The sequence below is a fragment of the Gordionus sp. m RMFG-2023 genome, chromosome 3 (assembly GCF_954871325.1).
Source record: "Gordionus sp. m RMFG-2023 chromosome 3, tfGorSpeb1-WG-v2, whole genome shotgun sequence".
NCBI lineage: Eukaryota > Metazoa > Nematomorpha > Gordioida > Chordodea > Parachordodidae > Gordionus > Gordionus sp. m RMFG-2023.
This window is the reverse complement of record NC_088777.1, coordinates 39,766,012-39,909,272: the sequence shown is the minus strand read 5'-3', so window position 1 is coordinate 39,909,272 and position 143,261 is coordinate 39,766,012. Positions and strand designations below refer to the sequence as shown.

The 143,261-nt window shown below is 26.5% G+C and overlaps 4 protein-coding genes across 6 annotated transcripts; 3 read left to right on the top strand and 1 right to left on the bottom strand.

Annotated features, from left to right (window-relative positions):
* Positions 1-9,438: 9,438 nt before the first annotated feature.
* Positions 9,439-26,633, bottom strand: LOC135926248 (rho GTPase-activating protein 44-like). The gene is made up of 16 exons (XM_065462052.1): positions 26,615-26,633; positions 26,458-26,501; positions 26,274-26,415; positions 20,814-20,890; positions 19,066-19,177; positions 18,913-18,989; positions 15,909-16,029; positions 15,753-15,821; positions 15,608-15,689; positions 15,422-15,549; positions 14,058-14,172; positions 13,512-13,743; positions 13,147-13,263; positions 12,946-13,025; positions 12,193-12,781; positions 9,439-10,367 (listed from the first exon to the last, which is right to left on the bottom strand). Exons 3-16 carry the CDS (start codon positions 26,313-26,315, stop codon positions 10,142-10,144), a joined length of 2,067 nt encoding a protein of 688 aa, XP_065318124.1. The 5' UTR covers positions 26,316-26,415; positions 26,458-26,501; positions 26,615-26,633; the 3' UTR covers positions 9,439-10,141.
* A 23,525-nt stretch (positions 26,634-50,158) lies between these two features.
* LOC135926962 (probable serine/threonine-protein kinase clkA) lies at positions 50,159-95,701 on the top strand. Its single transcript, XM_065462894.1, has 6 exons — positions 50,159-50,364; positions 64,998-65,146; positions 92,280-92,507; positions 93,914-94,517; positions 94,767-95,608; positions 95,671-95,701. The coding sequence occupies exons 1-6, from the start codon at positions 50,254-50,256 to the stop codon at positions 95,699-95,701; spliced, it is 1,965 nt and encodes a 654-aa protein (XP_065318966.1). The 5' UTR covers positions 50,159-50,253.
* Positions 95,702-95,759: 58 nt separating this feature from the next.
* LOC135925939 (uncharacterized) lies at positions 95,760-113,349 on the top strand. Of its 2 annotated transcripts, none has more exons than XM_065461537.1 (10): positions 95,760-96,119; positions 96,349-96,478; positions 98,791-99,293; positions 104,475-104,524; positions 107,403-108,020; positions 109,735-111,201; positions 111,286-111,499; positions 111,710-111,862; positions 112,621-112,797; positions 113,184-113,349. In XM_065461537.1, the coding sequence occupies exons 1-10, from the start codon at positions 95,811-95,813 to the stop codon at positions 113,259-113,261; spliced, it is 3,699 nt and encodes a 1,232-aa protein (XP_065317609.1). In that variant the 5' UTR covers positions 95,760-95,810; the 3' UTR covers positions 113,262-113,349. The 2 variants fall into 2 exon arrangements, with proteins under 2 accessions (XP_065317609.1, XP_065317608.1); XM_065461536.1 differs by having other exon boundaries at positions 98,788-99,293.
* Positions 113,350-124,823: 11,474 nt separating this feature from the next.
* On the top strand, positions 124,824-127,640 carry LOC135926469 (uncharacterized). 2 transcript variants are annotated; one of them, XM_065462360.1, is made up of 2 exons: positions 124,824-125,653; positions 127,395-127,640. In XM_065462360.1, the coding sequence occupies exons 1-2, from the start codon at positions 124,848-124,850 to the stop codon at positions 127,615-127,617; spliced, it is 1,029 nt and encodes a 342-aa protein (XP_065318432.1). In that variant the 5' UTR covers positions 124,824-124,847; the 3' UTR covers positions 127,618-127,640. The 2 variants fall into 2 exon arrangements, with proteins under 2 accessions (XP_065318432.1, XP_065318431.1); XM_065462359.1 differs by having other exon boundaries at positions 127,389-127,640.
* Positions 127,641-143,261: the final 15,621 nt, after the last annotated feature.

Sequence of the window (143,261 nt, the reverse complement as noted above, 5' to 3'; positions counted from 1 at the left end):
TAGAAGAAGAAATCATAATTTCTAATGTAAAAGAAGAGACAACCCGGTAATATGGCAATTATGACTAATGAGAAAATGTGCCAAGTAGAACATTTGTTCAAAATGGGGAGTATTTTTATTAACAAAAATTTAATGTTTTTAGGCAGAATATTTAAATAATTTTGGGCAGTAACTTTGTCGAAATGAGTGGTATCAAAAATAAACTGAAAGATCCTTTTTTTTAAATATTTTTTAATATAATAAATATTTCATTTCTTTTTCAAATTCCAATATGAATTTGATGCAAATGCAAAGGTTTTACAGATTATTTGGATATTATAAATTGTCAATTTTTTTTATAATCTCACTAGTCCTAAAAAAATTTAAAAAATTTTAGACGTTCAAATCTAAGATTTTAGAATTGTTTTTATAGAATATTTTAAAAAATTGTTTTATAATATTATGATATTTGATCCACAAGGTAGCATTCTTTTAAAATATATTATAATATTAAAAAGTCAATTCTTCGAGATTAGTCACCAACCACCAATTTGATTAAACCATAAAATTATATTATCCCTACTCCTATGTTGAATACCCGTTTTTCTCCTAATACACCCCCCCCCCCCTGCACAATTACAATTACAAACATTTAGAGAATATATTAATGCATACCTTGTGAAATAAATATGATTAATTTTTCTTATTCTTATAATTAATAGATTATATTATAAGAAAATAAATCAACAAATCGAATAAAGTATATATATATATATATAATTATTTTACTACAGATTTGCAGTTTACTTAAGTATTTCGCAATCAGTCAAACCTTTCCGATATTTTAAATCAAAAATTTACTGAAAGTCTATAAAATAACTTAAAAATTAAGTAATAACTTGTCAAAATTAAAACCCTTTTAAAATTATTATTAAACTGCCCATTTATTTTAAAAACTACCCAAGTCAATAAAAAAACTTAAAAATTAATTAATTACTTGTCAAAAATTTAAAATCCCTATCAAATAATTTTTCTACTTCCCATTTAAATTAAATATGGTCTAAACTAGGGGAGACCGGGGTAACAATGCTAACTCGAATAACTTTTTAACCCTTGAGCATAAAGACATTAAATTTGGTATGAAGAATATTTTTATATCCAATTTTTACCTATGTTCATCTTATGAAAATCTTTCTTGGTTTGGCATATTTTGCCAAAAACCCGTTTTTACCCATTTATATTATGGCTCAGAATTTAAATATTTGTATACATGTTCCTTAAAGCCATAAGTATAAAATAAATTTATCGGGAGTTTATATCTTAACCAGAAGTCACGCAATAACGATTTGTACAATATATATTACTTTAAAACGGCTAAAATTTAAGTTATAAATTTTTTTAAATATTTACGTCTACACCATATAAAAAGATACTTTTGAGCAAAAAGGAACATTAATAAATGGTTTGTGTGTTATTTGGAATAAAATTTTAATAGTCGCAAAGGGGAAGAATATTTGAAAAGTACGATGGCCTAAAATGGGCACACTCAAAATGGGCTATTTTTTATATAAATTTTTACATTGCGTATTGTATTGCTTAGTTTATACTAAAAGTGATAAATAGAGATCAAAATAGCAATATTTTGTTCAATTTTATTTTACCACTTTACTCAGATGCTTAACCACTTTACTCTGAATATGGGATAAAATGGCGAAAATGGCACACTTCACATAATTAATCACAGCTCCTAAAGTATTATAGGTAGAGAGCTACACTTATTTTTATGTAAATTATTAAAAGAACTAACCCATTCGATTTTTTTCTGAGGTATACTCGTTCTTATTATTCTTAAAGAATAAAGGGTTCATTCATTTGTGCAAATGAATATAGTGGTTAAAATATAATAATTTCAATATATTAGGAAAAACTCAGATTTGTAAGGACCGCTTAATTAATCAAAAAGTTTTCATTTATCTGACTAAAAAAAATAACCTAATTTATAATATTTTTCAACTGATCTTATATTAATAATAAAACGATGGTCTTGGTACGAGTATAGTTGGATAATAGCCGATTTTTTTGGCTACGGCTAAGCTTTAGCCGATTTTTTTTGGCTAAAGCTAAGCCTTAGCTAATTTTTTTGGCCAAGGCTAGGCCTGAGCCGATTTAATTCTGATCGGCTAATTAATATCATTTCTATATATTTATTTTATTTTTATACTTATTGAATAATATTTTATTATTATCAAAATATAAAAATTGTATAATTTGATATTTTTTATTTATATTAAATTATATTTGAAGTTAAATATGATTATGTTATGAAAATTGATGTCATGTTGCTATTGTTTTGTTACATTTTACTAATGAATTCTTCGCCCAAAATTTTAAGCTAAAAAAATCTTTGACGTTCAAAAAGATTTTTGAGCATATATTTTGATTTGATCAGAATTTTAAATCTTCTTTGAAGGAAATCTTTTTTGAGGAATTCTTTTGTGATTTTTATAAAACAATCTTTGAGGAGAAATCTTTTATATTTTTTGATCATTTCTGCAAAATTATCTCTTTTTGTAATGTATATTAAAGGGGCTTTTTCTATATAATTTTTTTAAAATATATTTATATAATTTTAAAATGACAATTGTCATATTCGTTATTTTTTAACATTTTTGAAATATTTTGAAGCAAAAAGTAACAAACATATATTGAAAAGATGTTAAATTATAAATTCGATGAAGATGTTAAATTATAAATTCAATGAATATGTTTTTTGGAAAAATGACAGTTGTCATAATCGGTAACACTAAAATTGTTTTGACACATATAGGCAAAAATATGTATTGTTAACATGTTAAATTAAAGTTTCATTGAAGATGTACCAGAGAAATTGTCAATTATCATAAATGTTATCTTTCAATTTTTTTTGACGCAAATGGCAAAAATATATATTTATTTAACATGTTAAACTAAATGGAGATATACCATAGGAAAGTGAAAATTGTCATAATCGTCTTTCTTAAACTTTTCCAATTTTTTATGAGAAATTATTTAAAGATATTTTGTTGCTCATTTTGAGCCGATTTTTAAAAAGGGCTAACTCAATATTTCATTAGGAAAAGTATTATGTAAGCCTTAAGATTTTGCTCATAGGTAGTACAAAGGTTTGACATCTATTAACAAATCTCGTGGCTTAGACAATATTTTTCCTAATAAAATATTGAGTTAGCTGTTTTTAAAAATCGGCTTAAATCGAGCCGTTTAACAATACTAATTGAAATTATTCGGCAAAGTAACAAATGTCATAATCGTCGTCCTTAAATTTTTCCATTTTTTTGAGAAATATTGTTACCATTTAGCGAAAAAATAAGGAAATTTTTATACTCATAATCGTCGTCCCTTTTATGCAGCTTAGAGTTTGAAAAAATATGAAAGAGGTGACTAAATAGGGTTGAAATTTATGTAAATTGTAATGCAAGGTAAGATTATGACAATTTTCACTTTCCTTTGGTGTATCTTCATTGAAATTTTAATTAACATGTTTACAATCTATATTTTAACTCATTTGCGTCAAAAAAAAATCAAATATTTTTAAAAATACCGATTGACAATTATAATTTTTCTAAAGAACATCTTCATTGAATTTATAATTTAACATTTTTCTAAGAATAGTTTTTATCCGTTTGCGTCCGAAAATTTCAAATATATTAGTAAATGACGAATATGACAATTGTCACTTTAAAATAATCCTTAAAAAATAACAAAAAAGTTTATTTAAAAAAATTACATAGATAAAACCACCTTCAATATGCATAAAAATAAGAAAAAAAAGCTAATCTTACAAAAATGAAAAAATGTAAGATTCATCTCAAAGAATGTTTTATAAGAATCACAAAAAAATTCCTCAAAAAATAATTATTGCTTATTTATTTATAAAGATTTAAAATTCTGATCAAATCAAAATATATGCTCAAAAATCTTTTTGAATTTCAAAAATATTTTTAGCTTAAAATTTTGGGCGAAAAAATCATTAATAAAATATCACAAAAAGATTTTTTATTAAAATAATATCTAATAAAAAAATTTTCATGATATAATTATATTTTATTTAATATATTTAAAAAAAAATTAAATCATCATATCATATCAAGCACGTTGGTCATAGACCTGCCCAAAGTGAGCGAACGTGGGCACCCATATAATTATGCCGATTTTTTTTCTCAAAGATACTAACAAACCTTGTAACTCAGTAGTTTTATCATAAAAGAGTGGAACTACACCCTATCCGATTATACATTAAATCATATATGTTTATATTAACAATAAGTAAAAAATATAAATAAAATAAATATATAAATTTTAATAAAAATAAAAATAAATAAATAATAAATAGTAATTTAGGCTAGGCATTTCTTAAGGAACGCTGACGGACATTAGTCGAACTGAATTAATCGACTAAGGTTTAGCTTTATTCAAATTAAATCGGCTAAAGATTAGTCAAAAAAATCGGCTGAGCCATATCCAAAATAAATCGGCATTGGCTAGGCTAAACCGATTACCCAACAAGAGATATGAGACGAGGTAGGCGAATATCAAATTCACAAAGCTCTGGCTTTAATTAAACAATCCATAATATAAATGAAATTCTTCGTCAACACTTGCCTTAAATTTATTAAACTCTGATAATATATTTTATGGGATTTTTATGATCAATAATTTTTGAAAGAGTTGCATAAAATACTAGCGTATTAGAATAATTTATACACATTCCAATGCAAAAATATTGGATTTTATCGAATCTAATGCGGAGTCTTCTTCTGAGAAGATTCTTTTCAGATCATTCTGCCATTTCATTGAGAGAACTTATAATAAACTTCTTTTACTTAATAAAATAAATAACTGATTATGGCGAAGGCTTTTTAAAAAATATTAAACAAAATCTGCATTTTTTTGTTAATGGGGGATTCGTCCCTCTATACTTCCCCCCTTTGGCTAGCGCGGTATTATATTTATATCAAAGATCAAGCACGGCCCAGGCCTAAAAATATTTTTTGCATTCGGGCCGGGGCCAAAAAATATATTAAGGGCAGGGACGAGAACCCGAACCCAAACCCTCGATATTTTGGTGAATCCAAACCCAAACTCTTTTTTAAAATTTAAGGTTCAGGGTTCAAGCTTTTTTTCTTAATTTTTAAAAAATTTATTGTTTTTAATTTAAACTTTCATTTTATTTCTTTTAAATTATATGATTATAATATAAAAAACATGAAATTTACGATCTTTATTTATAAAAGATTTCCTATAAAGAGTTTATATTTAAAACAATTGTTTTTTTATTCAAAAAAAAAATATTAAATTTAAAATAATATTTTTTTTGTTATATTTAAGAGTCGGCCATTTTTCGTAAAAATTTTTAAATTAATTAAAATAAATTTTTTAAAATGATGTTTCTATTATTTTAACTAATTTTAATAAGTCATTATTTTTCTGATCTCCGACCCTGAACCCATCTGAACCCGAACCGGGTTCAGAAATTTTTCACACCCAAACCCGAACCCATTTTTTTAGAAGTAGGGTTCTCGTCCCTGATTAAGAGATCTTTTTTTTAAAAAATCCTAACCTAAAATTTTGACCATTACGGTCTCTTATCTATATAATACATCATAAATATATTAGATATGCAACTAGAGAATTCAATATAATAAGATAATTAATAATTCAAATTTTACCTTTGAAAATATAGAAGAAAACCCAACAGATATAAAAAATTAGAGAAAGTATGGCTATGGTTATAAATAAATGATTGTATAATAATTTATAATATTAGAAAGGTACCCCTCCCCTCTTATGTTTATTAAAATACACATATTTTTATATGTGTATATAAACACATTTTAAATCAAATAAAGTTGTTCTTGAAATTTATAAACGTTATAAAATATTCAATTCTATTCATAATTAAAAATATAAATTTAAACTCTTACTTTAAATAAAAAAAATTGTCAATATTTTTTTGTATATATTGTTTGCAATTTGCCAGTGTAACCTTACTTTTATTTATGATAAATAACACATTCCTAGATTATAGTCTTCAAAATGATAGAAGAGTAGATTTTATTGGACCGTCATTTCAAATTTGTATGTCCTTACAAGGTTAATTATTCAATATGTTAAACTAAAGAAGGTGTGTCTTATTCTTATTTGTGTGTAAAAAAAAGGAATAACATTATTTTTTTATAAAATATGTCAAACTCATTGCCTAATTCAAAAAAAAAATTAAAGTAATTTACATAATTTGCCGTTGTAATATATGATAATATAATATAGAGTAAAAAAAATCCATGTAATTTAAGCATTCGAAGACACTTAGAAATTGGGTTACATTAGACGGATTCCCAATTTTTCCAAACCAAGAGTAGTATTGATAGAAATTAAAAAATGAATTCATTTTCATACGGATTAACTATATAAACCAGGGTTCTAACTGAACCTGAATTCAGGTTCATTAGATTTTTACGAACCATAACTGAAACAAATTTAAGACACCAAATTCGTTTCCTCTGAACCCGAGTTCCGAGTGAGAATTTATAAAATGACAGTATAATACAAATGAATTTGAATATCAAAATAATATATTTTAGTATCAATTCATTATCGCTAAACTTTTCTTACGAATGTATTACCTCGAAAACATTGCCCTCAATGACTTCTATTTCGGAATGATGGGAAGGGGGGGGGGGGAGATACAAGATCTTCATTAAATTTAAAGGATAGTAGATAGTTATAAGGAAAAATTTGAATAATAGAATAAAATTGGAGGGGTAATTTTTATTTGAAAGGTGGTAGGGGGGGGGGGGGTAAAGAGTATTTTTAGGGAGGGTTGGGATAATTGGGAGGGGGATTATCGTCATTGATTTAAAGAGGTAGAAATTCCCGATTGCAGCATACAATGTGGACACATCGTGAATGTTGTATCTCGAAAATATTAATGCGAATACAATTACGTATCTTAAACTTAGTAGCATTAATTTCAAGTCAATGTAGCAGAACATTAATCGTAAAATCTTTTTCGATAATTTTCATCAATAATATTATTCATCGCAAAAGAATTTTAGAGAAAAGTTACAAATATATTTCTGCCAAACGTTGACAACGAACCATTTAGAGCTAACATATATTACAGTGTTATATCATGAATATTTTATCGGGAATTTGATATCGCGTAATGTTTTTAGCGAAACATTTATAGCGAATTCATTACTGTACATATGGCGAACCCATTGCAACAAATTTTTTTGTCAAAAATGTATTGACAAATCATTTTCGCGAGAGCATTATCCCTAAAAATGTTTAATAATTTTAAAAAAAAATGTCAATAAGCGTGAACTGTATATAATATGAATCTAATTAAAAATAACCAAATATTGCAAAAATTAATTATTCTAATGAATCTTGAATATAATTATGCCGAATATTACTTAATGGATATGATAATTAAAATATTCACAATAGTTTGATTATAAAATATTCCGCGAGGAAAATCTATAAATTATTTGATCGTAAACTTTCATTATTTTTTGCGAAATTTATGATAAATCTTTTCCCGAACAAAAGACCTTCAGGGGCTGGGCCCGTCCGCGGCCCATCATATTTTCTAGCGGACCTAGGCTTAAATTTAATTTATTTTAAATAGTTGCTAACTTATTAAAAAATGTTTTAATTTTTTTCTTTTAATAAAAATAAATTTCAGGATTGTAAATAAAATGATTGCCTAAATACACTGAAATATTATGTATTTTTTATTGAACACACTCCTCAATTCTATCAAAGCCAGAATTAGGTTAGTAAAAAGCCCTATTTGGGTTCATTTTTAAAAACAGCCCGATTAAGATTTTATCTAAAATATCTTGTGTAAGCCTCAAGATTTGGCAAGTAGAAGCCAAATCTTTCTGTTTCTGCCATCTATGATCAAATTTTTATGATTGGGCAGGTGGGAGACTTAAAAAAATTCTAAATAACATTCGTCCGGGGACACAGACCTTCATAGGCTCAAATTTTTTGATCAGGCTCGGCCCAGGAAAAGGCCCGGCCCATATTTAACATTTAAAAAAATTCCCAAACCTTATTAAGTTTAAAAAATTTTCTAATCTTAATCGGACCGTTTTTATAAATCTACCCAAATCGAGTTTTCAGAATAATTTAATGTGTATTTTTTTTGTTACATAGTGAGTTGCCAAATATTTCATTTCAAGATTATTGTTACATGTTGGTAACATGTAATATATAATAATGTTTTATTTCAATTTAAAGTTTAATGTTAATAAAGGCATTCTTTATTTATTATTATCTAAAGCGTTAATATACATGTCCATTTAAATGTTTACTGTTTAAGGCAATAATTGTAGATCGTGATATGAAAATTGGACATTTAGATATATTAAATTTGTTTAATTTTGATACATATATATGTATTTTAAATGAAAAAAATATAGAATAAAACTTTTTATTTAAATAAATAATGTTATCATCGTTTCTGTATCTCAAGACCGTTATCAACTACAGATTCCAAAACTTTTATCGACCAATTCTCAGTGCAAGGCCACCCCACTTGCATTAATTTATTAATGTATTTCAGTTCCCAATAATGATCTGTCTGCCCATATGTCAAATTTGAGCCAGAAAATTAAATGCGTCTATTATTAAAAAATTTGATATATTCTTTATGTTTATTTTATTTAGATCTCTAAAAATTGTGTAACAAGCTAAATATTTTGAGATCTAATCGATCCCAGGATCAAAACTTCCTTTTAGATTATTTCTTTCAATGGTGAATTTTTTTTCTCCGAATTGCATTGAATGCGATTTTTTTGATTAGATTTCGATAGCAAATATATAAATTTTTCAAAAATGCGGATTCGAAATTCCCATGGAGTATAAATCTTTTTTTAAATTGATGAGTAAGACTTGAATTTAATTTTAAAAAATTATTTTATTTATCTTATGCGTAAAATATCATTTTTTATTCAAAAATTGATGAATAGTAAAAAAATTACGACCCTTTTTCAAGCATCTACAATCTAGACAGTTTGTCTAAATTAAGATCGCCATTCCTTGGATCATGATCCTTTAATTACTCTGTATATTAGGAATAAAATAAGGCTTATTATTAAAAAAAAGGAACTCATTAAATTTGATCAACAGATATAGTTAAATTTAATCTTTTTATATATTAACACAATTTACCCATTTTAACAGAATTTACGGTTTTTTTTACCCAAAATGACTTCTGCAACAAAAAATCGCACATACTTACTTTAAGCATTCAACCTACGATCGGTATACAGATCTAGATATATAAAAATATCGGCCTTTTAAAAGTTCTGAATCTAAGAGTAAGGCAGAAGAACATAATTTAATTGATCATGTAAACAAATTTATTTATTTTTACACATTCTACACAAATTTCTATAAATATTAGATAAAGCGCATTATAAATAAAATAAATAATATTTTATCACAAAAAACCTATAAAAATATTTGATTTAATTTTTAAAAAAATAGAGTTGATGATGAGCTTGCATTTAAACGAATGCAAGTCCTTTCCTTAGGTCGTATTTAGTTTCATATAAAAAAATAAATATTTTAAAATTTATCATTTAAAAAAAAATAATTACGTTTTTAAAATAGATAGAAAAATGAATAAAATTATAACATTTTAAAAACTAAAGAAAAAAAACACCATGCGTATTCTCTCAAATTTGACTGAGAGTATATCACAAAGAAATATTGCCCATAATTAATGCGAACATTAATATTATGTTATGTTTTTTTTTTAAAGTTGACTTGATAAAATAAATATACAAATGTCCAAAGCTAAATATGTAGATCAATTCGTTATAAAATGATACATAAATAAATTAATTTAAAAAAATTCTTTTTTTTAATACAAACAGAGGAATGTAAAAAAAAATACATTTTAAAATTATAATATAATAATAATAAAAATTTGTGATGTATATTTTGTGTTTTTTTCTCATCATTTGAAACTTTTCCTACCTTTACGTCTTACCCATAACAATTTAAATGAATATAAATTTAATAAATATTCTTTGATAATTTGAAAAACGATAATTAGACTTAAAAAAATATGCTCCAGAAACAACAACTACGCATTCTGATAATGTAAAGTTTCTTTGAGCTGTCTTAATTTAGGCGGAGGTGGTAGACTAGGTTTAATCTTGCAACACCGGGCTATTTGTTGTGCGGGTAATAATGTATCGCAATTATCAAAATTTTCTTCCCGCGCTAGGGGGCAGCTCGATAACGGAATAGGAGGAGGCGGCGGCGGAAGGCTAATGGATAAGTCTCGATGTGATTTTAGCTTTCTTTGACTTAAGATATGTCAAATATGATAAAATAAAATTTCAAAAAATTTTTCTTCGATACTGTGAATTGGAGCTTATTACCTATTATCCAACTATATTAACGAGTTATGAATTAGGTCCATTCAAAAACGAATATGAATCGAATAATAATTATTCGTATTATATATTTTTTTAAAAAGAATTGAATATGAATAATTCAATACTCGATACATATTCGTTTTGGAAAGCAATGAATAATTATCGATTTTTAAACAACAAATAATTTATTTTAAGCTGTTATGTTCGCTATCACAGGATTGTACCGTTCTTTCGAACAAATTCTCATTCAAAACGAGCTTTTATTAAAAAAAAATTTACACTAAACTTATCATTAATTCATTAAAAGTTGGTGAAATATCTATAAAATTATTTAAAAAATGTCCAAATATATTTATTTTCTTAAAATAATTTTGTGTATCAATTTTATTCGCATAAAAATGTAATATAAAATAATCGAAATATTTTTTAAAAGAATATCTCTGTAAACTTATTTTTGAATAAAAAGAAAGTTGTGATTTTTATATAAAAGAAAACTCAGAATCCTTATTTTTTAAGAGGATTATTTTGCTTTATAAGATTTTGAAAGTAATATAGAATAAAATTCTTATAATGAAGGAGTTTTAAATGAATAACATTAAGTAATTTTATTTTCTAAAAAGACCATAATAAGTCATTTTAAAAAAACTAAAAGGAAATTTATTCATTGATATCGCTTTATTTAAATACCAAATTTATTATTTACAAGCGTATAGTTTCTAATCAATGATTAACTAAATAAAAACCGATAATCATAAAATGGGGAAATTTTTCATGCTTTACTTAAGTCTCCAAAATTGAAATATAGGTTAAAACGAATCTTAGTTTGCATACAAAATTTACGAAAAATTGAAAGTAGTTGCTTAATCATGATCGATTTGTTCGATATTCCGACACGAGACAATTTACAATTTAATTATAAATTCTTTTCCGAAATAACATATTTTTGACATAATAAATAGTTAAACAAACAAATTTCTTTTTTTCGAATAAAATAAATTGAATGTAATTATTATATGATGAGCAAAGTAAAGGTTATTGGCCTTTTCTGAAAATAACTAACTAGACCCTAGTTTTGAAAAATGTTTAATTTTAATTTTACACTGTCTATGATATAGAACAGCACCAGACCGTTAAATCACGAATTGTAATTTTTACTCCTATTCGCCATTTCTAATCCGATAGAAGAGATGTTTAACAAGCTAAATTTGTGAGAAAAGGAGGACAAAGTAACGAAAGTGTTAAAAAGAATTAAAGATCTGCAAATCACGGCCCAGCCCGGCCCGAGCGGGTTTCGGACCGGGTCAGGGTTAAATTTTTAAATATATCACTACATTTTGTCAAATAAATTATTTTAAAATTTTATATAAATTTTTGGGAAACTATTTTAATCATTTTATGTATATGTTCGACCAAATTTTATTGAATTAATAAGTTAGAAAAATGCGCTATTTAAAATGGACTTAGTAAGAACGTTAAAAATAGGGATATTGATATATTTCATCAATTTATGTTCGAATTAAAACGAAATAGAATATTTAAAAAATGTTGTTTACATATTTTCTTGTTCACTTAACTTAATGCGAGTTTCTGTTCGAAGAAAACGGAACCTTGTAATACAGTTGACTTAAAGCAGTAATATAAAATTAGATAACTAAAAACTCAATATATTTTAAATGTAATATAATCAAAAAATAAAAGTTCTAACTATCCATATTCAACTTTTATTTAAAAATTATCTGTTTTGAAATATTACTTATCACCCGTACGATGGAGCGTATCGCCAGCGCAAGAATTACTAAGATTTATGCTTTCGTTCGAATTGTAATGATGATGTGTTACGGGAGATTGTGTGGAATATGACTGCGAATGAAAAGTAGAAGATGGGATTCCCAGACACGCGAATGAGGTATTGTTCAATAACTCGTGGCTACTGTGATACATGATACTGTCCTTGTTATGAACCTTAGGGGTAGCTTTGCAGGAGCGCGTTGAAGAAGAAAATGTGGAGTCGAATTGGTGGTCATTAGATATAGTTGAATGCGTGGAGGATGGTTTAGAACCATTGGAGAGAGATTTTTTGTATTTTTTTGAGAGATCAACTTGGGAATAGATGGCCCGATTATTTTGGGGATTTCGAAAATCGCTTTGTTGGGGGGTTTGGTTCAAGGAATGGCAAGTGTGTCGGGTAATACTGTGTTCTTTGTCATTGACATCGAGGTTTATAATATTATTATTATTATAACTACCGGGTTCTGGGATAGAATGGGCGAGATTGTTGTCGAGATGATTATTGCGAAAAAGATTAACGGGTTTGGAATTGTCATAATTTTTGAAGTCTATTTCTTTATGTATTTAATTATATATTTTTTTAAAAATTTTCTTCGATGAATACGAAGGAAAAAAAATATGAACAATGTCAAATGTCAAAAAATAGTATGTCGAGTTTTGGTTATCTGATAGTGTAAGAATTTTTTTAAGAAAAAAAATTAAAGATTTTTCTTCTTACTTTCGGGAAATAATGCATTGCAATTCACGATTAGAAATTCGGCGATTGAATTTTGTACATTGGTATTCGAAAGATCCATCCTACGCAATTATAATATAATAACTAAGCTTTCACATAACATTGGATATTTAAAAAAATATGCGTATTAATAATAAAAGTTATTCTCATTTTTCTTTAAAAAAAATCATCTATTTCAGTTACCTTAAATCCATGTGCTTCCACAATAGATTAGGCCCTAAAACAATAGCTAAATTAGAGCTAGTCATCAAATTAACGTCCGAGTGATCAACTATGAGAGACATAAATTGAATCAGATACCTAATATAAATACAATGATATAAAATTGCCTTTATAAAATATTCATAATTATATTAATAGGGTTAAATTAAATAATTTAATACATTCGTGCTAAAGTTTAGTTTTGATTAATCTTAAAATGAACCCCCCCCCCTCCAACAAGAAAATAATTTATATTACACTTGCATAACATTTTAGACATAAAGGAAATGATATTGTATATTGATCGTGTTATAACTTTAAATAATTATCTTAAAAAATTTAATAACCTCAGGTTGTCAAGATTAGCTTTTGGCAATCGTTTGAGCAGGCTGGCAAACACTGCTAATTTATTTTCCCGTAATAACGTCTTCTCCTTTCCCTCATTTTCGCTATTGCGTTCATTGATTTCTTTATCCCCAAAGCTGTTTTCTTCCATTTTACCGGCGTTTGACCACTCATCGTAAAGCTTGAATGTGAGCAATGGTTCGGGCAACTCTCTTAAATAGAGTTTTAGTATACCTTAGACATGATATTTTTTTTTTTAAAAACATTAACATTTATATTTTATCGTTTCGAATCAATGATTTAAACCAGAACACATATCATGACATTTCTCAATGACCTAGAAATGAAAAACGTTAAAAGAGGCGAGGGGACTTTATGGTCACATAATCGCGCTATCTGCGTATTTTTCAGGCGCGTAAACCTAACTAGCAGATTGATTTGTGTGACAAAAAGAGATTGATATAACTTAAAAAAATATAATTTTAAACAATTATAGAGATTTCTTTAATTGAAGTATTAATTTAACATTATCGCTTTTTTTGTTAAACCGGTAATAACGTGAGGATCTTGTATAAATTCTTGCATGTCTACCGGTGATCCCGAATCGAAAGCGGATTTCAATTTTTTAATTTTGGGAGAACTACCTGTCATACGAAACAAGCCCTTATTTAAAAATAAATAAATAAAATAATCATTATTTTAGTGATAATGTCACATGCCACATAAAAAAATTTTAAGTATATTATGCTGGCTTTATTATAAATATTAAGTCATCCACAAAAATGATTAACTAATGCTCCTAAAGAATTATTCGTTAATTCGAATTAGAAAATTTTAAATTTAATATATTAGAATCTGTGATTTTTTATTCTTATTTTGCTTTGTCTACAATAAATTTCACCTATTTTTTTTTATACTGATGTATTCTACTTAGTAATTCAATTTATTATTATATGCCAGAGTGGAGAAAAGATGAGCCTAGGAACAATATATATATGCATTTCAATTATAATATTAATTATTTATTATTTTATACATCTTTTTTAGTCACATAGTGTCCTTTCAAAGGACATGGTGTCATTTTTCAATATAAATTAGATGGCGATTACTATGCTTTGAAATAAAAGTCATTATGTGACTTTGAAAAAAAGTTATCAATTATATTTATTTTTGGATATTTAAAAAAACTACAAGATTCATAAAACTTCAAGTTTTTGTTTTTTAAAAATATTAAGTTTAGTTTTAAAAAATTGTTTATAATTTTATTTTGTTTCTCTTGTTAATCAAAAATGAAAAAAAAAGAAAAATAATTTATTTGATGAAGGCAATGCACGTTCAAAAAATATTTATTTATGATTAACGTGTGTGCGGCGGCGTTAGGCCTAATATATTAAAAAGGAATTACAATTATCAAAGTATAGACGTAGTTTTGTATAAATGAGATTTTTGAAAAATTAGGCAAACCTAACCTAATTCAAACTAGTGAGCTGCATCGGGTCTAATTTTTCAAGTCCGGCCCGAAATTTTTTAAAAAAAGTTATGCCGTCCCGGCCCGAACCCGATTTTTTTGAAAGGTTTTGCCGAGCCGACCTGATTTCATTTAAATATAGAAATTAATTTTTTTTAAAAATTATAATTACTCAAAATAAAAGATATATGTCATATGGCGTCTAGTTTCTATAAATAAAATCAAATATTTTTATTTTACATAAAAAATTCTACATAAAATTGATAAATTTAGATATATTTTAAAAATTAAGACCCCACCCAAACCGGCCCGAATTTCTTTAAAAATATTAGGCCCGAACCCGATTTTTCTTTGAAAAGGCCCGGCCCTGCTTTTGCAGATCTCTAATTCAAACTATTTTATGTGATTATATTAAAAATGGGTGATATATTTTTTTTAACTTACAACTTCATCCAAGCCTATCTCTAAAAGTATATTGATGCAATCTTCGATAATAGGAGAAACGAAACTGTTTGTAAGATCTAAATATTCTTGTAAAGGGCAGCCGAACGCGGGTTTAATGTAGGAAGAACCTAATAGTTTATAATTTTCGCATTTCAAACATTTCTAAAAATAATACTAGAATTTTACTTATATAATCACGGGCTTTAGCTAAAATACTGTCAAGAGTAGTAGATAAACTTTTGTGACATTCTATTTGAGCTTCTAAAACCTAATCCATTCGATGATTTAAACAAAAAAATGAATTAAAATCGTTCTAAAAAAATTTGTATACGTTCAATAGGATATTCGAAATTTCCCCTTCTTTCGATAAAAACTTGAACATTTCAGTGGTGTAGGCATCCTAAACAAATGTAAAATATTAAAATAAAATATTTTCAAATTTTAAACGAAAAAAGTATCTAACAAAAAAAATAATAATATTAATTACTTTGATATGATCAAGTTTATTGCAGGCGTCTATATAATCATCCTTAAGCGAATCAATTTTGGTGGCATTGCTTTGAACTTCATTAACGGAACAATAGGACCTTCTCAACATTTCATTATACCTTATTTATTTTGATAAATACAAATATATTATTGATTTTTTCTAATATATAATAAATAAATAAATAATGTTATATATTTTAGGAATTTCACAAATTTTTAGAATTTAGCCATATTATATATGTTTAGGACCAAGTTATAAATAATTGATAGCGCACGTTTTTTTTGAAAGACCTGATGTTGCCAAAATCGGTTATGGTCAAACTCAGGAAAATTGCTGTTACAATTAATTTATTAAAATTTTTATTCCTCTATTTCAATTACATGACCTGTCAGAATTGACAGATTTTTAATATAATTAATTAAATTTTATATGTCTCAAACCTTTAATTAACCCTAACCCACATCCAATCTTTGATCCTACTCCTTACCTCAGTATAAATATATCTCATCCAATGAAAAAATTTTTTTTACTAATTACGATTCCGGCAAAATTGGGACTTTCAAAATTTAAAAAAACGCGTCCTAATAGATTATTTAAGTTTTAAACTTTTGATAAAAACCCGAGTCATTGAAGCATAGCCCTGTAATTTGCCAAAACATAAAATAACCTTTATTATTTACAGTTGGCACTTGAGCCTGAACCTCTAAAAAAGGGATGCAAACCGGTTTGAATCTTTGAAAATATAACTCTTTTAAAATGATTGATAAGTATAAGTAGCTATATGTTTTGTATATTGCTATTTGACGATTCCAGTTCGTAGTGCTTTTCAGTCAGAATGTCGAACCGAACCGATGTATTGTAATATATATTTTTATATACGGCTGAGCTGAACCAAACCTCTTTTTTAAAAAAATTTACAGGGATAACCGAGTCTTTATAAACGGTTTCTTCTTCTCCGTTTTATGGTGATTTTCAGGTTTACCCAGGTAGGCCAGTTTTACCTCTCATTTTTCTTTACCCTTTTTGACGGCCGTGAGCATAAATATTTCTAAGATTCACGCTCCTCATATCCACCGCTATCACATTTGTCCACGTCATCTTTGGCTTTCCTCTAGATCTTGATCCTCCTACTTCCATCAAGATGCATCCCTTTACCCAGTCATCTTTTGTCATACGTTCCACATGTCCAAACTATCTTAGTCTATTTGTTCGCATTAACACCCAATCACTTCTATTCCCAATCTTGATCGCAATTCCTTGCTAGTTTTTCTCTCTCTCAGAGATACTCCACACATCCATCTAATTATCCTCATCTCTGTTCTTTCTAATTTGGATTCGTGAGTCGCTTTCATTGCCCATGTTTCGCCGCCATTAACTAAACAACTCCTCACACAGCTTTCGTAAATTTTCCCCTTTAAATTCAGAGACTATTTTATTTGTTAGAATAGATGACATCTCTCTAAACTTCTTCCATGCTTGCCTGACCTTTACAACAACAGCAGAATCTACACCACCATCTGCGTTTAACATATCACCCAAATAACAAAACTTATCCACTTTCCCTAGGGTTAACCCATTGCCAATATCCAGACTACACATTATTTGTACCCCTTTTATGCACGTTCTACAAATCGGCTAAAGGATAACTTTTCCCCTTGTATACTGGGATAATACTTCTTCGCCAGCCCTCGGAGAAGTATTATAGGATATTATCTTATAAATATTAAACAATGTAATTTAAAAAATTAGCCTTTTTTATAAATTGTTATCTTATCTTTAAATGTTTTTTTTAAATTTAATCTGCTATATATTATATTACTAATCATTTAAAATCATAAAATCAGAAACTTAGAGTAAAGAAAAGAAAACATATAAGGTGATTTCTATTATTCTCTCTTAAAATGCACTATTAAAATAAAGAAATTTAATTCAACTTTTGACAATTAGTTAATTTCTTCCACAAAATCAAGATAGATAAATCTAAAAAAAGACGTATTCTGTGCATGTCTTTATCTTGATCCCTAACTTTGATGAATGCAATTACACTTACTTCATTTTATTCCATTAGTGGTCAAAATAATTGTACTAAACCTTAGGAAAATTTTTTTAATCCGTATTACTAATGAAAGAAAATAAAAAAATAAAATATATGTCACTCGATACAAAACAAGAGCGATTTAATAGATACCACCAAAACGCATTTATAAAAAACATCAATATTCTTTATTGGGACGGAAGAAAATTAGAGTAACCTGAACCATATCTATTTTAGTAACAATCATCATGTATGTCCCAGTTATAAAAATTTTGGTCGAAAGATCATTTTTCAGGATTGAGATATAATATTCTAACACCAGAGGGAACACGAATAGACATTAGATGATATTTTACTTATACGCATGATTTTATATACAAATAAAATTCCGACCAAGCTTAAAAAACTTTTATAATTTTACTTCCTCAAACCCGAATTGAATCGGCACTCTACCCACATTCATAAAATCTATTCTTTTTCCTTATAGATAGAATTTTATAAAAAAAAAATTTTTAATAGTATTTTTAGGAAAAATATATTTATCACAATTTTAGGCATATTTGTTTGTCCAAATAATAATATAAACTAAACATATGTTGAGTTATGTTGCATAAATTTTAGTGATTATATTTTCAAAAAATATGCTTCTATATAGTTATAATAAAGAAAAGGTTTTGACCAGTTTTTAGAGGTTCTAAACCTAACCCGATATTTGTTGAGGTTCGAATTCCTGCCCCTATAACATATACATAGTATAATACATCCTATTAGTAAGATCGGGATATACTATCCACTGCAAAATTTGCTATTCTTTTTGAATTACCCTTTTTTATATAAATTTTCTTTAAATATAATTTATAAGAATTTTAATAAAAAAAATTGGTTTGATACCGCCATTTGATTTGGAAATTACTCTACTGATGTGATATAAAATTATGTATATTATTTATGTGCATTAATAACAACCTGGTTTTACATATATCCATTTCCAGTGTCTGCCTATTAAGTTGTTTTTTGAACTTATTGATTACTGGAAGGTAAGTCTAAATATGAATAAAAAAAAGGACAAAAATTAAATTTCGAATAATATTTTCAATTTTTTTTATAAAACAAATTTACTTCTAAAAGCATATTTAAAGGCTGAAACACTTTCATTTCAATGTCCAATTCGTATTGCAAAGTGTCTTTACCTATGTGACTCATGGCCTCCCCGCAATATCGTAACGCGCTCCTAAAAATTTAAAATCTTATTCAATAAATTTACTAAAAATAATAAAATAAATCTCTTTCTTACTTTTAGCTTTTTATTAACTAAAATTTTGGGGCTATGGAAAACTGTTCACGGATTGTACAGTATTTAACTGTGTAAAGTTTAATTTAAACTATTAGTTTCATTTCAAACTTAAAATAATATTTTTTTAAACGATCTATTACAATAATGAGATTTTTTTTAAAAATATTATTTTTATCGAAATACTCGTTTGTGACATTCTGACCTTTTAGGACCGGCTATCGTATCGAGTAATAAAAATATTGCGTATAAATTTTCAATGTTTAAAAATAATGCTTTATTTCTTATCAACTAATAAATTATTATATTTGATAATGATCCAGTATTTACACTTGTACGGTCGATAAACTGTTCAATACTAATAACGTTTATTAAAATTTTATAGTTGCTTTTTTTTTAAAAAAAAACTATTAAAAATCGTTTATTTAAGGTTATTGTAATGATTTTAAAGTTTTTTTAAAAAATATATATAATGTGAATGCATTAAAATTCTTTTGATAAACTTGTCTTGTAAATGTTGAAATGTAACTCAAAAACATTTTTTATTTAAATATTTGATTAAAAAAGGAACAAAAATATAGGTTAGCGAAAATATCTAATTTATAAGAGAATCTATGAAGTTTCCTTACCATAATAGCAATGTACAGTATATTTTGGCATTAGCTATTTCAAAAAATTGGTATTTTCATCAGAGACCTGCAGAGGTACTATTTGCATGCACGGCCCGGATTTTTTTTTCAAAAAAAATTTTTTCAGCCTGGCCCGTTTTTAGACTCGGTTTGGGTATATTTAAAAAAATTAAAATACGGCCTGGCCCGTGTACCTGTGCTATGCCTGCAGGTCTTATTTAAATGAAACAAAAAGGACTATAAGATGATAAGGAACGTTGGCCAGCCTTAATATCATTAAAATATAGGCCCACCATGGCCTAAAATAGTATTAATTCTATATTTAATTTCCTATTTTGCTAGATTGTATATCACAATTATATAATGTTAAAAATCCCGATTTGGGTCTATTAAAAAGGGCCGGATTAAGACTTTAACCAAAATATAATTATGCAATCCTAGAGATTTTGCTCATAGATGGCAGAAAGGCTTGGACCTGTATTTGCCAAATCTCGAGGCTTAAATTATTATTTCGGCTAAAATCTTAATCAAGTCGTTTTTAAAGATCGGACTTTTCAACAATATTACAATTATAAAATGAAATTCAAAAAATAAGAAAAGTTTGTTTTTTTTAAATAAAGGAGGTGGGAAATAGTTACTATTCATTTTTTTCATATCATATTTTGTAATAAACTAAATTAAAATAGATGAATATTAAATTATCAAAATTATTTATTGAATTGCCTATTTAAATTTAATTAAAATATATATTTTGAGCTAGAGATGTATTTCCAAATTCTATTTTTTTAAAAGCAAGGCTTTTGACTCCCAAAATATCAAAAATCAATAATCTCATAAATAAGTTCCCCAAAGTAAACACCTCACCTAACCTTAGCTATATAAAGCATGTGACTTAATAATATTTATAAATCCTTCGAAAAATAAGAAGTTGTAAAAACATTTTTTACCCTAATGGGGTATTTTCGCCAACATTTGTGCTGAACTCGACCAAGGCGGACGATAGATATGTTTCCGGAATCTTTTTCTATAAATATAAGTGATAGAATAAATTATAATCATATTAATAATTTTTTTTGAAAATATACTTATTTCTTTTTGTAAAATCATCATTTTTTATCAGAAACTTATAAAAATTAAAACTAATTGAGCTTTATTTGCAATCAAAATTTGGAAACAGGAACCCTCGAAACGGGGGAAAATCTAGGAACAAGAACCTTCTTTTCTTTGGAGGGTTGTTTATTTGTTTTGTTTATTTTTGAGTTTGAAGCCGAAACCAAAACCCCCTTATTATTTTAATTTAAGGAACCCCATCCTTAAGAGGTCAAGTTGAGGTAAATATTTTTTTCTTTAAATATAAAATTTACTAACTTTACCGATTTCTCTTAATAAATCATTTTCATTAAATGATTTTTAATTTCTTACGTTAGCATAGCCAATTTTTAAATTAAGATTTTAGCCATAAAATTATTAAGCGAGCCTCGAGATTTCGTTATAGATGTCCAAACTTTTCTGCCAATATTTGTTGGCTAAAATATTGGATTAACCATTTTTAAAAATTGAGCCGTTTAAACAATACTAAACTTTAGCCTCATATAAAAATATGAAGTTATTTAAAGAAGATTTTTTAAATTTAAATTTGGCGATAGAAATAAATTCAGTTGCAAAAGATTTAGCTAGCATAAAACCATATTTCAATTTTACAATTATATTCCAGTTGTATTTTTATTTGGGGATGAGCTGGTTCATAGGATCAGGTCTAGGTTAGTTTTGTTAAACGGCTCGATTTTAAAAAATGGCTATCCAAATAGCCAAAAAATATTATGCAAGCCTGGAATTTTTCTCATAAATGGCCGAAAAGTCTGGATATCTATTAATGAAATCTCGAGATTCGTTTTATTTTGGCTAAAATCTTAATTTAAAATTGGTTAATAGAGTCATTTAACAAAGCTAGCCTTGGTGATTTCCCTCTTATGAAATTTCAGTATATATTATATAACATTTAATTACAAGTCAGGATTGCTCAAAAATAATTACCTCAATTTCTCAATCACGTACTAAAAAATATTATTTTATTTAAATTTATCTCGACCTATTTCGACTAAATTAAGAATTTAGTCAACTACTATGTCCAAACATTTTAAAAAGAAATTCGTCTAACTCATATGTGTTCATTTAAAATATTATACGAACAGCATATGATTCCGAAAATTAGTTGCGTAACTAATTTAGTCGAATTTAGGACGAGGTATAAGAAAATCTAACAAATAATAAAATATTTTAAACCTTATTAATATGATTTTAATAAAAAGGCGTATAAAAATCTAAGTCTACTCGCTTCGCGTTCTCATACTAGTAAAAGAGATTTTTTAAAAAAATATTCAATGAACCATATTTAATAAAAAAAAATATTTTAGGAGGAAATTACATTATAGTGGGGAAAAGATATATAATCACATTTTGAAAAGAGATAAGGCATGAACTAGTAAACTAGGGCTTTAAAAACAAAAATCTGTAATTCAACTTTAAATCATAAAAAATCAGTTGATTTCATTTTTCGTGGTGATTAAAGTTGTTTTTAAAAAATATAATATTTTAAAATAGGCGGGCAAATGGCGCCGGCGAGATAAAAATTTTAACAATGGGTGCGGAAGGTGTGCTTTAAAATATTTATAGACGAGATGAGATGTTGTTTGAACCATCAAAGACCTATCGAGTATTTTTGCCCTGCTTAGATTTGAGCTTTTTTTCATTTTTATAAACGGTTTGTTACAGATATTTAAAATTATCGGTCTATGAGCATCAAATCAATGATAAATGATTGATATAATTTTAATTCATTTATAAAAATAAATTTTGTTCGACCCGGCCCGGGTTTTGTGAAAAATATTTTAGGACTGGCCTGGATTTGTAATTTATTTATAGACCGTGCCCGATCGAATATAAGGGTTGTGCCTGTTCCTGACCTGTCATTCTCAGAAAAAAATAAACAATCAAATTCACATTTTATAACAATGCGCAAGCGTGATAATTTTTTCCCAAAATTATGAGCAGGTGGGTTATATTTTTTAAAAGGAGGCGGGGGCATGAGGACTTCTGTAGGTTCCTCATTATTGCAATAAAAAAACATCGATTTATACTGGGACAGTGTAATTTTTGACAGTTTTGGAATCAATATATATTTATCGTTATCATCATTAACTATGTGTATTGTTTGCTTGCCTTATTGATCTATAATCTTGAAGAAAACTGTGTCACTCAATTCCGTAGCTTCCATTGATGAGGGCCTTTTCCCAGCGCAGTGTTTTAATAATAGTTGACAAGTGTTACGCCTCGTTCCAGTTCACTACCTTAATGCTGCTTTTAAAACGTTTTCAACGTAAAGCTTCTGGTTTTTAAATTTTAATAATGCAAGCGTTTCAAAAGCAGCGTTAACGAAGTGACTGAGGACGAGGCATGAGCCTTAGTTTTAAATTTAATTATATAGATCTGCATTCTACATTTCCCCAATTTGTCTAGTTTAAGGTTTTAAAAAAATAAAATTTATTAATTATTGCTATAGTAATAATCTTCTATAAGAGGTGTAAAATATCATATGCTTCTATTCCTTTGTTAATAATTTTTAAAAAAAATCATAAAACTACTACAATTTTATTTGCTGTAAATATGAATTCTCTGTTGACATGATCCAATAATGATCGTAATAATATAAAATAGAATATATGCCCAATATCTATTTATATATAAAAATCTGCAGGCATTTGCATAATATGATGCGTGAATAATAAGTAATTAAGTTAAATAATTTGTATAGTTGGGTAAGGGCAAAAAATTAGCCATTCGGCTAATTCCATAGGTACGTGCCGAAGGTCAGCTAAGCATTGAGGCGCGAGTTAATTTATTTTTGCTTTCTTCTAAAAAATAATAAATTTGAATGTATAAAGAATATGTTACACCATTATGTTACATAAATTCAGTATTTGAAAGAACCAAAAACTAGTCTCTAATTTATTAGCCCTTTTTCGAAAATGCTCATAATTTATGTATGTAAAGAAAAAGATTAATAGTTCGAATAAATCAGGAATATATTATAGAATATTTTTTTAAATTTATTTTAAAGTTGACATAATGTTTCTCTCACTGCAAAAAATCATATGAAAATGTTTCATATTTGTCTCACGTCTCATACACATGTTGACCAAAAAATGGTCACTTTGTAAAAGGTTCAATTATTACGTAGCAACTTTTACAACGCAGATATTATGTTTTTTAAAAAAAAATTAATTATCAGAAAACAATAAGACTCGATGATTAAACAAAATGAAAAACAGAATGTGTTAATTATTGATTTTTGTAGGGAATTTCAATTATTTTTTAAAAAATTAATCAAAAACGTAATTACATATTTATATTTATAAATATATTTACTATTATAAATTTAATATTTTTTCGGGAATTTTTTTTTAAGGAAAAGCGAGTTAGTTTGGAATCAACAGTTTTTTTTCTTTCGTTTTATAAATCGGATATTATTAGTAAATTGATTCGAAGATGTTTCGATATCCGTACCGAAAATAATTTTATATCGGCAGAACCCCGTTAAAAAATTTCGGGTATTACGGTCAAAAAATATTTTGTTTTCCGCCAGGGCGGGTCTTTGGACAGATCTCTAATATGATATACTTTATCACGTGCCATTTAATTCTTAAATTTCGTCCAAAATTTAGTTTTTGATTTATCAAATAATCTTACCGTTTGTTTGTATGCAAAAAAAATTAATATTTATGAATATTTTCTTCATTGCGTCTTTATAAATTTTTTTTAGATAAAAATAAATTTTTGGCTTAAAGGACGAGTTTTTTTTAGCTTTTTTTAAAAATATAAAATACAATTTTTATATGAGTTAACGCTTAAAATATTGTTTTTATTGAGAAGTGTATTTTTTTGTTGATGAAATATAAACAAATGTTTTATTTCATTCGTCAAAAACAAATGATAGTGTATTTACGCGAATGAATGAAAACCTTAGTGCCCAAACTAATGAACCGCGCGCTAAAAAAGTGAGAAAATCTATTAATAATTGAAATTTAATCCCCAATATTTTTCATAATTCCAACTAATATTACATAACACGCTTTTAACAAACAAAAAAAAATATAAAATAACTAACATTAAAAAAAGCGTATGTAAGTAATTCAGTTTTAGCCAAAAGTTTGATAGATAAAAAAAATTCAATAAATCGATATTTTATATCAGTACATTTTCTTTTCTATCCATTATATCTTGGTTGGTGCAATAATAAAAAAAATTTAGTGAAATAAAAGGCAGAGTAACAAAAAAAACGTTATGTAATTAGATTACAATGCTTTAGTATACTCCTAAATAATACATGCTTAGTTCTATATTAAGAGCATTAGTATCCTGAAAAATAAAAATAGGCTTTTAGCCAGATAAATTTTTTTAAAAAGCAAAATTTTGAACAATCGAAGTTAATCATATTGATGTCAAAGTAACCAAAATTGGAGTTTTTATGTATTTGATTTGAAATTAACTATTAAAAAAATTTAAGTAATTATTTATTTTCATATTGTTTTTGGTTAAGAGCTGATTTGTTTATTTGCAACTAATTTATATTTTATAGAATTTTGCAAGAAATTTTAAAATGATTTATTAACAATATAGTTTTTAATGTTTGATTTTTTAAAATTCCATATGTCATAGTTAATTAAAAAACTTCTTTTTTTTTCAAGAGCAAGAATAAATAAAAAATATTATAATAATTAAAGATGTTAAACTAAAATTTATATTTTAAAAAAAATGTCAAATAAAAATTTTAAAATAGACAATTTATATCTAATAAATTATTAATTTATAACCATATTATAAACAGGGAAATGTTTAAAATTTTTGTTGGTCCAGTGTGAAGATAATTTTGAACCCAAATTTACCCTAAAAAAGACTTTAATATCAATTAAATGAATTGAGAAATTAAAATTAAACTTAGCAAAAATAAAAGCAAATTTGAATTGGCATAAAAAAGTAAATTTAAATAGTCATAAGAAAATAAAAATCATGTATTGTACCAAAATTTGGTGGCCTATAAATAAGTCTAATTTTAAAGACCTGGGGTTACCCTTCCCACTCCTCCATTTGCATGGGTCTGATTATGATTTGAAACTACTTGTAATTAATATCTTTGAAAGTGCTAAGTAAATGGTGTCTATAATAATATACTTTATATTAATTGTTCTCTTTTAAATTCCTGACAAGGTTTAAATTATTAGATTAAGTTTCCATAAAAATATGCCTATATACAAATATTTTTTTGTTTAAATATAAAATAAGGTATCTAATAATATATTGAATAAATTAAACCTTAATTTTCATATTAAAATTCATATAAAATATCTTACCAATCTTTTTTCCAAATCTGTCCCTTGACTGATCATGCACATTGATAATTTTTTTAAAACTGAATGGCTTGCATGTTTTATGTTATCAACACGTTTTTCAACGCCTAGTAAATCTTCAGATAATACCTCAGTTTTTTCTGCTCTGATAATAAATTCAGTTTATAAAAATCTCAATTTTAGTTACCTTCCAACAGTTTGATCAGCAAGGTGTTTCACTCGAATAAATTGCTTTTTCATTTCAGTTAATGTATTTAAAAATGATAAAATATAAATTAACTAGGATATAATAAAATAAATTGTAAAATTTCATGCTAAACTTTTTTAAAAAAAAATATGCTTACCCAACCCAAAAATGTGCATATAGTTTTGAACTATAAATTAATCAATAAAATAACCATACCCAATGACTAATAACATATTAGCTATTCATTTCTAAAATAAAAGTATTCTAAATATTTGGTAGTTATTCATTTTCTTTAATGTTTAATTATAATTTTAATAATTCAAATTAACTCGGGACAAGGGAGTTCTAAACTCTTCCAAGTGGGCCTAACTACAAGGAAGAAGGACATCTGGAATCAATCTTATCCATCAAATTCACCCAAAATTGGTGTTTTTTCTATAGTTTTGTAGGTACTTTTGAAAGGTAACTAGTTAAAGTTACAAGCTACATTCTATAAAAGGTAATTAGTTACACTTACTAGTTGTATTAATTCAAAAGTAACCAGTCCCAGATACATTTATAGGCAATTAATTTATAAATAATTTATAAAACCTATTATTCTTAACATAATTTTTTATACAAAATTTTTACAAATTTTAATTAAAGGAATTTGAAAGAAAAATATGATTTACAGGGATTGGGGATATTTTCAAATAGACAATATAAGAGCATTAATGTAAATAACATTCTTTATATTTTTCGTCATTCAATTCGAACATCATAGAAAAAAAAGTAACATTACCCCTATTTTTACCATTTATTCGAACAAATTCTCATTTAAAAAGAGCATTTGTTAAAATATATAACTTTCTACACTAAACAATTTATTCAATAAAATTTATGAATATCTATAAAATTCAGCAGAACATCTATAAAATTATTTTAAGAAATTCTAAAAGAATCCTGATATAAATGTTACGGATTTAACCGGAGGTGGACATGCTTCCATTGGAAATTTATATCGACTGATGAGAATAATCGAAGTCGACGTCCTGGATTACTTAACTATAGATCCTGAGTTTAGGTTAACAACTTCGGTACTGATAGGATAGAACAGCCTCAAATCACAAAAAAAGGCTTCTGCCCTAAAATAAATTATCGATAAATAAAGGGGAACACTTCAAGAACTAATTTTGGCGCCGTGGCAAGACTTTTGGCAGCCCAGGGCAAAAAATAATTTAGCGGCCCCTTAAAAAACACGATCTACCTAACCTTATTTGATAACTTTTGCAATAAGAACTAAAAACATAAATACTTTTAAACAGTTTATTCTTCAAAATAATAATGCTTCTAAACATAAAAATATTATCTCCTCATATAACCAAATATATTTACATACTATAATATAATATAAAAATATTTTAAAAAAAACATAACCTAAATAAAATATAAATTGGAATATAAACGTAAAACAAAATATAAGTGTTTAAGTAAAATAAGATAAATATTTTTCAAGATTATGAAAAATTTCGTGCAAGTAATAAAATGTTTTTCAATATTTTCTAAATAATTTAAAGTAAAATAAACAATGATATATTAAAAAAAATAAATAAACTAGTAATATTAAGAATATTTAACAATATTTAAATTTTAATCAAATGAGTTACACACATTATGCAATTTTATATATCCTCTGCCTTTTTATTTGTAAAAGAGGATATTATGCCAATATTAATCTAATGATAAGACGATATCATTTTCTCTTGAAATTAAAGAGAGTTTAACAAATCGTTAGTGTGCTATATACATTAGTGATCTGCATCGGGCCTAATTTTTCAAGCCCGGCCCGAACTCATAATTTTTTAAAAAAAATTTTGTCGGCCCGGCTCGAATCCAAAATTTTTTCTAAAAATATTTACCGACCCGATCCGGCCCGAATTTATTTAAATATAGAAATTAATTTTTATAATTACTCAAAATAAAAGACATATGTTATATATCGTTTAGTTTCAATAAATAAAATCAAATATTTTTATTCTACATAAAAAATTCAATATAAAATTGATAAATTTAGATATATTTAAAAAAAATTCCAAGGTCCAGCCAGGCCCGAACCCGATTATTTTAAGTAGAATTAGGCCCGAGTCCGGCTCGGCCCGCTAACTTTGCAGATCTCTAATATACATTATCGTATACAAGATTTAATTAATTTGAGCTTTGAGAGGCTGCGTTTAATGATGCCACTGTAATTAAAATGATTAAAATAATCATTAATAAAATTGATATATTTGGTAAAGCTTTATTTAACCAATTAATAATATAGCTTAAAATTTTAAATGAGATTTAATCCAATTAAAGTAATAGATCTTGCGGAAAAATATCACATTCTAACGTAACCTGATTTGTTAAATATTATTGACAAAGCTCGCTTTTAGGAGCATTTTTCCAATCTGGTATATTTAGACCTGTGCCCCGCCGGCTCACGCCGGCGCCGCCGGTATTTTTATTCACGCCGGAAAAGCCGCCGATTGAGATTAGCGGCGCGAGCCGGCTCGCCGCCGATTTTTATTATGGCGGCAGCGCAGCGTGCTTAATTTTTAGAAAGCATATTAATTATATTTATATATTAAATTATTATTATTTTAATTTGAATACTAACATTAAATCTAATTTATAATTTTTTTCTTTCCAGCCCTTGCTATTTTGATGTTTTTTAAATATCTTTTTAAAGTATTATTTAATATATAATTTTTTAAAACTTTATTAGAAAGTTAAAACTAAATCAAATTTATAATTTGTTTCATTCCAGCTCTAATTATTTTGTTTTTAAATATCTTTTAAAATATAAACTTAATATACAATTTATTAAATTAATTATGTAAAGCTTTATTTTGAAAGTTAAAACTCTATCTAATTTATAATTTGTTTCATTACAGCCCTAACTATTTTAATGTTTTTAGATATCTTTTTAATGTTTAAAATAAATATGAAATCTAATAGGGCGAAATTATGTTTTGATGTCTACTTAGATTTAATGCCATTTGATTCTATAAACAATAAAGGAATGACAGACTTTCTAAAGGTTTAAAATTTATATAAAATGATTAAAAAATAAATTGTTCAAAAATTAGAAATATAAGATAATTGATTCCTGGTCAGAATTGCCAAATAGGACAACCATTATTCGGGATGCACTAGATAGCGTCTACATGACAGGATTTTTATTGGATGCAAACCCCCTTCAAAAATCTTTGCCTACACCCCCCCCCCCTAAAAATAACCGCCGCCGATCATTATTCTAACCTATTTATTTATTGATACTCTTTTCAAAGAATTTATAAAGGATTACTTAAATTAATATATCTCTACTACCAACTATCGATATTTTGCAAATATAAAGAATTTATTTTTTAGATAATAAATTAAATTAAAACTTCCATTATTTACAATGAATTAATTATTATGCCATTATGAGCTTGCTGAAATATCTAAACTTTTTAAATTACATTTAAAAGGATAGTTTATTTGGGAAAAAATGTGTATGATTGTTTGCAATATATAGATTTGGTCGATGAATTATATTATAATAATACTATAATAAAAGTATTAATTTTTACAGCAATAAATTTTGTCCTATTTCATCTCAAAATTTAATAGATAACCCCCAAAAATTTATCCTACCCCAATTAAAGCAGCTTACCCCCTACCCCCTCAAAAAAATAGGATGCAAACTGTTCCTACCGCTTCCGCTCATGTAGACGCTGGAACTAGACGATGTTTATTTATCTATAAAGGCGCATGTTTTAAATTTGATTGACTCTGGACCAAAATTTTGTTCTATCACTTTTGATTTGTGGACCGATCATTTCAAGCGTCGAAATTATATCACATTAAGTCTTCATCATTTAGATGAAAATTTTGATTTAAAATATTTTACCCTCGACTATAAATATGTGACTCAAAAGCATACTAGGGAAACAATATTATCTGAGATTGATAGTATTGAAGAGGAGTTTCATTTAAAAGCCAAAATAATACAAATGGTAACTGATGCTGGGGCCAATGTCAAAAGAAGCGTCAGATTAGGGGATTATGAGCATCATTTATGCTTAGGGCATGGACTTCATAATTTGGTTACAGTTAATGGCATAAAAAAAGTTACCAAGATTGATATTCTCATTAAAAAAATTAGAGAAATTATTTTAGCCCTCAAATATCGAGTAGCTGATTTGGAATGTGAAATTGAGGCTTATGGTAAATGTATGCAGTCAATTTATGAGACAGGTAATATCTTGGATTTTGATGATTCTGATCCATACCAGTCGGTGGAATTTCTTTCCTCCCAAAAAGAACTTACGGATATTATTTCGCAGCGAAATAGAAGCTCATATACAAATCAATAAATCTGATTGCTCAGATATAATATGCTTAAAAGAAAATATGAAAAAAAAGCTTGACCATAGGTTTCTGATCACTGAACTTTAAGTTATTTTATATTTTTATTAATAAAATTATATTTTAAACATTAGATATTAGCAACTCTACTTGATCTAAGATTTCAAAATCTCAATATTGTTTAACAATATTTTAATTCAAATTATACGACATCATTGCAATTTCTAATACGACATTTAAAACTTTTAGAGCATGATATAAATGCTCAGCGTGAAATTAAGTCGAGGATGGTACATCATGCTCTTATATAGCGAAATTAGCTCGAAAACATTCCCTTCCTATTAACGATTATAACAATATTACTAATCTTAAACAAGAATGCCATATTTTGCTCAGCCAAAATATTATTCCAGAAGAGGATGCGTTGCTTTTGGAAGAAAAAGCGACTGGAACTTCCTATGTTTGCTAATTCATCTAGGAAGGTTCTTTGCGTACCTGCAACCAATACACTCAGCGAAAGAATTTTTTCCATTGCTGGATTCATAGGCGTAGCCAGGATTTTCATAAGTGGAGGGGGAATTACAAAATTACTGGGGGCTTCGTCCCCAGACCCCCTTTTGGTTACTTTAGTCTATATATAGTCATAAAATATTTTACAAATTTAAATAAAAAAAATAAGCCTGGAACAAATATGAAATATATTTTTATTAGTTTATATAATAAAAATATAATAAATTACTTGTATTGTATATACCTTAATATAAAAGCATGGTAATAATTTGGTTAATGATGCTTGGTACCTTAAGGCACCATCTATCAAACTTGAATTTTGTTCATTTTTCATTTGGATAGGCACTACCAAATATATTTATGATATATATTTGAAAAATCGTGATTTTTGGAAAGCCACTATGGCCTAGTAAGCAAGAGCTTGGTTTACTTATCCCACGCTCCCGGGTTCGAATCCCGGGAATGATCATGTTTTTTTCTTATTCTAGCTTGGTGGTTCCATCCTTGGGGGATAATATATAAGAGGCCGGACTCGATCACGTGATTCCGTATTAATATATTAAATAATAAGGATCTTATTACATTTTAATAAATTTTGGTCGGTATTTAGCAAATTAGGTTGGTATTTTGGTAGTAAGCATAATTAACCTAATAATTTATTCCATACAATTATAAGAAATTTATTTATAAAAAGTAAGTAGACATATAGTTGATTTTATTCTATTATACAGAATTAGTTATAAAATACTAGGTAAAATTCGACTTTTACAGACATATTTGACAGTTAGAGAATATATTACAGTTAATAATTTAACAAATTTTACTAATCAATGCTCTTGATATTAAATATAGCAACAATTTGCATTCAATTATTTAACGCCATCTATTTATTTTAAGTAAAAATGATATTAAAATAAATCTTCATATTATTCATCCCACAATGTCTTTAAAAGATATTTTCTGATGTCCTTATCAATATTTTTTAGTTTTCTGTAAAATATATAATTCGCTATATTGGTAAAAATTACTTGATTGTCATTTGATAATTAGATATACTGTAAATCTACGACATATAATATTCCACTGTTTGTATTGTGCTTTAATATATTTTTAATATTTAATTTTATCAATAGTTTTATAATTATATTTTACTTTTATTAAGATAAATAAATTAAAATTACTCACTTTATAAAAAATTATATTTGATATTTTATATTATTTAGTAATTATGTCCCACAAATCTTGGTAAAATACTGTTTATTCATGACAATTATAATTTTGCTAAATCTGAATTCTGATTTATTATATTTCATACTTCATATTTTGCCTGCATTCCAAATCTATTTTAATTATAATAAAAATCAATAGAATATTTCTTATATGTGTTGTTAATATGACTCTGATTGAGTAAAAATAAAAATACAATTCCTTAGTCTATTTCTTAGAATAAGAAAATAGATAAATTTAAATTGGAGTGAGATGGGAAATCTTTTAAGATCAATTAAACTATGATAGCAATGTGTTAGAAAAGATCGCCTACATAAATTATAAAAAATGTAATACATTAATTTATAAATTAAATTCATTAAAAAATATATTGATTTATAAATTAAATTCATTAAAAAAAAATTTTAAAATAAATATTGCGCCACCGCCGTAGTAGGCGGCTGCAAAATCGACGCGCCGCCGATGGCCGCTAAAAAAATTTTAAAAAACCGCCGCCGTTGATTGAGACATCGGCGCACAGGTCTAGGTATATTGAATATCGATCCAAAATAATCTATAAAGAGCTTCTTTAACTGTTGGAAACGTTTCTCCAACCAATTTAATGCTTGATCTAGTAATATATTGAGAAATTTAATCTCATATTTTTTTGAGGATCATATATAGGTCTGTCATTAAGAAAATTGTTTATGAATTTTCATTTTACGATGTAATATTATTGGAGAAAGGCACTGTTCTTATAAACTAATTTCAAATTCCTGCTCAAGCGATTTTGCAGCGTCAAGGGAATTCGGACGTTTTACTTAAAGCGATCTGAAAAATCTTGCACACTTTATACAAGTGCAAAGGTTCTTTCTAATTTAATATTGTCACTTTGCATGACCTTGCTTACTAAATCCACCTGGGTTAATATACAAACCATCTGACAAGAGTTACCAAAAATGGTAATTCATTTCAATAATTTAAAGTGTACGCACTGGACGATAGTGTTGTTAAACGGCTCGTTTTAAGCCAATTTTTAAAAACGGCTAACACAATATTTTAGCCAAAAAAATAGCCTAGGCCTCAAGATTTTTGTTTATAGAAGGAACAAAGGTTCGGACAGCGAAATCTCGAGGTTAGGGCAATATTTTTCTGGCTAAAATATCGAGTTAGTCGTTTTTAAAAATCGGCTGAAAACGAGCCGTTTAACAACTGGACGATTAATATGTATTAAACAAAAACTATAGTGCACACATTTTTATTCAAAAATAGACTAATCCGAATATCCAAAAAGCGCTTCATATCTACTACAACAATAAAAACAGGACTTTACGAGAAAACAAGCTAAATATTTATTAAAATAGTAAGTTAATATAAATCGTTTTTTTTAATTAAATAAATTTATTAAGGTGCATTCACAGTACACAACAAGCACGACACGACATTGAACGACAGAGCAGCTGATGTGTCGAAAGCGACATAGCATTCATATTAGTTGCCATAAGCATATTTTTATATTTAAAAAATGTTAATATGAAAATACCCATTTGAAACCACTTAATTTAAATGACTTCAAAATAATTGCTGATCAATTTGAGAAGTCTTGAAACTTTCCAAATTGTGATGGAGCCATTGATGGCAAGCAAATTGAGATTAGAAATCCTTCTAAATCTGGGAGCATATATTACTACTATAAACTATATTTCTCCATGATATTACAAGCATTGGTAGATGGTAAAAGTAGATTTATAGTAAGTGCTGTAGGCAGTTATGGCAGTGAATCAGATGGTGGTGTATACTCAAATATTATATTATGAAACCTTAAAAGGTAAGTTAATATTATCAATAGTGAATGAATTATAAAAACTTGTGCAGTTACACAACTTGGTGATTGATAAAGAAAACATAAATCTCCATCCCAAGGATACTTGAGATCCTAAACAAAATAATTATTTATATTTTGAAATAATATAAAGGCCCTTCAATAAAATAATAACAATGCAATATAATATTTTTTATTACACGTTCATAATTAAATAATATATAAAAAATAATTTTAATTAGTTTCTTCTTTCCCCTCTCTGATCTTTTTGCAAGGGTTTGCTCAAACATAACATTGATCCAAGAGTTTTTTGATAATCTTCTTTCTTTTATTTTTTCTATTTCAAGAATTTGCTCAAATAAATCTAGTTTAAAATAATAAATATATTCACAAATGCAAATTTCCTTGATCAATATCCCTCTTTTTAATTAATTTTTTGTAAGATATATATGATCCTATACTAGTTGATGATGATGGTATATATATAAATATATTATTTATATAAAATATAATTACAATCATTCCTTAAAATTGTGGATTCACTTTGACTAGTCTCTATACATGGGATTTCAAAAGCTATGTAATAATAAAATCTTAACAAAAATATATTTACCATCTTCATATTGATAATTTTTATTTCCACTCATCTGATCAAACATTTCTATAACAATAAACATTGCTCTAGCAATATTTGCCTCATCAATATTAAATATAACAGGATTTATTTTTTTCAAGTTTGTAGGCCAAGTTATAGTACAATTGCCATGTGGGAGTGTGATTAGCCCCTGACCCACTCTTTAAAGATCTTATTTTTTATGCTCCTTCGTAAAGCAATCTCCTAGATTTTTCCATGCCGATTTGGCCATCTCTACTGCAAATAAAAAATATTTCAAATTAACATACTCTTTAATGTTTCAATATTGTCAGCTGATATTGATTTCCATTATATATTATCTATATTCTAAAATATATCAGGGGCGTCGCTAGCCTTTACAATCTCAGGGGGCTCAACTAAAAAAAATTTTATGTGAGGCGAAGCCCCCATACCTCCCATTTGCGGGCCTTCGTCTCGCTTTTGCCCGGCCTTCGGCCGGGTTTTATATTCATATATTATACTTTTTAAAAATTTGCTAACTCTGATTAATTATTCTGAATTTCATTATTTGTCATTTATTATATTATGCATAAAAAATAAACTAGCATATAAATAATAAAAACAATATAAGACATTTCAAAATATTATTTTTTAATACAAAATCTATTTATTACAGTATAAAATATTTTCGATTGCTGATATAAAAAAATTTTGCGTCTATAGAATTACAAGTGATAATAAAGGTTAATTAATTCATACATATGCCTCAAGTGATAATGGTTTGTAAAAACTACATATTATAAAATTAGCAACTTACATTGACAAAAGGTCGAGAAACTAATATAACACTCTGTTACCATTTATAGACAATTTTTTATAGAATGGACTAATAAGGAAAAATTTGTAGGCCTAACCAAATCAACAATTCTTGGAGAAGAGAATATAAACGACCAATTCAAATCATAAAACTATATGGTGGTTAGAGCTTCCACTTAAATGACATGATGGAAGCTAGATAAGTAATTGAGAAAAAAATTGTGAGATATTAAATTTCTAAAAGATTATCTTTTATTTTTAATGATATATTAACAACTACACAATTGACTATTATTGCTTATAAAATATGTAATCATATGCTCTCAGCAGGTCTAATATAATAATAATCTTAAATTACATAGCCACACAGCTGGTTAACTTGCAGTCATAGCCATGACACTCACTATATTAACTTATATCAGAATTTATTATGTTAGATAAATTGATAAAACAAAAACACGAAAAATCTTTAGAAGAAATTATGCAAATGTATTGAAGCCATAAGTTATTTACAAGGTAGGGATGCCATATTAGAAATGAAACATTTTGTAATTATAAAATAAGAACCAGAGTGATATGATATGATAAAAGAAATTAGTTAAGATTTTATATATTATTATCGCACCACCTCTAGTTGGTATATTATATCTTAAAATAGTAGTAGTTTGTAATAATATCAAAAATATACTAGTATTAAAAATTTACTCAAAACTGTTATTCAAATAAGAAAATAATAGCTTTCCTAAAAACACGTAAAAAAGAGAAGAAAAGTTGTCTAATTTATTACATCCATTCTGGGATAAATAATAAGATGTTAAATTTTTAAAAATATTTCTTAATATGTAGATGGCGTTAAATATTTGAAAGCAATTTATTACTTATATTTATTATCAAAAGCATTTATTAGTAAAATTTATTAAAATATTAACTATAATATATTATATAACTGTCCTGTAAAAGTATTTAACCTAATATTTTATAACCAATTGGTTATATAATAATTTAAATAAAATAAAGCTTCAACTGTTAATACTAAATTAATATTTAGTGAGTGATATTAATATTCTATTTTAAACACAGAATTTGATTGCAAGCTGACATAGTAAAAATATAATTTATAAGTATTAATCTAATCTAATAATTAAAATATTATTCATTTGAGAATAATTTAGATAGACTTATTAATTTTTAAATTATAAAATTAAATCTATATATTGATAAATAGAATTATAAAAGAAATCATTCAGTGGGCAATCAAAAAAATTTATTTTAGTTCAAAGGGATATTAAGGAGCCATTAAAAAAAATATTTTTGCTTCAGGGGGTTATTCAAATTTTTCAGGGGTCTCGAGCCTCTACGCTTCCCCCCCCCCTAGCGACGCCACTGAAATATATATAACATTTTTATTTTAATAGTATTTCAAAAATTCACTTGCAAATTTTCTATTTCTGCCATATTGTAGTTATGTCGCTTTTAAAATAACAAAATGTTTTGCAAGTTTATTTCTATGTTTAATGCTATAAATGTGGCGGGAATGTCGTGTCGCGTCGCAAAAGCTTACTTTGAATAGTCATTGGTAATTACACATATTTGTATTTTGCCGTGTAGCTGTCGCTCTCTACTGTGAATGCGCCCTTACCGATTATCTTGTTTCTTTGTCAATAGAAAATTTAATTAAATTAATTTTAAAGATTATTTATAAATATAAAAAATAGAAATAACTAAAAAATAAATGAAGTTTTTTTTACTAAAATATGAATCAAATTTTATGTTATAATATATATGGCTATACATGCCAAATCTTTTTTTAAAATTACTTGGATATCAAAAAAAGAATAATGTATTGTATGTAGTTATACAAAAAAATTCTTATTTTTTAAGAGGCTAAAAATAATAAAATTATAAAATTTGACTGCCCGCAAAATTATCTTTTTCGGGGGTCGAGGGCGGCTATCTCACTCGCACCCCCTGTTTTTGCACCGCTCTAACTAATTTATATGGTAGTGTTCAAGTACCAACCTTTCATTAATTAAATTAGCGAAGCGGTCCCGTGATAGCTCACTAGCAGCAAAAATATATTACAAACAATATATTAATTCTACTTTAACTGTTCTCTATATCTCATAGACATTATTTTAGATTCATCTTAGGAAACACAAATTAGGCTTACAAAAACTTACCCATGGATACATCTTTCTCCCTCTAGGCGTAACAAAATTTTGTACTCAATTTTTGCTTAAAACTAATTATTTTAGATTCATCTTAGGAAACACAAATTGGGTTTACAAGAGGCTACTCACGCAGACGTCTTTCTCTTTCTATGCGTAACAAAATATTTTACTAGATTTGTGTTTAAGAGTAATCATAAGAGGAAACTACTCGGTATACCTATACGATATTAACATATTTTACGAAGAAGAAAGTTTCTAGCAGCTGAGATAAGAATATTTACTAACCAAAGCTGCAGAACGAGGGCTAACGATAAAGCATGAAATAAAAATCCATATCTCAGTACCTACCCATACTAATAAATTATATAGATTTTAATAATAACAAGTCATCAAGAGATAATTATTACAAGAAAAGACTACGATTTTGCCAAACATTACTCTATAAGAATTCAATTCAATCTATAGCCTTCAACAAGGACTGCACTCCAATATTTGGGAACTTAATTCACAATATCTTCTATGTCACTGGAATGGCGAAATTGTTTTCCCCATACAAACGCTGTCCTAACTCTAGCAACGCGGATGTGCCCCTTTCCTATGATATCTGAAATGGGAAACTAGTATATGTGGACAATTCTAATTCCCATATCAGAATATTGGAAAATATGAAGGAGGATTTCTTAATCGCCTTTACAGAAATCAGCTCGCTTACATCACCTTCTCAAACCAATATGAAAGTATTATTGTCAGATATTCCAACTTAAGTCATCACGTATCATGGATAACATCCAAGGAGAATCCGTCAGACTCCCAATAGAACCTGGATTCGCCAGCAAGGATAATGTATCTACACCACGACCACCGCCATTATAAGATATATCAGCGACCACAATCAGGCGAATACGAAGGAATTTACTATGACTGGGGGTTGGGGGTGGGTGAGATAATTAAAAAAAATTTTTTTATAAGTTATTCATGAATGTTTTGGGTTTCAGAAATTTATTAGGACTAGCACTAGTGACCATCTATAAAATATATGTCGCGAAATAAAACTCTACAAAAAAATATAAATATTTTAAACATTTTAAATTTATATTTAGATTAATTTAAATAAAAATTAAATATTGAATATATATATTAATGCATAAAAACATTTATATATATAAACTCAATGTATTCATGAAAAAAATGAAATTCAATCTTTGGGATTAGGCTAATTTTTCAATTATTTCATCAGCCCTGTAAACTCCCTATGTGTATTAAGAAGGGCAATCCCATTCAGTACATTTCCAGATGTAGTACTTCTCAGGTATATTTTTTTTACTCTTCTTAAAGAAGAATATGTTCTTTCATTGGTAGAAGTACAAATGGGTGTAGTTGCCATAATATATAATAATTTTAATATAGTAAAAAAAATAGAAAATATATTTGATGCAAAGCATCTATTAAATTTTTGGAACATTATAAGTAGTTGTATACTATAGTTTCCATTTAGCTAGCAATGCATCATGGGATACTTTAACAACTTCACAATAAAAATCTGCTAAATAATTCCTTTTCTCCAACAGGATAATAGATTCGAGAAGATTCTGTAGTAATAATATTCGGATGAATCAAGAATCTTTCATTCATTTGAGTAATAAAAGTAACCTAGTGGGAGATATATAAGTTTATTTTTAGTATTCTTAGACTGACCCTATAAATATTGGAACGCTTGCTGTGAGTCGAGGTAGAGAAATATTAAATTCATAGAGCTCTGCATTTGATCAACAATGGCATATAGTTTATGACATTAATCATATTTTGCCAAGTTCCAATATATGATGCTTTTAGCTTCATAGTCTCCAAAATCAATTTTATTCAAATATTATACATAAAATACTCGTGTAATTAAATAATTTTTTAATATATTCCAAATATAAAAAAAATTGGTTTTAGTATTGTTTTCAATATCTGTCTGCTTCTGGAGAAGAGCATTAATAATAAGCATTTCTAATTCTATAAAAGCCGTTATCTTGCCGGACAATCCCTTTTCAATATTTTTTTCTGTGTTATTGGAACTTCAGATAATAATTTCTATTTTAGGATATCTAAATATTTCATATATTCCACCAATGCTCAGAGCGCATTTGCAAATAAATATATCACAGAAAATAAATCAATTTTTATTGTCATTTGATATATTAGAAGCCGAATTAATTGTAACAATATTTAAACATAACTTGCTCAGAGTTCTCGAAACTAATTATTTAAAAAAAAACAATTACAAAAAAAAATCGATTCGCCGGAATAATGATATTTTAATTATCGCATCGTTAGGGGAAGCGAAGAGGAACTCAAATCCCTTGAAAACATTGGAGATTCTCCTAAAAATATGATTTTGCTACCGACAGGGTCTTGGAATGGTATATTTATATATTCTACAAAATGGATATTATATTTTTAAGTAAAGTCGATGAATTATTTTAATTTCACAAATATATTTTTAAAAAACCTTATAAAGTATAATAAATTTGTTCCGCATAGTTCAGCTTTTTAGCAATTTTAGTTAAAAATCCCGCCAATTGATTTTTAGAATATGGTAGGTCTATGGAGGATAAATCTCAGGCGTGGACCAATTTTCTCCCTCTCTCATAAAGACATTGCTGAGGAAGAGAATACTCGTGTTAGAAGGAATATCGTAGCATCCTTAAATTGATGATCCCATAAACACGAAAAAATTATTTTTTTTATTCCAATTTTTGTAAAAATGACAAAATTTTTATCTCGCTCATTGACATATAACACTTACCTAGTCTGAGGATCCATTTATGAAAAATGGCCTAGTTTAAAAAATCGTTTATTGCAGATCAGCTGGTCGCACACCATTTCCCATATTTATTTATTTTTATTATAAATGAAACACTTATTAATGTTTGGGAAACTAAAATAGCATGCTACCAATTGCCTTGTACTGAACCATTCTGGGTATTATTCAAGTCAGTAATTAATCTCGCTAATGGCTCTAAGTTAATTTTAAATGTTCAACCCTTTGTTTATATTATACCCTATTTGTAAAGAATAGTATGTTTCAAGGCAACGTCTTTCTAAAAAATATTTTTAAATTTATTAAAAATGCAATTTCATATTACTTTTTTAGCATATATATATAAAAATCGTTTAAAATGAATATATAAGTCTAAAAAATTATGTTCGAAAATTTACGAATTATAAATTTAAATTGTGAATTTAATTAACCATAAAAGTAAGGACAAATGAATTAGTTTAACATAATATATTTATAATTAGATTAATAGATTTTTGTTTTACTATTTTATTTAGGTAAATAATTGAAATATGTAGGATATTACATATAGGTTATATCTAGTCCCATTAAATTTTGTGGAGAATGAAAATTTAATATAATATCAAACTGGATAGCGCCATAATAATACACTTTGCGGAATTTCAGATATATAAAAAGTTAAAATTTTACCAAAATTAGTATTGACTCATTTTAGAAATAGAAAAACTATATTTTACAGAATCTTTTTTGCTATAATTTTTTTTATTTTATTAATATTTCCATAAATATAAGAAAAAATTACAAATTATATAAAGAGACCCCTATACTTTCTGAGCGATGAAAGCAGAATACCCCCTAAAAAGTAATACCCCCCCCCCCCTAAAAAGGTTAATTATTTTTGACACCTTTTCGACAGTATACATGAGGTAGTAGGAATTGGTAATAAATATTGAAGCAAAATTGATAAATTTAGAAGCAGAAATTTTTTAAGTAAACGATAAGGTGGAATAAATGAGTGATTTTTCCGAACTGAATCATAAATCTCAGAATCATCATCATCATCAGAAGAAGAAGAAGCTAAATAATGTATTAATATAAATATATTATAAAATAAATTTACAATTCTCAATCCGACAAATCTTTAGATTTTTTAACCTCCAGGTCATGTCTAATAATTACATCCCTCGTTTTAACCATAATATATATTCGAAACTTAGACATTTTTTTCAAAAACGACTTGAATTTAAATGGCAAAATTCACAGATATTCTAAATATCTTCCTTAACGAATGTCATTTCCGCCATTCTTTTGTGTAAAAAATGATGTTTGATATAAAAATTTCATCTATTCGTCATTGAATCTTTGATAACTGCATAATGCCAAATTAAGTGCAGCATAAACTTTATAGCTAAAATAAAATATTATATTTATTAATGAAAGTAAATGCGCCTATCCTTTTTGGATTGTGTTTGAAAAAATAAGTCAGACTTTTCCCATTTATAAAATCGTGTGCCTTTGAAAAAATATTCACAAATTCAATGTTATTTCTATTTGGATTAAAAAATAATACAATACAATAATTTAAATTAAACTTCTCAAATTAATCAGGTAAATCTTTTGACAATTAAAGCTGCCCTCAAGGTATTATAAAGTAGAAATTTTTTTACAATAGCTTTACATGATGATAGCCAGCTTCTTTAAATATAAAATAAGATAATATTACTGAGTGGTATTCTTGATGCGTAAAAATCATTGAGATTGAGATTTTGTCACATCGCTCTGACACTTTGAGCACTGCATATCTTTTAACACCATTGAAAAGCACGTGAATCTCGTCTAAGATCCATCTCTAAAATATTTCTTAGTTCTTTTATCAAATGTCATAATTGAACAATGCTTAGATTTAATCGATGGCAATAGCACCAAATAAAAGCTACCTTTAATATATCAGCCCTAATCAAAGCCTATACTCCTAAGACTCTTGTTTAAAGCATCATCATAGCTTTGCTAAATTTAGAAATCGAGCGGTAGATTCATGGAACTAAGTTTGCATATTATATTTTTTAATATCAAGACCAGTCGTGTTACCATTTTCAATATTTGCTAACAAAGCTATTGCTTCTGATTTCGAAACATCATATCCACTAGAGATGAGCGCGGGCTGTAAAATTACTCGTGGCGTAAGGCTGAATAAATATTAGGCGGGACTGGGTAAGACGGGCCTTCCGAAAATTTACCCAGGCGTGATTGGGTGTAAACATAAATTCCCCTTGTATCACAGAAATTTTAATTTTTAAAATTGTTTATTTTATTATTATAAATTTGCAATTTTATAATTAATATATATTTTCTAATTTAATTTAGTTCTATAAAAAAGATTAATTTTTGGAAACAAAAAAACTCCACATTTTATAAACAACATTTTTTTTCCGTCTTATAAAATTTTCAATTTAATGAAAAATAATATATCTCTCAACTCTCGTTCAGCAATGGAAATTTATAAATTTAATTTAAATATATTTTATTTTATTTTCATTAAATCTTTACTAAATATTTTTACCAATATTCAAAGTATGCTCGGATAATCTGATCGCGGAATCTTGCTCCACAATATATGAAGTTTTTATCTATTGAAATAAAAATTAGTAAAATTTAGTCAACTTTCTGAAGGTGATACAATAATAATCAATATCCTAAAAAACAGGATAACATTTATAAAGGAAGGATTTATTATACAGCCACTACATAAGGTAGTCTTAATTCTATAACAGAATATCAAAAGTCTTAATAGACAAAGAAAGGGAAGATATACATAAAACAACCTTAAAAATGCGAAATAATATAAATTAAATGATATGCATAATGAATTTTCTAATTCATCCATATTCTAAATGAAACATTTAGAGAACTTATAAATGATTTTGATGAAACATCAACATCTACCGATAAAGGTTGTGAGGATGAACTTAAAAGATTTATCGCTCATAAAACAAATAACAATGACAATATTTTGAAGTTTTGGAAGCAGGAAAGATTTACTTCCTATCTTGAGAAAATTAGCTAGTAAAATTTTGTCAGTCTTTGCAAGTTCGGCTTCTAGTGAAAAGTTATTTCCTATAGCGAATCGCTTATTAGAGGAAAGGCGAACATGGATATTCTTTTTTTTCTAAATAAAAATTTTGATTTATATAATAAATTCTAAAAAGCAAAAAAGCATAACGATAAAGTTTTGAAAAATTTAAAAATGCCGTAAATTTTAGGGCGGGACGGGCGTGATCAAAATATTGTATTTCGTGAGCGGGCAGGTCGGTCAAATTTTTTAGTGGAAAGCCGTGAAAGGGTGTGAAAGTGAATTATTTTATTGTCACCATGAGTGGGCTGGCCATAAATAAATAATTAGGCACGCGCCCTCCTCTAATATCTATCTCAACTATAATTGAAAAACACCTGTTAAATTTAATCTCTGTTTTAATTTATTTAATAACCATATTTTTCATGGTTTCTATTTGTATTATTATACGATAATAGATTAGGCTTTAATTAGGATTATAATCCCTTTTGTTTTTTTCTCCCTTCTTTTTCTTCATTTTTTTGAATTTGAGGACTGGTTCCGAATCTGCAATTAATTTAATAATGTCTTTAAAATTTACTATTTTAAAGCTTTTCTTTATATCATAAAAATTTTGCCAACCATGTCTTTTATATTATGGTCTGTATATCTATCATCTCTTATTATTAATTAGGCATTTGTATTTTTTTTTGATTGATATTTTTGGGTATATTTTGAAATTGTAAATAATAATAATTTTATAAGACAAGAAATCTTTTGGTAATGGTGTGGTAAAACAAGAAATGAAATAAAATTAAAAAAAATTTAAAAAATATTTAAATAGCCAGATTATTAAGCTCGCGCTCTCCTACCCAATGAAGTAGCTTACTCCTTTTAAACGTATGGGTTAAAGCTCCATATTCAGAGATTTTTATAGGCGCGCTTGCACAAACAAAATGTTTAGCTTTAAATTAAATTATACGATGGATTGATTAGACACAATCTTGCTAAAAGGGTCGGTGGTGGGGGTAATGGGTTAATTTCCCCATACATTTTATTAGGGTTCCTTAGGTCCGTAGCGAAAAAATATTTCCACTATAACATTACCCTGAAGTCATTATAGCTATATCATTATTGATAATGCATTTGCGCGTATATATTACAGCATAAATACTATCGAATGCATTTCCGAACATAATAAGGCAAATGCGTATATTTCCGCGAAAAGCCATATAAGTATCTATTTAATTCTGTTTATAGATACGTAATTATTTGAGGAAATATACGACAAGTAACTACTGGTCTTAGCTCGTAACAAATACAGTGAAATTAAGTTTAAAGAAATATACTTAGTAATCACCTACACCAGACCTTAATCATCAATCAGTACGAAAGTAACAAGGGTCTGATTGAATATATCAAGGAAAACTACTAGATCTATATCTGATCTAGTTTAGATTAAATTCAGATTTATATTATGTTATTAATCTAACCAAATATATAATATTCCAACTCTAGTCGACTTTAGTCTTTACTTAGTTTCAAAAAAATTAAGTTAAAAATAAAATGTATTAAATTTAACCATGGCCCCTTAGATCATAGATTGGAATGAATTCGGATAATGTTTCTATGGTAATTCATTCGCGGTAATGTTTCCACGGTAATATATTTGCAGTAGACTTATTTCTTATTGTTTCTTCTTTGTAAGACATGCGATATTATGACAGCAAATTCGTTCTAACTGAGGGAAACCTTTCAAAAGCATTTGATTTATACCTTGTTAATCATATAACCTGTCAGATTGATTGGTTATCAACAGAAATGACAAATTATTAAATTTTATTTAAAAATATAATAAACATTCAAATAATTTGCTGAATATTCGAATTATTTGTGCTATTCTAATTGAATAATTCTTTATTTTTAATCGAACGAAACAAATAAATTACAATTATTATTCAATCGAAATGAATAATTAACTATTCATATTTTTTACTAGTTGATTAGATTTAAATTATCCAAAATGAACCGAATGTTCCATATTTTTGAATGGACCTAATTTGGAAGAACAAATTTGCTGTAAAATATTTCCAGTAATGCATTCGTGGAAATATATATCTATAAGTACAGATCGATATTTGGGGTAATACCTTTGGCGGAAGAAGATCGCGGTAATCACATGATGCACAATAGGTTAGTAGTTAACAAAATGTTTAAAATTTTTACACTCGGATAATTTTAATTTTTAAAAAAATATATATTTGTAATATTATATTAAAAAATTATCAAATATGAAAAGAAAAATTCTCATCATTTAGTCTTTTAAATTTTAAAAAGTATACATGTATATTTTCATACATAGGGTAAATGCCCTTCAAATAAAATATTTTTTGATTTATAATATTTGTTAATGGGTGGTGGCCGGATAAAAATGTTTACATTTATAATAAACATCTGCAATAAATAATATATATTTTTTTATAAAATTGTGGAATTTTGTAATAAATACATTAAATAATTAAAAGACTAATTAACATTTTATTTTAAAAATATAATCATTTTTAAAAATTTATTTAGATGTGCTCAAAAAACCATTTTCTCAAATAGAAAACACTTTAGGCATGTCCAAATTAAATGTTAGAGGGGTGCTGATCATATTAAACGAGTATTTAATATAGAAAAACTATTGCTATATATAAACGATCTTGTTTATTCTGATAAAAACTTTGAAAAACCTTACTATTAAAAATTATGAAGAAATGATTAAAAACGAATATACTATTTAAATTTATAAACAAGAAAATCTGGGATATCGATACGACATGATGAAAAAGGAAAACAATTTATGCAATCTTTTTTACAGATTAACAGGCACTTTCAAAAAAAGTAAAATAGCGGCGTTACTCTTTAAAAAGTATCGCAATGGTGACAATCTTACTATTTATACAAAGTACCGCGAATTGTAACGGCGTTATCATTGTTGAGCAAACGTTAATAGTTCTAAATAAAAGTTAAGATTTTCAGGGTTTCGGTTAGGAGTTAACTTTTTTCGCTAATAATGCTAAATTTTCTATCTCATTATTTTATGGATATAATAAAAAAAATTTGATGAGAGTGTCCCGGCACTATTATAATAATCATTTAAAAATAATTCAATAGTCAGGCTCCGGGTAAATAAAAAATATAAACCAAGATAGGAGGTAACCAAGTAAAATTATTATGAAGCACACACACAATAGTCGGTTATCTACCTACAATATTATCTTTTATCTTTATACAAAAATTGTAAAATTGAAATATATTTTTTAGAGGGCAATGTTCGATTTTTTCGTTAAATTTTATTATTCCCTTCAAATTACCATCTTCTTATCTTTAAAATGAGTAGGAAATCATTAAATTTATTTAATAATTTTTATTTTAATTTTTATACGTTTTTTTTTGGTAATATTATATTTTGTCTGCCAAACATTAGACTGGTTGTTTTATGTTATAATTTTTTTTGGATCATACTTTGGCATAAAGGTATATTTTTTTGTGGGATCCACTCAATTAGAGCAATTGCTTAGCTTTTATTTTTTATTATTTAATAGACGCTAATTTAAACCAATAAATCATTAATAATTATTTATCTAAACCCAAAATAATATTAAGCAAGCCTCTAGATTTAGTTAATAGATGTCTAAACCATTCTGCCATCTATGTGCAAAATTTCTAGCCTTAGGTCATATTTTTTGGCTAAAATATTTGTTTAGCCGTTTTAAAAAATCGAATCATTTAACAATAATTAATAAATCTCTATATGAGATGGATATGGGTTATAATTTATGAAGCTTTAAATTCTGAAACAAACCTCATCTAGGCGGTAGCTTAAGAGAGAAGATAAAGTTAAAGGTGAAAGGGAGATATGGTTTAATTAAAGATGAGGAAACAAATTACCAAGATTGGTCTCCGCTAACGAAAACTGATTCGTTTGATTCTACTATCTTTATTGATATTATTTATTCTTTTCGATTTATTTAATGGATATAGAAGCAAATCAGTTAAAATCTCGTTATATTTTCAATCAAGTTATATGCCGAATCTCATATAAAGACGCAGTTCGGAACATAAAGCTTGCCAAACTTTTAGGCACTAATTATCAATCTGAGCCTAATATGTATTGCTTAATTATATTACTGTTTTATGGTTTAATCTGTTATTCATTAAGAAAATAAAAATATTCTAAATTGTGTATCAAGAATTCAAGCTAGACGAAAAATATAGAAGCATTAAAGCTATAATAATAAAAAATTAAATGTACAAAATATATTTAAAAGAATAATATCATCAATTATAAAGATGAACTTTTTATCAAATTTTAAAATACCAGACTCGATATCTCTACCTACAGATTTGATACTTTAATAATTTAGTAGCTGCAGCATAAGAAGGTAGTAAAAATAAACTTGCGACATCTTTAGAAAATGTGTTACTAAAATAAGATGGATTGGTTACGATGCAATTATAATCAGAGTTTAAATGTTCTTTAAAATAAAAAAATTTCAAAGATTTTTCATCATAGAAGATTTTTTGTTTTTTAAAAAAAGTGGATTTTGGAAATTATCGAGTAAGATTATTGCTCCAATTTTACCTAAAATAAAATTCCAAATCTTTTTTGTAAAAAATATTTTATAACTAAATATTTTGTGATTTTTATGCATCAAAATTCTTTTATAACGCAGATTTTTTTAAAAAAAATTTGGATATTTTTTAAAAAATTTATGTATAATTTTTTTTTTCAAACTCTGTTTAAAATATATAACAGTGCTAAGGTTGTGAGATTGCTTATTAAAATTATACTAATAATAGGTGCGATTTTACCCTTGGAAATAGAAATGATCAAACGTCAATCCCATACGAATTAAAGACTTTGGGAAGCGTTTCGTTTTTTTTTCAATCTTTTCTATAATATAATTTTTTTTTGTTTAAAAATTTGATTAAAATGTTAAATGCACCTATATTAAAGTATTGTTTATTCAAAGATTTGTAGTATATTTTCACGCACCTTTTTAAGTAGTAGAAATTATTTCCAGATGATTTTATGAAAATAAAAAATTAAGGAAGGGTTTGTAGCATCAATTCAAAGATATGAATTTTCATATAGACATCACTATAAATGTACTCCGAGAATAAATTTTTTTACCTAAACATATTTTTCATGAGAAGTTCAGCCCCCCCCCCTTCTGTCATTGCTACCTATACTGACGAAATGTTTATCAATACAAATCAGCTGTGATACGCCATTTCAGTTTACCATGTAAATAATTTAAATTTTATGAAAACCTTTATAAAAAAATTCAGAGTTCCCTTTATTTATGAAAATTATTATATGGGGAAACGAACCAAAATGGTGCATGATCAGCTGATTTGTTTTCAACGATGCTTCAAAATGCATTTTAATGAAAGAACATTCGGGCTTGGTTAAGTATTATTGTGTAGCAGAAAATAATCATCTCCGATTGAGGTTAAATATGAAAATTTAATTTTTTTTACTAAGTTTTGTACATTTTTCCTAAATAAATGCTAAATATTTTAAAAAATAAAGAGAAAACGTAAAAAAAATTGGGGGAAAAACAAGAAAAAAAAAGATTACTTTTAATTTTAAAGAAAAAATAAATGAACTCTTTCCATGCTTAGCGATGCACGCGTCTTTAGATTGAACGAAATTAACGATTTTAGCTAATAATTTACAGGGGAAATCAGGATCGGTTTTCTAAATAGATTTTTTCATTTTAAATTATTTTTTGGCTTTAATATATCTTTAAAAAGATCATTGATAACATACCTATTATACCTTTGATCTAAATTTTGAATAGAAAAAAAAATATGTGTCATTCATAAATTATATAATCTCTACGATTTATTTAACCTTATTATTATATAATGTATTGTCTTTTTTTTATTAAAAAATATTTTATTATAATATCTTACAACCCTATTTATTATCTGACCTCTACATTTTTTAAAATGTAATAATTTGATTTTTTTTATATAATATTATTTTATTAATATAATTATAATATATAATAAATAAAATAATATTCATATATAAAAATGTATCGAGCTAACCCCTAAAGGGGATTTTTATATTTTTTTTTCTTAATTAATATTTAGGATGTTAATGATGTACTATAAAATAATACTTTTTTTTAGATTATTACTATATTTATAATAAAATGTATTTGTAAAATAAATATTTATTTAATTTTGAAAAATTTATCCAAACATAAATTAATTATTTTATAATATTTAAAATTGAAGTGAGGACACTCAATTTATTAACATTATTTTTTATTTATAGTAAACATATATAAAATAAAAACATAGACCTAAACAAAAATGCAAAATTATCTAAAAAATATTTTTTTCTCCCCGTAAAAAGTAGAATTTGATGATATTAACATATTATCATTTTTAATTGGTTCTACCATGATGAATGAATTGATTGGGCCGCTGGAAATTATCCTGAAAGGGGGCGCTCCGTGGGGATTCTCTATTAAAGGCGGAAAGGAATCCAATTCTCCTCTGTATGTCTCTAAAGTAAAATTATTATAATAATATAGTATATTATGTAGGTCGTATCAAATTATTTAATGAAAATGTGGTTAGCACTAAATAAAGTTGAGCACGTCCGTATGAATCCCAGAAAATTTTTGCCATTAACTTGTGCTTATTTTTTGAATTTATTTGTTAAAAATCAATATAAAAATTATTATTAAATTAAGACTAGTTCAAAAGATCACGGCGGAAGTATCTAAGAATTTATATTGTGGGCACTCTCTAATATATATTTCTAGCCAAATTAGATTTATTGACATATTCTTAATTCCTATTTGTATAAGTTATATATCTTGTTAAGAATGTTGATGCGATATGTATCATTTTTTAAATCAGATTTTATAGGAAATGCATTCCAGAATATTGAAAACATTTTGATTTATTTTTTTTGTTACATTAAATAAAACTATTCTTACTCTTATATTAAAAATAATATATACATAATGTCTAAGTTATATTTATAATAATAATATTATGTATAATATTAAGGGGGGAAAATTTAAAGTTTAGTCAAAAATATGTGTTTATTGTCAAAATTAATTATTATTGAAGGAAAATAATTCAATCGTGGTCCAAACGATTAGCAGTATTTTTTTTAAACCAAAATGAATGAAAACGTTGTCAAGTAAAATTAAATTGTTTTTTATTCATGATAGAAAAATAATTTGTCATATTTTCGGGGTTATTCTTATACATAAAATTAACAAGGTTCTAAAGAATATTTTTCTTGAATGGGAACTGTGAAATGAGCCACATTTGTTGCTCATTTAGTTGGGAAATTGCATATTTAGATCACTTTTCATCATTATTAAGATGAAATTTGTGAATAAACCGATTTAAATATGAATTAAGTAATAAATCAAGATTATGCAATTTATGAAATATGTTAATAATTGATAATGACTAAATTAGGTGATATTAATCATAATTTGTGCCAAAATAAATCACACAACATTAAACTCTATATAAATTACTTGCGTCTTTTGTAAAAATCAGTTCAAGAACTAGTGAAGATTTAATATATGGTTGCGGTTCTGATTCTTATGAATTTTAAAAGAGGGTTTTAGGTTCTGTGTACGATTCCTAGATTTGTCTCAGGTTCTGATTTTAGCTCCGATCTTTGGCTAAGGCCAGTTGGCAAAAAGGGGTGGAATTCCCTAAGCAAAAACTGCTTTTAGTGTAGCATTAAATTATTACTTTTTGGTAACGATTTAATTATTTTGTTTGTAAACTTTGATATTAATATTTTATAATTTTTTTAGGTACACTTTTTGTAAATGATTTTAAATTTTTTACGTTTAAATTTTGATTAATATCAAAATAATATTAAGTATTCATTTGAATATATGGTAATAACTTCACAACATTATCTTTAAAAGTTGTATCAAGTCTTAGACCTTACGTTGAAAATGGGACGAGGAGAGTGTTCAGCATTGTTTAGTTTAATTTGAGCACGCCCAAAAATATTTCCTACGAAAAGTTTTTTTTCTATATGTAGTAAGATATGGATAAATTCAGAGTAGTCTAATTTTTCAAACCCGGCCCGGCCCGAAATTTTTTTATAAAAGTTTTGCCAGCCCGAACCCGAAATTTTTTTTAAAAATGTTTTACCGGCACAGCCCGGCCCGAATTTACTTAAATATAGAAATTAATGTAATTACTCGAAATAAAAGACATATGTTATATGGCATCTAGTTCTATAAATAAAATCAAATATTTTTATTTTACATAAAAAATTCAATATAAAAATTGATAAATTTGGATATATTTAAAAAATTTTAGGGCCCGACCCGACCCGGCCCGAATTTTTTTAAAAAATATTAGACGCAACCCGGCCCGAACCCGATTTTTTTAAAAAAATTTGCCGCACTTTTGCAGATATCTAATTCAGAGTATGAAGAAATCTATAAAATTTAAATCCCTTATAGCGCACATTTTCATGAAATTTTAATAAATTTGATTTACCAGTTGTATTCCAGTATGTGTATGTTACCTACCTTAAGAATTTCAGACAAGTTCTTATTTTTGGCTCAGGGTTGGTAATACACATTGGAAATCTACAACGTCCTGGTTTAGAGGCAGTCGAGCTAAAAAAAATTTAAATGTTGGGCAAGCGAGTTAATTTAAAACATCTTATGTGTGGAATAAGCAGGGTGGACCTATATTTGTTAAATAATTAATCTTTTATTTATAACGCATATTATAAGTAGGAAAAAAATGTATTAAAAGACTATGTCCAAGATAAAACATTAGAAAAGTTTCACACCTCTCGCAAATTTTATATGTTAAATTTTTAAATTATGTTTTGGACATGTATTAATATTTATATCTAAAATAGTTTATTTATTTATTTTCATTAAAGTTTCGAAAGTTTGTGAATTAAATTTTTTGATATTTTGGACACAACCTAAAATAGAATAAATAAAGATTCAAACTAGCCAATCATATGATTTTCTAACATAGGGTTGGACAAATAAAACTTTATAAAAAATGGGAGTTAGTGTAACATTTTTTAATATATGAGCAAGCGGGTCAAAAAAAATCAAGAGAATGGGAGGGTAATTTAAAAAATTATTTATGTAAACCAGGTTGAAAACCTGCCCATGTAGAGTTGCATAAAAACCCGACCATTGCAGTCAGTTAAAAGAGCTTATTGTACACCTTTAATACACACGTTGGAATATAATTCCGCCAATATTAAGCATTTTTTAAAAAAAAGTACCCTATCGTGCAATACCGGATTAATCATAATACCTAACGATATGAAGCAAAAATATTGTTATGCTTAATTTAATTGTCAAAGTTAAGGAAAAAACACAAGCTTTAATTTATGGCTAACAAAACTAAACTATTTTTTTAAAATTATAATTTAAATATATATATGATTATAAAAGTAAAACCAGAAAAATATTAAGTTTAATTTTTGTTTAACATATAATATTTATGCTCTATGTTTTTTCTGTCTAAATATTTTTCCGAGGACATCAAAAACCGCGATATCCCTGGTCTAAGCTTAAAAAACAGAGGGGGCTCCCATCTTTCTTTACTCTTAAACCATTGATACCGTCATACTTGATATTTGTCTGGTTCCTGCTAGCCGTCAGCTTTTTCCACCTGGCAAAATGGCGCTTCATGCACTGCTAAATTTCTTTCTTGGCCTAGTGCGCTTATCAAAGTTTGAAAATCTTCAAAAAACCCTACGATTTAATGGTCAAATTAGTTGCTGCTAGGGCATCTTTGTTGGACACCAAATTCAGAGTTATGATTGATTCATGGGCACTTGTTGTCTCGTTTTAACTCTAGGCCATCCCTCCAATTGTTCGTACCATGCAGGCATTCAAAACATCTTTAATTATTTCTCCCTCTCAGTGTATCCTCCGTTCGATGTACTATTCCGTTCGACTCATTGGTTTCTCCAATTCTTTCACCAAGTCTACTTTATTTACTTCTTTTACCAAATAACGTTATTTAATTTTTTTATTCCGTCTACTGGCTCTGCTGCGCTCAAACGAGTTCATCTATACCAACTACGACCAGTCAAAAAGTTATTACCATAGCTATTATAATTACATTCCAATAAATTAAGAGAAACGTCGCTAAAAGATGGGCAACTCCCAAACAGTATATGAAATTAGTCAGGGGGTCATACCTAACAATGAATAAGCCACATTATTCCACATATAAAGCCCCCCCCCCTTCTCTTATTCAAATCTTTTAAAACGATATTTATCAAAAATTTACGGGAGTTATGGTAGCTAATATTTTTATTTTAGACAAATCTTAGTTGGTCTGAATTAAACCGTTCGAGGCAGCAGAGTCGGAAGACGGGGTAAAAGTAAATAATGTTGACGTATTCTAAATTTTGTAAATGGCGGCATGGTTATTACATTCGAAAGAATTACCTTTAGTGAGAACTAGATAGCAACGGCCCATGGATAATCCTAACAAACCTAAATGAAATAAGTTATATTATTACTATATATTTTTTTTAACATAATTTCAAAAGGATATTGAAAACATAACAAGCAAAATTAATTTTAAATGAGCCATCATGAGCTCTTTCAACTAGTTAATTGATATAATTTGAATTTATTTAAAATATTTCTACCCAGCCCAGGTTTATATATTTTTTTTACGAGTTTATTAATTTTCCAGCCAAACGGTATTTGTTCCCCTCTAAAGGTGACCCTCTTCTTCCCCCTTTCCTTCGACCTTCCTTCGCCCAACCCGACTGTCGAAGGCTTATCCCTTTTTATTTTTACTTTTTACAGTTAATAGCCCGAGAGAACGCGGCATAATAATATATAATAAAGGACAATTAAAGTATAAAAATATCCAAAGCCTACAGGCTCAGTGCTAGGGCTGGGAAGTATGTCCAATCCCCGGAGTGTGCCGTGAAATCGAAATGGAAATATTTTAAAAGTTTGATCCAGGGCACAAATTTTACAAAATATAATGAAATTATATTCATTAACTCATTCTGCTGCTCATATTACCATGGTTTACTAGTTAAGGAATAAAATCCAGGCTCATACCAACCCCGATTTAGCACCATATCATAACTCTGTCTCCCTTAATAAATAATCATTTTTAAAAACCAAAAAATAACTAAAACTTTTTGTAATATGAAATTTTAAATAAAAATGAACCTCATAAAATCGAAATTTTTTGAAAACATTTTTTTATTTCTTTTATGTGTTATAAAAATTGTAGACAGATTTGATACATTTTTAAAATAATTTAAATTTCGGTCAAAGTATTATAATTTCAATATTTACCATAATTGATATTTTAGATAGCCTTGAGTTAAAGGTTTTTCTCAAATTTATGTGATTGCCACTTTGAGAAAAAAAAGGAAACATTTATTATTTGATTATATCTAAATAGGATTTAAAAAAGATACAATCAGAAACTTAATTATAAAATTTTTCTGGAGAGTTCGCAAGGAAATTGCACATATCAAATTATTATTCGTCATTTTTAAATTGAGATTGGTGAATATGGATATGAGGATATGGAATTAGGTGATAAACAAAATATGTTAAAAATTATGACGTAATATAAATAATTTTAAGGTAATAAATATTAATCTTTATGTTAAGCATAATTTATAAAATACTAAGGATAATTTATTCACATTTATATTTTTTATTACAATTTCTAAGTGCATACAAATAGCAAAAACGTAAAATCTTCAAATACGGGTGGGGGGGGGGGAAGTGATTTGTAGAACTGCCGATACGTGAATGCAACCACGTGTTTACAGCCCTGGATACAATATCTTAATAAGCCCGGCCCGGCCTTAAATTTTTTTAAAAAAGTTTTGCCAGCCCGAACCCGAAATGCCCTGCCCGAATTTATTTAAATTTAGAAATTAATTTTTATAATTACTCAAAATTAAAGAGATATATGTCGTTTAGTTTCAATAAATAAAATCAAATATTTTTATTTTACATAAAAAATTCAATATAGAATCAGGGTTGCCAGGTCAAAATTTTCAAATTGTGGAAGAAATTAGGTATTTTGTGGGAGAAATATAAAAATTGTGGGAGAAATTGCTAAAAAAAATTTTTTTGCAGGCCATTGACTTAGTTATCCACTTATTATTTTTTATAAATATAAAATCTAATCTATTTTCCAAAATAAAATAGGTAATTATTTTTCAAAATAAAATAGCTAACTTTTTTTAAAATAAAATAGCTAACTTTTTTTCAAAATAAAATAGCCAACTATTTTTCAAAATAAAATAGCCAACTATTTTTCAAAATAAAATATCCAACTCTTTTTCAAAATAAAACATAGCCTAACTATTTTTCAAAATAAAATATCCAACTCTTTTTCAAAATAAAATAGTTAACTATTTTCCAAAATAAAATACCCAACTATTTTTCAAAATAGGTAATTACTGTACGACACAAAATTTCTTAGAGTACTATCTTTATTATTAAAAAAACATATTGATTTATTATAATATATTAATTTTGTTTAAAAATAATAACCAACGATCTTTTTTAAATACAAAAGAATGTAAACAAGATAAAATTTTATAAAAAATTGTAATTTTACAATGTAAAAAAATAAATGGGGGAAGGGAATATGATATTTTGAGGTATCAAAAATCTTCAAAGCATAAATCAGTACAGGGCATTCTATCAACATCTATTTCAAAACAAAAATATTCTTCAAAAATAAGAAATAATATAGATGCAACTACAGTTGCGGAAATGGTAAATACCTATCATGCAGTACAACATTCAGAGAGTTACTCAACATCTCAATGTTGGTAAAATCTTTCCCCATAATAATATTTAACGACTAATATAAATAAATAGAATACTTTGTAGAACACAAAATGAGCAAGGCTATCAACAATGTTTTAGGATATAAATCCAGAAGGTCAATTCTTGACGATTTGAAAGATGTGCAAACATATGCAATTCTAACAGATGCATCTAATAAGGAGATATCAAAACATTTCCCTTGATCCTCCCCTATTTCAACAAAATTAATGTCATTTTAATAAAACTATTAAAAATATTTTCTCCAGATATGAAATATCCAAAGACATAGCTAACCATATATAATGGTAAATATGGCAGATTTGGCATTACCAATGAATTGCATGGTAGCTTTCTGATCTAATAATTCCTCAGTGAATTTGGCAAAAACCAGAGTGTATTTACAGAATTGAGACAGCATAATGTTGGTTGACAGGTTCCTCCTAATACGCGCCATCGTAGAATTTTAAAATATAAACCTTTAAAAAATAAATAGATTATAAAAGCTGTCCTATTTGAAAATAATTTTCAAAAAAATAAATGGCAGAAGTATATTTAGGAATTTTACATATAGGAAATCTACTATATGCTGTTAATATGCAGTTGCAATCAGAAGAATATAATTTAATAAAGGCTCACTAAATTATGCTGCAGAAATACCAAAGTAAGAATATTACTATTATCGGATAATTATTAATAAGATTTAATATGATGTCATGTTTGAGGAGATTGTAATGCTTCTTTATTTTTATGATTTGCCAAAATATTCAAAATATTAATTTTACTATGTAAAAAATAAATTTATTTGATTTTATGCAAATGTATAAATAAGATTTTATAAAATATAGAAAGTCAAATAGTTATAGTTAATTATATTTTATATGAGATTTAAATAATGGAACTAAACGTTTACCGTCGTTATTAAGATATTTATAAAAATCCTGGCATGACATTTTATAATTTTGTTAACCATTAACTCGGCCTCTTAGGATATCTTAAGCTTAGATTAAAGATGATTAAGATAATAATATTTTCTAAGTAAGATGAGTTCCACTTTCATTGCTAATTTTTAAAAATATTACTTCTAATATTAATAATATATTTTTTAATATATAATAGTACATAAGCAGTTTATATTGAAAATAATTTTTCTTTTTTATTTAATTATAACATTTTATTGTCCAAAAAACAACATCAGTATTGGAAACTAATGCCTTAACCTCAAAACAATCTAAATCTCACCTAGAAGATAACTATCATGGTATATATAAATAAAAATATAAAATATGTATAATATTTAGGATTTTTTAAGCTTAGATTAAAGATGATTAGGATAATAATATTTTCTAAGATGAGTTCCACTTTCATTGCTAATTTTTAAAAATATTACTTCTAATATTAATAATATATTTTTTAATATATAATAGTACATAAGCAATTTATATTGAAAATAATTTTTCTTTTTATATATTTAATTATAACATTTTATTGTCCAAAAAACAACATCAGTATTGGAAACTAGTGCTTTAACCTCAAAACAATCTAAATCTATCTCACCTAGAAGATAACTATCATGGTATATATAAATAAAAATATAAAATATGTATAATATTTAGGATTTTTTAAGCTTAGATTAAAGATGATTAGGATAATAATATTTTCTAAGATGAGTTCCACTTTCATTGCTAATTTTTAAAAATATTACTTCTAATATTAATAATATATTTTTTAATATATAATAGTACATAAGCAATTTATATTGAAAATAATTTTTCTTTTTATATATTTAATTATAACATTTTATTGTCCAAAAAACAACATCAGTATTGGAAACTAGTGCTTTAACCTCAAAACAATCTAAATCTCACCTAGAAGATAACTATCATGGTATATATAAATAAAAATATAAAAAAAGCACTAGTTTCCCATACTATTATAACTTCAAATTTTGAAAATGTCGAATGGATTGGATTGGATGGAGAATTTAAAATTAGCGGAAAAATAAAATAAAAGAACTAGACATATTTTTCGAATAAATATTTAAAATTTATTTTAAAAAAATATAAAAATAATCAAATACTGTCTCTCAAAATTATTATTTATATATTAAAAACATTAAAATGCTAAAAAAAAATTGTGGGAGAAATTAAAAAATTGTGGGAGATTTTTGTGGGAGATTGTGGGAGATTTCTAATTGTGGGAGTTTTGTGGGAGTGAGATGTATGTGGGTAAACTAAAAAATTGTGGGAGACTCCCACTGATGGGGGGAGGCATGGCAACCCTGTATAGAATTGATAAATTTAGATATATTTAAAAAAATTTCCAAGGTCCGACCCGACCCTGGCCGAATTTTTTAAAAATATCAGACCCGGCCCGAACCCGATTATTTTAAATAGAATGAGACCCGAGCATGCTCTCTACAATATCTATCATTACAAAGTAAATAATATAGCGTTTCACTTTGTTAAGTATCATTTCAATCATAAAGTATATCATTCGATATATGTAAAATAAGTTTAAAATGATAAGAGTGGTAAGTTCTTAGCCCGGGATTTTTCATGTGCAGACCCATTCGCGCCCTCTAACTTGAACTATGATGTTATTGTTGACGCAGAGTGAAGTAAATTTGCCAAATATCCTCCTTTTACCTCTCAACCATTTATTTCTACAACGCTATTCTGTTGGGACACACACTCTAGCCTTCTTCAAATAGGGTATCGCATTATATCGAAGACCGAAAATTCAAATGACTTTTTGAAACAAAGAATAGCATATTTTACTATTTTAAAAGATACACTTTTTTGAAATCATATTTATCAAGTTTGAAATGATACTTTTATCCAAACCAAAACGATATATATATAGGCTTCTAAAGAATTGTATATTTTCATTATTTAGGCATCCTCGAAAAGTAACATTCTTGCCAAAATTATATCTAAAATGTGATCAAATAAAAAGAAAAAAATTAGCAGCAGGTCACTTTAAAATAAAAATTATTTTATAGATAAAATTACATCATTTAAGATTTTTTTTTTAAAAAAAGGTTCATTTATAATAAATAAAAATAACATTCTTTTGATTTTATAGTTTATTTCAGTTTTTTTTTCAATTGAAAATAAGAAAAGTAAAAGAGAAAGCTGTAAAAAAAATAGATTAAAATCTAAATTCCTTCGTGGACAATTATAACAATGTATGAGGCATTTTATTATAATATAATCTGAAGAAATTGAACTTTGTACTAGAAGGTATTATAAAATATAAATTATACTAAGGTATATTATTAAACCTAAGTAAAATATTATATAATATGTTGGTTAGTTGAACGAATCTGTATTTTTCATTTTTTTATTTCAATAGTTATTGTCACTTATGGTTCATAAAATGTATAAAATAAGCACTTTTTTAAATGGCGTGCAGGCTCAGCACGTGGTCACTTTCGATTCCATCTTTAGAATTTTTTTCTTTAGGTTAACAGATTAAAAAGCTAGAGAAATTTGGGTATGGATTAGTTTATTATATTAAAATATGGTTTAACAAAATAAATTTGGCAGTGGCATTAGAACTAAAAAACAACAATTTGTTCAACACCCCTTACAGCATCTTTTAACACTTTAACGTGTCAGCGAAGGGATAAAAGGTTCTTAACACATCAAAATTATCATAAGCTCGTCTAAAATATTTTAATTTTGGAGGTGTTTTTTTTTGTATATTTTAAGCACATTTTAAATAAGATTTTTTTTCCTTTTTTTTGAAAAACTATTTGTTCAGGCTTCATTTTATTTTATATTTTTTTTACTTTCTTTTTCAAATTATTTATTTTTTTCACAAAATGATAAATGACCATATATAAAATTTTAATTAGCCTTTTTAAAAAAATGTCGTAGTTTTATGTGTCATAAAGAAAAAACGGAACTATATATTGTATGTATGTACCATGGTAGGGTATAAAAACACGGTTGTTTTTTTGATCTGAACTATTTTTTTTTATTTTTTTTATTAAAGTACTTTAAATACTTGTGACATAAATAATTATTTTTTAAAAAAATATTTTATTTTCCAATACAAATAATTAACATAACAAAGAAACGAATGGACAAATTATAAAATTATATTAGTATTTATACAACAGGCCGAAAAAAAAAATCTGCCCGAGGTAATTTAAAACACCTAAAAATGACAAATTTTTGTCATCGATAATATTTATGCCTATGATTATGAAGATATTTGAGTTATTTTATAAATATTATATTTACTACCTAGTTTTATTTATAATATTTAACTAAATAATTAATTTTTGTGGCATTCTATTTTAATTCTTATCTAAAATTTATATTTTATATATAAAACAATTATTTAAAAAATGTTTTATATCTCTGATTTAATTGTATGGTTATTTTTGATCATAAAATTATATATATATTATTTTAATTATAATATGACAACATTTAAAATGTTTGAATTTAATTATAATTATGTACTATGTATTATTCGTAAAAAGTATATCTACAATCAGAATTCTTTAATTATGTAGCTAGCAAGCAGATGTAGTTTATATAAAAATCAATATTGTACTCGTCCGTATATTATTACACTTGATTGAAAGCATTAGATAATACGATTAATAACTTGACCCGTGTATAGTATTAACTTGAAAGTTGTTTAAATTATTTTTGATCGAAAAATTAATATTTTAAAATGAAATCTCTGCTAGATATGAGAGTGACAGTAATAAAATTTTATTAATCGTTACATTTTTAATAAATTCTTCTGTATATCTATCTAAGGCGCTATATATGGTAAAGTGAATTTAAAATATTTTTTGCATCAGTGTATATATGATTTTACTGCGAATAATGGGGGGGGGGGGTTAAAAATATCAAGTAATAATTTAATAATGAAATCACATTTATAAATTAAAATAAGGTGCTGACCCTTACTCTAAATATGACACAAGTTCTAGACATATTAAGCTTTATTTCGTTTCATTGAATTTTGAATGCGCTTTCAATCTTCGCAGAGTTAAAAATGAACATTATTTCGAGGAGATCAATAAGAGTATAGTATAATACATAACTGTATTTGTAAAAGTGGTCAAATCGACAATGATTTGATTTGTAATATTTGCATTTATAAGAGTTTGGAGAAATTTTTATTCGCAGACAAAAATAATCTTAAATAATATTTTAGCACAATAGGAACTGCAAGGTCTTCCTAGAGCCTTCGCGTGAAAATTACGAACGTGAAAAAAATATTCATCTGTTCCATAGCAGATATTAAAGTATATAAATGTTGTATATCTTATCCAGATAAATTTTTATAAAGGTATTGGTTTCTATACACATTTTTATATATTATTAGATACAATTTTATTTTGCTTTTATTTTGTAAAAATATTTAATTTTATTTATTTTGTATTAAATTATTCCATTTACATTATATTTATTTTTCTACAATTAAATAAAAAAAGACAAGACAAATTTTATTTTGATCGAAAAATCCCAGGAAAATATCTAGAAAATTAATATTAGATTATATTAAAGATCCTTTAAATAAGGTTGCAAATTTCGATACCCATAGCGTTGTTAAACGGCCCGATTTGGGTCGATTTAAAAAAAAAGCCCGATTAAGATTTTATACAATCATATTATGTAAGCCTGAATATTTCATAGATGATAGAATTTCAAATTTCGAGTCTTACATAATATTATTTTGACTAAAATCTTAATCGTGACGTTTTTAAAAACAATACTATATAATTATAATAATTTAAAATAAAATGATCATCATAATTTTATTATATTTGAAGATTATTCTAATATAGAAATGTTATTCATAAAGTAAAAACACTACCTGTACGCAAGTAGAAAAAGTTTTTAGCGTGGATTGTAGGATAAATGGTAATGCTTCATAGATCAAAATTTTAGTGTTTTCTTATTAAGCTAACAATGATATTTTATAATCATTTAAACTGAATAAAAAAGATTGGTTCACTTTAAAATTTGAGTTTTAAAATTAGATTTTTATTTTAACATTTTACACACCTTACATAATTATAATAACAAATTATATCCCAAATGTATCTTTTAAAAATGATATTTGCATGATACATTATAAAGATTGTATCCGTATATAGATTTTTTGACCATGCATCTGTTATAGAAAATTCTTCTATGGCTTAAATTAATATTTTTCTTACTAATAATTTTCATAATGATGTAACGAGTTAGTTTAATATTATATTTTCATTTACTAAATATACACCTTTTTACATTTATAATGTTTTGTTTTTATCCAGTGATGATAAATATTACTTTGATCAAATGTTATGAAACTCTTTTAAAGAGTCCCAACCTTACCCCAAATCATGCACTCGCTTCCGATGTGCTATATATCTTACCCGTAACACAGAGATACTTAGCTTGAATCGGTAATAAATAAGGTCCCGAAAAATGGGGCTCTCCGAGAATCGAACCTAGAAAATACTGTTTATTAACATAACCTCTTACCCATTATATCACTAGGGGACTTTAGAAGATTTATAAAAATTGAATATTTATTTTAAAATTTCTTAAAATATTATTCAAATTACATTGCACACCTCATCACACGAGATTTAATATTAAATTAAAACGCATTATTTTAAATCTCACGCACGCTATATTTAGTACTATTCTTTTTTATCTAATGGTAAATATTTTATTTTAACAATAGTAAATAAATAATTTAAAAAATCAATGCGCGACAATAATCAATTTGATAAAACTGCGCGACAAATAATTAATCTAATCAAATAAGGTAACAATACAATCTATATCTCTCATGCCTCATTGTTGAGAATTATTTTAGGATTTGTTCTTGTATAAATTGGAGTTTATAACTTGGAAGGAAACATGGAAAAATATAGGACCAGAAACTAGAACCCTCTTTTTCAAATTTATAAGAACCAGAACAATTAAAACTCATTTTAAAGTTTCCAAGAACCGGTTCTAGAAACATCGGCTCTAAACAAAATTGCAAGTAATTAATAATATTTTGCTAAATGTGGGATTCATTTTTAGGAGGATTTATTTATTGTTAAAAATTTTTTGATCGATTTAACAGAGTTTGAAACATGAACCTCGAACTCTTGGAACCGATTCAAGTGTGTGAACTGGAGTCAGAACCCACTTTTTAAAATTTTAGGAACCAGGACCCCTAACCAGAAGCAGTTAAAAAATTTATCGTATGGGCAAACAGAATCCTTTTTAGTCCAGTATTTCTATGCTCTAATAAATCATAAGGGTATAAAAAATAATTGTTATCATGAAAAAATCTTCTTCCCAATCAGTGTAATGCAATTGTTCCAGTTTATTGGTTTGTATACTGCTATATGCTACCTTTCCAAAATAACTCTGAATTTTCTATATTATGTTCTTCGACAACGCTCTAATACCTCTTTAATAAATGATATATAGTGCATGGCTTTACAATTTTTTAAGTAGAGATGTGATGTACAATTACCAAAATGGATGGCTTTAAATTAGCCTAAGCGCATGTTCTCTAATATGCAGGTTGGGGTAAAACAACTCACATCATAATAATAAATGGAGAAAACGTGAATTTAAAATTAGTGAATGGTGTACCTCTGAAAAAGAAGTTTTAATATATTCAATTATAACATAATTTGCTATCGAGAAGGAAGGTATTTTCATTTTGTTACTATTTTTTATATGCATGTAATACTTATATTTTGTGTAATTCTATTTTGGTTTTAGGCCGATATTTTTTATGGGTGAATATAAATATTCCCTTATTTATAATAAATTATTCACTAATAAAAAAATATATTTGAAAGGGCAGCAATTTTCTCATCTCAGATAATTCTTAAAATAAATTGTTATTTACTAAATTCAAAATTTGATATATAAATTTGCAAGCAGGAAACCTATAATAAATTCGTTAACGTTGGTTGCGACACTAGATAATTATCCAGAGCCACGTTTTTTTACTTGCTAATATATCAGATATGTCATGAAAAAGAAGCTACAATTATATTTTTTCCCATTTTCCCCAAGAATAAATAAATTTGCAAGTGATAGATGTGTTTTAAGCCGTAGCTTATAATAAATTAAATAGCAGTGGTAAATTAGCCTTAGTAGTTGATTACAGCTAGCTAACCAGACATAGCTTTTCACCCCTTAATATCTCGACTATGCCAAGGAAAGTTGGCGAAACTTATACTTTCCCAATCTACATTTTTAAGTATTTTCAATAGTAATCCTCTCCTAATTTATCAACAAACTATTTTTGAAATAAATTATATAAATATACTTTACTATGATTATACTTAATTTCTAGATAAATGAAAATGGTATCGCAGCTCAAATGAATAGGCTTCTAGAGGGAGATATCATCATTAATATAAACGGAGTGCAGTGTTTTTCCAGAGCAGAAGCTGTGGAACTTATCAAGGGGGCATTTCAGACGCTATCTTTAACTATTTGGAGGTATGTATTAATGATAAAATATGCATGCATATTGTAAATAAAAAATACTGATGCAGTTATTTTTAACCCATTTCTATTAAAAAAAATATATAACGATTATTTAAGCATTAAGAATAATCTATAGGGTTTTAGTGCTGTGTTGTTAAACCGCTTGATTTGAGCCGATTTTTAAAAATGGCCAACTGAATATTTTTATAGAAAAATATTACGCAAGTCGGAAGATTTGGGTTATAGGTGGTACGAAGGTTTGGACATCTATTTGCAAAATCTTGACACTTAGGCGATTTTTTTCTGACTAAAATATTGAGTTAGCCCTTTTTAAAAAATCGAGCCGTTTAAAACTAGCTTTTTTGAACATATATAATTCAAATTTTCTAATGGTTCTGGATTAAACTCTGACCTCCTGACCCCGGCTCAAACAATTTTTTGAATCTAATCCAGACTAAAGTTCCTCTATTATATGGGTTCTGGACCCTAACTCTTCAGATATTCTTGAACAAGGGTCAAGACCTGGTTAAATATTTATTTAGTCATTCACGAATCACGATTAAATTATTCTTCCATGATATAATTATGCTTAAATACGTTTAAAAAAATTTTCAAATACATTAAATATTTTATGCTATTAAAAAAATCATTTTTAAGCCTAGTTCGAATTTTTTTTCTTGGCCTATATTTTTTTTGATCTTTTTACACTGATTTTGGTTATTTTAATAATTATGTTTATGGTGATGTTGTAGATTATTTTTAAGGGGAATATAATTTGAAATCGCTCAGGCTCAGGAGTTATAGGCAATTTTTTTGCCTAACCTCTGTCTTCCCTGCTTGTCATGAGGACAATAAATATATGAATTCTCTTAAAAAAAACTTTTTTTTAACCTTGTAGACCGATTCCGAAACCCTTTCTGAACCGAAGCCGATTTTTAAATAATACATGAACCGGAGTCGAACCTCAAATGTCTCGCAGGCCAAAACTCAGATTCATATGATTTATGTATATTTTTACCTTTACCCGAACAAAAATACACTAGGTGAAAATAATTCAGATAAAAGTATACCCCAATCTTCTAAAATATTTATATACTAACTCTATCCTACAAGGTGGAATTATACATTTCTATTATACATCATCTAGATCGTGTTTATTTTGATAAATACTTAGGGATAAGCCTAAACTCAAAAAATAATAAAGGTTTATACGTATTTTGACAGATAATTTTAAAATGCGTTACCTTTTATTTATTTTTTTGAGTTTGGATGCGTCTTTAATTTCCAAACTGTTTTTATCATAATAGATGAATTCATTCTAGCTAGCTAAGCTGTATATATTATGTAATAAATCCCGCGATGAATTTACTAAGAAGTAAAGATTTTGATCAAATTTAACCGAAAAATTCCAAATATATTTTGTAAAATATTGCATAATTTTTTTTAAAATTTTTCAAAAAAAATTGATTTTTCATGTAAACGCAAACTTACAGTCATCTTCCTTTTTTAAAAATATATACTTAACGTAACCTTGGCATTGAATATATATTCATGAACTACGAATATTAAATTTCATGCCTGAATATTATAAAAACCCTTTATTATAACACCCTTACATTTAATAAGCAGGTGTATAAATAATATGCGCAAAAAGTGAACCCTATAATTATAACTAAAAAAAATTCATGTCAAATATATCATTATCAATACAGGAGATGAGAATACAAAGTAAATGGCGAGGAATTATTTTTTATAAATCAAATAAATTTTTTTATCATTTAAAATGCTGAAAACTTTTCTTTCTCTCTGAGGGCGCATTTTTAACATTGGCCTCTTAATTTAATCTGGGTTTTTTGCAACGATGTATATAGTTTCTTGGTAATTAATTTATTTAATTTATTTATTCTGAATTTTGATCATACGAAATTACGAATATTCTTGTCGCGTTCATAAGTGAACTTGAACTATAATATCGAAACAATACACAATTATTACAATAATAGAACATGCTAAACTTTCGATATGGAAATTTTAATGTGCATCCACTCAGCAGTATAAATAAAAATAGAGACTGGGAATAAATAAATAAATTTTTGATTGACTGGGTTGGACTGAAGCTTGAGATAGATCCACAAAGCAATGACATCAGTAATTGTATATATAATTAAATGTTTGACTGAAAGAAATATAATATTTTTAGAATTTAATTTTAGCGTCAATTTTTTGGGGAGATTATCATCCGAGCGATGCCTCATACAACCAAACCTAATTAATGGCATACTTTAATTTTTAAACCTTGCTGTCTTCAAATTATATAAAATCTGTATGAAACAATTTTTTTTCAGTTTTATTAATTATAAGTATATTAATAGACTTGTGCGCCGCCGACTCCCGCAATTTTTGTCACGCCGAAAAAACTGCCGATTAATTTGAGCCGTGCTATAGGCTCGCCACCAATATTTAATGTGTGGCGTAAAATGTCATTTATATATTTCCTAAATAGTTTTGATCACACATTTGAATATTAGAAAATTAATACAATTATGAATTTTATTGATATGTGGGACTAAATATGCTATACGTACCTTTCTATATCCAATCATGAATTTTAAAGGATTCAATAACTATGAAATAAAAACCCTCTCCAATATGATGAAAGCAGTGATGTGTGAATATCATCATAAATGCTTGAAAACAATTTATGATATAGTAAATTTTAGCGGTTGAGGATTCTGATCCATGCTCGAATGAACCGTTTTACATCTTTGACGCGGTTAATACTACACAATGATACAAGCTGCTAGGCTCCAACAAATCAAGTTCATATTGGAAACTTAAAATTCTATCCTTCGGCACAGAATTTTAATTAATAAAGTGTTCACGCCAATGAAGGCTCTATAAAGTATATATTTTATATTAAATAAAATAGGAAAACAAAATTTAAAGCTTTTTGATAACGAATGGGATATAATTAAAAGACTCTCTGGAATTTCTTTTAGCCCAAAAAAGGAATCTACGATCAATTTACATTATTACAAATAAAATAGAAACCAATTTACAAATTATTAAATCTGATGGTTCTGGTTTGCCGTAAAAAATGATTATAAACAAATTTTATCATAGGTTACCAATCACCCAGTTCATATTATATGTTATTTAATATTTTTATTAATAAATATTTTGAAAGATTTTGAAATCTGATTATTATTTCAGAATATTTTGGAGATACATATTTTCAGGCACTTCTTTAATTTTATCTAAAACTTTAAGTTAATATATCTATATAAACAGTTCAAAGGAATTTTATTCCAGGTAGAGATTTAAATGGAATTAACAATTAGGAGCAGGAATGATATATTTTACTTGGTTAAAATACTGTATACCAGAAAAAAATGCACTATCCTTTTGGAAAAGCGCCTAGAACTCCCAAAAACCGTTAATTTAGCTAAAGTCCTTTGCGTACCTGTGACAAGTACACCTAGCGAAATTTTTTATCTATCGCTGTATTAATATTTAATTCCCAAAAATCTTTACGTTTTACGAATATAATTTATATTTATTTACTACAATCATTTTGCTAAAATTAATTTTTTAATTATATTTTTGGCTGTAGACCAGAGTTGTTAAAGTAGCGCGCTACTTAGCGCGCAATCTTTTTTGGTAGCTATAGCTAATAGCGGCTACTTTTTTTGTAATTATTTAATTTTTTAGAGCGTTACTTTTTTTGAAAGTAGCTAAGTAGTGATCTACTTAGCTACTTTTAAAAAATATAATGAAGGTAAGTATAAACATGAAAATTTAAATTTAATATCATAATTAATTATAGAAATATATTTTCAATTTGTAATTTATATCTTCATTTGTATTATGAACCTAAATCATGTGTTAATAATTTAAAATGTCATCACCTATGGATATCCAAATCGTTGAAAGTGATTCAGACAATTATATTAATAAAATGGGAGACAGAGAAGAAAATGTTCTTAATAGCTATAATACAAATTTCCCATTCCCTAGACCCTAGATTTGAAATTTTTTTAAAATAAATATAAAAACCAAAACTGGCTTAAAATTTATTTGTTTAAAATGTAAAAAAAATATTTCCTCAAATCAATCCAGTTATAACCTCAAGAAACACCTGTCATTTTTAAATTCTAATAGTATTTATTTTATAAGACTGTTCATGCTAATAGTTTTAAGGAAATGGAGAAACATCTAAATAATTTTGGTATAGGCGACTCTACATCCAAAAAGACTAATTCATTTCAAACCAAATTAATTAATAATACAAATGCCAATATTTCTCAGAAATTGGCTGATAAAGTTATTGTTGATTTTATAATTGATACAGTTCAGCCAATGTCCTTGGTTGACAATCCATAATTTACCATGATGATTAAAACTCTATCCCCTGGTACAACAATTTCATGTCGCCAGACACATGAATAAAATAGCAGATAACTTTAAAGTGATGAAAGATGCTCTAATAGTAGAGTTATCAGAGATATCATATATATGTGCCACCCCAGAGAGTTGGACAAATAACACAAGGTAAAAACTTATAAAATGCAACAAATTACCATTTTTATTACATAAATTTTTTTATAATCAAAACTAACTTTATTTTAATATTTATAAATGTTGGTTTTTATATATTTACTATATAATAACGTTATAAGTAAAAAATAATACAAATTTGTTTCGAAATTTTTTTTATAAAAAGTAGCTTAAAAATAGTAGCTAATAGCGCGCTACTTTTTTTGACAAATAGCGATAGCGGTAGCGCGCTAATTTATTTGACAAATAACGATGCGGTAGCGCGCTATATTTAAAAGTAGCGATTAAAAACTCCGCTGTAGACTTATTTTTAAAAAACCGATCCCATCCGAAATTTTCATTTCATAATTATATTGATATTATATTTTAAATAATATCAATAATATATTTAAAATAATTTTTATAGCCCCTCAAAAAAAAATCCAATTTGAAATCCTTAGATTATAAGTGTTTCTTCGAAACACTCCCTCCCTCTTAGTTCAACACATGGTATTCTTCCTTCTTTTTTTTCTTCTTCTTTTTTTTTTAAATATTTTTTTATTTTAAATATTATAATTTTTTATATTATATTATATTGATAATATAAAATAAAATTCAAAATTATATTATGCCATATTCTTTCAATATCTTCAAAAGTTAAGTCCTTGTCGAAATTATAAAGTTGAGATTATTAAATATAAAATGTCTTTGTATTTAGATATAATAATTATTAAAAGGTTGACTAAAATATCTTATAATCAAGTGAAGGAATTTTATAAAAAATATTCAAATTTTGATTTATAACGTTTTCACTTTTAAATATATTATTAAAAACAGTAGGATAGATGTATTTATTATATGTAGTATTACGGTATTTGTGATAGATATGATCGATTACTTTTATAATAGTATAATAATAAATCAAAGGGATTTTGATTACATTTTATTTCAATTTAATCCTTACCTATTTATATAATTTAATGCATTATTTTAAAGATAAATTTACCAAACTTCTCACAAAATTAATTTTATAAATAATTTTATTGGAAATTATATTATTGCTCTTTAGTAAGTAAATATTATAATAAATAAGGCCAATCTGGAACCATAGTATTTATTCGTTCCTTCTAATCCTTTAAAATGTCCCGCTGGCCTTAAATCCCGTTTTTAAAATTAAATCAGTTGCGTTTATTTCTATTCCATAAACAATCCGAGAATCTAATGTATTTTGAGAACCCGTGTGTCCCGCTGGCAATCCCGTTTTTAAGATTAAACATGTTCAGTTGCGTTTAATTTCTATTCCCAAAACAATCCGAGAATCTAATGTCTTTTGAGAACCCGTCGCATTCTGAAACCTGAACATTCCGATAATGCTTAGAATAGTACTTCCATTCCAATCCCGCGTTTCTCTAAAATCTTCTGGTAACTGATTTTAAAGTATATAAAAGAAAGAAGAGAAAAAAAATTATTATTATAAATAAATTTCAAAAAATAAAATAAAATAACTATTAAATCAGTCACTCCCATTTGAAATCTTGATTTTCTTATGCAATTTTTTTATTTGATCTTGCATATTTAATATACAGATTTAGATATAGAGTTGTAATAAAAATTTTATTTTTAAAATTTGTGTGTAAGGTAAATATTTGAATAAGTAACAAATTAATATATTCAATTCGCAATTAATTATCTATTTATGTATTATAATATCAATTGAAATGATATTTATTTTAAAAAAGACACTTGTATGAATAGTAAACATGTGGTGGGGGACTGGACTAAAATAATTTGTTTGACATATTTTGTGATTACTAGGTTAGATTAGAATATGTAAATATGAACATTTCGAACTCAATTTTAAAAAGTTTACATTTCGCCGATTGGTATAAATTATGCAAAATTTCTAGGGCAAAATATAATGAACATTAAGGTATCTGACAGAAATACCCCAATTTTAACAAATATTTAAAATGCTTAGAATTTTATAGCATCATATGAAGGTAAATAAATATAAGGTGCAAATTTAACCTTTTATTTATTAAAACTGGTTTTTCAAATATTTAAAATTAAAAGGATTAATTAATAATTATTGTAAGATATTCGAATAGAGATCTGCAAAGTTAAACTCGGCCCGTATCTGACCCAAATCCGGCCGGGCCTTAATTTTTTAAAAAATTTTCGGGCTCGGGCCGGCAAAACTATTTTAAAAAAAATTTCGGGCCGGGCCGGGCATGAAAAATTAGGCCCGATGCAGATCACTAATTTGAACTAATAAAAGAACATTTATATAATGTAGTGTAGTCTGGGTAATCTTTTATCTTGAAATTATATTATCACGAAAATTATGTTATATCAATCACTGCGTAGCTACGGGGTGAAGCGGGAGGAGGCTGGCCCATCCGTTAAAGTTTTTAGCCCCCGAACCTGGCCCCCAGAAAGAATCTTTGGCCTCCAAAAATTATTAAGGCCCCCCAAATTTAAAAAAAATTTATTAGTTATTTAATTTTAGTTACCATTAACAATTAAATCTTAATGAAAATACAACACATTTTTTAGAAAAATATTATTTATTTAATTTATACAAATTAATAAACAAGAACATACTAAAAATATTGATTATAAAATATCCATTCACTCGTTTCATTTCTTCTCGTCAAAACGACGAACCTCATCTTGAACATGGTAAGTCAGTGATTAATAGTACACATAATTATCTTGACTTGTAAGAAGAAGTTGAAGGTAAATACGTTTGTTAAAATTTTTAAGTTAATTTTGATCTTTTGATTTGCTATTTCTTAGCATACAGGAGCTACCTTTCCGCGGGACTGGTTCAACAAAAATTACGGGTGCTGCAAAAGATGAGACCATAATTTATTCTTCTGGACTAATTATAGCAATATTTTTATACACCATCCAAAAAGATGCTGAATTAAATAAAATTATGAAATTAATACCCAAAAATGCCCAATATTTATCATCCCAGATTCAAAACGAAGTATCTATTATGGTAGATAAGATGCTTGATTATATTTCAGATAAATATAATAAAAGTGAGATGCCTTTTATTTTGTCTTAAGGCTCAGTGGCCCCTACACTTTTTGAGCGAATGAAGCAGAATACCCCCATGAAAAGTACCCCCTTGAAAAGTATCCCCCCCCCCCTCGAAAAAAGTATAATTATGACACCCATAAATTTCAAAAATAATTTTTATTACATCAATTTTTAATATATAATATAAATAAAATGCAAAAAATATAACTTTATAAATATTATTTTTAAATATTTAGATAAAGTAGGGGAAGAGAAAGCGAAAGAATTTATAATTTCATCAGTATTTAATTGTTAAAATAAAAAATTTTCCATTGATAATATGGTTAAATTATTGAGAAAAGAATCTTTCATGGTACTGCGCAGTCTTGTTTTAATTAATTTAATTTTACTCACGACTCTTTCGGCAGCACATGAGGTTGTGGGAATGGTTAATAAATATTTATATAGAATTCTTAAATTAGGGAAAGCAGAAAAATTTAAAAGTAAACGATAAGGTAAAATAAATGAATAGTTTTTCCAATCTGAATCGTAAGTCCCTGAATTATCATCATCATCAGAAGAAGCTAAATAATATATTGGTAAAAATATTTTAATTAAATAAATTTACAATTCTCAGAATCTGACAAATCTTTAGATTCTTGAACCTCTAGGTCATGAGTAATAATTACATTCCCCATTTTGACCATCTTATAGATATTTCTAAACTTCAACATTTCTTCGAAAATTTGACTTGAATTTAAATTGTAAAATTCACAGATATCCTCGATATCTTCTTTAATAATTGATTTTTCTGCCTTTCCCTTTGGCGTAAAAAATGATGTTTGATGTAAAAATTTCATTGAATCTGCATAATAATTAAATCGAGTGCCACATAAAACATACCTATTTTAAAGCTAAAAAAAATTTCTATATTTAATGATGAAAGTATATATATACCTCTCCTTTTTGGATTGTAATGTTTAAAGTCTAGAACTTTCAAAATCAAAAGGTAGATTTCTCTCCTTCATAAAATCTTGCGCCTTTGGAAAAACATCCAAAAATTCAGTGTTATTATCTATTAGATTAAAAAATAATAAAGACAATAATTTATATTATACTTCTCAAATTAATCAAGCAATCTTTTGCCAATTGAATTTGATTTATTGCATACCCTATATCCTTCGAAATGGTTTGCAATTTTGTACAAGCCAAACTTGTTATCAACAATATTTTATCCAAAACACAAAGTGATAAGATAAAATCAAATTTTTCTATTCTAAAGACTATAGCACTAGCCATAGTGGAAGTGGCAGGATCTTCAGAATCCTTTAAATTTGTTAAAGCTGCCCTCAAGGCATCATAAAGTTGAAAAAAATTTACAATAGCTTTATATGACGATAGCCAGCTTCTAAATAAAAAAAACATTTAAAATTTAAATAAATAAGGAACTATTACCGAGTGGTATTCTTGACGCGTAGAAATCGTTGCGATTTTTTTAAATCATTACACTGAAATTTTTTAAGTACCTCATATCTTTTTACACCATTAAAATAGACATAAATCTCATCTAGTATTCCTAGAACATTTCGAAGCTTTTTAATTGATTGGCATAATTGAACAACTATTAAATTTAATCGATGACAATAACACCAAATAAAAGCTGCCTTTGGCGCCTCTGCTCTAATCAAGGCTTGCACACCATTGATTCTTCCACTCATGTTTGAGGCGCCATCATAACTTTGCCCAACTAGATATTCAAGGGGTAAATTCATCGAGCCAAGTTTGGATATTATATTAAGCTTTATATCGACCTGTGGTATTTCCCGTACAATATATGTCAATCAGTCTTTCAACAGGCTTCGGCGTCTCACTATTTTCAACATATCTTACTATCAAAGCTATTGCTTCTGATTTTGAAACATCGTATGTGCCATCAACTATGATTGAAAAGCACCTGTTAAATGTAATCTCATTTTGAATTTTTTTTATAACCATATTTTTCATGGTTTCAATGAGAATGTTTATGTTATTATTATATGATAATAGGTTTGAATATAATTTCGTTTTTAATCCCTTATTTTTTTTATCCTTTTTTCTTTCTTCATTTTGCTGTATATACATTTTTAGTACAGGTTCAGAATCTGCAATAAGCTTAATAAGGGCCATCATATTGCCTTCTTGTTGCCTGTTCCCCCAGAAGGCTTGGTTACGAGATATTAAATAAAATTTACTAAACATCGACCAAAATTTCCGTCAATATATTAAATTAAATAAGTGGAGGGGGGGGGGGTCTTGTTATTACATTTATAAACCAGAAATCACATGATCATGATGGATGTAAAAAAAAATTTTTTTTTAAATTAAAAAAAAATTAAAATAAAAAAATTAAAATAAAAAAATTTTAAAAAAAAGGTACCCCCACTCAAATTTACTGAAACAGTTGCTTCGGACCCCCCCCCCCCCGTTGTAGGGGCCCCTGTTAAGGCTGATGTGACAAAAGATGCATCAGGTTTTGAAAACCTGTGCATAATTATATATATTTTTTCTGAAGAAGTCCAAGAAAATTTAATAGGGAGTATTAATTTACAGTGTCTTTCTGCTGAAAGCATTACTAATTGCATTTTAAAGTAACTTAATGAGTTAAATATTAATTCAACGATCATGATAAATCAGGCATATGATGGTGTAAACGTCATGTCTGACCAAAATGGAGGAGTGCAAACACTACTTCAAAGAAAAATGAATAAAAAGTTCCTTTTATACATTGCTACAACCACAAGTTGCATCTTGTGGTTCAAAATTGGTATCATAATATTGTTATCATTTCAAATTTTAAATTATAACTTGATCCTAAACATATATAATATCCATATTTATAAAGAATGACTATTCTCCTAATTCCAGATTAAGTGAAACGAATGAAATGAACGAAGTGAACATATATAGGGGTGGGTGGTGGTGAGAAGAAGAGAGAGAAGAATGGAGCGGGGGGCGGGACGGGCAACGCTGGCATCCCCTTCCTTTAGGATCTATTGTGGCAGATATTATGCTCAAAAGTTAAGATTTTGATAAACCTATTTTGGTCTTTAGATTTGGTTCTTTTCGAATTTGTGAGGATCCTTATTAGTAGGAATTTCCTTTTATACATTATTAGAGCGTAGGATTCTTGGGTCAGCACAAATTTGAAAAGGACCAAATAAAGTCCTAGTGATAGGACTGGTGCAGCCATTCATAGATGCCATCAAGTTGTTTTCTAAAGGTATATTTGGGTATACTTATACTTGATGGCATCTATGAATGGCTGCACCAGTCCTATCACTAGGACTTTATTTGATCCTTTTCGAATTTGTTAAAATTTATCCAATGCATTGTATAATATTTTTAGTCGTTTTAACGTCTGTAAATATATAGGCCATGCTCTTAAGAGACTTTTAGACCAGAGGTAGAATGTTCATTTGAAACATCTTGCATCATTTATGGAATTTTGAGGCCATTGGTGAAGTATTATTTTACTTTTCTTATAGAACTCTTAATTCATATGTTTCCACTTATGCAGTTGAAGCCTCTGGTCGTCTATCTCAATGTGTTATATATATTACGTTATATTAGCCATTATAATTTATGAGATATTAATAACAATAGATCCACTAATAAGTATCTACAGTCAGTAGGTACTAATCTAGCGGATGCTAAAAATTGTATTGATTCCACGATCAATATATTAAAAATAAAAGAAGCGATAATTCTTTTGATTCGCTAAGAATTAAGGTTGAAAAACTTTTAGCAAAATGTAATCTCATCCCCAAAAAATCATCAAGGGTACTTAAAACGAAATTTTCGAGATTTTTAGTCAAGACCAAATTACAATTTGATTGTGAAAAAGACTCCAATTGGAGTTCTTTAAAAAAGAATTATTATGAAATTACTGATTACTTTGTTGATCTTTTTCTAGATAGATATAAGAAACACATAATTTTGAAAATTCCTAAATATTATGTATAAAAAAATATCTTGCATTTAAAGAATTGTATAAATGCTACTCAGCAGCCATCATCATTGGAGTATCAACGGCTTCTCGTGAAACCTCATTCTCTACACTAAAGAGTATTTTATCGAACACTAGAGAATCGATGAAAGATCAACGTTAACAAAATTTAATATTAATGGCCTATGAAAGAAGAATAACACAGAATTTATCTTTCAATTCATTTATGTTAAAATTTAAAAATAAGAATCGCCGTATTATATTATAGTATTATTTTGTATTCATATTACATTTAAAAAATTTTAATAAAAATTTTATATGAATGCTTAATTATTTGTTTTATATTTAAAAAAATAGTCCCCCCCCCCCAGTGAGCAGCTGGCCCCCCAACTAGAAATTCCTGGCTACGGCCCTGATCAATCATGTTGAATATAGATGTAAAATAGGAGGGGGGGGGGGTTAAACGAACCCCAAAATGCAAATCGCAATTTAAAAATATTTATAAAATAAAAAATAATATGCAGGAAATGTAAATCATAATTTTTAATCATATTATTAATTTTAAAATTGACGAATTTTTGCAAATGGCTTGTTTTAACCTCATTTAATAAGCAAGCCCTCACTAAAATATTATTTAAAAGCTTTTTTAACATAATTTTCGCTTATAAATTGATATTTTACAAATGATAGTTTTTAGGTAACAAGAATATTTAATAATTTTAAAATTCTAGCCAATTTATTTATAGGTACAAATCATATGATAGCACTGCAGAACTTTTACATGTTGTGCATCATAAAAAAGTTATAGCTACATCAGAGACCTTAATAAGCAGGGTTGTGAGGTTCACCACATTGTCTACCATAATTCTACGACATTTTAAAATTTCCAGAAAACTCCCACATTCTTTTTTTCAAAAATTATGTTTTTGATATAAAAATATCGTGTAAAAGAGAAATTTCAAAATCAAAAAATTTAATTCCTTCTTTCTAATCCTTTATTCATAAATTTATTATGTTTTATCTGATAACTAATAAGAGTACGGGATTTTATATAAATACGGCGACATCATATTAGTTAATTTATATAAATTTTAAAATGATAAAACACCCACCAATAAAAATTTTTTAAGAGAATTATCTTTTTTTTTATAAAAAATAAATCCTTAGTATTTTTCAGTTTTGGATTAGTTCCCTTTCTACCCCGGGCGGAGGCCGTGAAACATGGGGTTTAAGGGGAAAAGCCCTCCAAATTTTTTCTTAAAAGAAAATTACACAATCGAATAATAACCTGGCAACCATGTTCTTGGGTTTTAATTTTTTTGATCAAACCATGCCCAGGCCCGCTGCAGAAAAATTTTTACACTCAGGCTTAGTCTGGCCCATATTTAATGTTAAAAAAATTACTACCCCAATAAGTTTCAAAAATTTTTCTCAAGTCCGGCCTAAGCCCATATTCAAAAATTAAATTTATATTATTTAATGAAAATAAACAATATTTAAGTCTATTTAGGCATCATTTTGTGTACAATACTGAAATTTATTATTATTAGAAGAAAAAAATGTAATAATGTTATAAGTTAGCAACTGTTTTAAGCAAATTTAAATTAAAAAAATTTTAGGCCCAAGCTCGGCCCAAGTCTATTAAAAAATTTAAAAAACCAAGGCCCGTCATAGGCCCGCTTGAAAATATAATATGCTGCGTATCGGCTCTGCCCAAGAAGGTTTCTGAGCTGCATATGAAATATATATTTTTGATAAGAAAATTAACCCTTGGAGTTTAACATCTTAGAAAAAAAAATCCTAGGCTCGATATATCTCGGCATTATTTCCCCTAGGCTATAAAATTTATAATATTACATCCTTACGCCGTTCGGGAGTTAGGGTCAAATATTTAAAAGCAGGAAAGTTTCCGAGATATATTTTATAAAACTCATGGGACTCCAAAGAAAACTACAAAAGGGGAGAAACGTTATAAATTAGGTTATGTTTTCCTTTTATTACCGCAATTGGCCAGTAAAGTTTTATTTTAATTCCTAAATTTAAAAAAATATAAATTTCAATTTTTTTTCCGTTCATTTACAGCAGTAAATAGCTAGTATAATCAAATATATTATGGATTTACGAATGATTAAAATATAAATTTTTCCTTTTTTAAAAAATATACTATAGAAGTTTTAAACAATTTTTTTTAAGATGCAATAATTTTTTTTCTCAATCAGATTGAATAATAACTTAACTTTAACTTATATATAAAAATAGATACAAATTAGATTAATAATTTTAATTTATTATATAAAACTTATGCGCAGTATATAATTTTGTTATTTATTCAATTCCACTTTTCCTATTCTTATTGTATAAATTTTTATTATATAATAGGGATTAATTTTTTTAAAAAAAATTAAATTTATCCCTCCGATAACATATTGCTATCCTTGAAACATATTATAATTTAATAAGTATTGAAAATATATTTTATAATTTAATAAGTATTATTCCTATTTCTACGATATAAATTAAAATATTTAATAAATACTTATTAAATTTTTTTCATTAATTTTCATTTGGTTTTTTTTTATAAAAAAGGCAAGTTAAACTGATTTTAGGAAAAGACTTAACCTAAATAAGATATATTTTTAATCCCCTTTCTTATATAGCTCAGAGACTTGCAAGCCCGGCCGGAACCTCTGATTTTAAAAATCTGGGTCGGAATAAGAATTTAAGATAATGAAAAAATCCGGGCCGGGCTGATTTTAAAAAAATATATTTGGTATATCAATTAATAAGTTTGAAAATCTTCAATAGAGCATTTATTATTCATTTATATTTCTCATATTTTTAATTGCCCGCCACCAAATATTTTGCATTAAGCTCTGTCCGAATTTAGCCAGGCCTACGGAATTCAGGAATGCATATTACTGATCTGGGGATGATTCTGGTTGTTATAATTATTTGCAATATATATACTATTGTAATAATATTTTAGTAAGACCCTGAATTTAAGATATGTAACCCCTAAAAAATATTTAAGCGTCATAAACAGAAACAATATTTAAAATTGTTATTTATAGCCGCTTAAAGGGATATTTTCAAGTAGATAGACCATTCATTGCTAACAATTCATTTTCATTGTACGGACATTCTAATATTATATGAAATATTTTGTCGGATATATTATTTTTTTTAAATAAAATGATAACATTTATTCAAATGATAAATTTTGTCGCAAATCCACATTTACAACAAAAAAATAAACTATTTGATGTTTTTGGAATCATTTGTTATACAACATATTAACTTCAACATGACATAAATATATATTTTTCTATGATCATAATTTCCTTTTTTAGTTCCTTTTATTTTTAAACATATTAATTACAGGTAATTATTTAAATAAACAATGAATAAATTTTTATTGAAAATTTATATACTTTAAAAAAAACTACATAAAATTAACATGTAATTATCTCTTTTGTTCTTGTCAATATATAAGTATATATATAATTTATTGTATAAATCGAAAGTTTCCTTTTCAAACTTAAAAATATCAATAAATTATTTGTGCATGTATATGCAATGGGACAAAATAATTTGGGTAGTTTTTTAATAAGAAAAGGGCAGTAAAATTAAAATTAATTATATTAGGTAGTATTTAATTTAAATGGGGTGTTGAAGAATAATTTGGTGAATGTTTTAAATTTGCCGAAAGTTATTAATTATTTCCAAGTTTTTATTGACATTTTGATAGTTTTAATTTTATTTTTAAATTTAGAATATTGGAAGAGTTTGACTAACTGTAAATACCTAAGTAAACTGAAAATTCTGCTTATAATTAAAATAGTTAGAATAAAGAATATTGAAATTGATGACTTTATTTGGCAAGATGGTGTATCTATTTAACAATTTTTTAAATTATTCATGGACAAGGTTAGGGTTAAGTTAAAAATATATGATGTATAGTTAATATAATTTTAAAAAATAGTTTAATAATTGTTCATTGATTATTTGTACCAGATTCCGCTTATTATAATGAATCTAGAATATTATAGTGAGTAATCCTGAAGGTGTTATATTTTTAAATTATTCTATGTGTATGTCGATAAAGGTTTACTCTAACGGCGTTACATTTTTTGAGCAAGAGGAACGCCATTGGGTCTCAAAAGATAACGAGTAACGCATTTCTTTTTTTTGTTTGAGTAACGGTAACGCAAAGCTTTACTCGTTACATTAAATTTTTTCTGAAAAAATTTTAAAAAATAATATTTTTTCTAAAATTTTATGAATAAAGCCGAGTTTTTATTTAGTTCAACCACCAAAGTTCTTCATTTCTCTTTTATTTCTTACATTTTTGTCCTGAATTTATTCGAGATTGTTAATCTATTTAATATTGATTAATCAATGTTTATATTTTCTAATACTTTAATTTATTTTATAAAGAATATATGTAAATGGTACTTATTTCTTCAGGTGAAAATGATTTAACTCTGCCCTGGCCCCACTATGAAACTTTTATACAAATAAAGAAAATTAATGGACAGAGTCTAACTTGTACGTGTAGATTGTGTCAATTTAAATATTTCAACCTCATTTCCAGCTGCTCAAATCTAAAAAAACATAAGAGAGCAAGAATATGAATTGATTAAATTCTGATAAGATAAAAAAATATTGATGAGGATCTGAATGAAGATTGTGAAGATGATGAATTATTACAAAAAGAACTCTTATAATATATTATTTTTGTATAATTTTATTTTTATCATCTATGGGTAAGAAAATATACAGAATATCTCACATTCTCCCTTGACCACTTGGTCGGCTCCTCACCTAGGACTCTTTATGTATCGAAATATTGGCTACATCCAATAATAACCATTCCAGAGAGACCGGGGAATCTAATAAAATATAAAAATACACTTTCTATCAAACCATAATTTTATCCCGATAATTGCAACGCGCTACCTTTTTGAATAGCGATTAGCATGTTTCTTCCCACAAGGTAGCGACGGCAACGCGTTCCTTTTTTTAAACGGTATAACGCGTTTTTTTAAAGTAAGGTTTACAGAACTAATATAGTGTAATGTCTTAAAATTATTTTAAATTATATAATGTAAAAAAAATTGATGCTTCTTTGCGGATTAAAACATTTATTTTTTTATTCTAATTATGAATATAATTACATTAGAGGATTCAAAATATCTATTTCGATTAAATGAAACATAATTAAATTTTTATAGCTTATTATTAAATATTCAATAATTTAATTTTAAAGCTAAGGGGGAAGCACTATTTGGGGGTTTTCGCCCATAACTTTTATTGGAGGTTTTTAGGGTAACTTATTGTAGGCAATTATTAATTTTTCTTTCTTTTTATGATTATATATTATGTATATATTTGAGGGATGGGGGTGTATAGGGAGAAATCTTTTATTAGCTTAAAATGATATTTACGAGAGTACGTCCCGCTATAAGTTGCACAATCCCGTTAAAAGAAAATTAAATAATCCCGCTAAAAATCCCACTAAATATTCATAAATCTTATGATTCCATAAAGTATCTGGTTTATTTATCAAATTTAATATTTAAAAAATCAACTGTATATTTCATTTACATTTTATTAAATATCTGTTATTTTTTTTGCAAAATTTGGAAATGAACTTGAAAAATATTAGGATTGTATATTTCGATGATACAAACTCTTTGAGTTCAGGTAGCGAAGAAAAACCCTTGATATCGAATCAATAATGATGAAGTGTTATGATATATTTAGTAGATCGACAATTGAGGTAAAACTACTATAAAAAAAATGTGTATGCATATCTCATAAAAAATGTCTTCACAGGATGGCTTTCACTTGTTCTTGCAGTAGAGAGTCAAAAAAATATTTCTCTCTTTAAAAAAATTCACCAATCATTTTAAAATCATTTTTCGAAGAAGAATTAACAGAAGCCGTCTGGGCTTTATTTTAATATGCGGCATTTATAAAATGTTAAGAATCTGAAGTTACGAGAGAATTCGTTATGTTCTCCAAATTCATGAAAAGGGAGAATTTCATCTTATCAAAAAAAATAGATGAAATCTTTAAACTCTAATCAAGCAATAAACTTAGAAAAAGTTTATAATTATGTATTTTTAATTCTTTATTCAAATGAGACCGCACAGAGAATATTTAGTTTAATGAATAAGTGTTGGCGAAACTTTATTCTTAGAATCCAAAATGATGGTAAAGTAAAATTTTGACATGAATTGCGAAGAGTTCGCTAAATTTATTTCCAAAGATAAGAAACCTTTAAACAAAAAATTCTTTCACTAAATATAAGAGACCTGCAGGCCCGACCCTCCGGTTAGGACAGTATTTTAATTTTTTAAATATACCCGGGCCTAAAAAAGTTTTTTTTTAAATATCCGGGCAGGCCTAAAATTTACATATTGTTCAAATAAAGATTAATAAATTCGCAATTTGACAAAAAAATTACCAATATTTATATAATGGGATTACGTTTGACCCACTTAATCCCTCTTTTTTATCATTTTAATCATTGAAAATCTCGCAAGCTCACTTTTTGAATATGGCAGGTCTAGGGAGACCCCCCCCCCCCCGTACACACCTCTCTATTGTATACATGAAAACTTAGACAAATTTGTCGATTGGTTAAAAAAAGTTTCGATTGAAGTCGAAAGATGATATAATTATTTTTTTCATCCAGTTATATTAAAAGTAAAATTATAAATCTATCCCACCATCTTTACAGCAGTAATATTATCAGTTCGCATAACTTTTCCATATATAAGAAATTACCATTAGAATTCCAGAAATCGTATAATTTATAAATATTCTGATACTTAGAAAAAGCTAAATTATAACTGTGCAAGCTATATACTCTGATAACCTAACTCATCATTATGTTCTATAACTTAAGTAATTTTTTTTATTACTAACAAAAGATGGCTAATGCAGATCACTTGACCCTATCTGTATTAAAAACATAATTTAGAGAAATTATAATTTTAAAATTTTTTTTATAATAGAATATTTTTATAAAAATTTTCCGTCAATGACCACTTCAATGAGATTAGATGATGAAAATTTTTAACTTTTTAATTTTCTTACCTTTAAATTTTCATTTAAAAAAAATTAAAATCGATATATTTAGTATTTACCTTGTTTAGAACTTAAATATATTATTATAAAACGATTGTTTGTATTTTACTATTTATAAATTTATATGAATATTAAATAATATTTTGCCTCATTTTTAAATATTATTATTTATATAATAAAAAATTTTTATAAAAAAATTAATACATTAAATTAAACAACGCCGAATTATAATTATTAATTTTAAAATTACAAAATTCACCTTTAATTTCGACGATTTAATGCAAAATATATATTATTGCTTGTAATGTAGTGATTGTAAATCGATATGTTGTATTATTATTTATTGATATTTATTAAATTCAACTAGAAATAGAAAGCGTTATTCATAAAATAAAAGTAATAAATGCAAAAAATAACAGTAAATTTTATTTTTAAATATTAGTAAAAAAATACTATATCGCCTAAAAATTTGATTTTCTTTCAGGTAATACTGAAGGATGATGATAAACAATAATCATCAAAAATTAATATCCAGTTTGCATTTTTAATCTATCTACCTCTATCTCATTGTCGTAATATTTTCCTTATCTTTCATTTCTAATTCGACTTCAAACTAATTGGACTAAATTTCCAAAGTAAAAATTTGATATTCTTGATTTTAGTTATATATATATTTACATTTAAAAAATTTTTAGAATCCTATAAGCTATATGCCCAATATTTAATTTGTTTATTAAATTATTAATTTGGAAATATTTTTAACATTATCCTTATTGAAAAATATGAATATAGTCCCTTTTAAATTAAATAATTTGCCCAATTTGCATCTAGGGATATTTATTTTAGTATAATAAACTATTTGGCACAAAAAATTATAAAGATTTCAAAAAATCTATTATTATTCTTCACAAAAAATAATGACGGGCTGCGCAGAATAAAAATGATAATTCGAGCTTGCAAACTGTAAAATATTTTTTGGTGTAAGGTATAAACACACTAAAAAAATTTCCACAGCTAGGCCGTGCTGCGCTCTATTATATAAATCTTGATTAACCTCCTAGCAGAACTCTTAATATTAGGTCCAAATTTTAATTGAAGAATATAAAAACACATTTTTATATAAAAAATCACTAATTCTTTGTTTCTAAATTCCCAGAGAAATCTAATTATCGTTTTATTTTAAAATAAAACATTTAATTTTTAAATATTTTTTTAAGCCCACGCTCGATTAAATTTTTTAAGGACCCAACCACGGGTTTGGGTGGAATCGAACGGGTTCTACCTTAAAATATGATAGTTAAAAAGAAAAATATTTTTAAATTTGTTGCTATTTTTTTTTGGTTATTTATTCGCTGCATTTTTATTTAAATTTTTTTTAGTGCGACCATAAATTTTTTAAAAAAAGTATAAGCAATCTTAAATAGTTAAAGCCATTGATCCCACTGATTTCCTGTTATGCCACATAACCCCTCTTTGATTTTTATATTTTGATGAGTAAGACCCATTAAATTCAGTATATTTATATATTTTATTTTTCACGTTTTTGACTCCTTTGAACTGTTATAATTTTTTTTTAATAAAGTTTACAATTTTATTAAAATGATGAAACATAATTGGAATTTTTGCCTTTATATTTATCTATTTTTTTTATAGCACCTCTTCGATGAATAGAGTTTGGCATTGTTTCTCTTATACATACACATATGTATACTAAAAAATATATCTTCAATTCGTATTACATTTATAACATAATAATAAAAATAAACTCTGATGACAAATGAATTGTTTTGTCATCATCATTTTTTTAGCATTTATACTTTTTTTATTATTATATTGTATACTGTTAAACATTATCAAATAAAAATTATCAAATAACTGTAGATAATTTTAACCTTTTCCCCATTTACCATACCATATTGACGACGACTGAAGAATTTTGTCATCTAATAAATATAAAATGTAAAATGTATTAGTAAAAAAAACTTGTCTAATTTGAGCCATCTTCTCCCTATTCATAGTTTAGTTAAAATCTTTATTATCTGAAAAATGTTAGATTACTTTGTATAGGGCAATTTTTGTATATTTTCATTTCGTTTTTAAGAAATAGACAAAAAATATTTGTTTAAATATTTTAATTTTGTCGTTATGTCGCAAATTTTATTTATATAACACAATACACAATTAATGTTTGTTTTTATTTCTATCTAAATTGGTTTTTTTAGTTATAAAAAAAATGCCGTATGCGGTCATTGGAAACGTTATTTTAAAATATTAAATTTAAACTATACATGGTTTCTTTCTATTCGATTCATTTTTAAATTTATGGTATTTGGTAAATATTGATATAGTCATTTATTTAATATTTTTTCTTCATGATATTAAGTATGAAACGTAATTTGGTTTTATGTAACTTACGTATTAATTGCAGCATTATATTTTTTTTTATTGTAAAACTTATATATCATAATAATTGTTTAATGATTATGAGTGGCCGACCTAAAATTATACCATACTAAATAAAATATCGTTCCACGTTTTAAAACACTTAATTCTTTCGTTTTTGTAATTATACAATATTTATATTTTTATAAAAATTTAATCGGTGGAAATCCTTATCCTTTTCCCCTCTTTTATCATTCGTGGGAAAATTAAAAAATTTAAATTATCATTTTATAATTATTTTAACAATATTAAACATTAAAAGGCAAATTAATATTATACTAGTATTTAAAAATTAAATTATGATAACATTTCATTTTCTGACTATTGGCATAAGAACGACTTCCACAAATTGAGAATGATTGTAAAATGCTCCTTAGATAAATTTAAGGGCTATACTAATTACATAAAAGCTTTTTATGATTTTGGAATGAATGTTTTTCTTTTCCAATTTAAAATGGGTTACAAAAAAGAGGGAGAAAACTTTATAAAAAATTTTCGAAATTTTCGGCCACTTCCCCAATTTAATATTTTATATTCTTGATGTCTAATGCAAAGTTTCTAGTAACTTCCGCCTTATTTATTTTAAACGCGTGTTGTAATTTAAGCATCGCGATGCATTTCTATTATCGCAAGTACTATAAATGAAGTATTTTATTTTGAAATTTTATCATCTTGAATAATGTTAATTTGCAATAGATGACCAAGTGTCAAGTGATATTTAGACCATTCACGTTAACAATATTTATATTTTTAATTATATAATGATAATAATAATGATTATTTAAAAAATATATATACAAACGTGATAAATTTAAATGTCCTAGTTTTCTTATAGCACTATATTATATACGTGCTCAAATAAAACTATCATATAATATAATGTAACATCAAAATAGTATCCTCTTTTTTGCTTAATATAACTAAGCTTTTAAAGTATTAGGGTCAAAAGCAATATTTAAAAAAATATTATATATATCTATGCTATTATAATGAATAATACATAATATAAATTCTTTTACTCACATTAACTAAATAAAAAAATCATTTCTTAATATCCCTTGCGAACTTTAATAAACATTCCAAAAAATATAAAATTTATATTGTAGGCATACTTATTATTAAACCTTCAGATGTTTACCATAGTAGCTCCCATATATCGGAAGGTATGGCGTGCTTCAGGAAATTTTAGAGCATTAGAGGAGTCATTTAACCATTTTAGACTTTGGATTCTTAATTAAAGGTTTAGGTTAAAATTATAAACAAATAGTTGAATCTAAGAGCTCTCACCCAAGACATATATTATTTTCCTTAAAAATAATAATAATTGCAAAGCACTCATAAAAATTATTTTGTCCGTAATTGGCTATTTTATAGTGATAATATCACATAACTTATTAAGATAGCTTACCTTGACTTATGTTTTGCGGACAACTCAGGCGTGTACGCAGCGGGGAGGGGCAGGGGGACAAATCCCTCCCTCCCCCTAAAGCCAAAAAATGCAGATGCCGAATTATATTTTTCAAAAATATTATTGTTAATATTAATTTATATTTGTTAATATTTATTCCTATCTCATATATATATATATATATATTTAATTACATTTATTTATCACATTCATCTACTAAGTTATTTTATCAATTAATTTCGATTTCAAGTTTTCCTTGGCGTTATTTACCTATTATTTTCAAATTTTAGTGGCGTATTATTTATCTAAATTTCTAGTCAAATAATAATTATCTGAAACTCCTTGTCCAACAGGGAGAAAGAAATTGCAAGCTTTTCCAACGAGATCGAGTCTCCGCCATCAAGCACTAACAGCTTTTATGGAGTTAGATTACTGAAATATCACAATGGCTTGAAAGAAATATTTCCTCAGAAGCAAGAAAATTATTGGATTCAATACTTATTCCAAATTTTTTTCTCATTGAATGTATTATTTAAATATACAACTATTTTATGTAATACTTTTCAAAAACATGACATAGACTTGATTAAGAAGATGAGAATAGCGGAGAGCATTTTATTAGAACTCAAGGAAATTAGAGCTAATGTTGATGAAGAATTTTATATGTTATTGTTGAGTCAAAAGCAGAGCTATAAGTGTTTAATATTTAACCCCCTCAACTTGCAGCAAGCAAGCTCATCGTCAGAACATTAATATAGGATCAGTAGAAGAGTGTTATAAAACAAATGGCCCCTCTTTTAGATACATTTATAACCCAAATAAATAAATGGTTTTTAATTCATCATGCAGCACTTACAAATCCGCAGATATTACTTCCACAAAAGTTTTTCCAACCTTTTTCAGATGGTGATGGAAAAACAAAAATTTGTTAGATTTTTATAACGAAGATATTAAAATATTTTATGATGCCTTATTAGCTGAATAACTATGATTAAAAGATTGACTATGGTTGATACAGTCCCAAAAAATGCTATGGATGCTTTACATAATTTCAAACACATTTTAGATTATATTCCCAATGTATTAAAATGGTTATATATTAGCAACTCTTCCCATTAGTAAACTAATGAGATAACATTCTCTTTTTTAAGAAGAATAACAGAGCCCTGCAGAGGTACCATTTGCAGAACACGCCCCAGATTTTTTTAAAAAATTTTTTTCGACCCGGGTTTTTTAAAAAAAAATTTTTAGACCTAGCCCGACTTTTTTGAAAATAAAATTTTCAGGCCCGGCCCGATGTTTTTTAAAATAAATTATATTTATTTTTGATTTTTATAGCTAATAATGGCGATTTCAAATATTTGGTTTTAAAATATACAACTCGGCCCGGATATTTTTTTAAAAAAAATTTTCAGGCCCAGCCCGGGTATGTTTAAAAAAATTAAAATACGGTCCGGCTCGGAGGCCGGGCCTGCAAGTCTCTGAAAAACATACCTATGACATACAACTTCTAAAAGTAGATTGAATGATTTGGATCTTGAATATTTATAGGCATTTAACGCCAAGCAAGGATAGATAATTGGAAAATTAGCTCAAAACATACAAAATACAATTATTCCTAAGAAACTTTTTGTGTAAATTTATATTTCCAACATTTAAATTTTTTATACTTTATATATTTTAAAGGCTCAAAAAAATTCATATTTCAATTTTGGGTCATTATAGTGATTCATATCGTGGTTATATTTTATTTTATAATTCACATTTATTTTATAGTTTTTCAATGCCGGTTTATATATGTAATTTTTTTGCAATTCACATTAATTTAAAATTGTGTATTAGAAAAGTTATTAGTCCTAATAAATTTATGCATAGTATTTTTAATTAACAATAATATTTCTTAAAAAATTTTATTCCCCCCCTCCCCACTAGACCAAATTCCTGCATACGTGCCTGGGACAACTAGACACAAGTCAAAAATGAAAACAATAAGGGATAAATGATTTGTATAACATGGATCGAATCAAACTTAGTGTATAATATGAATCATCACTGTCATAGACACTATTTGTGCTTGAAGACGAAAGAATGGTTCATGAAAAATATTAATAAGAACTATTTTAATATACAGGAGTGTGCATCCTTTACAGTTATTAAAATATGATAAGATATCTAAGATTTCTATTATACACGTAACCAAGAAATAAAGTGATAGTGGGAATACTGCTCAGAAGGATAATATGAATGGTTATATATATATATTAGTGTCAGATTCTGAACCTGCAGAAAATTTACAAAGAATTCAAGGAAGAAAAGCTAGAGAGCGAATAAATGCACTCCCTACAGCTTCCTATAAAGTAAACATTCGTTTTCCAGATCATATTACCATATAAATAACAAGGAATTATGGAATGTTATAGTGCTATCAATAAAACATTAAAATATATTTAAACAAATTTGGAATACAAAAATGAAGCCTTATATTGATTACAAATTATATATATTATTGGTAATATGAAGAAAACCCACCCCCACTGCTCCGAAGTAATCAAAGTGATTTAAAAAGATTGGACATGAAGGGAGAAGTGGAAATTTTTGAAAAGTTGTCTCGAATCGGCTAACAATAATTTTTTCTGAAGGAAAAACATAAGTTTTCTATCTATTCCTATCCATTAAATATAAAATTAACAAAATTTGGCCTATCCCGTAAAAAATTGAAAATTCAATCTTTTCTTGCAAAATATGTTTTTATCAAGGAATTTTTCTGTGTTTTATTTTAGTCTCGCAAGATTTTTAAAATATTTTCATTTTATGATACATTCAGCAGGGTTCCGTGCCATATCTGCAGGTCCCTGATATCTAAAAATAAATTCAATTTTTGACAATTGCATATTATACACACATCTTTTATCTATTCAGCAATTTAACTCTTTTATTTCGTTCCTAATTTTTAGCTTCCAATAATATTTATATAAATATTATTGCTTTCAGTAACAACTTTTTCATATATAATAGTAATTATTTTCATACATTCACGCATCTTTCCTATCTATTCTATTTTTAAATCAATGTCGAATGTACTCAAAACTAGGAATTTTTTTTATTTATCTTAATTTTCTTGTAAGATTTAGTAGGAGTTCTTTAAAAAAATTTCTTAATATGAATTCTGATAAATCAGCATGTTGTAACGACTTTTCCTTGTTTTTGAGCCCCTATCATGTTGTAATAACGAGGAAAAAAAAGCATTATAAAAAATATGATATTAATTCCAATAAATACTTTATTGCACTTACCAGGCCTATTCCGATCCAAATAAACTTAAATCGGTTGGATGGATAGATTTCAGCTCAGTTGAATCTTGATTTCAAAACTCTAACTAGAACTGGGTAAAACTCAAACCTTGGCAAAATTATAAATTATATTTTTTTCCCTCCTAATTCTTTTATAAATACTTTTTTCAATAAAAATATTCAAATTTTTTATAATTATACAACTTATAATATTTCCGCTTTCCTTGAAATATCATATTCGGATTGTACTTGGTAAAAAAAAATTTAATCCATTAGGTCTGAATATTTTTTTTAAAGAATAGGTCTGACACAGGAGGATTTTATAAGTTATACCATAGGGTTCACTCTTGACATAATATTAAATAATATTTTAAATAAACCTAACAACAAAATAAAACATGATTTGAAAAATGTGTTTTGTTGGCTCGAATGTTTTTGGGGTAGTCAACTAACTCTATAATATTCAAGAGTCATCAAGATAGTTTTTTCTTATAAATGATACTATTTTTTAAGAGTGGCAACAATAAAATATATGAAAAGATTACCTAAATTTAGGTCACTCTCAGACTTGTTAGCAAAAAAGTGTTTTCTAATCGTTACAAGGTTTATGTTATTCTAATATTTAATTCTTATATTACAACTATTTAATTCTTACTACAATATTTAATTTCAAAAATTTTTAATGTAATATTTATAAATAAATTAATGCTTGAATTAAGCACTTATACTCACATTCACTTTACACTTAGTTTTTGATAATTTTCATATAAATATATTTTACATATCATTCATACCCATTACTATTTATTTATGACTGCGATTCATTCTAATAGATTTATTCGAAAACGTTACACCGGTTCAGATTTTTATTTTATTGTTTAATTTCATTTTTGAATAATTTTGGCTATCTTTTGTAAATTATTTTGAGAAAAAATTGAAAATATGAGCAGTAAATAAATTTTAAACTCTTAAATATATTATTTCACAATTGGTTTATGGATATAATTATAATTTATTACCAGCCTGTGTTTTGTTTAAAAAAAAATTTTAGGCCTGGCCTGGGTTTATTTTTTAAAAATTTGACACTCATATACCTGGGCCTACAGGGTCTCTGATATATCTAAACGAAAGTGTAACTTAATTGTTTTAAGTTTAATTTAGATTTTATAAAAATCATAGCATCAAATAATAAAATATTCTTGTAAATCTTGGTAAAAGAAATATAATAAATATGTTGCTAAGAAACGTTCGTGTAACTTATAATATTTTAAAAAAATAATTGAAATTTTGTTACTTTTTTTAATATTTATTTATTTTTTTTATTTATTTGAAAATTTAAAAAAATATATTCAACAGAGGATTATGTAACGATACAACAACCCTGCCCATCTATTCTGGACTCAGTTTAACGAATTATTTGCCAGTATACTCCCATATTGCAAATGGATCTAGACATATATTAAGGGACAACTACGACAATCAAATATTCGGGCCTTTATCATTGCATCCTCATTATAGTTTTTCCTCCACAAGCCACAACACAAAATCGAATCTGGACAGTACTAATGAGATTAACAATACAAGGTTTTATGTGTGAATTTATTTTTAAAGAATTTATTTTATTATATACTGTTATATAGGTTACCAATCTATGATTAAGCATGCACTCTTAAGGGTGAGTGGCGTTATTTAGAGTATCTCGAATTTCTTAAGTTGCTAGGTTTCATTTAGAAATTTTACTATTATATATATAATAGGTGGTGCGGTTTCGTTACTAGGAATTTAAATTTAGGTAGGTATCCAGGAGCGAATATTTTTTAAATATTTATATAATTATGATAAGAAATACTGATAGTGTAGTATACTATTTAATATAATGCCATGTTCATATCCATTTTAGAACGTCTATTTAGTAATCATCGTTTGTTGTGTCATAAAAGATTTTTAAAAATTATGAAACTTTGAGTATAATTAATAGAAAATTTGATTAGTTTCAAAGCCCTGTAGACCCTCTCCCCACCTCCCAGTTAATAATGCAAAGAAAAGGCTATGAGAATAAATTTTTTTTTTTATTTTAGGCCAAAGATCGGCCAGATTTATTAACTTAAAAGAAGTAAAAATCATTAATTGCTTATCACAGATGACAAATTATAATTAAGAGAAAACATATGTTTTATATTTTTCTAGCGGAGGGCTCTATATGACCTTCTTGGTGACAAAAAGAAAATGATTCAATTATAAAATGGATACTGGCTATTAAGCTACTACCCCCTCTCTCCCCATCCTCATCCTCCTAAATTTCAATGATCCAATAAAATTTAAAATTTTTTTATTCTGAGTATATAAGTCTGCAATTTGAACATTTCTGGCTATACTTAAAAATAATGCATACTTTTATGTGCACATCAAACTTAATTATAAAATTCAAGGTATATATTTTTTTGTTACGTGGAATTTTTTTTGATAAATAACCTTATTTTATAAGTTATATTACCTATTTAAATTTAAATTTCCGAAATAGATACGTTTCATAATAATAATTTATATTGAAAGCTTTCTAAAGTATATATGTCGTAACGGAATACGGAATCCATAGGAATTCGGAATATCTAAATTTTAAATCCTTTTCCGAGGACAATTTTTAATTTGAAAAATTTGACTGTCAGGAAATGTATGCCATCATGTATAGAGTATCCACACTAAATTTGAGACCATTTTACCATGATCTTTTCAACTACTCTAAATTTTTATATATGGAGTTTTTCTTATAAATTAAAAAATACTTGGCGAGAATTATCTGTAATTCATAAAGTAGTTACTTTACGCATGAGAATATTTTTAGGTTAAATGAAATTTTTTTCAAATTTTAAAATGTTAGAAAAAGTCAAAACTGAGAAACTACAAGTCCCCACGAATTTCATATCCCGTTACGACATATATTGTTTATATAATATTATACTAAATATATTTGACATTGAAAAATATCTAAGGAGCGAATCATCGACATCGCCAGTTTTAGCCAATTCGTTTTCGTTCAACATGGATAAGTTACCCTTTATTAGTAAGATCAACAAATCCTCTGCCGATATCACGAAATCATCCTCACTAACAACGACTCCCGATAACATCAAAACCCCGACCCAAGAAAGCTATAAAGAAAACTCGAAAGAAATTTGCAAGGAGGATAATTTAAAGCATTACGTTAAAAATAACAAGAGAAGCAAAGAAATTAGAAAATCTAAACGTTCCAAGAGTTCTAAGTCATTGCTAGGATTCGGAGCCAGTTTTAACTTGAGCAACAAGCCCACTCTAGGTGAAGATAACGTAGCTTATTCAAAGAAAGGGGAATGTGCCATAACATGTAAAAGATACAGTAGAAATCATTTCAATGATAGTGATTTTTACAGCTCAAACAACGGCTATAATTTCCCATCAAATGAAGTTGACACTATGAAAGAGTCTAAACGGAGGGATCAGTACATTAACAACTCATTTTTGTCTGAAAGTTCCAACGAAAATGATTCTGGTATATTGGTTGAAGAAGGACCTAATGATTATTATGCCAATAACAATGGGAATTGTATTATAAATAAAGTATAATTATAGTTAATTTTTGGTTTTTTACACAATTATAATTCTTATATTATTAAATATTGTTAATGTGAATAGTAGGTATTACTTATTTATAAGCATAAAGGTTTTTTTATATTAGGTTTAAAGGTCTTACTCCTAATTTTTAACACCTAGAGACAGAATAGTTTAAAGAGATTCTTTTATTAATTATATTGAATGAAATCTAATTTTATAAAAAATGTATTTTATTTTTTTCTGAAATTGCAAAAGGATATTTCAAGTAACAATCAAAATCAATTTCCACCATCTGCAATTATAACGAGTATAGAATCAAATTTAAAAGCTCGAACTTCACTAAACGTTTATCTTAAAGATTTCAAACCATTTTCAATCAACTCTACCAGCTGTACATCAGAAAACGGTTGTGACACCTTCTATCATGATAACACTGAACAATCTACCTTTAAATCAAAAGGCAATAGGCAAAATAATAATATAATGAAAAATGATTCCAAAGTTTTGAAAGATGGTTATGATCATATGATTAATGAAGGATATGGGAATGCTAATAATAAAAACTATAAAATATTTGTCAATAATGAACAAATTAATCATAAGTATCCCTATAATAATCACATTAATAAGGACGATCATGATAATATTAGCAATGTTGATCTTGATTATTCCAATCTAACTAAAAGTAGTAATATATCAAATTTTCTTAGACTTTTTGATATCAATGGAACATTTGGTAAAGCCAATGAATTTCAACATAAAGTAAAAGGGCCTAATTCAAATTATAAAAACGGAAATTGTAAAAATGATAAAAGTTGCATAAATAATTCGCACAATACCTTAATAAAAAAAATTAATAATGCCCTAGCATCTAATCATAGTAATAAACTAGAAAATGTTAACTATCATAATAAAATAATGAAAACAATTGATAAAGGTAAGTTATACTCACCGTGCGATAAAAATATAGCTAATATGCTTGTGTCAAAAAATAAAGAAAATATGATGAAATATTCTGAAGAGGTTAATCATATAGAAAGTGCATCAAAGAGATACGTTAAAGCCTCAAAATTTTACAGTATACAAGGTTTCAGGAAGTTTGGGAGTTTAACTCAAAATATAAGATCTAGTAACATACTAAAATATAATAAAATATTAGGAGCGATAAACGAAAAAATTTCCAAATCTAATGATGACATGAATTTAAAAAATTATTCAGTAAACACTGAAAGCGCTTGTAGTATTCACAAATTCTTGACATTTCACGAAGATTCACGATTAAATTACAATGCACATTCAATGACCAAATGCAATTCGAGTTTTAGCCTAAGGTCAGAAATAGATTCTAAATATACCCTCTCTAACTTGTTTATGAGTAAAAAGAAGACTTTATTCCCATCACTGAGCTCTATATTTCACCTGAATGAGGATGCTAAACCGCCAGCCAATATAGTTACTAATAAACCAATTAACGACTTAAATCCTAAAGTTTTGTCATTAGAAATATCGCCTCGTGTCTTAAAAGAAAAAGGAAAGTCTAGCTGGACCAAAAATTATAGAAATCAATGGTTAGCCGAAGAATACGCTACTATGCAAAAGCGTAATATTGTAAGTTTTATCTCTAATTAGAACTATTAATCAGTATCGTAAACCTTCAAAACCCTTATATACTCGATCATATGAACGGCTAATTTTGGAAAATATATGGCCTTATATTAGAAATTTAAGGATAAATAAGATTAGAAGGTGGGGCATATTTAGTTACGAGACCCTGATTAATATTATATATGTTATCTAAAACATCTTAATGGCATAATTAATATTTTATTATTCTAAGGAATTAAAAGTTGAAAATGCCAAGAGAGCGAATATGTACAACACGCAAAAAACAAACGTCAAACCAGCAACGATTAAATTAGGAGTTAGTGGATACAATGAGTCGTTGCAAGCCTATGAAAATGCACCAGGTAAAAATATTTTATATAAAAATAAAAAAAAATTTCCATTTTCTTAATTTACTTTGGCCATACTAAAATATCACTTAAATCATAATCTACAAAAGGAAGAGAACTACATATTATAAGAAATTAAGTTATATAAAATCTAATACACAAAATAATTTAAAGAAAACTATTGTTATATGTAATAGTTCTTATACTCATCCTTAATTTAAGAGATTCGATAAAACCTTTTGCGAATGGAATAATACTCGGTGGTTTTTTACCCATCCTTTTATAGTATCCAAAATAATGTTTCAATTATAGGAATATCTCCATCTCATTAATTTTATTATCCTTACTTCTTGCCTAAATACTTCATTTCTTTTAGAAAATAAATTCTTCCTTCCAACCAGAGCTAATCTCATGAGAATCTAAACTAGTTGAGTCGTCTCTAAGTAAATATTTGAATTCATGTTTGTTTTTCATTTTCCCGTTTTTTATTTGTTTGACAATCTGTCAAGTCGAATCTAAGGGGGCCTTTGATTTTCTTTCTAACTTATGAAGGAACTAGTGAAACAACATTTTACTATCTTATAAGCGGATAAAGTTATACTAATTCTAATTTATAATAAAACTTTGTTTATCTAGATATTTAAATTGTCAATTGATAATTGACTGAGTCATTGTCAGTGGTAGACTGGCCATAAGGGGAAATAGTGCCCGCAAGGCCTCCACAAAATATAAATTCTGGAGACTGAATTTTTTTTTGCTAAAACAAACTTGTGAAATCAAATTGGTAAAATTTTTATAGGGTTAGAAATTAGTTTGATTAGTCTATAGGGTATAATTTTATTTAAAATTTTTGCATTATTTGGTAAGTTGTTAATAGAATACAGGCTCTTATTAAGTATTTTTATAAATTTTTAAAATGAAGTCCATATCGTACTATCTTCAAATAAATATTATTGATATTCTTACTGCACGAATCATGGTTAAGGTTTCCAAATTAGCCATTTCAACTTAGGATATGGCATTAATTAAATAAACTAATCACCGATCAAATTTTACCTGTTTCATGGAATGTTTATTACCTTGTCATAGTATTAGTCGAATACATTCCGATGAATGTAGAGATAAAAAAATAATCCTTATAGAATTAAGGTATTTTGGCATAAATTGATAAAATAATTAAGTGTTTAATAAGAGATTTTCTAAAAATTAAGGCCTCATTAGTGGTATTCTACATTTTCCCCAAATAATTTGGCATATTAATAACGAGAATATAAAGGTATAGCTAGATGTAATCGTCTAATTAGAAAAAGTCAAAGTCATGAATTAAGACAATGATTAATTTCGTTTGCTAGGATATATGAAATTAAAAAATTTTCAAATTAAATAAAGATATAGAATTGGAATAACAATGAATCTCACTTATATAAATTCGCTAATTGTCTGTGATCTGTTAAATTGGTTGAGAATTATCATAGTGTGTACATTATTATTTATTTGTATTGATATCATTATAAAAAACTTTTTGCAATTTATTTAATTCCATAGAGATTTATAATTCATTGCAGTTTTTTTCTGCATTACTATATTTCATATATTTTATATATTGAAAATTATTGGCATCTCTTTTTATCTGAAGCTTCTGAATAATCAACATATGTATATCTCATCTAATGTATTATGATATAGGATCCATAGGAATTTAGAATCTCTCAATATCCAATCATTAACTGGAAATTTTTTAAATTGGGTGTAAAGTATCAGCATATACCCACACTATGAATTTTAGACAATTTTTATTTATTCCAAATTTATATAGTTTTCTAATATATTTATACAAAATATACAGAGGTTCATGACGAAATTGTTTGAAATTCGTAAGACTAGTATTCAACACAGGTGGGAACACATTTCTGGTTAAATCATAATTTTCTCAGTAAATGATTTAAAATTTAGAGAGAATGTCAATAGATATATCCCAATACGACATAAAGCCATATCTCTATCTAGCCAAACGAATTACAGTGATCATTTGTTTCATCTAAATCATTGTGACTTCAATCTGCTTCTTAAAAATGAAAATATAAAATCATTGTTCTGAAAGGGGAAGAAGGGGGGGGGGGGTAATATAAAATCATTTTTCTGAAAGGGGAAGAAGGGGGGGGGGTTAATGAAGGTAGCTAATTCTGTTTCGGATTTCCTTTTTTGCTAATTTTGGGGATATTACCGTTGGGGATAGGGAGAGGGGTGTAAAAGTTCCTGCTCTCTCATCTTTAATCATAACCATATTTTGTAAACACTATCATTTTTTTTATTTCATCTCATAGTAGTAACAAAACAGAATTACCAAAACTGTAAGAATATGAAAAAATGCAAAATACAAATGGCCAAATTATATGAAATAGAACCATCCGATATGATATATTCTAATGTGAGCGATAGTCAGCTCAAAACAAAGGAAAAAATCTCAGGCATATTGATCAATGAATCAAGAAATGATCAAAATACGATTGGGAATGATAAGAATTATTATGAATCGATATTAAGTTCCCTCGACAATATTTTAAATCAAGAAATTACCGACGATATAAATTCAGGAAATCGGCTTAGCCAGGATAACGATAAAGATTACAAATATATTTATTTAAAGAATGATGGGAAAACGATAGATGTGTGCAATAATAACCTTCTTTCAAACTCCGAAACAATCCTAAAAAGCTGTTTAGACGACTCCTTCACGACTAATAATGTAAGAATATCAGATGGGCCGACGTTTTATAAAGTAGACGATATTTCATTGAGAGATACAAACTCTGAAAGGTCAAATATAAAGGTAAATAACGATAATTATAGCTATAATATGTGTCGTATCAGGATATGGAAACCATGAGGATTTTTTAAGCAAGCCGATTTAGAAATATTTACCTCGTGGGTAAAGCTAATTTATTTAGGCTTCCATCTCGAAAATATACCAAAAAAATTGGCTTAAACCTCATGGCTTAAAATAAAATAATTCAAGGAAATCGTCAAATCTGAAGGTAAGCCCCTTTATTTGGCTATATCTCAAAATCGAGGCCATTTTTTTGGCTTAAGGCTTAGGATTTTTTTGATTTAAACTCGAGGTTAAACCGAAATATGCATGTTTGAGCAAACTAATAGTTCGTAAAATATGTCCAATTTTTTAATTTTCAAAGTTTTGCACGGAAATTCGGGACGAATTTTATTTTACTTTCGTAATTTTAATTTAACTAGTTATAGCAGATAGAATGATCATAGCAGTCTGTAAAATTATTCAGGGTGTGTCCTGGTTCGACTTATTACTAAACAACCGGCTGTATAGTTTAAACTAAGCCAGAGTTTTTAAAACCTACATTTAAAAGTAGCGCGCTACCGCTATCACTAATTGTCAAAAAAGTAGCGCGCTATTAGCTACTATTTTTTAAAAGTAGCTTTGGCTACTTTTTATAAAAAAAATTTAGAAATAAATTTGATTTATTTTTTGCTTTTAATGAAATTGTATAGTATATAATACTTAAAAATCAACATTTATAAATATTTAAATATAGTTAGTTTTGATTATAAAAAAATTATGTAAAACGACTATAATTCATATAATAAAAATAACAATTTATGGTAATATTTATTTTGTTGCATCCCCAAGTCTAGAGCGACGATCAGAAAGTAAAAGTTTCACCTTACTAAATAATCTCTCAATACTAGCACTAATGTTGTTAAAAAGCCCGATTTGGGTCGATTTTTAAATACTAAGACTATAGCCAAAATTATATTGTAAAAGCCCCAAGATTTAAGTAGAAGCCCAAACCTTACTTCCATCTCTGTGCAAAATCAGCTACACGATATTATTTTGGTTATAATCTTAATCGGGCTGTTTTAAAAAATCGTCCCGAATCGGGCTTTTTAACAACACTCACTAGCACTTGAGGGCAAGGAAGTATTTAATTTTATATACATATTTTTAATATAAGAAAAATGATCAAAAATACTCATTTGAGTATTTTTAGATTTAAAAAATGCGTCTAGGGGATTTTCTATTATATTAGTATCCTTTATTTCAAAAAATTTATCAGTGAAAGTCGTTTTATGATTGTAACTAGGACATCTTTGTTGAGTATAAGACTATTCAGCTTTACCATGAGCCTATCACGTTGATCTTTACCATCATCGGAATTGATATATGGCTAGTTTAGTTTAAAATAGGAATGAATCAAGGCAGCTAACACATTATCATCATTGTATAGGTTGGAGAATCTAATAGTTACAAAAATAATGTATTTAAAATATATCTCAATCATTAAATTTTATAAATCTTTTAGCTTTTAACTTTAAGTTAGAATAAATTATTCAGTCAAATTCAAAACAATTATAATCATCTTAGATTTCTACCTATATAATATTGAATCCAAAATAAATTAAATCAACTTAAATTATGGATCAATCATAATTACATTTATGCTGTGAAAATAAAATTTCCATTTATAGTATTTAAATTCAATTTACCTTCTATCAATCCTTTTAACTAGGGACTGGCACAAGTTTAGATTATTCAATCTCTTTAATTTTGTAGTTAGGATACTCGAAGTGGGAACATAATACCCCATCTCGATATTATCCTCACCTTCCAAAATTTCACAGGAAAAAGCTACATATTGCATAACCTAAAAAATTAAAATGATATGAAATTGAATGAGTTACTTCTGTATACTTTTTTATAAAAGTATGCTCTTCATCGTTGATATATTAAATTCCAACGTGATCACGGAGAAAATCCATTTCTAATCGTCTTTCTCCAGAACAAATGCTACTAATTTGATTACATGGTATACTGAGTTCCATCTAGTGTGGTTAGGAGTTAATAAATACCGGCCTAATTTTTTTTTAAAATATGCCTGAGCCTTCAGAAAATTTTTTCTTTTTATTCCATAGAGTTTGACATTTATAAAAAGTGGAGATACTCTTTTAAGATCTTCAAGGCTCCTTTCAGCATCCATCGTTGCTATCAAATTTAGATTATGGCATGAGCATTTCTGATGACTAAGCAACATTGAGTTGGAGTTAACGGAAGATCCTATAGATTATTTATTAGATTAACATATATTATAAAATAATAAACCTTCTTCTACATTAATATCATTGGCATCTACACCTATTCCTCCTCTTCCAACACATTTTGACTATCATTCTGTATCTCAACTACAGTATTATCCTCACCCAGTGGCCCCTACAACGGGGGGAAGGGGGGTCCGCAGCAACTGTTTCTAAAAATTTGAGTGAAGGTTCTTTTTTTTAAATAATTATTTTAAAATTTTGAGTGGGGGTACATTTTTTAAAAATTTTTTTATTTTTTATTTTAATATTTAAAAAAAAAATTTATTTTTTAGTTTAATTTTTTTTATTGTTTTGCTACATCCATCCATAACCAATTGATTTCTGGTTTATGTATGTAATAATAAGACCCCCCCCCCCACCACCCCTTATTATTTAATTTAATATGTATTGACGGAAATTTTGGTCGATGTTAAGTAAATTAGGTTGTTATCCCAGGTTTCTTGTCATAAATTATTTTTTCAATTTCAAAATATGCCCAAAAATATTAACCAAAAAAAATAAAATGTGTTAGAAGAAAATATATCTGACTCTTTTAATTATCATGAAATTTAATAGTGATATTATTGTGCATGTGATGGCCGTATGGAAGGCTTTCACACAACAAAAATTTCATATTATAATTTATAATACTCCAGAAAGAATGTGTGGATAATAACTGTTCTATCATAAGAATAATAATAAGATGTCTAGGTTATTTAATATCTCGTAACGAAGCCTTCTGGGGGAACAGGTAACAATAAGGCAATATGATGGGTCTTTCATTGCAGATTCTGATCCAGTACTGGGAGAAAACGAAAAAATATTTTCATTGAAACCATGAATATGGTAAAAAAAATTCAAAATAAGATAGAATTTAACAGGTGCTTTTTAATTATAGTTGATGGCACATATGATGTTTAGAAATCAGAAGCTCGATTTGATATATTCGTAAATTTTGCATAGAATACAAATAATTTTTCGATAGGTCCAATCTGAATAGTGTATTAAAATTATTTATTGATTTTAATCAAAATCAAATATTTTGATCTCTGCAGATTTTTTTAAGAATGCTCATGCAAGTTTTCTGATCAAATTTAACCAAAATTCTATATCTTTTTTATAAAAAATCTTTAGAGATTAAAATCTTAATTTTTAAAAAGAGTAAATTTTTTCTGATTTTATGCACAAAAAATCTATCATGATTAAATAACAAATTTTAAAAAAAATTAATTCTGATCTTCTTTGAAAAAAATCTTCAATTTTGTGATCTTCAAAGATTTTTTCCTCATAATTTTGGTAAGATTTTTTTTAAAATTTAATTTCTCCGCCCTCTTCCCATATATTTATTATTGTCAAACAAAAAGATTGAGCTATTTTATTCTTCTCTTGATTTATATAAAATCATCTTTGACGTCTAAGTCGATTTAGTTTTTTGTTGGGGTTAATTATCATAAAATAATAAATATGACATCGTTTATGTTGAATTTTAATATATTAAGAGATAATTAGTATAGAAAGTCATATTATGTAAGTCATAACATATATACAAATAATATACGTACTTTTATTCATAAAAAAGATTATTTATTTATATATTCTATTTATCATAACATTTAATAACTGTTATGTTCGAAAGGTTATAAAAAAATTGAAAGTTTTCAATTACACTTTGGATTTTAGTTTAAATATTTTACTTTTCATTATGTCATAGGCTTAATCAAAAAAATTAATCATTTGTGATTTCTATTCATAACCTGTCAATCTTAAAGTGTTTGGAACTAATTTACTAATGAGAAATTACATCCGATTTTTATGATAATTTTTTCTGTTTAGAATTTTTTATTGTATGAATTATTTTATAATATTTAAAAAAAACAGATTATTTAAATCGAATACAAATAGTAAATTTTATTATTTGTACAATACGAATACTAAAAATTATTGGATTCATAAAAACAAATCGAATGCGAATAATGCAAAATTCGTTTGGTTTTTGAAAAAGTCTAAATTATCTCACATTATAAATATGTTTCTGTATAATATACAAATCAAACATTTTACAAAATAAAATAATAATAAATAAAATTCTGATTTAATAAAGTTAATCCTGTTGTATGATAGTTTTATGTTATTTATTTTAAAAAAAAATCATTAAACTTATCGGTATAAAAAATTTCCTTTTTTTAATTACATAAAAATAAAACTTTATTATTATCTAACGTGATCAAGGACCTACCTGATCTTACCTCTATAATATAATCAAATCGAGAAAAAATTAAAAATTGCAACAAATTTTAACATCGAGTGTTTATCATATTATTTATTAATTTATAATTTATAATTTGAAATGATATGAATAGAAAGATATTTCAGGAATTTAATAAAAAAAATCTATTTAATAAAGAGAGAATAAATAGTGTATATTTATTTTGTATCTCATATTCAAGAAGTTACTAACTAATGAGATTAACTTTTAAAAACTCATATGAAAATATTATGTATATAAATTGTGTATACATTTTGTTTCATTTCAATCTTCTTTCTTTTTTTTTTAATTTTGAGGTTCATTGAATTTATATCTTCACCATAATATTCTACATATATATATTATTATTATTTATCATATTATTCTATATATAATAAAATAATATAACTAAATAATTGTGCTCAAATATCTTTTAATAGATTAGATAATATAATTCTTTTCTAAATAGTCATTTTTATAATATCCTCAAATAAATGGTTATTATAATTGTTTACTTAAACTAAAATTTTATATTACATGGTCGAAATTCGATCTGTGAAAACGAAAGTTGATTATAGTTTTACTTTATAATTATGCTAAATCAGGCTGGAAGACAATATAAAAATCTTATTATATTTATTTAAATCTATTTTTTATTGATAGGATAAAAAGAAGGTGCAACTGATGACAATCGATGAGTTAAACACTTCAAAGTATGTTATACTTCATAAATATGTATTTTTTTTTTATATTACGTATGGGTCTGATATATTAAATTAAAATCTGATCATGCCTTGCCGACAAATATAATAAACACTCGTCAAAGCTGACAATTTTTCTTTGGTAATAATTTGTGTTTAAAAAATATAAAAATGAATTGTCATCAATTTTATACCTTTTATTAAAACAAAAAATAAATATGAGATAGTAAAAAAAAGTGTAATATATTTTAAGATTTAAGTCGCTTTTTCATCTAAAATATAATTTTTTTAAAAAAAGAAAAAGGTAATGAAGCGTTATCAATAAACTTAGCTTGATTTTTTTTTAAAGTTTCCTTACATGACAATTATTGGATTAAGATTAAAATTGAAATCACACATATATTAATTTATCAAATAATAAGAAACATTATTGATTTATAAACTCCTTCAACGTTATTATGAGGGAAAGAAAAAATTACGCAAAAGAGTGGCATTATTTTATAAATATATAAACAATCACATATTTTATAAATATCTTATTAACAAAGGTAAAAATAATTTTGTCCTATTTTGATGAAAATTGCTTTCGAACATTATTATAATGATTATTTTTTTTTTGTTGCAGAGTAGAGGAAACCCGGGTTATATTGTCCATAAAAATTTGTGCTATAAAAGACGAAGCAAATTTTCCAAAATGTTGAGTTTTATTCCTTACATAAATCTATACTGTAGAAATTAATAATTAAGAAAAATCTTTTAGTTTTAATTAATATAAAATTTTAAAAAAATGTAAATTTATGAATTATGAAAAACACCCGAGGTACCATTATCCTATCGCGTTGCATGTCATAGCGCTTTCTTATTTTTAGATTTTTTTAAAAATTTTTTATATATAAATGTTAATTCTAAGTAAATAAATAGAAATAAATTGTAAAATATGTAGGTTTATTTCTATTATATACATCCCCCGGAGGTCAATCATCTTCATATTTATTGTCATTCGAAGCCATAGACGAATTAGTGGCTTCTAATTTTCTTATAATTTAGTTAGATTTTTTTTATTCAAAATAATCCCTGCTAAAAAATGGCTATTACGTACCCCGCCAAAACCTGCCCCATGTCTTCACAATTTTAATTTGAAGATATTAAATTACCAAAAATATTGTCAATATTTTTATATAAGAAAAAATTGAGTATTTTATTATTTAGAATTGATACTTAGTCTGAGTAGCATTTATAAAAAGATTTATTAGTAAAAATGTAAAAAGTTACTTTTGACGTGAAAAATTTAAATTTGGATTTAAAATCTTCCATGAGCAATTTTTTGCGAAACATTTTTAGACCTACTTATGCAGCTTATTAAAATATAAATTTTGCTTAAATTTCAAATCTCAAAGTTTATCATATTTGAGAAGAAATTACCTGCCCGAGATAACACTATTTCCAGTCTTTCCTATATATATATCTCATTCCGTTTTAAATATTAGTAGATATAATTACAATGGCGCAAAATGATCGCCAAAATATTTTCTATTGGCGCATAATATATTATTTTTTATTAAATATGCACCTCGATAAATATTATAATATCCAAAATATTAAGAACTAGCCTAGCACTGTAGTTAATAGGTACACTGTTATAAATATAAATGGGTTGTTCTTTCTTGTAACATATAAGTATCTTCTTTTTCCCAATCGAACAATTATAAAAACAAATTTTTTTTTAAATAATGTACCATTATTTAGCTAAATGACTTCTTCTCCTCTTCTGATAAAAGTTAATTGGTTTAGTTTTCTTCTTCCCATCCATTCTTGTTTATTTGTGAAAATAAAAGTTTGCGAAGACAAAGTTATATACCTTATTTAAAAAAAAAATAATAAGTATATATTAATATAAATAATATACTAATTTAAAAAAATAAATTAAATATTTATTAATATGAAATCACTCATTATTTAGGTCATACAACCACATCTTAACCAATTCATTATGTATAGTATATAATTTCTTTCCCCCCATCATCTCATTTAACCATAATATTTAATATAAAAATTAATTTGTTTTCTTTCTTATTTAGATTTTTTTTAAAACTTTTTTCTTTATTTATTAGAGTTAAGTTTACGTGTTTATTATAAAAATATGTATACTATGTGCGAAATTTACCTTTTATATTATTATTAAATATACTTTTTATAATATAAACGATTTTAATTTTTAAAAATATATAAAATAAGATGTTATTAAAATATCTTAACGTTGCCTTTATATTAACTATAACTCTATATAACTTTTTAAATGATATTTTATTAAATTGATAATCTTAATCTTTGAAGTTTTACATTTAAATATTTTTGATTTAATAAAAAAAATAAAATAAGGTGCTAAAAGTTAATAATTTCTTTTATATCAATTAAAAAATGTCTTAAAATATCTCTTTAAAAAGGACTGTTAAATATTAAAAAACAATTATAATAATGTCTGCGAGAGGAGATAAAAGTTCTATTATAACTTCGTCTAAAGAAAACAAAAAATTGAAAAGAACTTTCAGTGATCGAGCTTTGAGAAGAATATCTAATATCATTTTTAAATTTCCATTCCGTTTTTCATTGCTGTCATCGCGGTAAAATAAAAAAAAATTATTAACATGATATATCTTAAAATTATTTCTACGTCACATCGATTATATAAATTTTCTTTTACTCCTTTTTTTAATAGACTTAATCCGAGTTCCAACAAATAATATTTTATGATTTTTTAATGTAATTTACTTTAGAGTTTAGATTTATACGATTTGAATATAGCTGTTTTTTTTTCATTTTAAATATTATGCTTTACATATTTTTTTTAAAAATAAGCATAACCATTTTTTTTCTCCATAAATTCAAATAGAATAAGTTTAGCATCGAATCAAAATCTGGAGGACCAGAATTTCGATACGGATTCTTGTTTCGAGGGGAACGACAATAACCTAGACGATATAATTAAAAACAGACCAATTAATCTCACTCGATCCCCCAAAATTAATAAAGGTATCACAAGAAACAAAACCATAACGAATAATACCAATGTGACAAATTTTCGCCGATTTTCTTCCTACGGCGAAAAACAGAATCCTATGTATTCATCATTCAAAGGGCGAGATAATATACAATTCACAGTGGACTCGATTTCCGATATCATTCCTCCTTCGTTAAAAGGTAAACATTCTAAACATTGTTCAGGGACTCGCAAACTGATGGCCACTGCCAAAATGCGTTATTCTCAAGAAGATTTAAACCTCGACGTCAATTTTTTGTCAGAGGATCACGCTGACGAGGGTAGAACAAGTTTCAGAGATGAGCCATTTTCCGACGATTTAACAATTGTCGGTAATATGACGCTTCGCCGAAAAAATATTCTGAATCGTTTTGCAAAATTGGCGACCATATCAGAGCTTGCGAACTCGGAAAATAATTCTACGATTTTATTTAATGGCAATGACGATATTCTAGACAACCGCAAGGAAAAGTATGAGTCTATTTTAAATCTTATACTGTTTAGCAGGCGCGTTATCACCTCCTCCCCCCCTATCGCTAATTTGCGCTCGTAAATATCATTTTCTAATATATATCTCCCCCCCCCCTCTCCAAAAAATATTATAATAAGAATTTGAAAAAAAATTAGTAAAAGTTAATAACTTTTTAAAATAACTATGATAATTCAAAATATTTTTAAAAGAAGGATTTTAATTTTAAAAAAAATGAAACCAAATATTATTTTTATAAAAATCTAATATAGCCAAAACCTACAATAAGTGGACTTTAAGATCTCCAATAAAATTTATCTAATAGTTCCCCCCCCCCTCTCACCTTTGCAAAATCCTGGATACGCCTATGTGTTTAAGTATTTAATTATAAGTTGATCATATATAATACCTAATAATATGTGAGTTTTTTTTTCGATCGAGATAATTTAATTACAAGTTGCATTTACATTATAATAGCATACTTTGATTGATTCATTTATGTATAATCTCTCTTTTTGTATGTTAAAAAACATATTCAATTTGGTAAAGTGTAATCATCATTAGGTTCTGTAACATTTAAGCGCATTGCATATTAAGTTTTTCAAATAAATTGTTTTGAAAAAAAAACAGAAACACCACTGTGCAAATTAATAAAACACACATTTGAAGAAAATGTGCAGATATGAATGAGTAAAATTATTTTTGTAGGGATATAAAAAGCAAAAAAAATCTTTTATATTTTACAAGAACTTGGAAAAACATAAGAAAAAAAATGCTTATTTTAATGAAAATTTTGAATATTCAAAAACTAATTATTTTAGAAAAAGTTAATTTTTAACTCAAAAATGAGATAATTATAAAATGATCTTGATAATGAAAAATTCAAAATATTAGTAGAATATATTTATTTAAGCTGATTGTGAAATATGATGCAATAAAATTGGTAGATTATATTTCCATAAAGATTGTAGTATAAAAAACAGAAAAAAACATTATTTTCTTTTGTTTTTTTCCCAAAATACGGGTTTTTTTTATCTACTTTTATGTTATAATTGATAAAAAACACAGCCATCCTTCAAACACCTGCTTCTGTTTACATCGTATTAAATCATCATATTATATACCCTCTTAAAAGATTCCCCAATATCTTTTCCTTTTTTTATTGGTTTATTATATTTTTAAGAAAAATTAAAAATTATAATATTATCGAAAGAAAAAAATCATGGAAGGGAGTCTGACATATGCTCCCATAATTATTTAATTTTTAGCAGATTATTTAATTTGGAGTACAAGAACACAAATTCTTTTAATCAAATAATATTATTGCATCTAATATATAATACAGTATTTCAGATTATAAGAATATTGGTTTCAAATTAATTGAAAAATTTATACATTATTTATTACATTTTATTGATTATAATATTAAGTGTCTTTACTCTTTAGTTTGAAAAAATATATATAATGCAGAATGCCATTAAGAAATTATTATAAAATTTAAATTAATTTAGATAAGTATAAACTTATTTAAAAAAATAGCTTGTTTAAAATTATAAAAATAATTTTTTTTTAATGCGAAACTACGAATTTAATAAAAATAAAAATAAATGATGTTCTCAATTTTTTTTATAATATTTTTAGATTCAGTTTTACTTATCGCTTATAAAATTTATAAATAATGGGATTTTCTTTCCTTAAAATAATTTCAATAATCAGGATCAAACGACACGGGACGCACAAAACAGACAAAAAAGAACCAGTGGACGCTTACTGCCACGATGTTGATGTTACGGTAGATCGTGGTAAAGAATTTGACTCCGAAGAGGCCATTCTACCCAATGAGGCAAACAAAGTTGGAGACAACAAACCAAAGGCTTGTTATTATTTCCCTAAAATCGATGTCGCGAGCAACAAATACTCCAATCAAGCTATCAAAGGTCCGACGGAAACTTTCCTCGATGATCAATTTTGCCTTCTTTCGCCACAAATTGATTCCCCTTTAAATATAACAAAAGAGCATGGCTATTGTTCACCAACCCTCAAATCTGAATCTAACATCAATGAATTATATTCGAAAAATTTTATGAGAGTGAACCAGAAAAATAATCTGCCCTACTCTCTCAAAAAAGGTGACGCAAAAAAAAGCGCGAATAAATACGGTAAATACCAACGGAACTTTGATAAAGGGAAAAATGATCCCGTATCCCGTGCACAGGAAAATATGTTATTACCTCAACAATCAAGTGAGGAATCCCAAGATATAAAATATTCCGGCAAATATCTATACGAAAAACAAAGTAGAGGTACAACATTATCCTCTGAAGAATCCTCTGTCACTTCATTGCCACCTTCTAGGAGTGATAGTGGTTATTGCTCGTGGGACAATGGACTACCGCCTATGATTAACGGTCATTTAGTCATGAATTTAGAAAATAATTGTAATGATTCCAACCCAAACTTTAAGCATAAAACGATTCCACCTCATCGCCTGGATGATAATAATTCTACCGAGATAAAGAGCAAAAATATCAATAAACAACACCGAAAATTGAATCAATGGTCTAATGTTTCTATAAATAATCTGGTAGGCACTCAAGATCCCATCAACATAGCTAATCATAAATGTCTCGATATTGATTGTAATATAAATTCTATAACGAGACTAGAATTCTTGGAACCAGAATCTTTAAAATGCCCGATCTCTGAAATTGACAGTTATGAGGAATACAGCGAGAGTGAAGATGGGTATTGCGAGGATAACTCTGTTATCAACTATTATCTACCTCTCAAACCGGAGTTATGCTCTAATATTAGAAAGGACCCCACGCTTCGTCATGGTTATTTTGCAAGATTACTACCCCCAAAACTGGACGCTTTTCAACTTTCTACCCCCAGCGATCGTATAAATAACAACTTACAAATATATAATTCTCAAAAATCATCATCCCAATCCCCACCCTGTAGAAATAATGCTTTGAAGGCGAATCAACTTATTCGTCAAAAATCTCAGGAAGAGAAAGAATATTATGAATTATGTAGGGATATGAAAAGTTTAGGTTTGGCCAACCCTAATTTAAGAAATATTTTGAACCAAGAAGTTAACGAAGAGGTGATAAAGCAAATGTACCTTATATTTGCATCGGCGAAGGCAAAATCCGATATGATATCATCATCGATATTTAGGTTTGCTTAATTAAGTTTTACACATTCATAAATATAAATATTTTTTAGAATTATTATTATATATCCGTTTGTATTTATATTTAGTCAAGGCGATACAATCTCAAATCCCAAAGTGTCTGCAATAGATGATACCGATTCTATGCCGAATAATGACTCAAAAAATATTCTATATCAGGCCAAATTTTTAGATGGTGTTCAGAACAAATTAAAGGCCTTGAAAATGATGAAAAGTGATCTCGAGGAGGAAGTCTCAAACAATAATCTTACATGGCAACAAATGAAAGCTATTATCAGCAAAGTAATTATGGTGATATTTATGAAATAAATTTCATATTTTTTAAATAAATTAATTGACGAATGAATTATTAAGAGCAATTGTAAACTTCTTATAGTGTAAGTAACTCCGTAGTCCGTTACCTTATTATAAAAGTAACTTCTATACCGATGCTGTTACATTCTTTGATGTTATATTTTACAATGTTTAAAGAAATGTTTTACTATATTTTAGCTAGTGAAATCTCAAGAAATGGAGAAAGTTTACCATTATTTTGACGATTCTGAAAAGATAATCTGTTTATTGCTGAGTTTGTCGATACGTATTTTTAAAAATAACCAATTGTTAAACAGCTGTATAGATACCAAAATGATGGATAATGACAAGGTATATAATATTATATAAAGCTTGCGAACCCAACTTGACAAAATAATAAGATATCAATAAGTAGTCCACCATTTTTATTATTTTCATAAACTAGGCTCGATAAATAAATACAAATGTTTAATCGATCACGCTTCGCATCTAAATTTAAATTAATTAGTTAAGGGTTTATAAGACACTGCACAAACAAAAATAGCCAATTTTGCTTCGGTTAGGTCAAATTTTTAAATAATCATAATATTAAAATTAAAATTACATTGATTTCAATGCGGTTACTTCAATTTCATCAATTGGCTTAAATGTAATAAATACATTCTATTCTTTTAATAACGTGATTATTTATTTAGTCGTGTACCAATTTGTTTGATTTCTTAATATATCTCATCGGTGGGAGATCTAACATTATATTTTTAAAAAATAACAATTAATTTACTTAAAATAAAACCTTTTTAATCCATGTAATTTAATCATTCACACAAATGTCCTTATCATCATAAATAAATTTATAGGTTAAAATAACTATTTTTATTATATATTTTCATAAACCATATTTTAATCTTGGAAACGGGCACTTATTTTCAATTTTTTTATAAGTTATTTAAAGTAAAAGAAAGAACGAACGAATACTAAATGTGAGATGAACATTTCTAAAGTTAACAACCCTAAATTTAACATTTATTTATTATTCTCATTTAGGGTTAGGGTTCATAATTTTTAGTATTATTTAATTTAATAAATAATATTATAATATGATTAAACAGGAAATATATGAAAATCGGAAATCTAAACTGGAGATGCAATACAAAGATGCCATGAATTTGAAGTTATCTATAGATAAACGCCTCCAACTTGTCGATACTTTATTCTCAAAATATATCTCGGAATCTGATTGCACGAAATTTCAGGAATACTGCGAATCTCGAATAAAATTGATCATAGTAAATAAATTAGATGTTTGATATAATTATATAGTGGGGATTCGTGAAATTTATATTTAATAATATATATAAAGGGAGGGTATGGAGAGTATGCATCCTGTATAGTGTAGATAGCTAGCACAGGTATAATCGTCGACTTCCTAGTAACTTGTCTGACTATTTAACTAAGCCTCGGAGGCGTGTGAATTATTTTGTTTTCGATTATTTCATCTTCTTAAATATTATAAACATTTTGCAAGTAAATAAAATGGCCTGATTTTACAATATTATTCTAAAGTTTATTCTGAACCAACAAATATATGTATTACAGACCTGAAGAATTTAAGATAATGGAATTAATATATGATGACCCCACTATCTTAAACCATAATCAATTTTAAAATTAGGATCAAAGGTTTATTATCGAGAAGATCAAAATCGGCGAGGAACAATTGTCAGCTTTGCAAAATCAAGAAAATTTTTGAAAAACATACGTTTAACACAATTGTTACCGGAAGTTGTGATAAATTATTGGACTGATAATAATAACTCTTTCATCTAGTATTAACTAAAATTTAATGTGTATTATCTAAATTATTTATTTGTATTATAATATAATCTCATTAATGATATCAAAATAGTTTATACTTTATAATATTATTCTAAAATTGATTTGTGTTTAGCTAATATAAATATTTTATAATAATTGTTTATTAATAAATTTTTATATTGATATTGACCCATATAAATATAGTGTCCCCTCCCTATTCCTATTTTATTGAATACATCACTCTGTCTCAATAAAACGATCATCTCCAGACTCATAATTTTGAAATTAAAAAAAAACATTTTGTTTTAAATATGCTTTTAGGAAATTGAGTAATTTAATATTAAAAAAATGACCACCTTAAATTTATAAATTAAAAACCTTGTTTAAATGATCCTAATCATTTTAACTCGAAAAGAGTTATAATTGAGTGTTGACAATTCACTGATGTTATTTTATGCGACATCTTTTGAATATTTACCATTGTACATTTTTCTTAAAAACGTTGGTAAAATGGTTTAAAAATTTTGAGAATTGTAATTCTTTAAGGTTCTCTGGTAACGATGCTCCTAAAATTTCGTTGACATTCTTATTAGTTTTAGTGATGCTTCGCTGATTTTATGACCTAAGAATTCGATCATTTCCTTGAAAATATTACATATTTTGAAATCTAATTCAGTTTATTTCTAGCGGTATAAGGTTTCTTTTATGAGTTTCGATTGATTCCCCAGTAATTATTATATCGTTAATATAACTCTACACCATATGGTCATTTTAATAATGAATCTATTGCTTATTGAAATATAGCCAGCCCTGAAACTACCCTGAACGGAAATCGCTTGAAACGATAAAGTCCAATAAGAGTGTTAATTGCTAAAAAAAATTTACATCCTCATCTCGAGCTATTTAAAATACTCTTATGATAAATCTAATACCTTATATATTGATCCATTACATAGTGGATCTAATATACCTCGTTTATTTTTGGTATGTATTGATCAATAAAAATATCTACATTAACTGTCCCGGAAGTTACTACAAATACGTAAGGATCTATCCTTTTTGAATAAACTGGGGAAACGATTTTCAAAAATTTTAGTTTTCCTAAAACTCTTAGATTCTAGTCGTTGCAGTTCAGTTTCTAATTTGGTTTTGCCTTAGGTTTTACGGTTATGCTGCAGGCCCGATTCTAGGCCTATTTGGGGAAAAAATTTTTACAACTGCCCCTAAAAGTTTTTTTGGTTCTTGAATATTTTTAATATTTTATTGAGAAATTTTAAAAAAATAAGAATGTGATGGAAAAATAACTGTTGTTTAAACCACTATTGGTTTTTAAAAAAAACTATTTATTTATGTCTGCTAAAATACCTAATAGCGCCTACGCACCTCATATTGTAATGAGGAAGGATAAAATATAAATATAGTTAATTTGGTGGAAGAATGAAAATGATCATGATGCTAAGATTCAGAAAAGGAAAATAAGCCTGAGCTTACAAAGACAAAATGGATAGGTTAGATTTTTAAGTTATTTTTATTGCAATATTTTACAACTGATTTAAATTTGGTATCATCATATATCACCAAATAGGCCAAAATCTAGTGGTGTTAAAAGCCATGTTCGGGTTGATTTTAAAAAACGGGGCGATCAAAACTATAACGTTTTGCTCATAGAAGGCAGAAAGGTTTCGACATTTATTTGTCAAATGACGAGGTTCACATAATATTATTTTGTCTAAAATCTTAATTGAGTCATTTTTAAAAATTGACCTTAATCGGGCTTTTTAACAACAATTTGGTAAAAGACTGTTTGGAAAAAGATTTTCTTTAAAGTTATATAATACGTATAGGAATAATTAATTGAAACTGATGCAGTTTTTTGCCTTCCTTGTAAGATATAAACTTAAAGAATTGTGAATCAAATCTATACCAAAACGTATGAACTGGAAGAAGTTCTTGTATGCAGGGGTCTTGAGAAACATTATTATAATTGTAGAATACATAGAAGAAGAGGATCATAAGGCTAAAAGATTTTTCCAATTTTAACTAATTAGCAAATTTAAATCAAGATAGCCATTTTTATTGGTAACAACCAATATTAATGAAGAAGGATTAGTGATTGAAATTAGATTGTTAAAAAATTATTTGCTAAAAGTTTTGATAATAAATATTTTGTTACATTATATTTTGTCAAATTTCTATACTCATACAAAAATGCATTTCCAAATGTCTTTCAAATATTCTGTAAGTTTAGATAATCCACATCGAGTTGTGAGACTACTTTTCACCAGAGAATTATTAGAAAGGGTAACTTATCATAAAACATATTTTCGCGAAGTTTTATAGCGAATGTTTATAAGTGAGATTTTATAGATAAACATTTTTCGCTCGCATGCTAATCAGCGAAGACCATATCGAGAATTTTTATAGCAGAACTTTTACTAACATTTCTTTAGAGCTAATATATAACAACAAAAATTTTATCGCCAATATATAATAACGAAAATCTAATAGAGAAAACGACACCCAAATTGCTACAGCAATATAGCGAAATCTATTTTGCGAATCATATATAGCGAAGTGAAGTCAATATCGTAAAAAAAACGCGAAAGCAACTACGAAGATTACCAATAGTGATTATTATCTAAAAATCAATAGAATACATTATTTTACTCTTTCATATATTTTTCTGAGCAATTTATCTTTCAAACTGAATTTCCGTTTCCTGTCCAAAGTTGTTTTATACCTGAGTATTAAGAAATACCGGGCATTCAGTTCTCTCTTTCTTTCTGAGATGTTTCCAGATGGCCAGTTAAGAGAAGAGAAGAGCCTCAGGTCTAAAAGATTTTTACGAGTATGGCTCGTATATTTATTGGATACATTAAAATTCCCAAGGAAATTGTTTCGTTTGCTAATTGAAAAAATTAAAAATTGCAGGAATCTAGTTATATCAATTATTAACAACAAGATGCAACTTTTGATTGAAACAATGTATATAAGGCACATTAATTTTTTTTGGAATAGTACTTCCCCATTTGACCATACAATGACATTTTCAGCCTGACTTATTATATTGGATAAATTAATCTATAAATCATTAAGTTGTTTTAAAATGCTCTTTCTTATGCTTTTGGCATGAAAACTTCATTATTTCTAATAAATAGCATTAATTTCCTCGGTATCATTTTAGTTGTAACATTCGGTGTGTTGCGATAATTAAATATGAATTTTTCTAAAGCTACTTTATTGTTGTTTTATGTGTTCCTTTCCATCCTCATTTTCATAGATTTCATCATGCGTTCACACTTGCCATTGATTACTTGGTGGTGAAGAGCAGCAAGTACGTTTATTCCATGATCTTCACAAAATTTTTTAAATAAAAAACTTGTAAATACCATTATCACTGACGATTTTCTTATGTATTCCAAACCAACTTATGATTATTATAAATTCTTTAATAGTTAATTCTGTAGTTGTGTTCTCCATTCTCTTTATTATTGGAAACTTGCTGAATACATCAACCAACACCATCCAATTATTTTCTTCAATTTGCCCATAATTTTGTTTTCCCAGCACCTATGTCCTTACAACTAAGGTATTATTATTCTATTTTCTTTAAAAAGACAATTTTGATCAAACTTAAATCTGTCTACATATTTTATGAGTTTTGTTGTTACTTCACCTTCCTTATGTTGTCAATAATCTCCATCAATTCCTTATCATCAGACGTTTCATACATTATCATTTTAAAATTTATTGGTATGTCCCACAATTCACTATCAATCTTTTCATCATCTAAGTTTTGCATCATAATCATATCTTCTCTATTCGTCTCTGGTAATCGTCAAACAATCTGGTGATATTGCGTTTTCCAGCTCTATGAATTATTGTGAAATCGTGTGCTCCTATTTCTAAATTCCACTTTTGTAACTTCTTGGATTGAAATATTATCTTCTAAACCCTTGGTAAAAATATACACGAGTGGCTTATGGTCTGTAATCATTGTAAATTTTGTTAATGATATTCTTGAGTTTTCATTATATAAATTATTGATAAGGCTTCTCTTTCAATGTTTGTGTAATTTATTTCTGATTTTAACAAAGTTCCTGAAGCAAAAACGATTGGTTTTTCTTTTCCATCTACTTATGAAATAAAACAGCATCGAATCGTCAGCTGCTATCTCTATAGGTAAATCAATAACGTTGGTGGAGAACTTATTAACTTTTTTAAATTGTCGAATCTTTTCGGTTGTGTACTTTCTCATAGCCAGCTATCTTTGTTGACTATTTTAAATAAAGGATCTGTTATATACGCAAAATTGTAAAAGAATTTAAATAACTAGCCATGCCCAAAAATGTTACAAATTCCTCTTTTGTTAGGTTCTAGCATGTTTGTAATAGCTTTTTATCTTCATTAAAAAGCATACTATTTGCATCAATGTCATGTCCCAAAAAACGAATTTCATTTTTAAAACTTTTGGGGAAATTAGGCATTAAATCATACTTTATAAATCTTCCTAAAACTTTTTTATTCTATTTAAATGAGCTTTATCATTATCTCCAGTAGTAAGTAAATAATCGATATAAAATATAACATCTTTCATATCATCAAATATTTTGTCCATAGTCTATTGAAAAATAGCTGGTGCAATTTTTAAACCAAAAGAAAGTAGTATAAATCTGTAGTATCCTTTGTGAGTAGATATCGTAAGTATATCCCTTGACTCCTTATGCATAGGAACTTGAAAGAAAGCGCTCTTAAAGTCAATCTTTGTAAATTTCTTGCCTTTTGATAATTTAAAAATTAAGTCGTTGATTTGTATTATTGGATATTTAAAATCTTCCAAAACTGGGTTTATAGTATTCCTGAAGTCGCGCAGTGAGGCTCATTCTTGAAAACGAATTAATAGGACTCGCCCAGCCAACATCTTTTACAGGTTCAATAATTTTATCATCTATTTATTTTTGTAATTCTTTTGTAATTAACATGAATATGGAACACGCTTTGGAGGTATAATCTTTGGTGTGGCATCTTATTTAAGATGTAGTCTAACATAATTTTGTAGGATCGGTTTTTTATTCAACTTAAAATTACATTGCTTGATTAATATTTATATAGCATCATCATATTATATCTATTAAATTTACAAATTAATTTAATATATTCAAAAAACATTTATCCATTCTTCCGAGAAGTGCAATCTTGTCACTTCGTACCATTTAAAAGTTGAGTCTTGTCTTCGTATTTCACTTTGACTGGTACTGTGCCTAACACTTTTATCGTTCTTCTATCATATCCTCTAAATTTTGTATTCAACTTATTTAAAGTTTTAATACCGATCTTTTTCGCAATTTCAATTGATAGTATGGTAAACCTTGATACTGTATCTATTTGCACTAACGTTTGCACATCATTTAGGCATACCGTGACTTTGTAAGCACCGTGAGATATGTTAATCGTGATCGCGTCCATATTGTTTATATCTACTTTTTCTCCAATTTATCATTATTCTTCTCTCTTATCGCTTCTATATTGACAGTGTTAAGGTTGGTTAATATCGTTGTTTTGATATCTATTATTATATAATTGATTTGAATAGGATCTATCTTAATTTCCAAAATCTTGGTTATTATTGTATCTTGGTATAAATCTTGAATCATTGTACTATTTATTAATCTGTAATTATAATCATTATTTAATTTTTAGTTATTTAGTTATTATTATTATTATTATAATTAGCTCAATTAAATCTCGTGAAATTGTTATATGATCTTGGCCCATAGTTTGCTCTGTCATTGTTGTAATATCTTGAATCATGTGTAGTTGTGATATCTAGCGTTGTATTTATTTTCCTTGATTATTATTTCTTTGATAGTCATTGTATCTAGGTTTACATAGTTGTCTGTTATCGTAATTAGATTGCACATTTTGTCTTCTATCATTGTCTTCGTATATAACTAATTGTCTGTCTTCCATCTTTTTACCACTTTGCCCTTCTATATATTTCACAGATATTTCACCTTCTATTTTTCCTGCCTAAAGATATATTCTCTGCTTTTGCAAATAATATCCTCTTTCACTTCTTCCTCCTCTATTTCATCCCTTAAACTTAAAACTTCAGCTTATGTAATTAAGTTTAATGCCTGATATTATTATTAATAGATGATATTTTAACCTTTTTAATTACTCTACTGTTCTCGAGTAAACATTCACTTAAAATACAAAGACGACTTACCCAATTAACCAGTGGCCCCTACAACGGAAAGGGGAGGGGGGGTCCGAAGCAACTGCTTCATTTGTGTGGGGGTACTTTTTTTAAATTTAATAAATTTTTTTAAATTTTTTATAATATTTTTTTTTGTTAAATTTTTTTTTAAAATTTTTATTTTTTAAAATTTAATTTTTCTTTTGTTTTGCTACATCCACCCATAATCAAGTGATCTCTAGTTTATGAATATAATAATAAGACCCCCCACCCCCACTTCTTATTTAATTTAATATGTATTGACAGAATTTTGGTCGATGTTTAGTAAATTAGGTAGTTATCCAAGATTTCTTGTCATAAAATTATTTTTCCAATTTCAAAATATGCCCAAAAATATTAACCAAAAAAATACAAATTAATTAAAAATTACACATCTCATAATATAAGAGATGATAAATGGACAGACCACATTAGAAAAAGACATGGTGGGCTTAATTTAAACGATATAAAGAAAAGCTATGTAATAGTAGCTTTTTCCCATATTACAATTTATAATACCACAGAAAGAATGTGTGGACAATAACCGTTCTATTATAAGATCTCTAGGTTATTTAATATCTCGTAACCAAGCCTTCTGGGGAATAGGCAACAAGAAGGCAATATGATGGGCCTAATAAACTAATTGCAGATTCCGAACCTGTTGTCAAAATGTATTTACAACAAAATGAAGAAAGAAGAAGGGATAAAAAAAAATAAGGGATTAAAATCTAAATTATATTCAAATTTATTATCATATAATAACATAAATATTCTCATTGAAACCATGAAAAATATGATTATAAAAATAATTCAAGAGGAGATTGAATTTAACAGGTGCTTAGTAAGATTTATTGAAAATAGCGAGAGGCCTAACCCTGTTGAAAGACTGATAGACATATATTGTACAGGAAATACAACTGGTCTCGATATTAAAAATAATATAATATCCAAACTTGGCTCCGTGAATCTACCCCTCGAATTCCTAGTTGGGCAAAACTATGATGGCGCCTCAAACATGAGTGGAAGAATCAATGGAGTGCAGACTTTGATTAGCGCGGAGGCGTCAAAGGCAGCTATTATTTGATGCTATTGTCATCGATTAAATTTAATCATTGTTCAATCATGCCAATCAATTAAAGAACTCAGAAATATTTAGGAATATTAGATGAGATTTTTGTATATTTTAATGGCGTTAAAAGATATGAGGTGCCCAAAGCATGTCAGAGTAATGTACTGACAAAATAGCAACGATTTCTACGCATCAAAAATACCGCTCTGTAATATTATCTTATTTGTTTAGATTTAAAATGTTTATTTTATATTTATAGAAGCTGGCTATCATCATACAAAGCAATTGTAAATATTTTCCTACTTTATGATGTCTTGAGGGCAGCTTTGACAAATTTAAACTGAAGATCCTGCCACTTCATGGCTAGTGCTGTAGTCTTTAGAATAGAAAAATTTTATTTTATTTTCACTTTGTGTTTTGGATAAAATATTTCTGATAACAAGCTTGGCTTGTACAATATTACAAACCATTTCGAAGGATATATGGTTTGCAATAAATCAAATTGAATTGGTAAAAGATTGCCTGATTAATTTGAAATTTAATTTAAATTATTGTCCTTTATTATTTTTTAATCCTAATTGATAATAACATTGAATTTTTATATTATATGTTTTTTCAAAAGCACAAGATTTTATGAAGGAGAGAAATCTACCTTTTCATTTTGAAAGTTCTAGACTTCAAACATTCCAATCCAAAAAGGAGAGGTTTATACTTTCATCATTTTTATTTTAGCTTTAAAACCAGTGTTTTATGCACTTGATTTTTGATTTGATTATTATGCAGTTTAATGAAAGATTTAATGATGAATCAATGAAATTTTTAAATCAAACATCATTTTTTACACCAAAAGGAATAGCGGAAAAGTCAATTGTTAAAGATGATATCGAGGATATATGTGAATTTTATCATTTAATTCAAGTCAAATTTTTGAAGAAAGGTTGAAGTTTCGAAGATGGCTAAAACAGGGGAGTAAATATTACTCGTGACCTAGAGGTTAAAAAATCTAGTAGATTCTGAGAATTGTGAATTTATTTAATTAAAATATTTATACTAATACATTATTTAGCTTCTTCTTCTGATGATGATGATAATTCTGAGACTTATGATTCAGACTGGACAAACTATTCTTTTATTTTACCTTATCGTCTACTTTTAAATTTTTCTGCTTTCCCTAATTTAACAATTTTATATAAATATTTACTAACCATTCCTACTACCTCATGTACTGCCGAAAGAGTCATGAGTAAAATTAAATTAATTAAAACAAGATTTTGTAGCACCATCATGAAAGATCCATTTCTCAATAATTTAACCCCTTTATCAGTGAAAAAAAATTATATAAACAAATAAATATTGATGAAATTATAAATTCCTTCGCGTTCTCTTCCCCTAATTTATCTAAATTATTAATTTAAAAAAAATATTTTTAAAGTATATATTTTTTTACATTTTATTTATATTATGTATTAAAGATTGATGCATAAAAATTACTTTTGATTGTGGGTGTCAAAAAATAATTAACTATTTTTTCGAGGGGGAAGGTACTTTTCAGGGTGGTATTCTGCTTTTATCCCTCAGAAAGTGTAGCGGCCACTGCAATTAACGTATGTTTCATTTCTCATGAACTCCCATAAATAAAATTAAACTTGCATTCGTTAATTTTTTAGTATGAAATAATTTAAATTTTTTAATCAAAGTTGATGAAGTCCGTCGGCGAGGATATATAGTGCAATTTAACATACATGTCATCCGGTAATCTCCACGTGAATGATCCAGCTTTATCGATATCTAAAATTTGAGTATCTTCATAAATATCCTCAAACCTGCTTAAAAATAAATCTTTATTGTCGAATATGTCGGAAACTCTATACTTATGCTATCATTATTATTATTACCTAATTTTTTCATTTTTATTAATTTATTTTATGTATTAAATAGTTTAATCTTACACAATGATTTAAAAGGGTAAGTTACTGAAACTAGATGAAATTTTTAATATTATTTTTTTTAAATTTTTTTATTAAAAAATAATAAATATGCGATCATGTGGAATGGATATCGGTGGAAATTTTTTAATGTAATAATAATTCATATATATATTTAACAAATATTACCCCCATTTTATGGATTACATAAATTTTACCGAGATCATAATTTCATATAAAAGAACCATTTTTTTAAAAGATCATGAGCTTCTTATTAATCACGCATATTGTTATAATAGCATCAAGATGGAAAAAAATTCAGCATCTTTATTTTTTAAATTTTATTTAATTAATTAGGCACCATGTTTAAAAATATTTCCTTTGAACAAATTTATTCATCTATTATATCTTTTTGTATCCAGTAATTCTATAAGTGGCAGTCTTAGTTAAATAGGTTTGGTACAGAGTACTATTAGAAAATGGTAATATATTTCTATAAGTTAATTAGTTTCTATAGGTATGCAATATTTAAAAAAATTTGATAAAACAGTCAATATCTTTTGAAAAATAGGGGGCCCTGGGCATGTGATCGAAATAAATGAATCTTATATTTTTAATAGAAAAAATAACACAGGGAGGATTTTAAAATCAAATCTCATTTGGGTTGTAAATGGGATATCAAGTAGCGTTATTAAATGGGGTTAATGATGCTTACTACCAAGTGAATGTATGGAAATATTTTAAATACCAATCTAATTTGCTAAATACCGACCAAAATTTATTAAAATGTAATAAGACCCTTATTATTTAATATATTAATACGGAATCACGTGGTCGAGTCCGGCCTCCTATATATTATCCCCCCAAGGATGGAACCACCAAGTTAGAATAAGAAAAAAAACATGATATTCCCGGGATTCGAACCCGGGAGCATAGGATAAGTAAGCCAAGCTCTTGCCTACTAGGCCATAGAGGCTATCCAAAAATCACGATTTTTCAAATATATATTATAAATATATTTGGTAGTGCCTATCCAAATGAAAAATGAACAAAATTCAAATTTGATAGATGGTACCTTAAGGTACCAAGCATCATTAACCATTAAATGGCTCATATTGAGTCGATTTTTTAAAACGGCTAACTTAATATTTTAGCCAGGAAAATAATGCCTAGGCCTCGAGATTTCGTTAATAGATGTTCAAACCTTTGTACCACCTATGAGCATAATCTTAAGGCTTGCATAATATTTTTCCTAATAAAATATTGAATTATCCGTTTTTAAAAATCGACTCATAATGAGCCGTTTAACAACACTTATCAAGGAATGATGGAAATTTTTTGTTGCTGAAACTATAAAAAGAGATGAAACCCTTCTGGGTATAATCAGTAAGCACACCCATACTGATTCAACTATAATGACAGACAAATGTAAGAGGTAAATTAAATATTGATAAATCATAAAATTTAATATTTTTAATCTTAATGAAAATGGATATGATCATTACTCGGCCGGCATCTCGAAAATCTTCCTCCCATTTGTATATATGTGAATATTTTTATTTTCGTAATATTAAAAATATGTCAAATTTAATAAATTAACTAAATTTTTAGATGATATAAATTTATATATGTTGTATCTATATAATTTATGAACGTTTGTCAAGGGATTTCGAATAAGATATATGATAATATTTTTTATTCTTTTGTTTTTGAGATATCATATGATATTATTAAATGAAATAAAAGTAGAATTATTGTTTGTATATTTTTATATATACTTATTTTGCATTATAGTTTAGGGCTTAGGATATTATAGATATATTTTTTTCCCTTAAAATTATATTATCATTGTTTGTATAGTTCATTCAAATAACTTACTTAATTATCTAGTATTTGATTTAATAGTCCTAACTTAGTAACATCCAATATAGCACACGCCTTTTAAAAATTTTTAAATAATCTCCATTTTTACTGTAAAATTAAAGAATTGTGAAAATTTTCACAAAAAAAACTTCCACCAATATATACAATTGCATATTTATTTTTTTAATAAAAAAATATTGAATTAAAATAAATATAAAAAAAATATTAAAAAATAATATTAAAAATTCCCCTTAGTTTCATTGACTTGCCTATAAAAGATATAATACGACGTTGTCTATCTACTTTCATATTATTTAACGTTGACGGCATTTTGCCATCTATGTATAAAAATAAATTATTAAAAATATTATCAATATATTCTTTCGGGGAAAGTTAGTCTATTATGAGCAATATTTTTAAAAAAACATGATGTTTAATAATTTTTTATATCTTTTTAAGATACTAATTCTCGTTAATTTAAAGTTTGGTACTTCTACTATTAGTAATGTACCATCAATTTTCTATACACTTTGTCATTCTATTGATAATAATGATTCCGTTTCCCCTTCATGTTTTGGATATATACATTTAAACCCTAAAAATATTCAACAAATTACTGCCAGCTTGTTAAAAAAGGATGAATTGCCACCTTCAAAATTGACAAACAGTAATATAAAATCCCATGAAAACAATAAAATATATGAGGATTCTTTGTCCGATGATATAAATAACATAGAGGATGACCCCTTTTCATACATATCCCCAACTCAAACTGTCATTTCCTCTGAATTTCAACCACAGCCTGTAAATTTTATGCCCATTGAGGAGGCTCTTAATTTAGAGTTTTGGAAAACTTTAGGCGAAAGTTGTAATAAAGATGGCTTATATAAACTTAGACTATTTAAACAGTTTGATTTTCAAAAATCAGAAAAACTGGCTCCTAAATTGACTGATTTTCATTTGCAAACCTTTACTAAATCTTGCTTTATTTATTACTCAAATTTTTCTGTGACATTCTCTTTAAATATCATGGAAGATGAATCAACACAGAATATAAATTCATTAGATATGAAAAAGGATGATTCTTGGTTGGATAGAGGTCCATCAGATGGTTGGCATGTTTTAAGTATTAATATTAAGACACCATTAATCAATTATCTATCACCAAAACATGAATCAAAGAAAAATAGTATTGTTGTATCTGATTTATTAACAAAGAACAAACATAACATGTAATCAAAAAATATTTTTTTACTATATTAAATATATGTTATTTTTTTAAGATAACCAGAGAGTAGGACTACAAGTACCAAAAAACTAGTGTAGTATTTAAGATTTTATGTAAATGAGGATAACAGTGCTTTTTATCACTCCTAAGCTAATGATGCTCAGACTCCCCCTATAATCTAGTTCATGTAAACTGAAACATTTAATTAATAATGATGTATTAGCCTCTACTAAGAATTAATATATTGATTTATTTCCCAATATAATTTTCTTCATCAATGATTAATATTTTTTTAGGCTTCTCTTCAATCTAACACTTTAGTGACAAGGTTGTAGCATAGCTTATAAATAAATAAAATTGTTTAATATGTCTCACAAAACACTTGTTATAATTTTACTTATGAATGTACTAGATAAAATTCATGGGAAAGTATTAACACTAAAATATTTACAATAAAAATAATTATGTAAAAACCAATGAAAAAACATATTTAAAGGTATAATATTTTAGACAAAGATATTTAAAACTATCTACATAGACCCAATTTTATTTAATGGCCAAGATTTACAAATATTAATAGGCATTAAATACATTTTTTTTAAATATTCATAATAATTTCAAAATGAAATTTAAAACTTCTTAATTGGATCATCAAATGATCAAAATTAAAAATTGGAGTTCAATAAATCCTGGGCAAAGCTTGAAGACAGTTTTTTTTCAAATCTGGGTCAGGCCTAAATTTTGACCTTTGCAGATCTTAGATAAAAATATTAAATGGAAATATAATCTAATCATGCATGAATCATGTAATAATATATAAAATATATAATTTGTCAATATTATCATTTTATTTATTTATGATTAATTATAAAATTAAATGAGAAAATAAATATTAACTATAAAGATATATCAATACTAACGGTATCAGCAGATACTTTTAATTTTAAACAGTACAAGTAGTCGATACTTAAAAATGATAAGTAACTAACTTTCATAAGGTTTAATAATTTCTAAACCAATAAAAAGGAAGAAGCTGTTAGCCTTTATTTCTTTTAATTTAATAATTTATATATTAATTATAAAAAAATGGTTGGTGTAATTATGAGTTATTTTAATATACATTATTATTTTGGGCATTGGTATTTGGTATTCAGCCACCACCATGTTAATATGAGTGGTATTGTTATCTCATACAATTCTATTAGCGTTATTGCATCATACCTTCCCACCACATGAAAGGAGCCACTGTTACCCATCGATAATTATACCAGCCCAAATTTGATAATTGGAATTTTTTTCATATTTATTTAGAGGTATATTTTTTAAAAAAAATAATTTAATATTATTTAGGGTAAAAATTATGTAGTTTGAAAATTGTAATCCTTTATGAAATTTTTATAATAACCTTTTAAAGATTAAAGGAAAAACTTTAATTTATATAGTAAAATCTTTAAAGGTGATCACTTCTTCATAGTTACATAACAGCCACTTTATATTTACACATTTTGGTTGGTTCCGACCTAAAAATCTTATTAATGATGGAAATATGCTGGCCAACATGTAAACTATACACGAGTCATTAAACACTTTATGAAGGCTTTACTTTACATGTATAATATATAAGTATAATCCTTTTAATTAATTGTAAAATTGTATTATTTATTTTAATTTTCGAATAAATTTTTCCACTTTTAATGTTAATTTTTTCTAAAAATAATTTATATTAATTTAAATATTAGTCACAGACCAGAGACCGCAAATAATATAACCGTTTTCTTGCAGCGAACTATCCAGGCACCGACTCCAGATACTCAAGTATGGCTTCAAAGATTGGAGATGGAAAAGGCTGAAAAGGCTAAATCTATTCAAGGAGACAAAACTTCATTCCTTTCAAAATATTGGATATATATTGTTATATTTTTCGTTTTTATAGTGGTTTCAGGCGCTATAAATCCTGAAAATTCCTGAAATTAAATCGAATAAAATGTGCCAGTAGCATATATATTGCATAATTATTTATTTTATAAAATATAACACTCCCCTGCCTCCACCCCTAAAAAAATAATATTCAATCGTATTTTATTTGATATTAAGCGTTATATTGAGTTGGCATTTGCATTTATTTGTACTCCCTTTTAATGGGTAAGGGTATCATAAAATAGTTTTACAAAAATATTAATGAATTTGCCACATATTAAAAGTTTATTTATTTTATTTTGAAAGTAACAAGATATATAATATATAACTGATGAGAATGATAGAATACCAACTCACTCCCCCTTTTAATAAAGAAGGATGCATTTTAAGCAGGGACCCGGAATAAACCGTAACAAACCGTTAAACCATTATAAACAGTTATAAATAACTGAACCGTAACCGAACCGATATAATTATTTTTTAAAGGAGTAAAAAAACCTTTATAAAAAAAGGTTAAACCGGTTGAGTTTTTATATTTTAGAAATGGAAATAATTTGAATATCCAGAATTATATAAACTTGCTCTTATAGTACTGGCGGTTCCCGCAACACAAGTTTCCTTAGAAAGGGCCTTTTCGGGGCTAAAATTTGTGTTATAGTCACAACGAACAAAAAGGAATTCATTTATATTAGAAAATATATTACTTATACGTTCAAATAATATATATAAAAATGAGTTATTTTGATCATATATATTTTTTTTATATATAATTCATAGATGCTTATAATAAAAATAAATTAGACGATGGTGTTGCTTCAATAAAAAAAAAATTTATAACCGTAATGAACCTTTATAATTAGCTGAACCGAACCGAACCTTTATAAAAAATTTCTTTAGAACCGTAACCAAAACGTAACCATTATAATTTTTTACATACTGAACATAACGGTTCGGGTCCCAGATTTTCAGAATATTTAAATTTAATACAATATTTATTTACCATAATAAAATGATATTGATCTGCATAATATTTGTATAATAATATATCGTTTTTTCACACCATTCCTAGAACATTTATCTCTCTTAGCGTCATCATGGGAATACTATATTATTCATGAATATATGGCAGTGAATATAAATTCGATGCCATATCAAACCGTATATTGAAAATTAACCTTTCATAGCCAGGGTTGCCAGGTCTCCCCCCATCAGCTAGAGACTCCCGCATTTTTTAGTTTACAAGCAGACATCTCACTCCCGTAAAACTCCTGAAGTGGAAATCAACCGCAATTTTTAAATTTTTAGCATTTTAACGTTTTAATATATAAATAATAATTTTGAGAAGCAATTGATTATTTTTATATTTTTAAAATAAATTTTAAATATTTATTCAAAAAACATGTTTGTATTTCTTTTTATCATTTCCTTAATGTTTTATTTTTATCCAATAATAAATCAACATCATTCATTCATATCTTATCATTTTCATGTATGTTTGTGTAACATTATAGGGCTAGTCGCTTAATATGTTTCACGTTTAAATACATAATAAAGTAATAGTACTTATTTCAATATAATTATTTTATCTATTATAGTTCAATCACATTATTATTATAATCAGTGCAGTGGAGTGTATCTACATCTATTGCAATACAAAAATAAGAAATAATACAAATGTGATTACAGTTGCGGAAATGGTATACACTTATGTAGTACAACATTCACAGAGCTTCTTATCACAATGTGGGTCTAATCATTTCCTCATAATATTTAACAACTCCAAGATAATTGAAAACTTTACTTGTGGTAAAACAAAAATGAGCAAGGCTATCACTAATGTTTCAGAACCTGAATCCAGGATATCAATTCTTGACGATTTGAAAGATGGACATCCATATGCAATTCTAACAGATGCATCTAATAAAGAAAATATTAAAACATTTCCCCTGACCCCCGCTATTTCAATAAAAATAAAAGCGTTTCAATAAAACTATTAAAAAAAATTTCCTCAGATAGTGAAAAGTCCTAAGACATAGCTAACCACATAATGGTAAATATATCAGATTCGAGATTATCAATGAGTTGAATGTCAGCTTTCTGCGCTGATAGTGCCTCAGTGAATTTTGGCAAAACCCATAGTATATTTACAGAATTGAGTCAGCGCAATGTTGACTTAATGCCATATGCAAGAAGGCAATGAATGTATTATCTGTGGATGTCGAAATAATTGTAATGAAATGTTTGTTCATCAACTAAAATATTTAATGAATTAAAAGAGTTGGTGGTGTGGTCTGACTTGGAATGTTGAGTTGTTGCGACATTTCCCTATAAGGTGGTTATCATTAATATCCACCATCGATAGAATTTTAAAATTTTACGAACCTTTAAAAAATATTTTTTAAATAAAGATTACAAAAGCTGTCCTAATATTTTGAAAATTTTTTTCAAGAATGAAATGATGTAGGAAATCTATTACATGTTGTTATGCAGTTGCAATCAGAAGTATTTTTTTAATAAAGATTCACAAAATTATGCTGCAGCTGTGTTCATCTTTACAGTTAAAAATTGACAATAATTTTATGGCGCTATTACGAAAATATATTAAAATGTTAAATATTACTTATGGAATTTTTAAATGAAGTTAATATTTTTATTAAGAAAATTTTAGAATCTTTGCAATCAAAATTAATAACTCGATTTACAAATGTATGGATATTATGACCTTGGAACAGAAACCATCAATTGATGGTTTTTGTAATTTAATAAATATATTAAAAACAGGGATCCAAGCCGAACCGTTAAACCGGTATTTTTTATCGAACCCTGTTGAATATGTTGATCGATATTATTTTATATCAACGTTTTATTTATTTTGGCAATTGATTTATTTTTTTGATATCAATTTGTATTTAAATTTAATCGGTGAAAATTTTATATTAATATTTTTTTTATATATCATTTTAACGTTACATTTTTTTTAATATCAATTTGTATTTCACATAATTGGTTATTTTTTTATTGTTTATAAAAAGAAAAATTGTTTTTTGTTAAAGGAGTTAATAAAAAAATGTAATTTATAATAAAAATAAAATGTGATTTATGATAATAAAATTCTGTCTTATTCTGTTTAATTATTCTGTCTAAACACATCATGGTAATAATAAATAAACGAGGATCTTATTCAATTTTCTCAAACCTGAACCGAACCGCTAAAATGCCTCTGAACCGGTTCGAGCCTCATGATTTTATTCTTATAAAATAATATGCAAGTTATTATTAGCATATTGAAAAAATTTCAATTATATTTGAATTATTTTAAAGATTATCATCAATCACATTTGATTGATAAGTGTCTGTCCTAATTTTTATAAACTTTAGTATATTGTCATTTTACAACATTTTTTAAATATTTTAAGCTTATAAATTATAATGCTTAGAGAAAAAATTAAATCCAAAATATTATTATAAATAACATATCAAATCTGATATCATATTGGCAGTGCCGGCTACCCAAGTTAGTGTAAGATGTTTTTCAACAATTAAATTTTTACTATAACCTTATAGATGTAATTTGAGTGAGACGAATTTTGAAAGTATATTAATTGTGCGGCTTTATAAAAAAAAATTTAAGTAAGAAAAAGTAAAATATTGTTCATATTAAAATTAATCTTTGATAGTTATTTTTATATTTATAAATTAAATATTATTTTATAATGTGCAATTAATAAAAATGACGGTTTTATACATATGTTTTTAAATTAATGATAAAATAAAAAAATATTTTCCCTATACATAATTCGAAACATTTTTTAGAGGTTAGAACCGAACCGATATTTTAATTTTTTACGAACCGAACCTGACTCTGAACTGTTATTTTTATCCGAACCTGAACCCCAACCGATATTCGGTTTGGATCCCTGATTAAAAAACCGATAAAGACATTAATTGATTCAAATTATTTTCTTTTATATATAATATAAATAAAGTAACTCTACTACAAAGAAGTTATTTTGAAAAATATTACTATTTTAAATTATAAAACGTTGCTGACGTTGTTAATATTTATATAAAGTAATTACATGAATTAATAGGGGGATAAATTAATTAATTCGGCCCGCTAAAATTTTTTTAGCAATTTTTATATTTCTACCGCAATTTTCATATTTCACCCTCAAAATTCCAAATTTCTCCCGCAATTTGAAAATTTTGACCTGGTAACCCTGTATAACACAGGTGAAAAATATAAAACGAAAGTCTCGGTGGGGTTCCCTTGGACCCCAATTTAGATATGCTATATTTTAAAATTAAATTTATTAGTAGCTTTCATGTTTTAATCATATATTAAATAAACTCTAATAAAGTGACTTTGACTGTTATTTTAAAATTTTATAAAGCTTTTGCCAAGAGAGTTAAAAAAGTGATAAATTATTATAAAATGTCACACACAATATGATATAGAAAATATATAAATAAAATTGATGATATAAAATGTTTATTTAAAAAGTTCAAATATTTAATTTTTAATCAATAAAGATGTATAAAAAGTGTGTATTTATGCTTAATATATCAATACTGACACAAATGGGGTAGGAGGGGGTGGAAGAGTTACACGGATGACTAGATACAAACTCCAATAAACCTTTATTACTTATAAACTACCAAACATAACCCAAATTAATTTTGCATAAGTATACCTTACCTAAAAATATTAAACTACTAAAAGATCGAGACAAATATGGAAAGGATTATGAGTTATAACCCTTTTTAAATTACTGGGGTCTACATAGTCCAAGATACACCATGAAGTTAAGTCTGTAACAGAGATGGAGAATGATATGAGCTCTAAAAAGCAAACTCCAATAGATGAAAAATTTTAGATAAATAATACTCATTTTATTCTACTTACTCTTTACATATGATATATTTTAAATGAGTTATTACTATTATCATAATTTGGAAGGAATCAAGGACTAAAAAAATGGGTTCCGATTCATGAAAATTTTAAAAAGAGATTCCTGTTAGGTTTTTATTAATCTTTGAATAATATATAAATTCCTATTAGTTTATATAGAACCGATTATGGGTCCTAGAAATTTTAAAAGGCTCTCGCATCCTAGATATGAGCTCGATAAGGATATACGATATTTACAATATTTATTTTTCCGAATTCGGGGAAGGATGAGCTATACTCTGTAATGATTGACTCTATGCAAGGGGCGGTTGTAAATGGAAGATCTAGGACTAAAAAAATTGATCAGTTTGACATATAAATATTGTATATTATTTTAAATAGATTTAATATTTAAAAGTAATAAAAAAAATAATTAACATCATTTACTAGCCATTATTAATTAAAAAATCATAAGCCTAAAAATATCCTAAAACCCACCTATCTTTAATATTTATAAGGAAGTTTTAATAGTTTGTTCAAATTATTTAATATTTCATGCAGAATTGTTTTATTTAATAAGTACAACTTTTATTCGTACTAATTTAAAATACAAAAAACGAAAGTTGGATTACGAGTTCTGAAAGAACAAGTATAATTTTATTTTAAAATAATAATTTGTATTTTTGCTTTATATAAAAAAATCATTGAGTTCACATGTAATTGCTTTGTCTTTGCCGCCTATATATTTTAAAAATAATAGTTTATTTATATGTCCAAGGAAAGAGTTGACTATTGATAAAAATAATTTAAGTTAATTTGGAGTATTTATTATTTTTGTCTCGCCAATATCAACAGGGATGTAAAGTCCTAAATTAAGGATATACCTAAAGACCAAGATGTTGAAGTTGAACCATTTGACTTCCCATCATCTATTGATAAATTAGCAGGCTCCTGATCGTTTGGTACTTAGCCTCTCCTAAGAGTACGACTAATAATTAAATTAATCGATGCATGCATGCATTGATTATTTATAAGTAGTGTTGTAGTTCAATTTTTTTAACACGCCATTATTATAGTTTATTAATTTGAATATTATTGTTTATATTTTAATTTAATTGATTAGCATAAGCATGGATATTATTATTTCTTCCTCATTATCTAATCTGAAAAATCAAAATAAGATGAATTAACATTACCATGGTACAAATATGATAAATATTTTACAGTAACATCCTATATTGAAGGAACTAATTCAATGCTTACCAAGTGTAAAATGTGCACAAAAAGTATTATATCAGTGTCAAAATCTTTAAGTTCCAATTTAAAACAACATTTGATTGTAAAATTAATTATTTTATATAATATAATATAAGTAAAATCATTAAATTTGAAGAAAAAATGCATTTGGGATATTTGACCCCAACAATAACGATAGTTATTTTAAAATTAAAAAAATTAGTGGCCTCAAATATGGTCGACCATTTATAGACGCAATATTAAATGGGATTAATAAAAGGTATTAAACCTATCACTATCAAATAAATTACATATTTTTATTTTTTTGAAGATTTGAACATATATATGAAGAACAATATGTTCTTTCTGCAATTATACATCCAGTATTCAAGCTTCAAGAGCCATGGATAAACTTCCACAGAACGAACCTATAAAAAATAAACATATAGCGTTATAGAAAAAATTGAAAACCCTAGTGATAATTCAAGAACTATTAATTTCGAGATATCCCTTTTTTGACGGGAAGTAGAGCATGGATTGGAGGAGGATAACTTATCTCGATTTTTTGAAGCAAAAGACAAAACAATAAATGCTTTTAATAAATTCCCCACAGAGTTGTTTATTAAGTATAATATCGAAATCTCCTCATCTGCCCCTGTACAGCGCGTTTTTAGAATAGCTAATGCCGTACTAACTGCCAATCGTTCCTGTTTATCAGATGAAAATTTTGAAAAACAATTGTTATTAAAAATTAACAAGAAAAATTTTTTATAAATAAAAATAATTTGTTTAAAATTTGTAACCAGATCATACTTTTTGTAACTTAATTATTATAAAATTTATTTAAATAATTCGCTATATTATATTGTATTTATAATTATATTATCAAAATAAAACTATATTATTTTTTAACATAGTTAATATATTGTGTTAAAACATATAAGACATTTATTTATATTAAATTAAATTTAAAAACAAATTTATCATAAAATTTTGAACGAACGTGAACGCATTTATGAACATGAATTCGTTCCTTTTTTTTGAAAGTGAACATGAACGCTTTCGATTTTTGTCAATGAATGCTGAACGCGAACGCGTTCGATATTTTTAGAAATATTTACAGCACTATTTAAAACTAAAACTATTACCCACTATGGAATCAACCAAACAATTGCATTATATACATTTTGTGGGATTAGCCAATATCCATATAGCATATCTCTTTATTCGACTAACGATTGGCTTCCCTAGTTCATTATATATTGTAACATACATAGGTATCGATTTTAATGTTTTATACCACGACATCTTGTATACCCTAGCGATTGAATTCATAATTTTTTTACACCACTTGTGGTCTCTAACTACTATTTTTAAGCGATTGATGATTTATCCTAACTTTTGCTAATATTCATACGATTTCCTTTGAACGATTTATTTTAGTATTTTTTCAAGGAAGTTCCTCACGGCAGCAAGTGGACAATTCTTTATTTATTCTATTCTATTGTCAGATTAATAACGACTGCTTGTTAACTATTAATTTTCGCCTCTATCCTCAGTCTAGACAAAAATTGTCCTCTCTCCTTTAGGCCTTCTTCCTTTAACAATAGTTAGTAAACTATCAATATCAATCCTAGTCATTTGTAGAACATGTTTAAAGTCAATTCATAATAATCTACCTAAAAATTCTATTAAGTCACATATCTTATCATGCATTTTCCACTTTGTTTTACTATTTTTGCCTCCTTTTAAGTCACAATTTATATTAATTGGCATAATATACCAAATGTTTATATATTATTCGTTATATAATATAAGTGTTATAATATCTGATTTTTATAATAACACATAATATTATTTAAAAATGGGCATTTTTTGGGTTGATTGATTTTGTAACTCCGGTGTGGAAATTGTCACAGATGTTTAATTAAAGACAGAGAAAAATATTAATTAATTTTTTTTGGATTATTCTTAATGTCGACTGAAAAGGATTGTTCTGTTTTTTTCATGATGTGATTTATTTAAAAAAAATTATGGAATGAGGGAGATAATTAAATTATTATTGAAAAATTAGAAATAAAAATATAAATTGTGTTGATTTTAATTAATTATTAGTAGTAAAAGTTAAGTTATATTAAAAATGAAGTGGGTATTTCAATGGAATAGCAAGATTAAAAAGTGACAAATTGAATTGAGAAATTAAATAAGTAGTTATCAATTATTTATTTAATTATAAATGTTTCAGATGGTAGACATGACAAGACTTTGAATTTATTCAAATGCCAACATCATCATAAACAGAATTTATTTTATTTAACATAGGCAATTAAAATCAGCCCTTCCCCTATTCCATAAAGTAAATATATGTACGATTTTTGGGTATAGTATAGGCTTTTGTTTTGCCTAACTCTTTTTATCTTGACCTATGAAAGTTCAGGGAGTCACTAGCTTTTACAATCTCAGGGCAAAATAAATTTTTTTAAATTATTTTTTTTTAGCTAACATTATCTAAAATTACCTCTTTTTTTAACGAACATTATCCTAAATTACCTTTTCTTTTTTTTAGCTAACTTACCTTTTTTTGGTGGTATAAGAAAATTAAAAATATTGAGGGGGCTCTTCAAATTTTAAGGGGGCTAGAGCCCGTACACTCCCTCCCCGGTGACACTACTGGTAATAGTCCTAGGACTATAACGCATATAATTAGGTGCGGCTTGCCCACAAACGTATGAAGGGCTCCTCATTTTTTCCCCTGTATAATATACAGTTTTATTAGGAAAACTTAGCATAGCTCTGTTGTATCCACAACAAGAGGGCAAAACGTTTTTATCACGCATCACGTAATTTATATTTTAATTTATTTAAATATTCGAATTCAATTATATTCAAAATCGTATAACATTGTATCATTTTTTTTTATTAACTAAAATTTCATTTTACATTAAGGATTTATTATTCTAATTTATTATATATTGTGTAGTTGAAATATTTAGTATGAAAGTGTTATTTTTTGATTGTGTACTTTTTATAAAATGAAATATTCATATTAATATTAACTCCCTGCTTACCTTTTTATTAAGAAATATTAAATGCCACATTGAAAATTAATTATTATATTTTCGTAATCTAATTCTATTTAAATATAATCTAATATTAGTTTAAATAAAAGAAAAATACTAATTATTATTAAATATATCTACTAATTTAATTTTAAAAACTTGCTTATATTATAAGAGAAATCTGCACTTAGTTTCATAATCATATGTACATAATTTATACCTGCAGAGCATTAATAGAAACCAATTTTGTAATTTAAAAAAGAAAACAAAATTATAAAATATAATAAAAAATATGAGGTTAGTGATGTGATCTTTAAAAATCAAAAAATATTTATTACTATATTAGGTTAATCATAACATTAGCCTTTACATATCAGAGGGCTCAAAATTTTTTTTTTAAAATTATTTTCAAAATTACTACTTATTTAGCTAATTGAGGGGTCTCTTCATATTTTTCAGGGAAATTGAGGCCCTGCGCCCCCCCCCCTTATAGTGACGCCACTAGCCTCTGCCATGTTTTAGTCTCACTTTGCATTCTCTTTGAAATTGAATAAAGTTTAAGCAAGATAACTAGATATTGACGTAGTGTAAAACATAGGTTGATTAACATTGCATTATATTTTTTGTGATTGCAGTAATAAATAATATTTGATTTCAGTGGGATATAATATGTATTTTTTTAAATAAAATACATTCCAACAAAAAAGACCTGAATCATATTTTTTCTCATCGAGATTGAAATCGTGCATGCTGCGCCTCTGCGGTTTTAGCTCAGATCTACTGCTATATTTGGTATTTAAGATAATTTATTTGTGTATAATGACAAATAATGACATCATCTAATATTTTAGGAAAAGCAAATAAAACCCAACTCTCTTTAAAAATCAAATATGGTTATATAAAAACTGTCAAATATTTAACTTGTCCAGCTATATCATCTTTTTTTATGTTAGACAAAGTATATTCGGTTAAACACATGTTTTTGGAACAGTTCAAGGAAGATGTGTTTAAAATATAGTAGTAAAGTGGAAAAATAAATAATATTCAAAAAGGTGTGATATAATATAGTAATATAATATTTTAAAATTCTGAGAATTCATAACGAGAAGATTTTTTTTTTTTAAATAAATGTTTTTTAAAAAAGGGGAGACAGGAAATATTTTAATTACACTTGTCGAATCGTAAATAAAAAAATTCTGAAATTCATAGAAGTAATAAAGATAAGATCAGAAAATAATTTCAATTACACTTGTAGAATTGTAAATAAAGTTTTAAAAAATTCATCGAAATCATAAATTTTTAAAACTCATAGTAAATCAAAAGATGAGACAGGACCTTTTTTCAATTTGGGAAACAAGAAATTATTTAATCTTATTTTACTTCTCCTTTTTAAAATTAGTTATTATAATTGTTTTTTATATATTGAATATCTCTCAAAAGAAAGTTAATAATTTTAATATTATAATAGGTATTTAAATTAGTAATCATTAAATAAATGGGAAATTTTTCTGGTAGTTAAAGAGTGTTATCATTAAATGCTAAATCCTTAAATGAAAATAAATTTATACAATTAAGAATTCTTTTAGACTCCCTAGAGGTAGATTTAGCATGTATCCAAGAAACTCACTGGAGTGTCATATAAACTAAATTGCAAGGGCTACCGTCTATTTAATTCAGGTGAAACGGAAAGAAACTGGTCTAGAGTATGTATAATTATTAAGAATAATTTATCAGGATATATTTCAAAGTTCGAAGCTATAAATAGCAAGTTGTGTAATATTAAATTAAAAACGAGGTGTAGAACACTGAACAACGTAAATGTATATATGCTGGCAAACTATATTGAAAGACAAACCTTCTTCACACTCTTAGTGGAATATCTAAAACTAAACGGAAAAATCTGCTAATAGCTGGTGACTTTGATGTCAAAGTGGGACGTCTAAGAATAAAGAACCATAATGGCCTTGTTTCGGGAGCTCTAAACATAAATTCTGATGCGGAGTGAAATTGTTAGAACTATCCCGAAATCTAGATCTTCGTGTTGTGAATACTTTCTTCCAACATCCTAATATTAGAGAAATATATACTTATTATAGCCCATCATATAATTCATGGTCCCAAATTGACTATTTCATCTGTTCTAGGTAGACATGGATAAAAAATATTTAAATACTCCATCAATTTATGTTTGATTCAGACCACAAACTCCTTATTTGTTATATGAGGATTGATCCGAAAATCTGGTATAGGAGGAAAAAAAGAAATGGAAAGTTAAATATAAAGCGCTCCAAGTTAGATATTAAGGGTCTATGAGATCAAAATATAAAGGATGAATTTGTAAAACAAATCAGAGAAAAGTCCAAAGTATAGAGAATTCAGTTGAAACCCTACCCTCCGACATACTTTGGGAAAATAATCGGTTGGATTTGATTTGCATCGAAAAATATTTATATATACTTTACGTTTTACTTTACATTCAATTTAATTATATATAAACTTTACGTTCTACTTTACTTTCATTTTATTTTACTTTCATTTTATTTTACTTTCATTTTATTTTACTTTCATTTTATTTTACTTTCATTTTATTTTACTTTCATTTTATTTTACTTTCATTTTATTTTACTATCATTTTATTTTACTTTCATTTTATTTTACTTTCATTTTATTTTACTTTCATTTTATTTTACTTTCATTTTATTTTACTTTCATTTTATTTTACTTTCATTTTATTTTACTTTCATTTTATTTTACTATCATTTTATTTTACTTTCATTTTATTTTACTTTCATTTTATTTTACTTTCATTTTATTTTACTTTCATTTTATTTTACTTTCATTTTATTTTACTTTCATTTTATTTTACTTTCATTTTATTTTACTTTCATTTTATTTTACTTTCATTTTATTTTACTTTCATTTTATTTTACTTTCATTTTATTTTACTTTCATTTTATTTTACTTTCATTTTATTTTACTTTCATTTTATTTTACTTTCATTTTATTTTACTTTCATTTTATTTTACTTTCATTTTATTTTACTTTCATTTTATTTTACTTTCATTTTATCTTGCTCGTGACCAGGATCCAAAGGTATTTTCATGGAAGCAGCGACTTTCTTGCAGGGCAAAGGTAGTGTACCTGATTGGATATTAGCCTAATCAAGAAGTTGATCGTTAGTCTCGCGGGGACAGGCTGCTAGATGAATGGAGCAAAATACATTTCAGATGATATTGGTCACAAACTGCGATGATAAGAGGAGGTTTGACGATAATCGGGCCACGGAAATAACTCTCTAAATGCAAATGACATTTAAAAAGCCTTCAAACTATTGAAATCCTTTACCTCTTTCAAGATGGATTAAATTTTAAACTCATGATAATAAAATGATTATAGATCCAGAAGAAGAAATGGAAATTTGGATATCTCATTAAACTAACTTTTACAGAAAGAATATTACTTTTCAAATAGCATATCAACCAACGTAGCAACAATGTCTTCTTCTTACTGGTCTTCACCCAATACTACTAACTACTTACTATCTCAAAGTTATGGTCTCCCAAATCAACACACCCACATATTACTGTGACCCAATCCACGTCATGCACGCAATCTTCATCCATTACTCAAAGCGTAAGTATAGATAGATAATCCCCCCTATAAAAGATGAAGTAATAAATATAATAAAAAAAACTAAAAAAATCATAAGACTTGCGGACAAGAAATATACATAGCGAGTAGTTGAAGACGGATCCAATGTTATGCGCTGAGATCCTCTTCCCAATCACTACAAGAGCTTGGTAAGAAGGGGCAGTGATTGGCTTACTGCTACCCTAATCAATTTCCCGAAAACAAAGAATCCAAAATTTCTTGAAGATTGGAGAAGAATCTCATTAAAATAATATATAAAATATACGTAAATATAATCTTAAAAAGACTTAATGCCAATTGTGGAACCAGATCTTGTAGACTCATTTGTATTGTTCAGGAAGGGGCATAATTCACTTGAAGCCATTATTGCGCTAAAAATTAAAATTGAGAGAGCCTTTATACGAAAGGCCAATTGATTATCATACCTATACCTCTTGATTTTACAAAAGCTTTTGATTCTATTATACATGCTAGGTTGTGGATAGCCTTGGAGGAGGTAGGTGCGCCTGCACATACTAAAAATGATTTTAAAGAAAAACTATTTATAAAAACTACTCGGTCCAACTAATTCATACAGGTCATAAATCCCCAAAAATCCCTCTAAAAATTGGATTGAAACAGAGATATGTTTTATCGACCTTTATTAATAAATGTCTTAGATACATTACCAGAACCTTTTACCCTCAAAATACAACTAAGGATGTTCTATGGACCAGATGTGATATATTCCCACTATACAGAATGATTGAATACAGGAAATAGGAACTAGTAGGAGTAGGACACATTCTTAGACAAGCTCAATAACCTAATTTATCAAGCACTCGACGAAATATCCCCGGAAGAGTCGGCCCTCAATCCCTTCCTAACTTATAAAAATAGATGGTTAGACAGGATAAGAAGATCATTAGCGGAAATTGGCTTATCCTGGAAATTCATAAAGCGAGCTTCTATTAATAGAAAAACTTACAAACCCATCCTAACAAATCTATGAATATATGACAAATGACTGCTAAGTTTGAGAAGTAAATTTTTATTCATTTCGAAAAGATCTCTATCAAAAATGATATTTTAGTAAGTTGGCTAATACCCTATTGTAAGTTAGTTTGTTATTTTTTATTTTTAATAGATGATAATCATGATATTTTTAAGAAAATTCTTCAATATTCTATTTACAGTAAGTTTTAAATAGATAATAAATATTTTAAAATAAATGATGGTTGCTGAGAGAAAACTATTTTTAAGAAAAGATATCTGATACTCTATTGGCGCTTCGTTTTTTCAAATAGATATTATGTATCTAGTTTTAAATTCACTTTATTACCGACATGATTTAGTAGTTAATGGAAATATTTTATCTTTTATTCGTTATGTAGGAGTATAATTCTTATGACTATAGACTTTATAGGGTCAAATATAGGTAAATAAAGGGCTCTTTATAGGGATAAAAAAGAGGGATTAAAATATGTTAAGTAAATGCAACTTATAAATAAATTTATGAATTGCAAAGTGAAATTAATATATAAAGTAAGATAACTAAGATGGATTAATATATGAGAAGTAAAGGTATTGCAAAGTGAAATTAAAATATAAATTAGGATAACTTATTTACACTATTATATGTCTTACTGATTTCATAATATTGATTAAATAATTATAAAATATTTACAATAGCAAAAAAAGAAAATTAAACACTAAATATTAATTCATTACTAAATAATTATAAAACAATCTCAATAGTGTTGTTAAACGTTTGAGCCAATTTTTAAAAACGGTTAACTCAATATTTTATCCAGAAAAATATTATGCAAGCCTAAAAATTTTGCTCTTGATATATATCATTGCTCAAATCGAGCTGTTTAACAACACTAAATCTCAATACCTAAACTTATATAACATCTTAGGAAAAAAAACAAAAAAAAATTAAATAATAAAATAATAAAAATTTGTATTTAGAAGAAATAGTTTTCTCACCGTACCTTTCTCCTATACACTGATAACTTTACATTTCTAATACGATAATCAGAGACCTGCAGAGGTACCATTTGCACGACCCGGCCCGGTTTTAAATTTTTTAAGCCCGGCCCGGATATTTAAAAAAAAAATTTTTTACGGCCCGGCCCGGATATTTTTAAAAAAAATTTTTACGGCCCGACCCGGCCCGGATTTAAAAATTTAAGGCCCGGCCCGGATATTTTTTTTAAAAAAAATTAAATTTAAGGCCCTGCCCGGATATTTTTTAAAAAAAAATTTAAGGCCCTGCTCGGATATTTTTTAAAAAAAAAAATTTCAGGTCCGGCTCGGAATTTTTTAAAATTATATTCGACCTGGTATATACAAAAATTCACCTATGAGGTATTTTACCATATTTTTCAGCGAGTATTATCGCTTATTATTTAAAAAATACATGTAAAAAGCTAATATTTTGAGAATATTATATTGAATTTATAAAAATTATAAAACTGTTATTTATAAAAATGGATATTTTGAGCATATACTATATTTTATATTGCATTTATAAAAATAAAACTAATATTCATAAAAATGGTAAAAATATTTGTCATATACTATATTTTATATTACATTTAAAAAAAATAAAACTAATATTTAATTTATAAAAATGGAAAATATTTTGAGAATATAATATATTGTATTTAATTTACTATTTAATTTATAAAATAAAAATAAATCGCTATTTAAAAAAATGCATGTATAATAAATAGTATTTTGAAAATATAATCTAATTGCACAATATTAATATAATTTATTTTATAATATAAATTTTTAACAAAAGAAGATAATTGTATTATATAATATTGTAAAAAAAAATAATGAAAAATGTTGGATTAAAAACTTTCATG

Excerpts from the sequence above, each read along its gene's own strand:
- LOC135926248 (XM_065462052.1), bottom strand. The coding sequence starts at position 26,315 with ATGTGCATGATCAGTCAAGGGACAGATTTGGAAAAAAGATTG. Across the intron at positions 19,178-20,813 it reads GGCGAAAATACCCCATTAGG|GAGCGCGTTACGATATTGCG; the intron begins GTAAAAAATGTT and ends TTAAATTTTTAG. Across the intron at positions 13,026-13,146 it reads TGGAAGCACATGGATTTAAG|GATGGATCTTTCGAATACCA; the intron begins GTAACTGAAATA and ends ATAATTGCGTAG.
- LOC135926962 (XM_065462894.1), top strand. The coding sequence starts at position 50,254 with ATGATGAATGAATTGATTGGGCCGCTGGAAATTATCCTGAAAGGGGGC. Across the intron at positions 92,508-93,913 it reads AATGAGATTAACAATACAAG|GAGCGAATCATCGACATCGC; the intron begins GTTTTATGTGTG and ends AAAATATCTAAG. Across the intron at positions 95,609-95,670 it reads AGTATACAAGGTTTCAGGAA|GAGCGATAAACGAAAAAATT; the intron begins GTTTGGGAGTTT and ends ATAAAATATTAG.
- LOC135925939 (XM_065461536.1), top strand. The coding sequence starts at position 95,811 with ATGACCAAATGCAATTCGAGTTTTAGCCTAAGGTCAGAAATAGATTCT. Across the intron at positions 99,294-104,474 it reads CTGAAAGGTCAAATATAAAG|GATAAAAAGAAGGTGCAACT; the intron begins GTAAATAACGAT and ends TTTTATTGATAG. Across the intron at positions 111,202-111,285 it reads ATATCATCATCGATATTTAG|TCAAGGCGATACAATCTCAA; the intron begins GTTTGCTTAATT and ends ATTTATATTTAG.
- LOC135926469 (XM_065462359.1), top strand. The coding sequence starts at position 124,848 with ATGATGTTTAATAATTTTTTATATCTTTTTAAGATACTAATTCTCGTT. Across the intron at positions 125,654-127,388 it reads ACAAAGAACAAACATAACAT|TCACAGACCAGAGACCGCAA; the intron begins GTAATCAAAAAA and ends TTTAAATATTAG.